Genomic DNA, 124,686 nt, shown 5'->3' with positions numbered 1-124,686 from the left:
TAGCTTTTTACTGAAAAAAATTTGGCAATCCCTTCTTTAGAATAGGAGGGTGTCTGTAGACAAAATCATGCATTGAATATCCATTTCCTAGTCTCTTATGTGAAAAATGATACAAATGCAGGAAAGGAATCAGAATGATAGAGATTCATTCTTAACTTTGGTGGGGTTTTTGTACAGTAAATTTGGAGATACCTATCTTTTAACTTGGCAGGGTCACAAATGAGTCAAGGAAAAATCCTTTTCCAGTTTAATAAGTTTAACTGTGTTACAGATAATTTTAACTATAGATCAAAAAACATCATAAAGAGAATGAAAGGGCAAGCTGGGAAAAGGTATTTCCTTCAAATAAAATCCATATTGAAGAGTACCAGATCATATAAAGAATTTCCCAGTGGTCCAGTGGTTGGGACTCTGTGCCTTCAATGCAGACGGCTCAGGTTTGATCCCTGGTCATGGAACTAAGATCCCACATGCTGTGCAGTGCAGCCAAAAGCTGTTTTAAAAAATAAAGAAACACATTTACCATACCCCACAGTTCTTTCTTTAAAAAAAAAAAAGGAATTATCTTACTAAATTTACTAAAATCAATGATGCATTCTCTTGCCAGGAAGACTTTGGTAAAGTCCAGCCTCCCTAGCTTGGCATTCAAAAGCTCAATCTTTCTTTCCAGTCTTATTTCCCAAGTGTCTCTTCCCTCGCTCTTCTCCCTAATCTCATGTTCCAGCTTCATGGGTCCATTAGGTATTCCCAAGTACACCCAGTACTTCCTCATGCCCCACTTTGCTTCCTGGGCTTGGGGAGTACCCTCCACCTCTCATCACCCCCAAAACACTGCTCATTAGGCAAGGCTCAGCTTAAATTCTGCCTTCTCTGAAATGGCCTCTCAGATTCTTCCAGTTTGATCTCTCCTGCTTCTACAGAGTGCTTTATACCTTGTAATCCAGTCTGCCTTGAGGCACTTGTTTATGTCCTGATCTCCTTCTTGTCCAGCTTGGAGTACAAGGACTGTATCCTTGCACTGTGTTCCTCAGTCCTTGGTACCGAGTAGATATCCATACATTTAAAACCTTTTTGTTTTGAAATAATAGGGTCACAGAAAGTTGCAAAAATTGTACAGAGACATTCCTTGTACTCTTCAGCCAGCCTTTCCCAATAGTAATGTCTTACATTATCCTCAGTACAAGAGATATCCATAAGTTTTTATTTGGTGGTTTATCTTGGTTTAACTACAAGTTCTTTTTGTGTAACTTGCAATCATATTTCAAATCTTCTTCCTCAGCATCTAGATCAAATTTCCACAAAATGTTCTGGTCTCATGTAGCCAGATTAAGTGTAAAATAACTGCATCAAAAAGCCCCTAAATTTCATTGGTTTGGAAACGCACATGTTGCAATCAAAAAATCACCTGGCTAGATTTTCAGTGTAGCAGAATTTTATCTTTCAGGGAGTCAAGTTATGTGTGTAAGTGTTTAGAGCTTTGGACCCACAGGCTGGAGTATTTATGAAGATTAGTATAGTTCTGTGGTATAAATCCTTGCCTTTTCTCATTTATGTGCTCTGGTTTAATTTGTTTTTATAGTTCTGTACTTTGTGACTCTAAAGTCCAACTTTTATAGAACCATGGCACCTTACAAAATACATGAGTGGACACAAAGTCTTCAATAATAGATTGACAAAAACTTTTGCTGTCTTCTCTAGAAATGCTTAATTGCTGGATCAAGATCAGAAAAGCAGATTTCACAATAGAATCCCTGAGATGTTGTAATTGTGTTTTTTTTTGTCTGATATTTCAAAAGCAATTTATGGTTGGAAACTGATTTTCCTCAGAGACACAGTTCTTAGCGGTCTGTCCTATTTATATCCTTTAACTGTTTTTTATTTATTATTGTTTTCTGAGTTCTCATCCCACTGCTTTAAAATGTTTTCCATGGTATGATTTGAGGAGCATTGGAGCGAATCTCCTTCCTCAAAAATTCCTTCTTCAGCAATCTATGGTAAAGCCGCACAATGAGTTATTCCTGTCTTTGGATTGGGGCTTTTAGGATAAGCAGGTAGGTCAGATTTCCATGTTAGGTTAGGTCGTTATCAGAAACACCTTAGGAGCAATGCTTTTCAGAAAGTCTTTCCTCTGAGACAGCTGAGAGAGAATGACTCCAAACAAATAGCCATGCCAGGAACTTGTGAGAGACAGCTGGAGCCGCCTGCCTCAACACAGACGAGCACACGAATCACCTGGCGATCCTGTGATGAGGCAGCTTCTAAGTTAGTGAATCTGGAGAGAGAGTGCAGGGAAGATTTTCAGTCCTAAGGAGCTCCCAGGTAATGCTGATGCTGCTGGAAACCAGACCCCGTGTTGAGTCATAAGGGGCTGACGGATATTCAGTCTTAGAAGGCTTGGGTGGAGGCATGGCTTGGAGCAGGCCCCAGGTGAAAAGGGGATGGAGCAGAATGAGGAGAAACAGGGCTGTGGAAAATTTAAGGATGAGAAAGACCAGGTTGGCTCACTTAATTTTGGTTAAACGGTGCTTTCCAGGACAAAGAAGGGATATATAGATAGATTAACTTTTTCTATTTTATATTACATATGTGTATTAAGGGCTTCCCTCATGGTCCAGATGGTAAAGAATCTGCCTGCAATGCAGGAGACCGCATTCAGTCCCTGGGTCAGGTAGATCCCCTGGAGAAGAAAATGGCAACCCACTCCAGTATTCTTGCCTGGAGAATTCCATGGACAGAGGAGTCCGGCGCGCTACAGTCCATGGGGTCACTAAGAGATGGATACAGCTGAGCAACTAATACGCATGTGTATTAAACTGATTATATAATACCATCTACAGTGGAATTGAGATCTATTTTGTTGGTTGGTCATTGTTTCATTTGTTTTGTTTTTTGTAGCATGCAGGATCTTATTTGCCCTACCAGGGATCGAACCCATGCCCCCCTGCAGTGGAAATGCAGAGTCCTAACCACTAGACCACTGGGAGAGTCCCGGTTGTTCATTGTTGATGAGGTATTTCATTATACTGTGCTTTCCAGACTGGGATACATTTAGCTCCCTGACATGACTGGAATGACATCCATTTGAAGATCTGGGAAGAAAACATAGTTTTCTGTTTAATAAATGCATATATCATGGAGAAGAAGGTAACATGGATAAACTCTAGCAAATAAGCAAGTGAGGGTTGTGGCAGTAGCTTCAGGCTGGGCTCTCACATTCTGTCCACCATTTTCCTTTTTTCTGCCAAGAGGAGGGCCGTTGAGTGGGACAGGGTGAAGAGCCCGTGCCTGAGATAATCCCAGTGAAGCACAGAAACAGGTGCTCTTCTCTTTCTGTTGTTGATTTTCTCATTTCCGTTTCCTCTTTCCTTAGTTCCTTGCCTGGTGTGGTTGTTACTGGCTTCATTTCTGTCTCGTTGCTCTTGACTGCCCTTCCTTCTGTACAGATGTTAATGTGTTTGTCTGTGCTGCTTTCCTCCCTCCTACTTGACAATGATCCTGGGTCTTGGCCTTTGATGAGCCCATCCTAGCCACACCCTCCTGGTCTCTCCATCACTGTTGCTTAACTTCTTCAGGGAGTGGAGTTACTAAAGACTGTGGGTCAGAGTCCATGCTGGCCACTATGAAGACTTGACATTTACGGAAAGATTCTTAGAACAACTTGTCTCACTAATGAACTCTTGATTCTACTGCAAGACAATGTTCCTTGAACCCTAACTGTGAGCTCTTATAGTCAGCTCTTTGCAACCCTATGGACTGTAGTCCACCAGGCTCCTCTGTCCATGGGATTCTCCAGGCAAGAATACTGGAGTGGCTTGCCATGCCCTTCTCCAGAGGATCTTCCTGACCCAGGGATCAAACCCACATCTCTTCCATCTCCTGCATTGGCAGGCAGGTTCTTTACCACTAGCGCCACCTGGGAAGCCATGAGCTATTAAGAAGCCATAAGCTATTAAGTACATAAAAATAACCCCACATAGAGAGGCTCTGCCCCTTCTTGGCAACCTCCACCATTACCCCACCTGCCTCCAACTCAGCGGTACTGCCCTGCGCAGGAATGAGAACTGAATTTTCAGTGACCCCCGCAGTGGACACGCAGGAATGAGGCTGGGATGATCAGCCCAGTGGCACTTCATCCCATATCCTGCAGGGGATACATTATTTGGCTCTCTAGTGCTTAGAATTTTCCAAATGACCACATGACTTCAAATCAGCTTTGGTTTATTTTGAAACATGGCTCCCTTCCAAACACTCCTCGTCCCAGTTGTCCAAAAGGGACGCCTGCAGAGTTGGAAGCGTGGCTCCTTTCTTTGTCACAGTGTTGCTGGTAACTCCTGTTTATTTTTCCTTTCTTCTTTGTGTTTTTTCCCATTAACTTAAAAAATATTAAGCCAACATTTTTAAATTTGTGTGTAATGTCTTTAAGATATTTTCTTGGTCTCCAAGACTAGGATGAAGGTGAGAGGAGAGCACTCGAAGGAGGAAATCTCTTGCCTGTGTAAGTGCTTACCTACAAAGAACAGAAAGATTTCTCTAAAGCTATTGCTTGAGAGAAAAAGAAGCTATGGTCAATCATGCACTTGAGGGCAAAGTTTTTGCCTTTAAAGACAAGAGTCCACCAGTGCCCCAAGCCACATGCTGAGTGAGCCCTTTGGGAGTGTTTAACTCCTGCCACCTGCCTGGTCTTTTGTCCCTAGCAATCAACTCCAGATAGAGGAAAAATGTTTATCTAGGCCAAAGGTTTCTCAAGTCAGGGTATTTAGGGACAGAAAGAGATCATCAGGTGAGTTTAAAAGGGTGATTGCTGCCCTTAGAATCAGGAGAATTGGTCATCCCATTAGTGGGTTTGTTTCTCTAATCCAGTCGAAGTTATTAAAATTCAATTATTGATACAAAAGTGAAGGTGAAATTCGCTCAGTTGTGTCTGACTCTTTGAGACCCCATGGAGTATACAGTCCATGGAATTCTCCAGGCCAGAATACTGCAATGGTAGCCTTTCCCTTCTCCAGGGTATCTTCCCAATTCAGGGATCAAACCCAGGTTTCCCACATTGCAGGCGGATTCTTTACCAGCTGAGCCACAAAGGAATGTTATAAATACCTACACATAGCAAGCAGCCGACTCTTTGGTGCAAGGATGGTAATAAAGGCAGAGCTCAGTTTAGAGTCAAGGAATGTTATGAGAGGGTTGGTGAGAAGACTGTCTGGTTTTCTTACTCCTCATTCTACTCCTGGGCTTCCCTCGTAGCTCAGTCAGTAAGAATCTGCCTGCAGTGCAGGAGACCCAGGTTCGGTTCCTGGGTCGGGGAGATCCCCTTGAGAAGGAAATGGCAACCCACTCCAGTATTCTTGCCTGGAGAATCCCATGGACAGAGAAGCCTGGCAGGCCACAGTCCATGGGGTTGCAAGAGTCGGACAGGACTTAGCAACTAAACAACGAGACAATTCTACTCCTGCTCCTACTCCTAGGAAAAGAAAGCCAAATTGGTGTTTCCAGGATTCCATTCAGAGGAACTGAAGTGAGGAAGGAGATGGGTGGTCAGGCCTGGAGTCAGGAGAGAACTGGTGATAGTGGAGAGGTAAGAGTGATGGTGTGTAGTAGAGGAGGGGGAAGAAGGGACACAGGAAAGGGAACAAAGGTGGCTGGGGGCCAGCTGACCCCTCATTTTTATAGCTCATATACATGAATATTTAGAAGTTATAAATCTAATGCATGGTTAATAAAATGGTTGTATCTTTCAGTTTTCTGAGGGGGATATCCTCATAATGACCTGGAAGTCTAGATTTTAAAAAAAATTAACCTTATTAAATCATGACAACTGAGTACACGTCCTTATTTGTATTTATTCATTTATTTATTTGGCTGGGCTGCACAGCATGCAGGATCTTAGTTCCCTGACCAGGGATCGAACCTGCGCCCTCTGCAGCAGAAGCATGATGTCACAACCACTGGATCACCAGAGAAGCCCCAGAAGGCTGATTGCATGTTGGGTCTTCAGTTTAAAGATACTTGCCAGGATGTTGAGGCGCCCCGCCAGGCTCAGGCCCCCCTGTGCTTTCCACCCTGCTGCCCCCTGCACCAAGAGGGGCTCAGATGCACACACACAGATGCCCTGCCTCATGTGCAGCCTCAGTCACACCCTCCACACCCCGACTCCCTGAAAAATAAGCATCTCTAGGCTCAGAGGGTAAAGAATTCGCCTGCAGTGCAGGAGACCTGGGTTCGATCCCTGGGTCAGGAAGATCCCCTGGAGAAGGAAATGGCAACTCACTCCAGTATTCTTGCCTGGAGAATCCCATGAACAGAGGAGCCCTCACGGGCTCCAGTCCATGGGATCACAAAGAGACGGACTCGACTGAGTAACTTCACTTCACTAGGCCACCCATTGTGCCTCAGGATATATATGCTGGTCACTTCATTCTTCCTTGGGGGTAGAAAAGGAAAAGGCCCACAAAGTCCTTAAAACTGGATCTGGGTGCAGGCTACAGGAAGGGAAGAAGGTTTGTAAGGCTTTAGGTATGCACACCCCCTTGGGTCTATGGCCTCCCTGCTTTGTGGAGGAAGATACGGCTGGAGGAGGGTCAGAGGGAGAGGCTTGAGCATAGAGGGTCCTCTTGCCCAGGTTCAAGTCTAATACTAAGTGGTAGAACTGTCCAGTCTCCCCACAAAGAACATGTGTCAAAGTAGCAGGTAAAGGGAATTCTGTGGTGGTCCAGTGATTAGGACACAATGCTTTCACTGCCAGAGGCCTGGGTTCTGTCCCTGGTCAGGAAACTAAGGTTCCGCAAGCAGATGGTGTGGCCAAAATATGTGTGTGTGTGTGTGTGTGTGTGTGTGTGTGTGTGTGTGTGTGTGTGTGTGTGTGTGTGTGTGTGTGTGTGTGTGTATAGCAGGTAAATAGCTATAAATAGTGTGTGTAAATAGTAAATAGTGTGTGTGTATATATATATATATATATATCAGGTAAATAGCCAAGCTCTGGCCTTGGAGGTCAAAAGACTGAGGCCCACACTTGTCAGGAAGTTTCCGTGTCACTTGTCCTTGGCTGGACTATACTGGCTTGGACCATGGGCATCTCTGCCATCACCAGTGTAACCTGAAGACCAGAGGCCTTTCCTTCTCTCCATCTTCTAGGCACCGAGAAAGAGTCAGTTCACCCAGACCCAGAAGGAAGACAAAGAGATCTTCTCAATCTCTCTGGCTAGTGGGGAGATTAGAGTCATATTTGATTTAGAAAAATAAAATCCTGTGGCATGTCCTGCATGCCATCCTAATGTGATATATACATTGATAATAACAATTACCTAAATACATTATTTGACTTCTGAATCCTTATAGTATTCTCTTACACCTACAGTCTTCCCTGTTTATGTGCTTCCCTTTGATTACCTGTCTTGTACGTTATAAATTTCTTGAAGGCAAGAAGTGGCTTATTTCTCACTGAATTCCTAGCTGAGTCCAAAACAGTGCCATGCACACATCAGACATTCAAAAACTCATTCACTGAGCTAATGAGAATGTTTCAGGTGTCAATTTAAATATGAGTGGTTAAGCAGTATAGTACTGACACAAATACAGAAATATAGATCAGTGGAACAGAATAGAAAGCCCAGAAATAAGCTCATGCACTTATGGTCAATTAATCTATGACAAAGGAGGCAAGACTATACAATGCAGAAAAGACAGTCTCTTCAATGAGCAGTGCTGGGAAAACTAGAAAGCTATATGTACAAGAATGAAATTAGTACATTTTCTAACACCATACACAAAAATAAACTCAAAATGGATCAAAGACCTAAATATAAGACTGGGCACCACAGGCAGAACACATTGTTGACATAAATAGCAGCAATATCTTCTTTGACCCACCTCCTAGAGTAATGAATTTACATTAAAATTAAAATTTCATTTTAATGAAGTTAAAAACAAAAACAAATGGGCCCTACTTAAACTTAAAAGCTTCAGCATAGTAAAGGAAACCATAAACCAAATGAAAGCCAACCCACAGAATGGGGGGAAATACTTGCAAATGAAGTGACCGACAAGGGATTCATCTCCAAAATATTCAAACAGCTCATGCATCTCAATATCAACAAACAAATAACCCAATGAAAAATGGGCAGAAGGTCTAAATAGACATTTCTCCAAAGAAGACATACAAATGGCTAACAAGCACATAATAGGATGCTCAACATCACTAATTATCAGAGAAATAAATGCAAATCAAAACTGTAAGAAGGTATTGTCTTAAACCAGTTAGAATAACCATCATGAAAAAGTCCACAAGCCATAAATGCTGGGGAGGGTGTGGAGAAAAAGGAACCCTCTTACACTGTTGGTAGGAATGTAAATTGGTCCAACCACTATGGAGAACAGTAAGGAGGTTCCTTAAAAAACTGAAAATAGAACTATCATATGATCCAGCAATCCCACTCCTGGGTACATATCTGAGCATGCCCCCTAATGTTCATTGCAGCATTATTTGCAAGAGCCAAGACATAGAAGGAAACTAAATGTCCATAAACAGAGAAATGCATAAAGAAGTGGCGGTATATACATGCAATGGAATATTACTCAGCCACAAAAAAGGGATAAAATAATGCTATTTGCAGCAACATGGATGGGCCTAGTAATTATCATACCAAGTTAAGTAAATAAGACAAATATCATATGGTATGACTTGCATGTGGAATCTAATTTTTAAAAATGATACAAATGAACTATTTACAAAACAGATATAGACTTACAGATATCAAAACCAAACTTATGATTATCAAGAGGGAACTATCAGGAGGGTGTGGGGAGGGATCAATCAGGGGTTTGGGATTAACATACACACCCTATATATATAAGAAGGATAATCAGCAAGGACCTACTACATAGCACAGGGAATTTTACTCTTTATTCTGTGGTAATATATATGAGAAAAGAATCTGAAAAAGAATAAATATGTGTATATATATATAACTGAATCACTTTGCTATACACCTGAAACTAATACAACATTGTAAATCACTATACTCCAATAAAATTAAAACAAAACTGAAAGTGAATGATTAAGGATATATTGCCTTATTCCAACGTTTCTTGGAACTAGTAGGGTTTTTTTTCCTATTTCTTCATTAATCTAGATGAAAACATTCATCAAGCTTTCTTTCAAAGTGAGTAAATAGAAAAATAAAAATAAAGTGAGTCAATAGTGTAATTCTTTAAAAAATTTTAATGAATGTTTCATTTCCCAAAAGAATTTTTCATAAATTCCTGTGGTATATCATTTTCCTTTAATGGAAATTTAAACAAACTTATTTAATGGAATTTAAACAAATTTAATGGAAATTTAAACAAACTTATAGGAAAGTTACTAGCAATGACAGCTGCTGATACTCTATTCTTTGCAATTTCAAAATGGACATTTTCTTCCTTATGGGAACTTTGCAGTGTATAAGTACTCTTAACATGAGGAGATACTGTATATAGAAAACAGTAATGATGTGGTAGCTTACTCCCCCTCTACCCCACTCCCCGAAGTGAAACTTTCTCTGCACTATCAGGAAAGTGAAGGACATTGTTTATAATACAAGTGTTTCTTGGCATCTAGAATTTGGAAAAGGCTTTCATCAATTTGAACAGATGCCATTAGCAAACTCTAAATCTGTAACTGCTCTGTAGTCTGCAACAGCTCTCCAACACTGTGATGAGGTATTTTGGCAGGAACTCTGGTGGATTTGGCCAGGATGCTATGCCAGAGACATGACTTGGGTCAGGCCTGAGTTTGGTAGCATCCTGAGTCCTAGCCTGTGTCTTTAGGCCTGTCTGATCATGCAACCCCAAACACATAAACGAATACTGTATCATTTCATCATAAATGGTTCAGATTTATTGTACCACTTATTGAATACATTTTCCCCTTCTGTTGAGAAAACTTGTCTGAAAGACTTCAAGAATATCTCGTAGTGAATTTAAATGGGGAAAAAGGGTACAGATCCACTGGAGTTAAGTAGGGTTGTGGGAAATAAACAATTCTTCTTTGCTTAGAAAAATTTCTTAGATCCAGAGAAAGATGGGTTTTAAGAATACATTGCTGTTTATTGTATATATATATATATATATTTTTGTTTTTACTCTAAGGGAAAAAAAAGCTTTCAGAGTCTATTATGTTAAGCTAAAATAACTGTTTCTGCTTATTCTATAGCTTTCGTTTTTTGGAAAGTACAGTGATCAAGCAAAGACAACAATGACCAAAATGCTAACTTCAAATGAGATTTTGTTTGCAATTTTTAATTAAGCAATCCGTGCAAACATTTTTTTTTCTTCAGCATCAGGAGGAAAAAAAACGACCACACTTGGGAGCCTGGTGGAAAAACAGAAATGCTTTCTCATTGCAACCCGATTTCAAAGCAGTGGCGTGCAGAGAGGCAGTGCCCAGGCCCTTAGTATTCCTCAGGGCTGCTTGAGTGCAAGTCTCGCAAATATGAATCAATTATGTTAGGAGGCACACCTTGCAAGAGGAGCCTGCAGAAGGAAAGGCCACCTAGAAAGGATAAGAAGGAAAAAGCAAAGTCAAAACTGTCTACACGTGAAAAATCCCTGAAACAAGACCTCTTCACTAGCTGCCTGCAAATGTGACTAATTATGCTTCAGTTAGTTAAAAAGATTCATTCAGTCCCTACTTGGAAATCTTCTCTTGGGTTTAGTACATTTAGAATCTAAAACACTCCGCATTGAGAAGGAAAAGCAAGTTCCCTGCAGACGCATAGCAGTTTTTTGTTTCCTACTATTATTTGTTCTTGTTTTAAATTCCCAACTAGTTGGAGAATATTTATTGCCCTCTGCAAGGTTTTGAGATTCCTCTATAGAATGATTTCAGTGTTCTGCCTGAATGGCAGAATAAATGCAAATCGTGTTATGAGTCAGTAGGAAGAACCTTTTCCAGTTTGTTAATGTTCTTTTTAATTAAGCACAAAGAGTTCCCATTCAAGCACATGGGAGAAGAAAAAAGGGACTACTCTTTTAACTTTGGCTATTTACACACTGTCAAAAGTGCAAAAATTGGAAATATAGTAAAATCTGTCCAAGAGTAAAATCTGTAAAATAATAAAATAAAAATTAAAAAATTAGTAAAATAGTAAAGTCTGTCCAGTACCTCTGAAGGTGAGAGAAACACCTCTTAATATTTTATACTTACCCTCCATGGTTCTGAATTGCATTTTAGAACTAAAAGTACCTTTCATGAGAGACCCCATGAAACCACAAAAATTCATGGTCCTTTAGAAAAGTGTTTTACTACTTGCTAATAAATTCAAGTCCAGACAAAAACAGCATGCCATTTGAACATTCTTAAAACTCCTTTAATGCAAATTTGGGAAAATCATTCTCCTTTTTTTAAAAAAAATCAAGTCACATATTGGTAGAAATGATGCCACTTATGTACATGTCCATTCCTTGATGCAAAGCATTCAGAATGCTTGGGTATCACTCATTTTCATCTACATTAAATGCTTTAATTCATGCTCTACTGCATTCAACAACTTGCTTCATGTCAACAGAAGATTGTTGTGATGAATAAGTACTAGCCGTTAATGTCAAGATACTGAAATACACATTACAACTACAATGTTAGAGATTTTAAAGAGTCTATTTTCATTGGATTACATAATGAAAATCATGCCATACTCCACAGGCTTTGTATGGCTTATGACAGTCATAAGCTTCATATGCCAAAACCATATGAAAGCTTACCTTAGATGATAATATACATTCAAAAATCCTTACTGTGCTACAACTAAGGAAAAGAGAGAGAAAGAGAGAGAGATGTTGTAAGCATTAATAAAGTGCTAAAACCAAAGTTGAGTACTTGTTGGAGGAAATTATGGTCACGATTATGATGAGGTGATTTCATTAATCCTTAGTCAGGTGAAAAGTATAGGAAAATAGAAGCGCATGGAATGAAGGGCAGGGATCCAGTCACTTCAAAAGGATCATTAATAAGTAAAACATTTATTAATAGGCACAACCACTTTGCCTGAACAGGTGGCAAAGCCAGTTTGACTGTAATGTGAATAATTATAGGAACAGCTTCCAAACCATTAGCTAAAAAAAAAAAAAACCCCTACAACATATATATATTGTGTTTTTCAACAAAAGAAAAACAGGGACAATAGACAAAGCATTAGTGTACATATATATATGTTGAAATTCTAAAAGGCAAAATTATCAAGTGGATTTAAAAATTAAACTATAACACTGTATTCTGAACTGACTATATATTGGTTTGGCCAAAAAGTTCATTGGGTTTTTCCATAACAGCTTAGGGAAAAATCTGAACAAACTTGTTGGCCAACCCAATATGACTGCTCTAAATAAACAGAAGGCTTTAAAAAAAAAAAAAAAAACGGGCTAGAAAGTGACTATATGTGCAATCTACCAAACTTTAAAGAAAGAATCCTAATTCTTTCCTCTTCTGAAAGCTGACATCACTAGGAATTCAGAAAGCTAACATTGTAAACTCAGGCATGGGTCTACGTCATTAGAGTTTACATCAGGTTGCTCATCTAGCACTGAAGAACTCCGTAATTCACTCTTCCAAATGGGGCTCAATCTATATAGAAACAGCAGAACCCATTTACCACTTAATATATTAAGTAACAGGGTCTAGAATTTTCTTTTCTAAGTTCATGAATATATGAAATAATCTTGGCCCCATGAAAATATACAAAATGTTCAACAGATAGATGGATTACAGATACTCTACTAGTATCTACAAGTTTTCATTGGACAATCTTAAATATGGAAGTTTGTAAATATTGGATCCTAATATTCCAAACATTTTTTATTTGTGTCCTCTCCCCATCACAAATACACAGAACACTTTTTCTACAGCCGAGTAACAGAAAAATGTTCAATTTTCTGAGCTTCAACATGAATCTAACAAACCTACAGTGGATGCTATCTTAAAGGAAGAACATACCTCTCTGCACTTGAAAATGAAAGTATTAAAGAAACATCATTGGTTCCTGAATTCTGGTACTCTTATATCTAAAATGAGGACATCATCTAATGTGGCTTTTGGGCTTTATTTCTGGGAACCTGTGGTATGGTACTTGGTTTTCTGACAAAACATATTCCTAGATTACCTAATATCCTTGAATAATTTGGCCTTCCTTGTTCATGGCATAACCACTGTATGCCATGAGCTGCTAAGAAATATAATTAAAAGCAAAAGAGAAAGACAAGCTTTACATGCAAAGTGCGATTTCATGTAAGAGGAATGGAACAGAAGGAAGAAATATCCAGTGGGATATGAACTTGTAAAACCTGTTGCTGCCCCTCCAGGAAGACTGGTTGTCCAGGGGAATTTACTCCTTGATATATCACTGCAGAATTAGAATATTTGCACCAGTATTTATTTATTCTCAGTTGACATTCTTACCTTTTTTTTTTTTCACAGCTTAATTTGATTCAAGTCACGTATTATCAGATAACAAATCTGATGACAAACAATCTTGGCTTTACTTTTAGGACCAAAAGCTTTTACCAATATATCACAGTTGATAGCTTATTATGAATTTGTATACTAGATTACATTATTTATGTTACAATTTATTATACAATTACCATAAAATATAGCATTTATAGATGCATAAAATTATTCACTTATGGAGGACCCCAAATGTTGAACCATTTATGAAACCACCATTTTATATCATTAGCAACATTCAGCTATTTTCAGAGCATGCAAATATAGTCTTGGGTTTTTGATTTTTGAGTTCTTACTTTTTGGGTGTTGGAATGTAAGTAGCAACAATACCTTGGATCTAATTAGGAGTTTAGAAATCAGATGTGTTTGCATTGTGACCTTCATTTGCATTTAAAGCTAATAAATAGCTAAAAGAACAACATATAAATTTGTATCCACTATCTCAATAGAAAGGGTTAAAATTTTCTAAGAATATTATATGCTTTACGTTTGAGAGGAAAAAAAATATTTTTAATTTCTATCAGTTGTGCATCTACTCTCCTATATTACCTGAGGATGGACAAAAATCATAAGAGAAAGAACACTGATTTTTTTAAAGTTAGAGAAGGAAAAAATGTTTCAAGAAGTTTTTCCACTATATTTACACTAGATTTAGGAATTAAAAAACTCTTTCATTGTTGTTGCTATTATTTACATAAATACCTTAAACATTTACTATCATTTTTTCTAAAATAGATTCTTATAAAGTCATATCTGACTTTTAGATTATAATTTTTCCATTATAAAGATGGAGGAAAAGTAAAGGCTTTGGTTGTTATAAAGCGGCAATATAATACAAGAACGAAAGAAAAGACATAAGCATCATGTCACCCATTAACTCCTAACAGTGACTCTAACAGGTGTAGGAGTCTTCATGGTGTCCCCAAATAGGTACTGATTGTCAAGAAAAAATTTCAGCATAAAACTTCTCCTCAATTAACATGAAAATTGATTAAGATGACAATTCCACTGAGACTTTTCTACGACATCAATTTTTATGTCCTTCCTTGGCTTACATTAGTTGCAACACTTCTGAAAACTAGTATAAATGAAATGTATACCTCCAAATGGAAATTCTCTAGTGAGATTTTAAAAGAAGTGGGTTATGTGTATGCTGAATTCTACATTTGGAGAAGGAAATGGCAACCCACTCCAGTATTCTTGCCTAGAGAATCCCATGGACAGAGGAACCTGGTGGGCTACAGTCCATGGGATCTTAAAGAGTCGGACACAACTGAAGCGACAGAGCATGCACATTTGTAATATTAAATACTAAATTAGCAAATTTACAATATAGAAAGTTTCACAAAGATATAGTAATAAATAGTGTCAATTCCTTAATTGCGATTTTATCAGTGAGTTTTTACATTTATCTAAGATGGACTACATCACAAAAGTAATACCCTTGACTTGAGTCGTTGTTACCATGCTGTGCACATAACACAATTCACTGAAATTAATAGTCCTTTAGATAACAAGAGTTGCAAGAGATGAAAATAAGTCTACTTAAAAAATCAAGTAGCCATCACAAATAAGGTGAATGCAGAATGTAAAAATGTCCTCTACCCAGATCTTATCCCCCTCTTCCTAGCCTAGCCCCAAAATGCTAGCATGCAATTTGGATTAGCAATTAAATGATTTTCTTTCATTTAGGTCTACACAAGGTCTGGGATGTCCTACCTTTCACCTCCAGTTTGCATTCGATCTCCACTGTCCCAAGGTCATTGACTGCTTTGCAGCAGTAAGTGCCCCCGTCATAGGGGCTGGGCTTGCGAATCTCCAGAGTACAGACCCCTTGGTTGCTGAACATCCTGTATCTTGGATCATCTATAATAGCAACTTTGTTCTTCATCCAGGTAATTTTGGGCTGAAGATGGAAGCAAATTAGGTCAAAACATATCTGTACTAGGCCTGGGGTAATAGACCATCCAAGCCAGTGACAGAATGTTAAAATGTGGCTTAGAAAGAAAACACTACATCTAAGAAGAATCCACATCAATTTAGGCACTGATTCTCTTCAAATTAAATTCTACTTAATGCTTGGCCAGGAAGCAAATGAGCAGTTTCTAAGAAACAGCCAGATTTGTCTAGAGGACAACCCTGGGGCGATCTTCCCAAATAGATTCAATTACATTTAAATTCCATCTACATGTCTATGAGATTGACTCATCCAGGAGCATGTATGTCGCTCAATGTTTTTCAAAGAATCCCTGTAAAGTGTCATCACCGGTCAATTTTCTTTACATTTTCCCCGGTATACTTTTCTAATTTTTTACAGGCTGTTTAACCCTCCTCACTATTTAATCTCTCTTCTGACATCTGTTTTCATCATCTGGTGGCAATGGATGGACCTGCTCCAATCAGATAATCCCAGATCAATAATGATCCATTCACCTGGGAAGGCCACTCCATTCTGCTACACCAACACTAACTCTCCTTTCCATTCTCACACTGTCTTCTCTTCCTTCCTGTAAACACACACTCTTGCCTGTATCTCTTAAATGATTTTGTCTTGCTCAGACCCAAAAGATAGCGCTTCCCAGTGTCCTCACCGTCCTTTTCCTCCTTCCACCTTTGAAATGGGCATATTCCCTGAGGCTCACATCTTGGTCCTTGACATTTCACTTCTCTCTTTCTTCTGATATTCCTTTCTAGAGTTTCAGCTCCAAGGGGTGGGGATGCTGCAATCCATGCTTGGGGCACCCAAACCAAGAGTCACCCCCCTCGCCTTTCTCCCAAGCTCCGGTGATGATGTTCTCTCCTCCTGGCCACTCCCACTTGCATGTACCAACATCACCTCCAATTAAATATAGATTTAGCATCTTCTTTGCATCCTCAGTCTGGCTTCTCCCTTTGACTTCTCTATTTCTGCTCTTGGTATATGCTGGAAAAACATCACCGTTTGCAATGTTTCCAAACTCTAGGGCACTTTTTGTCAGCGCCACCCAGGGATAGACAGCTCTGTAGGCAACATTCATTAATGTGTTGTTCTTTTCAAATGCCAACAACAGGTAACCTGTTCAGTCAGATGCCATTTCTCCTTGCTGATGCTCTGTACCTTTATCACTGTACATTTTGTATTCTGCCTGGCATTACAGTATCATCATTTGCTTTACACTATTACAGGAAACTTGATAAATCAGTATCACCACCTAATTTTTCAGATGACACAATATTACTTCCATCTCCTTACCTTTCAGTTCTTTTAAAAATAAGTGGTTTGCTTTTCCCTTAGAAAATATTCCTTAAGTAGTAAAGGAACATTTTTATACATTTAAATAGTGTCCTTTATTGCCCACCAACATCATTACCCTACATGTCCCATCTCTCTATCCCAGAAAAAACACACACACGCACACACATTGAGCAGTTGGAAAGTCAGTTAACATTATTGTAGGGTTGGCCAAAATGTTCGTTTGGGTTTTGCCATAAGATGTCATGGAAAAACCTGAATAAACTTTTTGACAAACCCAATACTTACAATTATAACATAGCAAATATAAAAGATGGAGTTTGGAGTTAATTCTTAAATTTAATTAATGTGATTAAAGAAAAAAGTGGTACCTTAGGATTTCCTCTCACACTGCAGTTCAGGGTAGCATTGTAACCAGCTACAGCATAGGTGTTGACCAATGGCTGAGTAAACATAGGTGCCTCTGAGAAATCGAAGTCTTCATACACTGGATTTTTGTAGATTTTGCCTTAAAAATAAGCAAGTTAAAAATAAAAATATTATTCTTGGCATATTTGACTATGATAAAAATTTCCTTCAGTTTAGTGTATGCTCACAATCTCAGTCACTCAATTATGTCTGACTCTCTGCGATCCCAAGAACTGTAGCCCACCAGGCTCCCCTGCCCATGAAATTTTTCAGGCAAGAATGCTGGAGTGGGTTTTTCTTTGCTATTGTAATATTTTTTTGCTAATTAGATGTTTTAATAATAATAAAACAAAAAGAATACAGGTGTGGGTTGCCACTTTCTTCTCCAGGGGATCTTCCCCACCAGGGATCAAACCTGGGTCTCCTGCATCTCGCGCATTGGCGATCGGATTCTTTTACCGCTGTGCGACCTGGGAAGCCCCTCTGAGCTTAGAAAAACACGTAAAAACGTGAACAAAGGCCACAGGGCATTCATCTGGAAAGGTACCAATTACAACCAACATCACATGGGCCAGAAAGCCAGAGAGCCATCTGGAACCAAAATAAATATTGGGAAGAATACAGTGTCTGGGTGTCTTGCTCGACAATGTGTTTTAACCTGAATATAATGAGGAAGGGCTGGAAGGACTTGATTTATGAGGAAACGAAATGACGGGGGTGGAATCCAACTTCTTTCATTACAAAATGGCTCTCATAAGTAGCATCCTCGAAGGTGTCCAGGAATAGAATAACCCAAGCTCTAGAAGTAAATGGCGACTTTTTCCTATCCCTGTGATGTTAGTCATTGAGAGACTCACTGTCCAGATGTTGGAATGAATGAAATTATGTATGTTAAAAAATATAATCATAATACAGTTTTCCTTAAGATATTTTACTTGTAAGATTAAAATTTTAGTTGGACATTCTTACCACAGTTTTGAATGCATGTTTATGATTTCTTATTCATTTTGCCACATCTCTTTTTCTTTCTGTCTTCTCTGTCTCATCAGATGTCCAGCCCACTCCCAACTCACCATCCTTGGCAATCACGGCACTCTCTTTTGTCATTGTTGCATCTTCACTGAGGCCACACATGTTTTCAGCAAAGACCCGGAAGTAATACTCGTTTCCAATGACCAGTTCAGTAATGGTGGCATTGGTTCGGTGATAATGCTCAATAACAGTGAACCACTCCTAAAAACAAACAAAGATAATTCAAGGAAAATCACTTCAAAATACACAGCTATTTCAACTGTTAATCAGAATAAATAACAGGGATGTTTCATTAACTAAAAGGAAAAAAAAGCACTAATTTTTATATTGAGGGTAACAGAAATATATATTTAGTTTAATACTTTATAACTGATTTATATCTGATTATGTAATTTAATATTCATTTACACATTAGATTCATTTACCTGAGATGATGATGCAAGAAATTTTCACATAATGAGTTGTGGGGATGTCATTCTGGCTTATATGTGGTTTAACTTAAAGTTTATACTAACTAGAACAGCCTGTTTTGTGGCCTATTAAACACACATTGTACATCTGCTTTAAATATTTAAAGAAAAGCATGTATTGCCTGGAAGTAAAGAGTGTCTTTTTTGAAAATCCAGATAAATGCCTCCCTTCCTGGGACATTAATGCTGGTATATGTTCCATGATAAAGCTCCCTTCCCAAGCACCAGAGTCATACTGATGCTAAATCACGAGAGAAAAGTTAACATCACCCAATCAATTTGTCTAATACCATTATCATAGGTTCTTTCAACTCTTTGTTCAGTTATTAATTATTACCTCCTCCCTGTTTACCCTCCCACCACTCCACTTTGGTCATAGTTTTTCACCTTGACCTGGCTTAGTTTTCTTCACAGCACTTGTTACCTTAAATATATCATGTACTTACTATTTTACTTGCTTTTTCACTACCTTCCCCATTGCAATGGATATATAGTGATGGTAAAAATGTACTTTTCTTCTCACCCCTTGCATCTCCAGTGCCTTATCACAGCACCTGGTATAGAGTGGGTAGCATGCACAAAACTGAATACTTGAATGATTGAGTGAGTTAAAGTTACGTTATTCTTTATTATAAATTTTTCCTTCACCATGTCAAGAAATAAAGTAGCTTCAAAGTTTATCTTGCCACTAGTAGAAAACCACATTGTACTACATATATTTAGTACCACTAATTGAGAAAATACATTTCCTGACCAAAAAACTCTTAAAGGCAAAGGATTTTTCTTGCAAGGTTCTCTGATCTCTATTTTAAAGACACCCGGCAATTGTAGTTATGTCCTCCTTAACTTCCAAAGCACTTTATGCACACCTTTATTCCAATATTTATTATATATTTTTTTAACATTTGGTTTATGCCTTTCTTCTTGCTTATACTATGAGTGCTCCAAGAGCAAGAGCTGTCTATTTGTTTTTGACCCAGCAGCTAGAAGAGCGCTTAACAAATAGGAAATGAATAAATACATGAATGTGCTGGCATACATCATGAAAACAATGTTTATGGAAGGTATAGAGGACTATAGGAACTTAAGTGGAAAACGGCATCTGTAGACACAATGAGACAGTGGTGTGGTGAGCTTTTGGGAAGTGCGCTGGGCACAGTGAGCGTTTTCAGGTCTGTAGGTCTGCTGAAATGCACCAGAAACACAATGGTGCGGTGTTGGGGTTCCTCCCCTGTCAGCAGGCAGAGCTAAGGCACGTGAAGCAGCAGCAAAATCCTGGCTCACCTGGACTTGCCTAGATATCTAAGAAGACAAATGCTGGGCAGTGTGGTAGGGGTGGGGCACCTGGGGAAATGCGGTACCCCTGGATTCACTACCAGTATCCAGACAAAGGTCCAGGGACGAGCCCTTTTTGCTAAGGAAACCCAACATATTCAATACTTTCCTTGCAAAGTCACCCATTGACCTAGCTCTCAAGCTGTCTGGGTTTGGCTGAAAGATGTTTCTTTAAATGCCATGTAGCACCCACCCAGGAGTATGGGGAAAGACAGGCTAGAAATAGTTTATGAAAAGGAAAGACTTGAAATCCATTCCTGTTACTTAGGCTGCTCTTTTCATCCCTCTCCCCTTCTGTTAATCCAGTGTAACCTTATAACCTAAGCTCTTACTGAGATCTACTAGTATAAATGCCTAAAGACTTCCTGTCAAATTCATTCAGTATGATGTTCTACTCTTCCTATGAGAATGGATAGTGGCTCCATGACATTCTGTCTAAGACATTCATTTATTCATTTACTGACTTACAGGCAGGGTAATAGTGGGTGTAGTGGATCAAATGTTAAGACCTAGGTTTTAACATTTAAAATCTAGTGATTTCCAGCAATTCATTTAACCTTTTGTGCCTTAATATCCTCATTTATAAAGCATAGGTAATAATAATTCATATTCCAGTTGATTTGCTTCTTGAATACTCTAAGCTCTTTTCTTCATCAGGACCTTTGCATATGCTGTTCCTTTTAGAATCTTTCTTTTCTAACTGGTATCTTTTTTTTTTTTTTTTTTTGAGACATCAGTCTATGGTATCCAACAATTATTTTACAAAGAGTAAGAAGTTACATGGGTGCAAATTTGAGCCAGAATTCAGAGTGAGTAAATATTTGCTGAATGAACAACTTTAGTGAATTCTATTGAGCATTCTATTGTCTTAGCCTCTTGGTAAACAAGCAAGGTAAACTTCACTGTCCTTATGTTACATTTGAGGGAAGTGGAAATCAAAGAGGCCAAGTGACTGTCCATGTATATGTGGTCTTAGGTGGAAACTCAAGTCCAACTCTCCATGGCTCCTAAGGCCTTCCCACTGTGTCATGTCACTTTTCCATGACCTTCATGAGTCCTCACCAAAGAGGACTTCATGCCTCCCCCTAACTTCTGCTGAACTATGACTTTGCTGCTGCTGAACCAGAGAAAGCCAGAGCTTACCATGCTCTTCTTATCAGCCTTCTGGATCGTGTACCCTGTAATGGCAGTGTTTCCATTATCCCGTGGTGGGGTCCATGATAGAGCAACGTTCTCTCCCCAGACATCGTCGATCTTCACAAGTTGGGGTGGACCTGGACGGTCTGTAGGATAAATTCACGGTGTCACTGTGAGGTCACTTTCCCCCTAATCTAGACCTTGTTGTAGGAGGGTATTTAAAATGTTCTTTCCTTCCCATCCCAAAGAATAGCAAGGACAGATAAGAAAGCCTTCCTCAGTGATCAGTGCAGAGAAATAGAAGAAAACAATAGAATGGGAAAGACTAGAGATCTCTTTGAGAAAATTAGAGATACCAATGGAGCATTTCATACAAAGATGGGCTCAATAAAGGGCAGAAATGGTAGGGACCTAACAGAAGCAGAAGATATTAAGAAGAGGTGGCAAGAATACACAGAAGAACTATACAAAAAAGATCTTGATGGCCCAGATAACCATGATGGTGTGATCACTCACCTATAGCCAGACATCCTGGAATGTGAAGTCAAGTGGACCTTAGAAAGCATCACTATGAACAAAGCTAGTGGAGGTGATGGAATTCCAGCTGAGCTATTTCAAATCCTAAGAGATGATGCTGTGAAAGTGCTGCACTCAATATGCCAGCAAATTTGGAAAACTCAGCAGTGGCCACAGGACTGGAAAAGGTCAGTTTTCATTCCAATCCCAAAGAAGGGCAATGCCAAAGAATGCTCAAACTACCACACAATTGCACTCATCTCATACGCTAGCAAAGTAATGCTCAAAATTCTCCAAGCCAGGCTTCAACAGTACGTGAACTGTGAACTTCCAAATGTTCAAGCTGGATTTAGAAAGGCAGAGGAACCAGAGATCAAATTGCCAACATCTGTTGGATCATTGAAAAAGCAAGAGAGTTCCAGAAAAACATCTATTTCTGCTTTATTGACTATGCCAAAGCCTTTGACTGTGTAGATCACAACAAACTGTGGGAAATTCTTCAAGAGACGGGAATACCAGTTCACCTGATCTGCCTCCTGAGAAATCTGTATGCAGGTCAAGAAGCAACAGTTAGAACTGGACATGGAACAACAGACTGGTTCCAAATTGGGAAAGGAGTACATCAAGGCTGTATATTGTCACCCTGCTTATTTAACTTACATGCAGATTACATCATGCGAAATTCCGGGCTGGATGAAGCACAAGCAGGAATCAAGATTGCCGGGAGAAACATCAATAACCCCAGATATTCAGATGACACCACACTTACGGCAGAAAGCAAAGAAGAACTAAAAAGCCTCTTGATGAAAGTGAAAGAGGAGAGTGAAAAAGTTGGCTTAAAACGCAACATTCAGAAAACTGAGATCATGGCATCTGGTCCCATCACTTCATGGCAAATAGATGTGGAAACAATGGAAACAGTGACAGACTTTATTTTTCTGGGCTCCAAAATCACTGCAGATGGTGACTGCAGTCATGAAATTAAAAGACACTTGTTCCTTGGAAGAAAAGCTATGACCAACCTAGACAGCATATTAAAAAGCAGAGACATGACTTTGCCAACAAAGGTCCATCTAGTCAAAGCTATGTTTTTTCCAGCAGTCACGTATGGATGTGAGAGTTGGACTATAAAGAAAGCTGACCGCCAAAGAATGGATGCTTTTGAACTGTGGTGTTGGAGAAGAGTCTTGAGAGTCCCTTGGACAGCAAGGAGATCAAACCAGTCAACCCAAAAGGAAATCAGTCCTGAATCTTCACTGAAAGGACTGATGCTGAAGCTGAAACTCCAATACTCTGGCCACCTGATATAAAGAACTTATTCATTGGAAAAGACTCTGATGCTGGGAAAGATGGAAGGCAGGAGGAGAAGGGGATGATAGAGGATGAGATGGCTGGATGGCATCACTGACTTGATGGACGTGAGTTTGAGCAAGCTCCAGGAGCTGGTGATGGACAGGGAAGCCTGGCGTGCTGCAGTCCATGGGGTCACAAAGAGTCGGACACGACTGAGCAACTGAACTGAACTTCCTACCCATATTTCCACCCACAATTCTTCTGCATTCTTCTTCTCCAGAGAAGTGCAATGCAGTCCAGCTTAGCTTATCTGCAAATGCTTGACTTCCATCTTCATGGAAAGAAAAAGGTTTTGTAAAGAAAACTTAAATGAAACTTCAAACCTCATTAAACATCCTCCGGGGGCCGATGACTGGCGATGAATCACAGGCTACTCTGCCTAATGAATGGTAAGCTGACACTGGACTTGAAATCTTTGAGTCTACCTGGGCTGTGGGACTCCAGCTTTTGGTGAGAGGCCCAAACCCCACAGCCTGTGAGAGGGGTTTCCTGCTGTACTAAAAAGGCATCTTTAATGGGAGTGAGGAAAACATGCTTCCTCTGCCATCTCTCCCTTCAAGAGTCATTGGTATTTATCAAGTGTTTCCATTTTATGGAAGTAAAATGCATTCATGAGGAAGTAGTCTTTCTTCACTGCATCATGAATTTCTGTAACCTCTGACCTTTCAGTAAGTGGCAGTAACGCTCAGAAAGGCCCAAAGTTAAGAAAACTAAGCTTTCTTTTTTCTTTGAGGCCCCATTAAAAAAAAAAAAAAAAAAACCCTTGCACAGAAGTGCAAGGAAAGACAATAATATTATGTCTTTTTAAAGATATAATTTCTTAATTTTTTTCAGGGAAATTTCACATCTGTTGTCCTCTGCAGTACAAGCATGATCCTTTCTGTCCTGAAATATTCTTCAGGTATTAAAATGCAATCATAGTTATTTCTGTTTGTTTTTAGTTGCTAAGTCATGTCCAACTCTTTTGTAACTCAATGGACTGTAGCCTCTGTCCATGGAACATCCCAGGCCAGCATACTGGAGCAAGTATTTACCACTGCCTTCTCCAGGGGATCTTCCTAACCCAGGGGTCGAAACTGTATCTCCTGCATTGCAGGGGGATTCTTAACATTGAGCCACCAGTGAACTGAACATCCTTCCCATATTCCCTATGGTTATTTCTATATGAAATGTCATACTGAAAAGAGTAAATATCAGAGTGTTTTCTGGTCATGTTTTTCTCTTTTAATCAACATTTAACAAGCAGTCTTCATGGGCTCCAGGAAGGAAACCACAGTGATAATCCCTGCTCTCTTTCCACAATTACCAATGGCAAGCCTCTACAAGCAGAGTCTCTGACCTGTTTTCACCCACTTGTCCACAGACAGCCGGCTTCTCTAAGTTCAACCTCCCACCTGCACTCATCTGCTTCGTCTTCAGAACTGGCGCTGACTTTTCAAACACTTGCTCCCCAAGAGTAAATGGCATTGCTAGATTTTTATGGCCATGGCAGAAACATAAATTTGGGGCTAAAAAAAGTAAGTAGGATAATCATTGTTACTATTTATTGTACCCTCTGAATGTGTGAGTGACGTGCCAAGCACTTTTAACTACCTGGTGAAGTAACCACATGTCAAAGTCGGAAAAATAAAAAAGTCGTTCCCCATGTTTCAGAGGGTAAGCCTCTTCCAGATCCAACGACAAGAGCTTCCATTAAAATGGAGCCAGGCCAGACCCGAGGGCACACACAGCGTCCTCCATTCTCTCTTCTACTTAACAAAAATCAAGACAATTATAGTTAGTGGGAAAAGAATCTTTAGTTTAAAGGACATGACCTTTCACCTAAGGGAAGGCTTGCCATAGGAAGTTGCTCCTTTGGTTAGAGAACCTGTTGTTCTAGCATATTTGCTAAACTGTACTAATAAAAATGATTGGAGACAAGGATTCTCCTAACTCTGCTCTTAGATTTATTTCTTGACACTGCAAAAATTATAGAACCGTTCAAGCAAGAAGAGTCTACTTATAAGAAATCCTCTCTCTATCACCCTGACTGTGGAAAGAAGTAAGAACTAACCTTATCTGGACAGGTAAATATCTAACTAGCATAACTAACTAAATAACTAACATGACCAACCACAGTTCAGTCTTTAATTGTTTAACTCTGTTTAGGTACACCTTTCTTACATTTAATAAAAATCCTTCATTCTCCATTAACTTTGTGCTAAATCACTTCAGTCGTGGCTGGCTCCTTGTGACCCTATGGACTACAGCCCATCAGGCTCCTCTGTACATGAGATTCTCCAGGAAAGAATATTGGAGTGGGTTGCCATGTCCTCCTCCAGGGGATCTTCACGACCAAGGGATCGAAACTGCATCTACCTTAACTTTACTATTAGCCAATTTTAAATGAAGTAAGAAGCATGTTAAACTATATCCAAAATCTACAAACTTTTCTTAATGCAAGAATTCAACAAATAGTTTTATCATCAAAGAGTTGGGAAATGGAGTAAGAGAGACCTAGACTGTAAACAGTACAGAGGATTTCCACAAAGGAAGTACAAACATTAATTTTATTTAATATATATGCCCCAAGTTTCTCATGATTAGTCCTTTTAATCAGTGAAAAGTTACTCTAACAAGCTAACCAATTTCACTAATTTATCTTTTTTCTTAATTCTAAAAACAGGAATTTTTTGCAGAGCCAGCCTAACAGAAATTCTGACTCTTTCCTTATTGACAAGGACAATTTGTCTCCATACCGCATAGAATATTCTAGTTTCTTCCTCCAAACCTACCAATAACCCGGATATCGATGGACGCAGTTTCCACAAATTTTTCCACTTTGACCTGCAGATCATATTTCCCAGAATGGCTCCTCTCTGCTTTTCTGATAAATATGATTGTATCAGTCTCAGAGTTGCGAATGTTGATCTGATTCTTATCGATAGGTGCACCATCCTTTGTCCAAATTAATTCTGGTCTTGGTTTTCCCTTAAAAAAGAAGACAAAAAGTAGAGGTGGAAGGGGATCAGATTGTCTCCAGATTTTTTCAGCATTAAAAAAATGGTCAGTGGCTTACCCCATCCTTGGCAAGATTGGAAAACTGTCTGGTGGTGGGCAGTTACAGCAGTATCGTAAGATTCATTATTGCCCATCCATTGCATTGGGTATGCAAGGCACTGTTAGGTACATGATATTTATAGCTTCCTTTAATCTTCATTTCACAGTAAGTATCATTATCTTCATTCATTTATTTTTGGATAAAGGTATCAAATGACTTGTACAAGGCCTTGCAGGTAAATGCTGGAACCTGGTCTTCCAGCCAGGTCTCTTCAGCTCCAAATCCTGTACATCCCAGCCTAATGGTTCAGAACATAGGCCCCGAGGCCCTAGAATCTGTATTTGGATCCTGACTCCACTATTTGATAGCTGTGTGACTTTGGGCAAGTTACTTAAACTCTCTGCTTCAGTTTCCTAATCCGTAAAATGGGATGAGAGTAGGACCTATCTCACATTGTGGTTACCAAGACTGAAGTTTTAAGCTTCCGCGCATTGCGTAAGTGTTTCGTTGATCATCTCCATGTTAATGATTATTACTCCACTGTGCTGTGTTGATTTTAGATTTGTCTGTAATTCTCTCTCTGATAACAGCTGAAACTATTCTTTAAGAGCAGACTTTGAGTAATTATAATGTCATTCGAGGATGTGAGTTCCAGTTTACATTACAAAGGAACTTCGTGGGATTCCTGAGCCTCCAGGCTCACCCCCACAAGAACCAAGTGTCTGGTAAGGCACGGCCTTCCCAAGGGATCCTAATGTGGCTTGTTGATAGGTTCTGTTAAGGAATGTGAGAGACACATATCAAACCCCTGCCCACAGGCCTTGAGAAAATGGACAGGGTGCCCAGATGTACTAGTAGGAAGTTTAACAATATTGTTAAAGATGGGAAAATAGTTCCAGGTCTCATTTCCTTAAACTGCAATTTATTAATAACTACTGCGGGGGTGGGGGGGCGGTGGATTGAGTTCTCTGAGAAAGCATGAAGTGAAAAAAGCACTGAATTTAGTGTCTGGAGACATAGACACCGTTCATGGCACTACTATTTTCTTGCTGGATGACTTTGGGCAAATCACTTAACTTCTCTGAATATCAGTTCCTTCCTTTCTCAAGGTAGGTAAGGAAATCTGCCATTCCTGCCTCTCACATGGGGCTCACATGAGGTTTCAGAACTCTAGAGGCGACGTAAATATACAAACATGACATACTAGTCTCACCATCCCTCTCCAGGGACTAGTCTCACGAGGTCCCTGTTCTCACGCTCTTTCCTCCCCAAAACCCAGTGACAGAAGCTGAATACACTGCCTCCCCCTACAAGATCCAGAAGTGGGATTAGGCCCAGTTCTCAACATGATGTGGAGACTGAGGGGTAATTCAGCCCCGGTGCAGAGCAGGGTCTTGGGTGCCTGCCTTGGCCAACTCCTAGTTTTACTTAAGGCTGTGGGAGGAGAGAAGTGGGAGGAGTCTTGCCAAGCCGTCTCCTTCCTCCTCCGCCATGTTTACGCTCACTTCCTCCTTGACTTCCGTTCTGACTTCACGTTCTGTGTATTTAGAAGATAACTTCTTCTACGGCTGGGCCCCAAGTGCAGTGAGAATGGCCTGAACTGGCTGTCCCTTTAGGTTAATTTTCATGGGAGCCTGAGTTTGAAACAGCTGTGGGTGTATGTGTGTGTTCAAATGTGTGCAGAGACCTAAATTTTAGTTCTAAGGCTGCCTGATATAAGAGCCACAAGCTAAATGTGACCATTTAACCTAAAGCTAAAGAAAATTAAAGAAAATTAAAAATTCCCCCATCACCCTAGTTCCTAGCTGCTCTTTTTAAGTTAATAGCCTCATCTGGCTACTGGCTACCATACTGGACATTGCATTTACAGAATATGTCTATCATCACAGAAAGTTCTATTGAACAGCATTGTCTAAGGCATAAAAGGAATCAAACGAGTAAGGAGATAATGGTGCAGTGTGTGTGTGTGTGTGTGTGTGAGAGAGAGAGAGAGTGCAAAAATGATTACTGTATGCAAAACCTAGTTAAACTTATAAACAACAGATTCTTCTTCAGGAGCAATGATTTAACAATATTCATATACTTCAGTTAGTGACATCAAAATTTCAAACTTCAGTTATCTCTCATTGGAACCTGGGTAATTTGAGTGTGGTTTGGGGTAACTGTGGGAAGGAAGCACATGGTGTTTTCCTGCATGTTACAGCAAGAACTTCACTTAAAAGGAAGATCGTTTTTACAGATGGATAGAACCAGAAAGATCTTTAAGCATTTCTTGTTTTGGTGTCTCCTCGGTATTTGCTCTCTGGCCCACTATAGTCACTGAGCTTCGGACAAGATGAGGTCTCATTTGGAAAATCTATCACAGTTTTATAGATTTCTGTACTTCTAAAGCAGGAGATTGTTTAGTCATTCTCCCAATCTGGTCTATCATTTCCTGCTTTTCCTCTGAGGAAATCTTGAATCATGAATAACGTAAATGCTGAAGTATCTCCTTTTACTCCTTAAACACCCCAGCACTGTAAAGAGAAAGTGAACTACCCTGAATTATTACCTGGAAAGGAATAACCAGATTGATGGCTTCTCCAACTCTGCGGATATAGGTTTGCTTCAGGTGCCTTGGGATGCGAATCTTTGGAGGCTCTGAGATAGAATAGAAGAGCATAATTTTGTAGTTAGTACCATACACTGGAAGCACCCTTACATAAGCGTACCTGGCACATACTCATCAGGATTTCCCTATGCTTATGTCTCTGCAGTAAAATCTTAGATGGGCCACTAATAGATTATATATGGTAACTTTGGTTCCAAATGTTACCTTCAAGAAGAGATGTTTTAACAGTTTGACTCAACAAAATTTACTCTTGACCTCTTTGATTTTCTGCAACTTCCTATTTTTATTATGTGAGAGCTGGACTATAAAGAAAACTGAGCACCGAAGAATTGATGCTTTTGAACTGTGGTGTTGGAGAAAACTCCTGAGAGTCCCTTGGACTGCCAGGAGATCCAACCAGTCCATCCTAAAGGAGATCAGTCCTCGGTGTTCATTGGAAGGACTGATGCTGAAGCTGAAAATCCAATACTTTGGCCACCTGATGCAAAGAGCTGACTCATTTGAAAAGACCCTGATGCTGGGAAAGATTGAAGGCAGGAGGAGAAGGGGACGACAGAGGATGAGATGGTTGGATGGCATCACCAACTTGATGGACATGAGTTTGAGTAAACTCTAGGAGTTGGTGATGGACAGAGAGGCCTGGCGTGCTGCAGTCCATGGGGTCACAAAGACGGACACAACTGAGCGACTGAACTGAACTAACTGAAAGCAAACACTAAAGTTTCTCTTAGGGCCTTACGTATATTTTTCGGTTTCTAACAGTGAGTATATTCTCCAACGAACATTTGACAAAAGATCTACAGTCACCACATTAGCTGGTAGGACTAACCATTTTTTCTTACCAGAACATGAAAATAATAAAATAGCTTTGTCCAGCCGAAACTAACACAACATTGTAAAGCAACTGTACTCCAATAAAAAAGATTTTTTTTAATAATTTAAAAAATTATAAAAAGCTTTAGTACCTAGCACTTGTTGCTTATGTAATTATGTTAGAACTTGATGGTAGCTTTCTCCCTCTATGGCTATGGTGAAGTATGTAACATGCAGCCCTAATCCACTGAATGTTGATATTCATTAAACACTGCAAAGATATTAGGACATGTGGATAGAAACCCATCAAAGGCAGAAGAAAGTCGAGGCTCATGGCTCACAGGGATGAAGTGTCATTTGAGGGCTCAGTATGGAACGTAAATGCTTCTCATGAAGGGACCAACTTAACCCTCACAGCTACATTTATGGCAAAGGTATTCTTTTTATTTTATGATAAAGAAACTAAAGCCAACAGGGGTTTAAGTCATTTGCCCAAGGTGACACAGCCAGGATCAGAACCTGGAGTCAGCCTTGAGTACCTACGCTCTGCTTAGACACACGGACTGTGGGGTCAGAGAGATCTCTGAGTTCTAGATCAGACAGTAGATCTGGTCTCAGCCTGCTCCACAAGATCTAGTTCACAGGATTGTTGTGAGGATTAAATAAGGTCATCTAGATAAAGCCTTTAGCATACTGGCTGAGAATAGTAAGTGCTCAATAAACTCAGGAGATGATGATGGTGGTAGTAGTGGTGATACTGAATGTTCCAGTTGGAAGAGAACTTGAGGGATCCTCTAACTCCCTAACTTCAGAGTTAAGGAAACAGAGACTCAGTGAGGTTCCACAGCACACTCAACCATCACCATAATAAAAGCTAGCATACACCAAGAGCTTATTGTGTGGCAAGCATTTCGTTAAGCAAATAACAGGGTTTGATTCATTCAGCTCTCACAAGTTCTTGAGGTAGTAAGTCCTATTATTGTCTCCATTTTGCAGATGAAGAAATTAAGGCTCAGGAAAAGCAAGTCCCTTGCCTGAAGCCACACAGTCAATAAATGAAAGAAACAGAACTCAGCTTTCATAGTCTGTCTCCAGAATCAACTAAGAAAATGTGCATTCTTCACACTTCTTTCCATCCATCCATCCCCTAACCTCCCAAAAGGTTTCAGGCAGTCACACCATAAGTCTGTGGCTCAACATGGTCCAGATCTAGATGCTCAAGCCACTTTCCAATATTCTTTGCCCTAGAGCAGTGATGCTCAAACTTTTTGGTCTCTGTATCCCATTACACTCTTAAAAACAATCAAAGGAAGGTCCCACAAAGCTTTTGTTTATGTAGGTTGTATCTATCATATTAACCATATTAGAAATTAAAACCAATAAATTTTGAAATATTTATATACTTACTTGAAAACTAACAACATAAATATCATTTTAATGAAAACAACCATATTTACATTAACAAAAACTTGTGATATGAATGGCATTATTTTCTGTTTTGGCAAATCTCTTTATTGTCTGACTTTTAATCTATTGTAATATGTTGTTTTGCTTGAAGTACTTGAAGAAAATTTGGCTTCACACAGAATATTTTAATAAAATTTTTCAGACAATTGTAGGTATTCCTTTTTGATTCTGTACTAAAACATGAATTGTAATTTCTTAAGGGTTAGCTACAGTGTGGAATCTAAAACCTTCTATGAACTTTTCATATTCTGTTACATTAAAGTCCATTGACCTACCTTTCATTTTGAATGTATCTTACCCAGGCATGATTTTTAAACTTGCATTAGTCTTTTGGAAAATATAGCTTCACTGAATTATGTGGATCATTCAAATTTTGAAACACTGCATTCATTATTCAGTATCAAAAAATTGCATTTGCTAATATCACCACCTACTTTATCAGAAAAGATTTTAAGTATTAGAAAGCTGTCAAGTCAATAATAGTGGATACCAGTTTTCCAAAATTCTAATTTTTGCTTCGAAGATTAAATTTTTTCTTGGGCAAATTGACAACAAATACTGTAAATTGTTTTCCTTGAAGTTACAGGTTCACTCCATTCATTTTCTAGAAAACATCCGCCAAATACCCAAGTTTGACAAGCCAGAGTTTGTCACTCTGTCATTCTTTCAAGGAAGAATGGAGTTTCCTGGAATAGGGCACTAGGTTAGGCTCTTAACTCAGTTGCAGAAATACTTTTCCCTACAGACAACAATTGTACTAGGGTACATAGCATAAAATCTTGACAGATACTTTGCATTTCACTGTCACACATATAGGGAAAAAGTGTACTCAAGAACCAAGGTTTAAAAATGATTAAATGATTATTTTTTATTATTAAATATTTAAATAACATATTAAATAATTATTAATGATTTTTATGCCATATCAAGAACACTCTAAGGCCCATTTATTTTAATTGGGAGTGCACAGTGGTAAGGAAGAAAAGACTGACCAGACAATTTGGTGGCACGAATACGATCTGTGCTAAGGCACCAGCAGTTTTACACACCATTGCATTTGCACCATCAGTGCAAGGCCAAACATTGAAAAGGGAAAGCAACACGTTCATATTAGCTATGAAAATGATTTTGACCTCACAGACTCATTGGAGTCATTGTTGCTGCCGTACGGGTTGTTTGAACTGTTTATTCCCTGTCTCCATTATAAAAAGGCAGCCCCATCATATTTGGCTCATGCAATCTGGTGTACTTATCTGGTCCTAATACTAGGTTAAAACCGGGAGCTGACCTCCCACACTGCCTATAAAGGGCTATTTTGTCCATTTCTAACTCCCAGGAGATATTAATAAAATATCAAAGGAGGGACAACAAAAGAGGAGGGTTTCAGAAAGAAAGCAGTTAAAAAAACATGGAGACAAAATTTTGAAAGCCTTGCCACCTACCTATGATTTCCTTCACAAGGATGGGCTGAGAGTAGTACTTGGGCTCGCTGGCGCCGGCGGCATTCACAGCCTTCACACGCACAAAGATCCTTGAATCGGTCGGCAGACCTGTGATGGTGAACTTGGTCTTCTCGATCAGTTCCGTATTTGCAACTATCCAGTCGTCAGCTAAAATCCATTAAGGAAAAAAGAAAAGAAAAATAACAGTTAGTGAAAGAAATCATCTTGTTAAACAACTGACTGCAAATTAGTATTTTATTCTAAATTAGACCATTTTGAGGGAATATGACTTTGGTCTGAACTCAAGATTACATGGCTGGGCTTTTATCATATTTAAATGAAAAATGGCCTAGAATGGCTAAGGTAAAAATCAGGAATGATAATTAGATCCTGCTATTTTAAAGTCTCTTATGCATGATACTAGGGTATCCTGAATAACTGTGACTGTTCCAGGAATTTTGTAGTAGCTTATTCCAATTTGGTTTTACAGTATACATTTTTTGCAATTGATATAACCATAATAGTTATCTATCAATATACATTAAAGTTCAGGGGAAAAGGAAAATGCTATTCTTATGAATGAGAGACACTGACCTTTATAGTCATAAGATCTCTCCATTTTATCCTGGCAGGCTTATTACTATAAGACAATAGTATGGCCATGGGAAGTCGGAAGTGAAGTGAAGTGAAGTGAAAGTCTCTCAGTTGTGTCTGACTCTTTGCCACCCCATGGACTGTAGCCTGCCAGGCTCCTCTGTCCACAGAATTCTCCAGGCAAGAACACTGGAGTGGGTTAGCCATTCTCTTCTCCAGGGGATCCTCCCAACCCAGAGATCAAACCCAGGTGTCCTGCATTGCAGGTGGATTCTTTACCGTCTGTCACCAGGGAAGCCCATGGGAAGTTGGATTATGCCCCCAGTTATGAAGAAAAGAAGCTTATTCACAGTAAAGAGGAAACACAGCTCAAGAGCCAAGACCTCATAAAGAACTGGCATAATCTTTCACTTCAGTCAAAAGTTCTGATTTTTTAAAATGCTTTTGGTAGCTTTGTCTATAACATCAAGAAAATTTAAACCCAGCATCCAGGTTTTACAAACATTTCAAGTTCTAAAAGTTTATATGCATTATTATGCCCATGGGGGGAAAACAAGAAAGAAGAAGGCTCGGTTCCCACATTATTAACTCACGGCCCAGCCTCCCCCTCCATCTCTAAGGGCTTTTTGTGTGTGGGTGTACTTCATGCTTGGTCTTGGAACATTCCCAGAAACTTTATCATACAGTAAGAAACTTGGAGAGCTTTCAGAGCATACTTTACCTGGTAGATCAAATGCAGCCTCCCCATTTTCATCAGACTGTTTTGCTGATGTACCTTTGAGAATCCGTCATTAAAATTAATTAAAGACACCCACTTTCACACCAGAAGAATATCGTTATCAGTAGTCAGCATTCTCTGTTAGTAAAGTGTGCAAAGTATGCAAAGATATTTGTCTTCAGAACAGTGACGGAAGAGACCAGACACGTTAGAGAAGGGGGGAGTCCTCAGGAGAGGCACAGCCTGCTCTGTCCAGACTGTGGTTTTTTATCCTGAGGCACCTGCCACAGAGAAGACGAGGAGAAAGGAGGCTGCGACACCTCCAACTCTGGGAGCAAGAAGTAGAGAAGAACAAAGCAAGACCCTGAAGACAAAAGCGGAACAGGCCTAGACTCCATAGGGGGGCCGTCCGCAGTGGAACAGTCTCCCCTTGCTCTTGTCCCTGCCACCTCAGCCGGGGAGGGTCCGGTGGGTCCTCAGGGAACATAGTCCTCCCTCTGTGGGGCTCACACATCAGAGTCTGGGAGTGAGGGCACTTGAGATAAGGGCAGCCTTGTCGTACCAGGAACTGGAAGTGTTCTCCATGAAAATAAAAACTGCCCCAGCAGCCCAGGAGGCAGGCCCTGGTTGTCATGACAACAAGTTCTTGGTCTAGCAAACAAATTAAGCTGTCCTGGGTTCCTGCATTCCACACGGGTGGAGGATGCTCCTGGCTCACAGAGTCGTTATGGGTGCTCCCCCAGTGGTTCGGAATGATGACCATCTAGGTTATTAGGAAGGGAGCAGCGGGATGGGGATTCTTCTTTCTCTTATTTCAACCCTTCTAGGAGTATCAGAGAAGGAGCAGCAAGCCAGAATATCCTGGTGGCTAGGAGGGCATGTGAATGATACAAATTACTCAGGACTTTGAAAAAGAGAAACACCTTGAAGTCAATGGTCAGTTTGGGAGCTACCATGTTGATATTTCATAATGAAGAGACAACTGGGATGAGAATGTGAAGCAGGAGACTGAGAAAACATGCACGAATGAGTGAAGAACTAGGAGAGAAGAAAATTTCAAGAGGAAACAGGACAACGCAAGATCAGAGAGAAACAAAAACATCTTTTCACGTTGGAACGACTTGAGGGAAACAGAGAAAGAAATTGGTGTCCAGGGGTTGGGAAAGGAATGTGCAAGTTATTTGATACATGAGGAAAAGTTTTCAGGAAGAAAAGGAAGAACCAGGGTGAAGGAAGAAAATGAAGAGTAAAATGGTGCAGGCATTAGAAAATAAAATAAAAACCAAGAGAAAGACAGAGTCCAAACCAACACACGATCTTATAAAAGAAAGAGTTCTCTTACAGAATAAAACCTGACGTATCTAAGCATCAAACACTACAGAAATTAGTCTGGAGGACAACAGCCATTAAAAGAGAATGGAGAATAGGGCAGCCACAGAAAGGAAGTAAGAAAAGACTGCAAGAAGAAAGATATACACGTTATGAAAGAACTTCCATAGAAAGCTAATTCCAACACGTTATGTGGCAAAATATATACATAATAATGACTGTGTACATATATATATGTATAGGGGTATACATATATATCTACACAGACCACACACAAAATTATGTAAAATACACTTCGTTGTATTTTATCTAAGGTGGGTAACATCAAAATGACAGCCATCTATCATTTTGCTGTATCTTCTTACTTTTTAAACCTATCAGAAAGAAAAGAGTAAAGAATTTGCTCTGTTTCATACATACACAAAAGGTTCACATTCAGCAGCCCCATCACATAGAAGACTGGGAAAGTCTGCCAGCAGGGCAGTATAAATAGCAGAGAGGAGGGCTTGGGGGGTGTTCCAAACAAGTGGAGGGGAATGGAATGGGAATAAACCATACTCTGAAGTGCTCAAGATTTTATTTGTTGCCTGAGTGACAATGCCCCCTCCCACACTGGGATAACTCTGGGAACTGTTTTCTAATTCCCCCCATTGTTGTTTTGGTTAGTGGATTTCTAAGCCCTGGAAAAATCAAGCACAGTGCTCTGTAAGTGAGTGCATGTGAATGGAATGGAGTGTTACCAAGATTCTCTACTTCCCCTTTCTCTTCTACCCTCCCGACCAACTCAGGTTATTTCCACAGGTGCTCCCATCCAGAGGCCTGGGGCTTCTTTTTCAGCAGTCTGCTCTTCAAAGAAGTTTCTTCTTCATAGACGTTTTCCTTCTGTTCACACTCCTGTTTTCTCAGATGTGCTCTGGAGTCTCTCTTTCATTCATGTAAGAGTCATGTTAAAGTTGTGGGTCCAAAGAATTTTCTTAAGAGGCTATCTTGGCCTCTCATTTGTCGGGATTTGAACAAGCTTCCCTGGTGGACTGTTTACCTACCCTCATCTACAGTGGAGCCTGAGTTTAGAGCTAGGGCAGTTTTATTCACCCATCTCCAAATCATGACATACTTGTCATGAAATCAAAAAATACAAGAGGCTTTTAGTGAACTGCACTTTTTTTTGGTTTTAGATATACTCTGGCCCATATTTTCTTGTGTCATTTTCTATTTTTTATTATTGCTATCAGCAAGAGGTTTTTTTCTTGCCAGTTTCTCTTCACCTCCTAAATATAAGCCATTAAACCATTAAAATTTTATACACTCATGTCCTGAGACAAATTACTGCCACTTGTCAAATCTATTTCTTACACCCTTTGGTATAAGATTCTTTACTGATTCTTTAAAACACTGAAAGTTGTTCTTGATTATTCTTTTTTTTTTCCTGGAAGAAGGCAGGAATTGATCACCAAATAGTCAAATATATAATCTCTCCTTACCTAGAAATAAGTAGCTCTGCTGATAACTGACCTCTGCTCAAAATAGAGTTTAGCATTTCCAATTTACTTTATCCTAACTAGACTTTTATTTTGCTTTGGCACATTTTAATTCCACCAATTCAAGAAGAAGGGATCCCTGAAGTTTGGTTAGAATCCCTCCTCCTATGTCCTAGATCTATCGCGTGGTCAGATCTGAGAGCCCATCTGGATATTTTGGAGATCTCAAATGATTAATACCAATGAAGGGCTGAATTCTTATCCATCACAGAAGGATGACCTTTGGCTTGTCATTTTCAGTAGGCAGGAGAAGAATTCCCAAGAAAGAAACAAAAGAAAGAGGGGCATATCTCACCTATTGACGACGGTATTCGTTTGAATTATGAGTTGTACTTACTTCCTTCAAAGCAATACTCTAGCACATAGCCATCTAAACCTGCTGCGCCAATCTGGTCTGGGGGCCGCCACTTCATGGTGACCGTGGTGTCCGTCACCGAGTCAACGGTCAGGAGAGTAGGAGGGCTGGTTACAGCTTTAGAGAAAAGAAAGGCAGAAAAAGCCGAAACTATTAACTACAGAATGATGGCACAAGAACTGTGGTAAAATGGACTAGGATACAAATAAAAACGCACACAGAAGCCCCCACATCTTCATAAAACTCAGTGAAAACTTCTTGAGTTTATGCTGTATATATGGCCAGATCTGCCAGGCATGAAAAATATTTCAGAAATGCTGCCACACTTGCCCTCCACTTGGGAGGTTGGTGTGGGATTCTGGGAGGCCCAAGGCATTTGAAAAAAGTCAAAGTTTGAGATCTAATGATCTAGTGTAGATTTCCCATAACTTTTTAATTTTCAAGTGCAAGCTCTTCCTTCTATTGAAAATTACACTTGTCTTCCATAAAGTGGCAGAGACATCTTATCTCTTTCTTTGCCTTTACTGAATTGACTTTTTTGGTTCATAGATAACATTTATAGTGTGATTGTAAAGCAAAGAGACTAGCTTTCAAGTGTGCTAGGTTGAATAGATCTCAATTTGTTTTAGTTATAGTGTCTATACTAAGGTGCTGGCTTATACTTTCAAAAGGTCAAACGAGGGTAGTCATGTGTCAACAGGCTATGTTTCCAGTGAGGAGGGGCAACAGAGCCACCCACAGCTGTCTTTGGAATTCCAGTAACAAATTCCAGGCCTACATTATGAAGGCATTCAACTCTATCACACTGTTTGTAATTTCTTAGACAATTGTCCCTAACAATTTCTAGTTTCTGGCTCTGGGACCACTCCAAGAAGCTTCTAGGTCTGGTTCAGTTAGAAGTCAGAAGACAGCAGTCACAACCTGGGGCAATGATTTTCATGACAAAGACACATCTCTCTTGACTCACCCAATGGAACAAAAGGCTTGGAGGGCATACTGGGCTTAGAGATGCCAACAGCATTGACGGCAAAGATGCGGACCTCGTAGGCCACACCTTCAATCATCTTCTTGGGCTCAAAGGTTGTTTCTTTGCAGAGATCGAAATTCAGCCTCATCCATCTGGAGCTTTGTTTCTTTTTCCTCTCGATGAAATACCCTGAAGGGGACACAAAATGGAAACAGGTTTTTCCTTGGCCTCCAAAAGTAAACTTTGTCAAATATTAGAATTCTCAAAAATTCTCAGTACTCTAAGTGAAAAACTCATACACTCATTTTCAACTCATCTTATTCCATCAGTTGTTTGAGAGAGATTATAAGGAATACAAATATTGACATCATGGGATATAGACAAAAATAAAAACACTAGAAAAAAGTTACAGGGGTGCTAGGAAGAGAAGAGGGAAAAGTAGAACACAGATACGTAGGCCAAAGAGATTTGTACAGTGACTTTGAGTCCCAGCAATGTAAGTAAGAAGGGGGAAATAACCAGTTTTGTAAGTTTCATTATTAGCAAGTAGAAAAATGTTCTTGTTCCATGGGGGAAGTAATTCTTCTAAGTATTTAACCCTAAATGAAACTGCTTCATAGACATAATTCTCTGGAACTGGGCATTTACTGACCAGAACAAAGTTAGACTTATGGTTATTTCAAAATTAGATATTGAATAGAAATGTCAGAAAAGAGGACAGGAAGTCAGATGATATTCATCAGAGCTATTTAAATCTCAAGTATTTAAAGGACATCCCCCAACATATTTTAATTTGCATGGATATTTAAAGATTTTCTTCTAAATTCAGTATTTTATTTTATTTTTTATTTTTTTACCTTTCAATTTATTTTTTTAAATTAAAAATAAATAAATAAATTCAGTATTTTAAAATGTGTTTTGTGCTAATGTGCATAAAGAGCACATCAACTCCATTGGCCATCCCACAGATGAACCAACACGCAGTTACCTAAGATTGGGGACCCTCCATCATAGAGAGGAGGCTCCCAGGTCATGATGCACCAATCGTCTCCCACATCTGTCACATTTGGTGCCACTGGAGGGTCAGGGATATCTGCAACATACAAACAAATAGAATGAAATAAAATAAAATTGACCAAAAGCACAAAGAAAAATATTCTTTGGAAAATATGTTTTAGGGTAATAATCACAGAAGCAATGCTATTTCTGATTATTTTCCCATGTTTACTGAAATGCACTGCCTAACTAGTTTAGGCATAAGGTCCTATTCCCTATGGAACCAGGGAAGGTGAGCCCAATACAAATACAAATGATGTCTCCAAATCCTTTAAGCTAGTGTCATGTTACAGGATCGCAGGAAATCCAAGACTCTTGTTGTTTGTCTTGAAAATGGCGACTAAGAAATTAAATTACTGCCTAAATATTGGTTGGGATTTTGTTTCTTAACTACAAAGTGAACTTCCAGCAGAACTAAATCAAGGACTAAGTATTGTACATTTTACATCAATTGGAAGATTCAAGATGTTGACTGGTAGAAATCCAAGTCAAAAATGGCAAGTTAGGGACTTCCCAGGTGGTCTAGGGCTTAAGCATCCACTTAGCAATGCAGGAGATACAGGTTCAACACCTGCTCAGAGAACCAAGATCCCGCAGTCCTAGGAGAAACCAAGCCTGTGTGCCGCAACTACTGAGTCCACACATCACAACGAGAGTCTATCCCACCCCAACGAAAGACCGTAACTAGAGTCCATCCAACCACAATGAAAGATCATAACTAGAGTCCATCCAACCACAATGAAAGGCCGTGCAAGATGCAACGAAGATCTGGCATGCCGCAGCAAAGACCTGACGCAGCCAAACAAATAAATTTTTTTAAAATGTCAAGTTACCATGTCTTCTATAGTTCAATATGTAACAAAGTGACCTTAGCTTTGGGTCAATTTGAAATATGTTTCTTGAGGGAAAACTAAAATGGAATGAAGAAATCATGAGATCTTGGTCTATCAGGAATCTGCTAGACTCATTTCACTTGGTTTTGGGGTCTGGAAAAAAGTATTTAGGAAGTCATCTAAGAACCAAGGCAGGTCTTATTCCTCTATGTGGAGTCCTGCCCCAAGGCCACAGGTGCTAGGCCTTGCACCAAGGCCACAGAAGTGGAGCCCAGAACCAAGGTCACCGCTGGAACTGACTGAGCCCCTTTGTAACCATCGCCAAACGCCACCCTGATGGTTAACTGTCAGCAGATTTCCTGATCCCAAATGAAGCTAAAGTGCCCACCCTGGTAGTCACCCTATGGCACCCTAACCAATCACCTAATGCCAACCGTCCAGCAGGAATTTGCTTTGTCTTGAGGCTATAAAAATTGGCTACTAACCCAAAAAAGCATTGAGTCTCCCTGGTCCGGCAGGAGATTAGCCCGTTGCACTTGCAGTGCCCCCATAATCTCTGCTCTTTGTTCTTAATAAACTCACTCCCTTCTGAAAAGCTGTTTCTGGAAATTCTTCGCCAACCTGCGCTTGCACTGCCTCGGCACTCTACAATGAATGTGATGCCGCAAATTATTCAACAATTGTGCGTCCGCGACTGTGGAAGACACTGAAGGGAGTGTGACCGAGAGAACTTGGTCAGCAACCCCAAAGTCTAACTTTAGCTATTCCTTCTTGCAACTAGTCCTCTAGGCAAGAAAAGAGATGAGAAAGGGGAAATAAAAAGGGAAGGAAAAGGAAGAAAAGAGGAGAAAGAAAAGAAAAAGAAAGACATATAAAGAAGTGGCAAAGACAGAGAAAGAAAGGCAGTGGTTTACAAAGTATAGCTATAGTGCGAGTTTCTCTGTCGGCTACCCAGAAAAGCTGAGACAACCAAAAGCTTGGAGAGTCTACCTAGGATCTAAGCACATCAGCTTGATTCTAGAAGTTTGTTGACTTGAGGACTTACCCACAACTTTAATGTTGATGCTTGCATGTGCTTCCCCGGCTTCATTTTTCAGATTTATGTGGTAAACACCAGAATCATCTTTTTCTGCTATGTCAATAACAAGAGTGGTGCTGTCAGGGTAATTTTCAGCTCTTATCCGGCCGCTGCCCTCCATAATAGCCTAGGGAGAAAGGAAACGCAATGTGGTATGACCTGTGCAAACAATAAGGACACCTCCAGTGCCTGGGTACTTAAGCTGGAAATGGTGCTAATGCCTGAAATGCAAGTTCCTAGTTTTATCCTCAACCAGCTCTAAGGACAAATGTATTGTCATCCCATTTCACACATCAGAAAATTATGGCCCAAGGCTGCCATAATTATGCCAAGAAAATTATGAACTGGGGTTTGACTCCCAAGTTCACTATCAGTTAACTCCTTAAAAAGAGGAAGTTGGAGGACCAAAAATATAAGCACAAAACAGTCATTCTAGGAGAAGAGTTTTTTTGTACATTAAACTAGAAGTATTTAAGCTCATATCAGAAACTAAATAATGATTTGTTCACTTCTTTAAATGTTTTGAAATTTTTAAATACTGAAATGGGTTGAAGAAGGACACAGTGGCAATTTCCCAATTTGATTTTTCCCTTCCAGTGGGACATGAAAGAATGAACATCTAATTCCTAAAGTAAAGACAGAGGGAAGCTGAGACTTCTATTATATTTTCTTTCTTTTCTTCTTCTTCCCCCTTTCCCCTTCTTATTTTCCTTCATTTCTCCCCTTCCTTCTTTCTCACACCAGAAATTTAAAGCAACATTACATTTTTTTGATTCCCAGGTCATATCTTCCATGCAACAATGGGCAGCCAATACACAAAGAGGAAAAACAGAGAAGGTCCAGGCAGTTTAGAACCTGGGTAATTTGCCACTAACTATTGTCACCTCTACTCTTTAGGGTCTGGATTAGGACTTACAAATCTTCAATAACATAAGATTGTGACAACAGTAAGAATATTTGAAGTGGCTTTCATGATTCTTATTTTATGATAAAACAAAATATCCTCATTTTAGCCAAATCCTTACTTTAAGATTGTAAAAGATGTTCTGCTCTTTTTTTTAATGTGAAAAGAAAAATGATTTACTTAGGGCAGTGTTATCTTATCCACTTCATATTTCCGTATTTTATTTTGTTCATTGTGCTATAATTTACATAGAGTAAAATTCATAGCTTTTAGATATATAGTGCATGAATTTTGACAAATTTCTGTGATTCTGTAACCAGTACCATAATCAAGATACAGACTATTTCCATCACTTCCCATAGTGTCCCCACACTCCTTGGCATTCAGCCCACTAAACCCTGGTCTCTGCAATCACTGGTCTGTTATTTGCCACTTTAGTTTCCTCTTTTCCAGAATGTCAAATAAATGGAGTCAAATACTTCAAGTGAAACTTTTTAGATTGATTCATCTTGCTGCATATATTATGAGCACATTTCTTTTAATTACTGTGCAGTTTTCCATTGCATATTCCATGTGCAGTTGTTTTATGTATGTACAAACTGTATCCTTATACAATTGAACTTTTGAGTTGTCTCCAGGTTTTGACAATTATAAGTAAATTTGCTATAAACATTCCTGAACAGGTTTTTACGTGGACATGTGTTTCATTTCTTTGGAGAAAATACCTAGGGATAGCTTTGTAGTTGTATGGAAGTATATGTTTAACTTTATATTAAAAAATATCAAACTCTTTTCCAAACTGGATGGACCATTTTGCATTCCAACCAGCAATGTATGAGACTTTCACTGTTCCATATCCTTGCCATTATTTGGTATTGTCAGTTTTTTTTTTTTTTAATGGTTTCTTAAAATGGTACAGTTTCTTTCACTGAGCATAATTATTTTGAGACTCATCCAAGTTATTGCACTGTATCACAAATCTATTCCTTTTTATTGCTGAGTATTATTCCCTTGTATGAATTTTGTTTATCCATTCACTCATTAATAGAATCTGCATTTTTCTCAGCTTTTGAATATTATAAATAGGGCTACCTTGACTATTTGTACTAGCAGGGTTTTTTTTGTGTGTGTGTGGCTTATATTGGATTTTAATGGAAAATCCTGAATGAAATTTTTGGCCAAACCAATACATCAATGATTATGCCAACTGTAAATAAAGACAGTTCTACTTGTTCCTTTCCAAAATGTATGTCTTTTACTTCTTTTTCTTGTTTGATTGCCCTGCTATAACCTTCAGTGCAATGTTGAATAGAAGTGGTAAGAGTGAACATCTTCCTCTTTTTTCTGATCTTAGAGGAAAAGCATTCAATCTTTCACCATTACGTAGGATGATAGGACTGTTGTAGGATTTTCAAGGATGTCTTTCATCATGTTGAGGAAGTTCTTTTCATGTTCTGGTTTTCTTTTTTACTAGAAATGAGTGTTCAATTTTGTCAAATGTTTTTCTGTGTCTATTGAGATGAGATCACATTCTTTCTCTGGTTTGTTAATATGGTGAATTATATTTATTTTTAAATGCTAAACCCACCTTTGCATTCCTGGGATAAGCCACCTGTGGATATAACACATTGTTCCTTTTATGTGCTTTTGGATTTGATTTGCTAGATTCTGTTTAGAACTTTTTTGTTCTATGTTCAGGAGTGATACTGACTTGTAGTTTTCTCTTTCTGTAATGTCTTTTTCTGGTTTTTCTGTAAGGATAATATTAGCCTTCAAGAATGTGTTGAGAAATATTCCTATCTTCTTTTCTTCAATTTTTTTCTAGAAGTCTATATTAAATTTATATTACTTCTTTATTAAACATTTGGTGGAACTATCCAATAAAGCCATCTACGTGTGGAATTTTCTTTGTGAAACATTTTAAACTACAAATTCCATTTCTTTAATAGATATAGGGATGTTCAGTACTGATTTAGTCATATTTCACAAATTCTGATATATAGTATGTTCATAAATATTTTCTGGAATAAGAAATGGCAACCTGCTCCAGTATTCTTGCCTGGAAAACTCCATGGACAGAGGAGCCTGGTAAACAGTTAGAAGCAACTGACCACATAAACATTGTCTGATTTTCCTTGTAATTTCTTCTTTGATCCATGAGTTATGTTTTTTTCTTTAAAAAAAAAAAACGGAAGCTACTTAGCTTCTAAATATTTAGAAATTTTACAAATCTTTCTGTTATTGTTTTCTAATTAATTCCATTGTGGTCAAAGGATATACCTTACATGACCTGAGTCCTTTTACATTTATTGAGACTTATTTATGGTCTATTTTGGTAAATTTTCCTGTGCATTTTAGAATAATGCCCATTCTGCTTTGTTTAATGGAGTGTTATATAAATATCAACTACATCAAGATGATGGACAGCATTTCTTAAACCTTGTGTATCTTCACTGATTGCCTGTCTGGTTCTATCAACTACGGAGAAAAAAGTATTAAAATCTCCAACTTAACCATTTTTCTTTGTGATTCTATCATCTTGGTAGCTGTTTTTCATTTGTCCCATTTGTTCTTTCTGCCTCTTTTTTTTTTTTTTTTTTGCCTTCTTTCAGATTCATTAAATATGTTTCCATGATTCCATCTTATGTTCTGTGTTGGCCTATTAGCTATAACTGTTTGTTTTATTATTTTAGTGTTTCCTTTAGGGTTTATAGTATAGTCTACCTTTATGTGGTATTATTACATGTTTAGCAAAAGAAACTTACAACAGCATACATCCATTTCACTCCTTCTAATCCTTACTTCTGTTTCTCCCCTCCTGGTCTTATGTTTTCATTGTCATAAACTTTACTTACACTAATGTGTAAAGCTCCACAGTGCATAATTATTATTTTTGTTTAAGCCAACCAATTATCTTTTAAGATTTAAATAGTAAGAAAAATTCTTAAATGTTTATCCATGTAGGTACCATTTCTGGCGCTCTTAGTTCCTTTGAGAAAATGCTTTCATCTTGGTATCACTTCCTTTTTTAACGTAATATTCATTTATTTTCAGCTCCGCTTCATCTTCCTTGCTGCTGGAGCTTTTTCTCTGTTTGTGGTGATGGAGGCTACCCTTTAGTTGCATTGTGTGGACTTCTCATTGCAGTGGCTTCTCCTGTCTCGGAACATGGGTTCTAGGGCCTGGGCTTCAGTAGTTGTGGCGGATGGGCTTAGTAGCGCTGTGGCATGTGGGATCTTCCCAGATCAGGGATGGAACCCATGTCCCCTGCAATGGCGGGCAGACTCTTTACCACTGGGCCACCAGGGAAGCCCATTGTCACTTCATTTTGACTTAAGGACTTTAAGCATTTCTTATACTGCAAGTCTGCTGGAGATTACTTCTTTCAGCTTTTGTATATCTGAAAATAACTTTACTTTGCCTTTGTTTCTGAAAATTATTTCTACTGAGTATAGAATTCTAGGTGACTGTTTTTTCCCCCCTTTAAATGTTGATCCACTGTCTTCTCACTTGCTTTGCTTCCAGAGAGATTAGCTGTCATCCTAGTCTTTGTTCCTATAGATTTAATGTGACCTTTTTCTCTGTCTCCTTTTAAGATTGTTTTCTTAACCACAGGTTTTGAGCAATTTGATTATGATGGTGTAAATTTCTTAATGTTCCTTGTGCTTGGATTTTATTGAACTTCTTGGATCTGAGATTTTATAGTTTTTATCAATTTGAAAAATTTGGGGCCATTAATTCTTTATATATTTTTATGTCCTACTCTTTCGGGACTCCAATTACACATAGATTTAACTTCTTGAAGTTGTCCCATAGCTTAACAAAGCTCTTTTTTTTCTCTCCAAAAAACAGAAAAGGAGGAAATAGTCTCCAACTTCCTTAAAAAACAAATTGCTTTTGTAGAGCAGCTTTGAGTTCCCTGCAAAATTGAATGGAAACATACAACCAGTTCTCATATAATCCCTGTTTCCACACATACACAAACTTTCCCACTATTGACACCCCCACCAGAGTAGGTACATTTGTTACAAAGAATGAACCTACACTGATACAAGGTTATAACTGAAAATCTATTGTTTACATAGACTCTTCCAGTTGTACATTTTATGGGTTTTGAAAAACCTACAATGCCATATGGGTTATGTGGGTCATAATGTCATATGGATCATAATGTCATGATGTCAATGTTACAATGACAGGTATCCATAATTATAGTATTATATGGAATAGTTTTACTGCCCCTAAAGCATTTAATATAGGAAGCTACAGAATCACACTTGAGCTGGCTCCACTTGACCACTCCAATCTTATTGATTATTCTCCTTACTCACTCTGTCCTGGCCATACTGGCTTTCTTTTTATTCCTCCAGAAGGTCAAGCGCATTTTCTCTTGTTCTTTGCTCTTGCATTGACATTACCTAGACATTTCTATGCTCTTATATTCACATAATGGTTCCCTGTTGTCATTCATAGAGGCTGTAGATGATCCATGCAGTCACTTACTAATCATATTACCTTGGTTTTTTTTTTTTTAATCTTCATAGCACTCATTACTATCCAAAGGGACTTTATTTATTTAATAATTCATTATCTATATCTCTTCCACTCCATTCTCTGATACCCATTAGAAGGAAAGATAGAATCTCATTCACAGCACATAATAACACTCATTTGCTTATGTTCACATAGTAGGTAGTCGGAAATATGAAAAGCAAATGAACAATTAGTATATTTGCCTAAAAATCAATGATCTTTATTTGCTAAAGTAATTATAACTTTGCCACACATTTATTTGCTGCCTTCTTTCATCTGACTTATGGAAGGAAGGGAGAAGGGGGTGTGTGTGTGTAGAACAAACCTTGTCTGCTCGGCTCCAGATGGCTTTAGGAGGTGGTTCCCCACTGATGGGAATCTCTAGACGAAGCTTATTTCCTGCAATTACCGTCACTGTATTGTCAGCACCAAGACCATCCAGGTTGATCTTAGGTGGATCTAGAATACGAAACATGGCCTTTGTCATCAGACATTTATTTCCACGTGATTATACGGGTTAGGTCTTGTCTAGTGTTAAACACTGGTAATAACCAATATTTTATTTGGTCAAAAAGGATATAAGAGGAGTCAAAGCAGTCGGTACCAGTACCTTGCAAAACTATTTCATTGTTAAGTTCTCTTAAGAATCAACTATTAACATTGTACCTAGCGGTTAATACCAATTCATGTATTTTTCTTTAAATGTCACATTTTGAATATAATTCCAAGGTAAGCAAACCCAGAAAAACAAGAATACAACTCTGAAATGATTTCTTTTATCTACTCACCAATAACATGAACTTTGGCAGGCAAAGTAACAGAATAGGCATCTGGTGTGAATACATAATCACCTTCGTCCTCAACCAGAGCATTGGCTATCACTAATTTGTGGATTCTAAGGAAATGAAAAAACATATTTCTAAGACTGTGCAGAGATTCAGACTGTTTAAGACCCAAACTGAGGAGACACATGGTTTTATCTTAACTTGCTTAGTGCAGCCTGCAGAGAGAGTGATAATAATGTGAATACTTGACTAGCCTATTTTTTGAGCCACATTCAGTATTTATTTTGGGCTATATGAAACCATCTCTACAAATACAGCCTGTTTACTATGCAAGAATCTCTTCTGCCTTTAAAAAATTTCACAGCTTAAAAAAGAATAGAAGATAACATCTCACTGATGCCACTCTAGGATTCAAGAAATTACCAAGAATAACCTTGACTTTGGTTTTTTTATGCAAACCTAAGAGCAATAGTTCTTAAAAAAAAACAAAACTGAGGCATAGTTGATATACAGTATTCTATGTTTCAGACATAAAATATAGTAATTCATAATTTTAAAGGTTTTACTCCATTGATAGTTATTTAAAAATATTGGCATAAGAACAGTAGTTCTTAACTTCATTGGCATCACGAACCAGTGAATATCTGATGGACACAATGGCACCTCAATCTGGAGAAAAACAAGTATTTTTGTACACAGAGAATCTGCTTACAATTTCAGAGGATTTGGGGGGGCTCCTGAAGTTCATAGGCCTCCTAAGAATCCATGGATTCAAGTTTAAGGACTCTTGGACTTGCCCTTCATCTTTGCTAGATTCTGGAATATTAAGCAACCTCCCCACTAGCGAAAAAAAAAAAAAAATGTGGAAAGATCATGTGACATTTATTAGTTAGGGACAGTGAATCCAATTTGACCAGTTCCTCAACTCGAATTCAATATCATTCTTCTAAATTCATGTTTATATGGAAGGACTCAATCAATGGATTCCAAAATAATACAGCACCTCACTGTGAGGTGCAGGTACCAGGTCATGAGTAAGACATGATGTACAGCAGAGAAATCACCGATTCTTGCTATTTGGAAGCAAAAGACCAGAAATAGATACTCTCCCTATGACTACTCTTCAAACAGCCTTACCAATCATCTAACTTAGGAAGTAGAAGAAGCCAGGATGGGGACAGCCCTCCAGGGATCGCCCTAACTTGTTTACCTTCCTTTGTGAACAATCTTTAGATGGTCAGTCTCCTGAACAGGTAGGCCATTTTTAGTCCATTTTCCTGTTATGTTCTCAGATACTTCACACTTCAAGCAGATTTCTTTTCCAAGGTTTACAGTCTGATCAGTCAGAGGTGTCAATATCTTCAGAGGTTTTACTGCAGAAATAATAGATAGCTATAAGTGCCAAATCCAAATTTCAGACAGGCCAAGATGGTGTTGTTTCACAGTTTCACTATAATGCTTGTTTTGAAAATGAGCATTTGCTCCAATGCAACTGAAATATTCCAAGACAATGAGAGCATAACATACATTTCATGTTTGATTATCCATGATTTTATTCATGAGAAAGACTAGAAGAATCCAGAAAACTGCACCCAGTTGAACTGAGCCAGATAGGATTGTGCAGAACGCACACATACACCTGAAATATCGACCAGTTACTTTAGTTCACCCTGTGAAATGAGCCACAACCATGCACGCCTGAGACTACAACTCTCCCAATTTCAGATAACCTCCTTCCACTGCCTCCAAGAGCTCACAAGCTGCAATATTTTTAACCCCACTTTCACGAGCAAATTTCAGATCTTTTTCAAGGTAAAGTGCCATATTTATGGAAATATTTACTAGACATGTGTAAAACTGTGCCACTGATTTTTTTTATTAGGTTCTTACCATTTTATTTTATTTTAGCTGCACCATGCAGCATGTAGGTTTTTGGCTCCCAGACCAGGGATTGAACTTGCGCCCCTTGCATTGGATGTAGGAAGTCTTAACCACTGGACCATCAGGGAAGTCCCTCATTTTACTTTTTAAAAACTGGGTCCCTGAAAAAATTATTGAGTGTTGTGTCTGTAACCCACATTCCCCCTTGCCCCTATGATTTTCACTGCATGACTTTGTACAGCACAGTAATTTTTTAAAATGCGTGTGTTAATGTTATAGCAGGACTAACTATAATTGCTGAAATGAATATAAATATCAGATAAGGATCTGCCTATAGTTGAAAAAACTTTTTTGATATTACACTACAATTGCCATTATCCCACAAAACATAAGGAGTGTACTGTGATTACTTCCAAATAATTCAATGGTCATATGAATTGCAACTGGACTAAGAAATAAGGAACAGGACTTCACTCTCCACCTATAACTGATCTTCTTGTGAAGTTTGCTATTCTAGTTTTCATGGCTAACTGGAAGGGACAGGCTCTGCCATTAAGAACTTACTATCATCACGGGGTATTTGAGGAAGGCCATGAATTCTCTCACACCTCTAAAGCCTATCAGTGGATTAGCTCTTACAATCTTCTCAATTGAGGCCCACTAGTTTGAGTAACTTCTCACCCCTATAATTCAACAATTATAGAACGTTGAATGTTTATTGAATAGATAGCAAATTCACCTAGGGATTAAGCAAATAGGATATCAGGATTTGATATCATATCTAAGTATTTATCATCTATTTATATGGTTTTGGAATTAAAACATTTCTTAACCATTTGGGTAACTTCTCTGGCAGGTGATTTTTATACTTCCTTCTCAGTTCAGTTCAGTCGCTCAGTCGTGTCTGACTCTTTGCGACCCCATGGACTACAGCACGCCAGGCCTCCCTGTCCATCACCATCTCTCAGAGGTTACTCAAACTCATGTCCATTGAGTTGGTGATGCCATCCAACCATCTCATCCTCTGACGTCCCCTTCTCCTCCTGCCTTCAATCTTTCCCAGCATCAGGGTCTTTTCCAATGAGTCGGTTCTTCGCATCAAGTGGCCAAAGTATTGGAGTTTCAGCTTCAACATCAGTCCTTCCAATGAACACCCAGGACTCATCTCCTTTTTCCTCTATTTCTTTGCACTGATCACTGAGGAAGGCTTTCTTATCTCTCCTTGATATGCTTTGGAACTCTGCATTCAAATGGGTATATCTTTCCTTTTCTCCTTTGCTTTTTGCTTTTCTTCTTTTCACAGCTTTGTAAGGCTTCCTCAGACAGCCATTTTGCTTTTATGCATTTCTTTTTCTTGGGGATGGTCTTGATCACTGCCTCCTGTACAATGTCACAAACCTCTGTCCATAGTTCTTCAGGCATTGTGTATCAGACCTAATCCCTTGAATCTATTTCTCACTTCCAATGTATAATAGTTAGGGATTTGATTTAGGTCATACCTGAATGGTTCTAGTAGTTTTCCCTATTTTCTTCAATTTAAGTCTGAATTTGGCAATAAGGAGTTCATGATCTGAGCCACAGTCAGCTCCTGGTCTTGTTTTTGCTGACTGTATAGAGCTTCTCCGTCTTTGGCTTCAAAGAATATAATAAATCTGATTTCAGTATTGACCATCTGGTGATGTCCATGTATAGAGTCTGTCTTCTCTTGTGTTGTTGGAAGAGGGTGTTTGCTATGACCTGTGTGTTCTCTTGGCAAAACTCTGTTAGCCTTTGCCCTGCTTCATTAACTCCAAGGCCAAGTTAGGCTGTTATTCCAGGTGTTTCTTGACTTCCTACTTTTGCATTCCAGTCCCATATAATGAAAAGGATGTCTTTTGGGGGTGTTAACTCTAGCAGGTCTTGTAGGTCTTCATAGAACCGTTCGGCTTCAGCTTCTTCAGCATTACTGGTCGGGGCATAGACTTAGATTACTGTAATATTGAATGGTTTGCTTTGGAAATGAACAGAGATCGTTCTTTTTTGAGATTGCATCCAAGTACTGCATTTCAGACTCTTTTGTTGACTATGAGGGCTACTCCATTTCTTCTAAGGGTTTCTTGCCCACAGTAGTAGACACAATGGTCATCTGAGTTAAATTCACCCATTCCAGTCCATTTTAGTTCATTGATTCCTAAAATGTTGATGTTCACTCTTGCCATCTCCTGTTTGAGTATTTCTAATTTGCCTTGATTTGTGGACCTAACATTCCAGGTTCCTATGAAACATTGCTCTTTGCAGCATCAAACTTTACTTCCATCACCACAGCTTCCAACATCCATACTGGCTATTGTTTTTGCTTTGGCTCCATCCCTTCATTCTTTCTGGAGTTATTTCTCCACTGATCTCCAGTAGCATATTGAGCACCTACCGACCTGGGGAGTTCATCTTTCAGTGTCCTATTTTTTTGCCTTTTCATACTGTTCATGGGGTTCTCAAGGCAAGAATACTGAAGTGGTTTGCCATTCCCTTCTCCAGGGGGCCACGTTTTGTCAGAACTCTCCAGCCAAGCCATGTAGGGCCACCCAAGACGGATGGGTCATGGTGGAGAGTTCCTTCTCAATACTGGTACTCTATTAAACTGAGTACTAAGTTCTTAGAGACTCTGATTGACATGATATAGACACTCAGCTAGAATGGAATCTAATTTGACACATCTAAAACTGTCACAGGTCGAAGTCAAACAGATTGAAACTTTTCTAAAACTGAATTAACAAACACAACACACTAGTAAAACAACTTGGGAGACATACAAGGAAGTCTTACTCACAGTCCACACTAAGTTTAGCAGATGACTGTCCTCCTGTTGTCATTACAGAATATTCTGCAGTATCAGCCTTTGTTGCTCCGTCTATGACCAAAATGTGTTTTTTGCCTTCAACTCTAATGTGGTATCGTGATTTTGGACCAGGGACGATTTCCTCACCATTCTTAAACCTGAGTTAAATAGATGATTTTTTTTTTAAAGTTTTATAAAAAATGCTTCAAGAGGTAGTCACCAGACACTCAAGAACTGCTTGTTGAATGAAAGAATGTATGGATCAGTCTCTATCAATAGATGACTACTGTAAGAAGTATTACCTGAAAATTACATTAAAAAAACAAAATCCCATTTCTTTCACTCAAGATCAATTAGATAAAGCTGCTAAGGGTAGATATTACCTATGTTTGGGCTCTTGATGCACACTACTAAGAATAGCATTTTAATACATTTTAAAGATAGCTATGATTCTAGGTTACAATGAACAATCTGTTCTAAACCAAATTACTAGTGATTCCTGCTGCAGAATATACTGTCTCTCAATCAAGATTTTAAGATTCCAGATCTTCTAGTCTTTAATTTTGAGGTTACTCCCAGTGAACTTGAGAAAACACATCCCATCTGACCCCCAAAATATGTTTTTTATTTTTAAGAAACGTTCAAGTAATTTGGTGATTCTAAGTCTAAAATATTTTTCTGAGATACTGTGACAATAAAGTGACTAGGAGTAACATAAAAAAAGTATATTTTCCATAAAACTTGCCGTCATGGCATAGTGAGAGCATGTATCAGAAAGAGCACCTATGGGCTTTGGAGTCAAATAGACATGGGGAACCTTGAAATATTCATTTACTAGAAAGTGCCTACTTCCCTATATCCTTATCAATATAGCTATCTTAATCTTTTTTTTTTTTCAGTCTCACAGGTGAAAAAAGCCAGTATCTTGGGATAGTTTTAGTTACATTTTCTACTAACACAAATGAGGTTGAGATCCTTTTCACATGTGTAAAAGCAATTTCCTGCTCTCCTAAGTATGAAGGCCCTTTTTTGTTTATTAAAAATGGACAGACTTCAGGATATCTATTTACCATTTTACATTGGCATCATCTTCAGACACTTCACATTCTAATTCCACTCTTTCCCCACAATAAGCTTTTGTATCTTCCAGCTGTTTGGTCACCATAACTGGAGGCTCTATTGTGGAAAAAAAAAAAAAAAGAAAATCAGAATCATTAAATGCCCCAAAATCTGCTCATGACCCTGGTTTGTTCACAGATGAAAACGCAACAGTAAGAAAGTGTGGTTGATCACAGAGTGATGGTTAGATGGTGGTAGTTAGAAGGTGGATTTTTTAATGACTTTTCACGGTAAAATAAACAGTTGGCAGCCTTGGGTAAGTTTCACATAGTTTCCCAAGAACTCTTCAAATCAAATAAATGATTGTTTTAGAGAACAGACACACTGTATCAAATAGTCTTCTTTGGGCAAATAAGATAGCAGAAGATAGACATTTCTGAGGAAGGAAAATCTATAACACTAAAATTCTCTACTTATGGTTTTAGACAGATGATAGAGATTACAGAATTGTCTTAAATTTTTTTTAAATTGAAGTGTAGTTGATGTGCAAGATTACAAAGCTGTCTTAGTCACAGGTCCTCATAAAGAAAATAAATGCTTCATGGCTTCATTGACACCCTCCAGCTCTTTTCACTAGTAAATGATGGTCTTCAGCAACCTCAGTGCCAACCATCGATGACTTTTACTAACGAAGCTGTTTCAAAGGAAATGAATTTGTGATGAGCTGAATGTGTGAAACGTTATCCAGTAGGCTTTGTTGGGTTTCAAAAGCTATCCCTAGAGCAATTAAATTGCAAAATACTACTTACATGAGCCAAACCACAAGACATTTTTACTCAACAGTTTTTTTCTCCTGTCAGCTTTTCTAGTCTTCAACAAACCTGAAGATTAATTAGGATACCCTATAAACACCCGTACAAAGATGCTTCAATCCACAGCCAATCTAACAACCCCAAGCTAAACCATCTCGAGTGGTACTACTATCTCTGCTCTGGAGCCCAAGAGCTCACTTCACCATTTTCATTTTTGATTATTACCCCTGAGAGAAGGAAAGCCATTGACTCTTAATGGTTACGTAAGAGATTTCACTTTACCTCTCACAAAGAGCTCAGTGGAACATTTCTCGTCACCAGCTGTCACATAATACTCCGAATCATCTGTTAGCACACAGTTATTGATAAACATGATTCTTTCACATCCTTTATGTTCAAAGATGTATCTGTTTTAAATAGGAGGAAGATAAACAGAATCTGTGAATCCAATTTTATTCTTTTCTTTATTGCCAGCAAATTTGGCTTATAATTCCATAATATTTGAAAGTCAGAAATAGTCATTTTGATCTGCAATTTATTAGCCATATCTTACATAGCTTAATAAACATTAAACATGAAGTCAATTTCTATCTTTATAACACATAATGTAATACATATGCATATTTGCATATAATATTTGTCATTATTTTCTTTTATATATGATTTTTTGAATTCTCAGGTGGCACTAGTAGCAAATAACACGCCTGCTGATGCAGAAGACATAAGAGATGCAGGATAGATCCTTGGGTTGGGAAAATCCCCTGGAGAGGAGAATGGCAACCCACTCCAGTATTCTTGCCTGGAGAATCCCATGGACAGAGGAACCTGGCAGGCCATATTCTATAGGGCTGCAAAAAGTCAGACACGACTAAAACAACTTAGCACACATATTTTTTATTCCAAACATAAAATCAGTACTCACATATTTACCAATGAACAATTTTTAACCTATTGTTGGAAAATACAGTAGGCTAAGATTTTTAACTCCTTACACTTTTTAAAGTGATCAATTCATCTACTCTACAGAGGGAGAGAAAGTTTCTATTTTTCATTGATTCATTGAATTCACTCCTTGCTAGCCCAGTGACATTTTATTGGGTGAATAAATGATTACACAATTTAAGCAATAATATGAATTTAATCATTAATATAGATGGTAATTCTATACAATGTGATATTATCTTAAATGAGCTTAAGAACTAGTATTATCATATATATCATAGTTATCATCTACTGAAAAAGAACTTAAGTGGAAACAAAAACCTGAAATCCAGAAGACTGCAAAATTTGATTATCTGTGATCTAGATTATGGATGGGTATATTAGAGCATTATAACAGATGAAAGAAAGAGTTCTTACTTGGCAAATTCTCGAAGACTTCAAGAACAAAACACTAAGCAACATTTTTCAAGATAAAAATAACCAAGTAAAATTATGTTTTTGGTAAATTCAGGCTGCCTTCAAGAGACTTTTACCAGATGTAAACATTATTATCACAAAGTCACTCTGAGAGCAGGACCACATTAAGAAATTGGAAACTACCTAATTGTTCCACAGAAGTGACAGATTTTCAGGATTAAAGCCCTTTAAAAATATACACATGGTTCCTGTTAACTTAAAAAAATATACTGGAGTTGAAAATCTCTCAGACTGAGAAGGATCTCTGTAAAGTAGTTTCCTAATAGCCTAGCAATACCATCAGAAATCAGGGATTAGTTTGTTTCCTTCATTTGGGAAAAGGGTCAAAAAACAATAAAACATAGGCTTTAGATGCTATTCTGGAAGAACAAAAGTTATCTCCTTATAAAGTGTGATTCCTATAACAAACTGGTATATCGAATACATATTTCAATTTTTCTCAAATTTTTTTAAATTGGGCAAAGTTTGGCAATGCTCTGAAGTAATCACATATAACCTACAATGACACAAAATCATAATTACAAGTACTTGAAACAGTTTATATAGAATTAAAACATAAGGCAAGGTTTAATTTATATAGCAACATAACTTCAATGCTTCCAAAATACATAAAAAGTTTTTGCCGTCCCCTCATATGATTTTGCATCATACGAATATAACTAAAAAGTGCTTTCAGGCATAGAAAATCAAGTCAAATTACTCTTTGATTTATATAGTTACTACTGATTATCTGCAAATTTGACTTACTTTGTACTGGGTCGAATTTCTTGACCATTTTTATACCATTTCACCTCCAACTTTGGATCTGCCAGTTCCACGACAAATCTTACCCTGCCTCCTTTATCAACCTGATATGCAGGATCAAGAATTCTTGCAAAAGCTAGTAGAGAGAAGATACCAAACTATGTTAATATGTATATGCATATGATATGAATTTAAATAGTCAATCTGAAAACCTAAAACTGAATAAATTGAGACAAAAAGAAAAAATAGGAAACTTTCAAATAATCCCTCACATTTTAGAATTCTGCATTGATTTATAAATAATAAGATGGTTTAAATTTTTTAAGAGAGTCCATATGCTTTTGGAAGGAACGCAAGTAAAGAATTATTGAAGAGGCTTTAAAAATGATTGTCTTCATTCTTTGGGCAATGTATAATATAAAATATCCAAATGAAATCTGAACTTGAAGGACATGCTTATTCTCCTAAAATGATTATTTTCAGTTTCATTGGCATTATCTGTGTATATCTATCTTCCAGATAGTTTTTTTTAAATCATAGAATTTATGAGATACTTCCAACCACTCATGAGCTTAAATGGAATACCTTTGACTGATTGAAACAGTAAGCTTATCACAGTTTTGGTACTGTGGAAACCTGCGCAAATATTGACATGCTTAGACACTTGGGTTACCTCAGCAGGTGTGAGACATGAATTCCCCATGACGTATCAAATGGGTGGAAGAATGTTAACAGTAAAACAAACACAGAATCTACTCTACCTAGATAAGAACCAGGAACCTGAGAGAGATGCAGCGGATGGAGAAAGGGGCTGCTGAGAAATCCCCAGGAACACGGGAATATTTAATATTCCATTACACGTTGCGTCACTGTAATGTACTTTTGTTACCTTGAACCTTCAGCAGCTGTCCACTGCCTACTTTGCTGAGATGTGCGGGGCGATGAACTATTTCACCCGAAGCCAAGTTAACCAAGAGAAGCGGAACCCCTACAAATGCCACTGCAGCTAGTCCGACCTGTAAACCCAGGAGGAAATAGGGAGGCTTATCGTCTCCGCTGGGAGCGCGCAGACGTCCTCACCTGCACTTTTCTTTTCCACTCTGCGCATGCGCTTGAGCCGCCTGAGCATACCACGCAGGTCCGTGATGCCGTACTGGAAGGCGATTTTCTCGTACTCGCTGGGTTTCGCATTCTTCAGCAGCTCCCACACGTCTACCTCGGGTTGTTCCTCCTGCGGCTTCACCTCCCTATCCGGGGAGAACCATTGCCTAGTTTAATAGCTGCCCACTGGCCTTTAAAGACCAGGAAAGTCGGAGTATGGTACCGATTTTTTTGGTTCGGCGCTAAAAGCTCTGTTTATAGCCTGAGTACTTAAATAGCCAAGGAGAAAGTCTACTTTGCATGAAGTCTCAGTGCAACTTCTAGATAGTCAAAGATCAGATCCGTGCACTTGCATTAACGCTCTCGTTTTCCTAGTTAAAAACACAGTATTAAGGAGATAGAAAGATTTCAGGAAATATCGTTTAGCTCTTTTTACTTATTTTCAACCTGAAAATCCAAATAGGAGATGAGATTTGGAGAAACTTAAAAGATCAGTTTTCATCTAGGATTTAGATATTGAAATAAGGTTTAAGAACCAGAAGATTTTAGGTGTTGGTCCATGAAAGAACAATGCTCCTTCTGCCTTCGTTGGTGTGCATACCCTAACTCTGCATGGAGATGGTACCAATAACAGTGTTTCAAATCTTCAGATTTTGGAAATAGCATTTTCCCTACCATGTTAGTAAATGTGTACATTAACCATTTTTTGTTGTTTTTTTAACACAAAAAATATTTGAAACTGTGACTAAGCACACTTGGTCTTTGCTTCTGTTTGTTTGGTTTGGTTGTTTTTCATATGATTTTTGTGTATACATATTATTTTAAAGAGAAAACTTCTTTTTTTTTTTTCGTAAATTGTCAGAATGAAAAGAATGAGGTTCAAAATTCTCTCATATTTCATCTAAAAGTACTGTCCGGAACTTTTTTAGAAGTAGTTTGGGTATAAACTGCTTTGAATCATGAAAATATAAGTGTGAAACTATAAAGCAAGTCATAAAGTGTTCCATGAACAAGCTAACAGTAACTTACTGTGATTATCAAAATCATGACTCTAACTTTTGACCACTGGCAAAAGAACGTATAGAACATATAAAGAACATATATAACTACTGTATACACACACATACATAGGATTTAAAGTACATACACTTGTATGTATTTTAAAAGCTAAAAGTGGAACAAAACTCAGGAATAAGCCCTCTTCAGGGAAAGAGCCTTAGTTGTAAATGCTGAATATAATTTAAATTGATTTCCTTAACTAGCTAAGAAGTTCCAATTTTGTTTAAGTTTAGTTGACTGTTTTTATTGACTAAGGTTAGACTGGAAATATTTTAGTGACTACTTACTGTGAATAATGCTGGTTTGGGTATGATTTTTCCAGGAAAACTGGTCAACACATCTTAAACATCAGTGTGAAAACAGGTGCATGCTATCATGATAGCAAATAATGAGTTACATATGTTTGCACTGTCATATTAATTATACCCATTTCAGAATTTCTTGAGGAAATACTGGGTTATAATCATAGGGAAGGGTAGGAGAATGGAATAGAGTTTAGGGTGGCATTAGGCAAGGATGGCTTCTGCATATCTAATTTCCATTGTCATGTAAGTCTTTTGCCCAGTAAACGATGTTGAGGCACATCTGGCTAACGGAAGAAAGTGAGAGGTCATTGGTCCCTCAGCGACCTTTATGGGAAGGACTAGAAACACCATTAGGAAAATGTGCTTCTTAAAGATTCAAGATCCAACTCTTCATTTCACTGAAATGGTAACTACGCCCTCTATTAACATAGGGAAATTGATAAGCTTAAGAAAATTGTCCTGAAGTTGAAATATTAGTAATAATTTGTCAGGTCTACTATATCTATTGCCTGAAAGCAGTCTACATTTCAAATTTAACATTTAAATATTTTGTAGGAAGTCTTGGAGAATTGCGATTAAAATGTGTATGTGTGTGTATACATTTTATTTTTTCCTGTGGGACTTTCTTCAATCCTCTTTATTATTGCTCTATTTTTGTCATATTAACCTGAGTCTCCACATTGTAAAATCATCCCATTCTACATTTTGTTCCATTTGTATCTCAACCAAAAAGAATTACCCACGTATTTCAAATATCCACTTGACATTGGTGAAAAGATTTAAAGATATCAATGACAAAGACAGATAAAAGAGCTAACAAGAGGTACACATCAAACGCTGAGAATATCCAGGTGTAAGGGTGAATGTTTACACGAGGAAGTCACTAAGGAATAAAGACTATTTTCAGTGTGATTTCTTGAGTCAGTTTTGTTGATAGATTCATAAAACTGATCATCCTCACCATTTTTTTCATTAACACCAAAATACATCCCACTCTACCACGACCTTAATCCTATCACCCTTTGTATACAAACACAAGTAACCTCTTGCCTCTTCCTTACTTTCCTCTCCACCACTCAACTGAAACCCAAATAGCAAGGAGATGGATTCCTCATTTTGTACTGGAATATGAGGTCAAGGTGCCCATCTGTAGTATTTCCTTAACTCATTCAGAACATATCTTTACTTACCATGGTGGCTGCACATGACCGTATCTGTACGGCTATATTAAATTTCAGCTGGGAGAAAAATCCAAATTTCTATAGGCACTACTGATTCCTTTCTGAGAATTAGCACAGACCTATATAATATTTACAGTACTTCCATCTACATCAAAATTTCTATAACTTGACAATCCTAGTGAAATACAAAGCAGTTATAGAAATTTTATGTAGAATAAAACTTTAAAGTATTTATATAGGTCAGGTCTCATAACAAGATACTGCCCAAAGACTAAATGTGATTTATCTAATGTCTATTTGGAACATGCTAACTTTGTTCAGGGCAGGGAGATATTTCGTTGTATAAAGATGTTGGTGCTAATGATATTTATTCTCATGAGGATTTTGCCATACACTCTAGGAGTAGAAATGTTATTACCACATGTTATTACTACAGTGAAAACACATGCAATTCACAAATTAGTAGGAAAACACAATGATTTCCAAAGTTATACTGATGGGTTAGTACGTAGTATATTAAATGAATATAGTCTCACGGTGACAACAATCTAATTATGAGTCAAAATCATAATTAGGGGATGTGAAGAAAATGAGAACTAGAGACATGTTGACTGCTCAGTTTTTTTCTAATACTTTTTTTCTATAGTCATTTTGACCATTAATTAGATTTCTTTTACTCTGAAAACTACTGATAGAACTAGCGTGTTCTTTTTTCTTTCCTTTTCCTTTTAATCAGACTTGGCACTTAATAATCTATTACATTTTTATTGACTGATTATGTGTGTGTATGTGTATTTTGTCACTTTACTAATGTCAACTTAAAAAAATTGCACAATGTGAGAGCTCTGAATTAAGTTTTATTTGGGACAAAATGAGGACTGCAGCCTAAAAGACAGCACCTCAGATAGCTCTGAGAAACTGTTCCAGAGAGGCAGTGAGGAAGGTCAGTATATCTGTGATTTTGGTGAAGGGGGAATACACACAATTAAGCACATATTTTTCTGGAAAATTTCTGCTAGTCTCATGAAGCTTTTGCTAGTTATGAGGAACAGTCGTTATCACAAAGGATTTTAATGCTTTCTAGATATGAGGAGATATGAGAATTGGGCTCATAAAATCAGCTCCTGAAAATATCTGAATATAACTATCTGAAGACCCGTCCTTCCAGTTTTTCTTCCAAGCACACAGTGCCTCATTTCTGCTCTCCACCCTGAACTCCTTTCAGGGAGTATTGAAAATCAGCGCACGATTCAATCTTTGTAGAGGAAGATGGCAAGTACAAATTAAATCGTTGATACTAATGTAAGTTCTTCAAGGGAAAATGTCACATTTTGGGGGGAAGTGGATATTTATTTGACACCTGTATGAGTCTGGTCTCTTACATTTAACTTAATTCTCTCAATAATACTCAAGTAGTTTTTATTCTCTGCATTTACAGTTGTGGAAAGCAAGTCTCAGAAAGGACATATCACTTGACCAAAGTCATGTCCAGTAATTAGTAAATGGGAGAGCTGAGACTCAAATCCATGTTTTAACCACTACCTTTTTCTTCCCACAAATATGTATTTATATCTTTCCATGTGCCAGGCGCTGGAAGGCATTGGATTTCTTTTCCTCACCTCAACTAGTGTTATAGTCTACACAAAGAAAGCATTTAGCATTTTCCTGGTTGAGTAAATGACTGCAGGGAAAAAAAACCACCCAAAACCTCTTGTCTTCCTAAAGTTTTAACTTGTTATAAATGTACAAGGTGCCAACTTCCCAGGCAGATTCAGAGTGATGTTTCTTATGTGGAGTCACAGGAAGTGTGCTGACTCAGAAAAGGGAACTTGGATGTAGGTGCCTGCCCTCCCTCAAGCTACCTGAATGACTTGGGGTGAGTCACTCAACTTCTCTGGTCTTTGGTCTCTCACTTGTAGAGCAGGAAGAGTGTGGCTCATTAAGGTCACTTCATATTCTATTGCTTTAAAATACTTTTGGAGAATTAATAAATATTATTGAGACCAATGATTATTTGAAGTATCCAGAGAAGGAATGATGTTTTTGATACTGCCAAAGTCTATTGATTGGCTAATATCCATTTGGTTATTAATAAATGGCACCTGTTAATGTTTCTGTTCTCAGCTTAAATGTTTAGAGCTGGGGGTGAATATTTCATTCACAGGGGTTTGAATAAAACCACCCAACTAAACTAAGAATGAAGACAAGCCTATTTATTACCATTTGTAATTTGTTTTGAAGCACATCTATACCCATGATTTTCAGTAGACATAGAAAGCAGTAAGAATAATAAGAAGTGAACCTAAAAGACTAAATGAAGCCCAATATCAATATTATATATCATAAATTTAGAGTTGTAGTTTTACTGTTTATTCACAAATTTGGTACATAAACACCATCCTAGCAAAAGCCATTTTCTTTATGTTTCTTCTGTGCTACAGCAACTATCTAGACATGTATATCTTTATATATAACATATATATAATATGGTATATTTATGATTATGTATGTGCATATATGGACTTCCAGGTGATAAAGAATCCACCTGCCAATGCAGGAGATGCAGGTTTGAGCCTTGGGTTGGGAAGATCCCCTAGAGAAGGAAATGGCAACCCACTTCACTGTTCTTGCCTGGGAAATCCCATGGACAGAGGAGCCTGGTGGGCTACAGTCCATGGCGTCACACAGAGTTGGACACGACTGAGCGACTAAAAACAAAAAACAAATATGCATATTTAGGGCAGAAATTCTATAAAATGGTTGTGTACTAAATATCCATAATGAAAGTTTATAAATTTTATTGCCAGAGAGTACAAAGTTAAAGGAGCGTGAGTGATAATACTAAACACTAAACCATTTCACTACTATTTTATCCCTTCTAAAAATGCAAATTTGGGGCATTTTAAATATCTCTGAAATAAGGATGTACCTTATAATCAGCAGTATGTCATAATAAGCTATTTGGACAATTTTTTTCATTGCTTAGTGGTTTATAATACAGGTATATATTAGCATGGTGTCTTAGATTTGGTGAAATACAGTAAATCATCAATACTATGTTAAAGTAGGTGTATATATATATACATATATATATATATACACATAAATATATACATCTGCTGAGACTTCTACCAAAATTTTGAAATTGACTTTTCAGTCAAATATCAAAAGCAGGAGAATGGCAGCTTTATTTATTCAATCATGATGAGGGATCATGATTGAAATAATAGGAATCATGAGAGAAATAAGAAGTTTTCAGGCATTTAAGTCTTCTGTCTCAGTTTTCAAATTTCCTCATCCCCTACTAAGAAAATATGTGAAGACTCATAAAACATTTAAAAAGAAAGTAAAAGCATCAGCTAAAATATTTAGCAGATTAGTAGGCAGTTTTTTCACTGTCTCTTAATCAACACTGTTATAATATTCCATAAGCAAAACACATTTTAAGAAATGAGAAATTCTTTGAAAAAGATCCACTTTAAACTTGACTTCTCTGAGTGGGTATCTAAAAGATTTCCAGGCCAAAGCGCCTCACTCCATCACTGGGTTCTCACCTACGTTTCAGGAGACCACTAAAGTCAAGTTCTCCTGCATCGTCTTGACCTTCTCCACTGTCATTAACAAAAGAAAAGCAAATCTGGGTTTAATGCTGAGACACATATACAACAATTCCCCCAAACACTCTACGTACAATGTATATGCAATGTTGTACTAGCACACAAATCATGGGACTAAATCAACACAAACAGTTTCTTTTCACACAAGTGACATTTTAAATTTTGGAGGATGTACTTGTGGAAAAGTAAACACAAGGAACTTGTGTTACTCTACGATCTCAGAAGACACATTTTTGTAGATTGCATATGTAAAACTGCTTGGATTTGTGTTAAAACAGAGTAACACAAATGCACTAAAGCCAAACAACACAAAGTACTTTGTTTTTGCAAGTTGGGGGCTCTGGGAATGTCCGTGTGTAAAAAGCAAAGGACTTTTGCCAATCTCTGTTACTCCAGTCACACAGAGATTGGCTTGAAAGATGAAGTGGACCAGTGTCAAATATATAAGTACAAAGCTTCTATTCAAAGGTAACCTCTTTGTGTCCATCACTAGACGAATCAGGTAATGTGATACCAACATAACATAAAAATGGAGCTAGTGCAGGGCTTTTTAAAAGATGCATTCCTTTCTCTTGAAAGGGAAAGGATTATAAGCTTTTTATTTTCTTGTTAATATTTATACCATTTAAAATGTGTTTTCCAAAAGTTTGTCTTTGAATTGTTGAGCCCTTTACTAGGAGTTTTTAAAAGTGTTTTCCTGTGGAGAAATGCATCTTAATTTAGGCATGCAGCCACCTTCATGATTTCATATAAATTCTAAATGGAAGCTATGAGCTGATATTTAAATGGTGCAACATAGTTACTTACATGTTTAATTTTTTAATGAAGATTTTGTTTCCTGCGCTTTACAAATGTTAGTTATGGTTTCTAAGAAAAAAGCCTGCGGGTTCAAAAACAGCGTGTATAACACTTTAAATTATCAGAATTGAACTCAAATAATGTGTCCTCAAAATTTCTTTAAAGCAGGTATTTGGAAAAGACCTATTGACGTAAACATATTTCTATTCTCTTAAAGCCTCAAACTAAGTAGATGACATCTTTCTCTCTTAAAAGAGACATACGTAGGATGAACCTAGTGTGAGATCTATGTGTTTGTTAACTGCGGGGTGAAGGGAAGCTAAGAGATTTTGGAAGTTATGACTTTGAAAAATACAATGGACTGATCAGGACATACTACATATCTTTTAAGAGTAATTACACTATTCATTACTTCATAATTTAGAAAGAAATTTTGCCTTTTATGAACAAGGCTAAATCATTGCTTTATACTAGTTTGGGATGACTTTCCTTACTCAACAAAACTGTCATGTGGATTCAGTCTTAGGAAGAACAAACCATTTCCTCTCATTAATGAATTTCTATTTTGGAAGAATTCTAGATAAGTAAAGAAGTACAGAGAAGAAAATAATACCGGGAAGAAACTAGTCGCATTTCTCACAGGCTAGAAAATTTTTTTCATTTTTCTTCCTTGACTTTCTGATTTTTCAGCCTTGGTGGTTGCAAAATAAATCAGGTAAGTATCTATATTTTGCCTTTCTACAATGTTCCTTATTCCAGCAGACTCAATGGTCTTTCATTTAGGATAATCCCATACTTAAATTGTGCTAACTTTAGTAAGGAGCTACTTAATTGTAGTTTTCTGGACATATGGTCTAATAGCTCTGTATGTTGATTCCTAAATAAAAAGCAATGTAAGTTTTCTGACATTACTTAACTGATGCTATATGAGATGTGTATTGTTATACATTTTTCTGGGTCATTTGGCAGAAAATAATGCAATTCATGAAGAAGCCACATATGAATAGTAAGAAAATGTGTCTTTCTAAGGCAACAGTGAGACCTGTAAAATAAGAGTTTCACTATATCAAGAATATTCTAAAACATGATCAGCATATACACAATATGGCATTAAGCCCATGGCATCTCTTGAAAACTAACTTCTCAATATTCAGTATGTTTGACTTTGGTGAAGAGACTTGATCTCATTTGAAATATAGAGTGTGGCGGAAGGGAACATGTATTTGAAAATCCTTCACTTTCATGTTTTACAAAAGATACCTAGATCCCCCTTTTGAAGTTACCTTCTCTTGAAAGCAGATCTGATGTCAATGTTTGGAGTAGTCCCAGTAGATTCTTTGAAAGGAAAGAAAACGGTAAAATAAACATCCATGCAGAACCCAGTTTTGTGTTCAGTTCCTCTCCAGGCTGTGGGGATTCTTCCGATGCAAGGAATCCGCTGAAGAGGGTGGGGGAGGGGTGGCTCTCCTCCGCTGGCTGAGCTGCTGAGACATCAGAGCTCATCCTCCCTCCCTCAGAATCAATGATGGGACTTTAGGAGTTCCCCTATCCTGTTGTCATTCCACCTGTGTGCCCATTAGAATCATCCAAGGAGCTTAAAAAATATCAGCTTCTTCATCTCCCTGCTGAAAATTTTGATTCACCAGATTGAGGATGGGCACCCAGAAATCACTATTTTTAGAAAGCCCCTTCGGTGATTCTCAGATGCCTGGCCAGGTGAAGGAGCGGTGCTCGGGACCAGAGTCCCACTTAATATTGAAATCTCGACAGCACCTCCACCCATGGTCCTTCAGCCTCTTGACAATTCTCAGACTGGGACTCTCACAGCCATCTGTGGTGTCTATATGGCTTTAAAGAAAGAGCTAGTGCTAACGTGAATATAAAATTCACCTTCTCATAATTTCCACCTTTCGATTCTAATCTGCCTAAACACTTCTCGAAGAAACCGAAAATGAGCCTTTCCCTCTTTCTGTGACAGCCCTTCTGTGATTTATTACAATGAGTCATAAATGCTGGACCTCCTTCACTTACACATTCAAGGTGAATGGACCATGATTCCTGGATTCTTCATCCTCCCAGTTACCCTACTCCAGGAGGGATCCCAGTGGAGATACAGTGCCTATGACCAAAGGCATGACCCCCAAACATGGAACAAGTAACATGTTACAGAGAGCCGTAGCACTTCCTAACCTAGATCCTGTAACATTTGTAATGCTCTGGTTTTAAATTACATCAGCTTTGTCTAAAAATACAAGGCTATGTCACACTTCTGATTTCTTACCAAGTCAAATTTCCCTTTGTTTAATTATCCAAGTATTGCTTTTTTCCCCCTAATCTACATATATACCTTTAATTTATTTTTATCAAATTCACTCTTGGCAGTACACAGAACATATAGATGAAGAATGTCTGTATCTGACATTAGTCCTTACAAGAGAAAATCCTCCCTTCTACCTGGGTTTCCTGACATTCTTGTCCCAGGAAACTTTATTTTCAAAATCTCGTACTAATAAATGATCTTTTCTCCTCTATCCTTTCACACCCCATTAAAAAAAAATATCACACTTATCCAGACTAGAAGCCTCTCTTACCATGTACTTCAAGATCGAATGAACAGCTGTCAAACTTATCCTTATAGGTGACCTCACATCTGTAGTTTCCTGCGTAGTTCTCTTTGGCTTTGATGATCTGCATCTCGAATGTGTATACCTGCAATGAAACGCATCCGAACATATTTCAGTCCTACCCTGCTGGCAGAAAAAAGCCACCACATTGCGGTTATTTCCCCAAGTCCACAGCGCTGGCTTAAAGATGTGTCTGATCTGGGGATTCGGGTACAATGTTCTCAATATACGAGGGGTCAGAGCAGTGCTCTGAAGTGCTGGGCACAGCAGGGCCACCACACTGGAGTATAAACAATGGGAATGGTAACTCCAGTGGGTGTTCTGGAACTGACATCCCTCAAAGCTGAACCTGAAAATGGCCTTTGACGTATGCAGAGGAGCGAGCCGGCCAAGCCCCTGCAGAGGGGCTCAGGGTCATACCCGGCTATGTCTTTCGAAGGTTTCCTTCAGCTGGAGGTGCTTCCCAGCTTTGCTGGCCAGGTCCATCCATTTCCCTTTGAACCATTTGACTGTGGGCTTTCTGAGAAGATCTTCAGCTTTGACTTTGGCTATAAAGGTGATATTTTCACCTAGGAAAAAAACACAGGCAATTCAGACTGTGGTTTAAAAATTGCCGTTTGTGGCTTCCCAGGTGGTGCTAGTGGTAAAGAGCCTGCCTGCCAATGTAGGAGACACAGGAGATGTAGGTTTGATTCTTGGGTCAGGAAGATCCCGGGAGGAGGGCATGGCAACCCACTCCAGTGTTCTTGTCTGGAGAATTCCATGGACAGAAGAGCTTGGCGGGCTACAGTCCATGGGGTCGCAAAGAGTCAGACACGACTTGAAGCAACTTAGCATGCACAAAAGGAGTCAGACAGGGCTACTATGATGTGACTGGCACAGCTGGAATTGAACAATGGAAGGGCCCTGACATTTTTTATGAGCACCCTAGGTTCTAGGATACTCCAACTGCTTCTGCTTTTGAGGTTTATGGAGCAGAAAAGGAGCAATGGGGAAATTAGGGGAAATAATTTTGGAATCCATGCACATGCAATGTGTATAAAACAACCTATTCAGGCATACCTCATTTTATTGCACTTTGCTTTATTGTACTTCAAATTTACTGTTTTTTTTTTTTTAAACCAATTGAAGGTTTGTGGCATGCCTGCATCGAGCAAGTCATTTTTCCAATCTGTGTCACATTTTGGCAATATTTCAAACTTTTTCATTATTGTTATGCTTGTTATGGTGATCTGTGATCAGTAATCTTTGATGTTAGTATTACAAAAAGATTATGACTCACTGAAGGTTCAGATAATGCTTAGCATTTTTTAGCAATAAAGCATTTTTAATGAAGGTAAGTACATTGTTTTTTTAAACATAACACTCAGTTCAGTTCAGTCGATCAGTTGTATCCAACTGTTTGTGACCCCATGGACTGCAGTACATCAGGTTTCCCTGTCCATCACCAGCTCCCAGAGCTTACTCAAACTCTTGCCCATTGAGTTGGTGATGCCATCCAACCATCCAACCAACCATCTATTGCATACCTAAAAGACTATAGTGTAACCATAACTTTCATATACACTGGGAGGAAAAAAATTCTTGGGATTTGCTTTATAGTGATATTTGCTTTATTGTGGTGGTCTAAAACCAAATCCACAATATCTCTATAAGTATGCATAAATATGAAAAAATGAGAAAACACATACATACCATACATTAAATATGCATATATATATATATATGGATTTTTTCCATCCTTTTTATTAGGCAAGATGATGCTAAGACTGGAGTTACAAGAATATGACTAAATGAAGCTGATCTTTTTGAAGTACAGTCTCCTATCTATTTGTATTGACTCATTAGACCTAAAGGACATCAAAATTCTAGCCCAGTGGCCAGTCCAACATTTTGGTGTCTTCCACAAACACAAGGAGAGCAAGCATTTCTATTCATATGCAGTGTGCTTCTATATTCCAGGCCTAAAAGAAGTAATTTTAGACTGTAGTCAGCTGTGTGTTCATCTGCAAAACATTTGGTGTCAAAGACTAGTTCTGATCACAATATTCCTTATAAAAATTCATTTAGCTAAAAGTCCTGGACCCCCTAGTCACTCTCTGGCTTACCACTTTGTTTCCTTCATGGCATCTGTGATGGCGTTTGTGGTCATTTGTTTAATTTCTTCTGTACTACAGATTATTGAAACAATAGCTGTCACTCAAAAGAATACTTTTCAGCCATAAGAAGGAATAAAACACTGATTCATGCCACAACTTGGATAGACCTTGAAAACATTATGCTAAGTGAAAAAAACCAGATACAAAAGGTCCCATATTATTGTGTGATTCTACTTATATATTAAATATCCAGAATAGGGACCTTTATAGAGACAAAGAGATTATCAGTTGCCAGGGTTCGGGGAGGGAGAAAGCGGGATAAAGCTGGACAGGATGCAGGTTTGTTTTTGGGGAGTGTGTGTACTCAGTTGTGTCCAACTCTTTGTGACCCTATGAACTGTAAGGCCAACAGCCTCCTCTGTCCATGGAATTTGGGGTGATGAATGTATTTTGGTACTTGGTTATACAGTTGTTTGAAAAGACCCTGATGCTGGGAAAGATTGAGGGCAGGAGGAGAAGGGGATGACAGAGGACGAGATGGTTGGATGGCATCACCGATTCAATGGACATGGGTTTGGGTGGACTCCGGGAGTTGGTGATGGACAGGGAGGCCTGACGTGCTGTGGTTCATGGGGTCGCAAAGAGTCAGACATGACTGAGCGACTGAACCGAGCTGAACTATACAGGTGAGTGTACTAATAGCTACTTATTACTCATTGTAAAATGCTTAACTTTATGTTATTTGAATTTCGTCTTCATCTGAAAAAAAAAAAAGACCAGGATTTAATGCTTGGAACTCACCAACTTTCACGGCTCCGCCTTGAGGCTTTTCCACGAACAGGGTGGATAGCTGACTGTTGGCATTCTGCTTGTCCTGCTCTTCCCCAGCTGGTGGTTCACCAATAGACCATTCTAATGAGCGGGAAGGAGGAAAAGGATCATTTCAGGGCTAGGTTCTTTTTAGGCACACTTACTTACCTGGCTTTGTTTTTCTTGTCAACACAGAAGCTTCTCTCTGTCTAATTAACCTGGATAAATATAACATCATTTTTTCCATCCACCTTCCCAACAGCCATCAGTAGAGACTGAGCAATTCCCATTCTTAAAGGGCTATCTCTTCCAGATGGAATCTAATTTCTAGGAATAGCAAAACTTCTCAGAAAGGTTGTTACTCTTTCCTGGCAGCCAAGTTTCCTTTGTTTCCTAGTTCTGCTTATCCCCTAACTGATAAATACGCGTAGGAAGGCCATAAAAGCAGAGCCTTAGTGTTCTTCCAGGTGACAGGCTATAAAGCCTTGTCTGTACAACAGCTGAGTTGGAAAAGACTAACGGGATGGATCAGTCTACAGGTCGAGTGGGAAAGATCAGGCTGCCAAGCCTGGCCTCATACGTCCAGATTCTTCACTGCTATATGAGTAGATAATTCCATGATGCTTGTATGATGTGGCCTTAGTTTGACAATTAAGTAACAGATCGTGACCTGCAGGCACAGATTTCAAGAACTCTAGGATCATCCTGAAAGAGAGGGGAAAAACTAGAAAAACAGAAAGAGAAATAATCTCTTTGAGGCTTTCCCATGAAGACAGACAATCTGGAAATGAAGCTTATGTTGCATTTTCTAGTTTGCACTCCAGGTGCTTAGGAGGTATCAATCAGCTGTCCAATGAGGAGAGCAGGAGAGAGAACTGTAGAAAGTTCTTCTGTCTCTGAGAGCTGAATGAAAGGAAGTTCAGTTTCAGCCACTAATAACTGGAAAAAAAAGTGCATGGGTTGCCAACACTCAACCTGTTAATGTTTCTTGAAAAGGAGGAAATGTAGATTTAGTTATTTTAGTTCCCCTGTGTCAATCATGCTTAGTATTCCTATCCATAGACCATCATTTTCACAGTGGAGTTAAGCAATGTTTTCAAGTGATTGTACAATTTTTAAAAATACTCAAGTTGATGTTAAAATTTTATGTTGTATATATTTGTGATAGTGCAGAGTGGCCATTAATATTTGAAATGTGAGGACTTGGATTTTCTGTTTTGCTCGTTTCTATCTCAGAAAGGGTCTGCAAAAATGCCCCACCCACAAAGAGGTCCATAGCAGAATCAGTCCTCACTCAAACACAATTGTTGGATAAATGAAAGAATAAATAACCATCCAGAATTGTGGCTACATCAGGTTACATTTGGCAGTATTCTTTTTAAGTGCATGTAAATTTCTATAAAAATAGGAATTATTATCCAATGTCAATACATCCCCGGAATGGTGATTTTAAAAGTCTCTTCATCTCTATGTATTTGCCAAATGTTAAAATGATAGTGATAATGAAACAAAGGAACCTGTGGTGTATGTGGCTAGATTTCTGAATTCGTGTGGGGGTGTGTGTATGTGTATCATGCAAAATTAATTGTTTCTTAATGCATTAGTTTTCTAGTCAGAGAAATGTAATGAAAGACTGCTATAAAAGCTACAAACTGAATAAAACCAAGATTAGAATCAAATACAGCTTCAAGAAGTGACGTCATTAGTGATTACTATATTAGGATGAGGTCGAGACACCTTGCTTCCGGGGTGTGCTCACCTGAATCTTTTCTTTCCAGAGCCCGACTACCCAAACCTGAAAGGAAAGTGTGATCTGGATGACACAAGGGGAGGGGAGAAAATGGAATGCTGGCTTTAACCTTTTCGGATCCCCCAAATCCTGTCTCTTTTGATGATGGGGAGAAAAGACACTAGAAGTTGGTCTGGATGGAAAATCAGTAGAGTTTCAACTTTGAAAACATTTATAAAAGGTATGTGTCCTATTTAAAAAACAATAATTAAGTTTTACAAATCCACATATCTAAAGAACAAGGGAAAAAGAGTATACAGCTGGAGATGAAACACATTTTTGCCCCTAAAATTTATATCCAAAAGTTACTACTTTTATTTCACAAAAAAAGCCTCTTTTTAAAAAGCTTCTGATGTTAAAAAAAAAATTGCCCTCAAAGCCAACATTTTCCCTCTTTGGCACTGGCAAGAAGGGGGGACCCTGTTCTGAATTTGGTCTCATCAAGCAACTCTGTCAACCCATCACCTTAGCTGTCAACCAATAACGCATTACAAAGTGGGGAAAGGAGTTGGAATCATCCTAACCTGGAGGCAGGGCACCAGGAGGGGAGGCGTCCTCTTCATCTGAAATAAGAAAGAGGAATCAAAAGTCAAGGAGAAAAGAACTTCATCCTGAGTATCCTGGGAAAAGAGAAATCTGCAAAAGAAGAAGAGAAACTACACAAAACACTCAACCGATGAGTAAGCCTTAGAGGACTTGGCACCTGAAAGATTAAACTGCAGGCAAAAGAGAAAAACAAATAAATGTTGTAAAAGAGTGAGAGATGTGGATAATCTCAATGAAAGTAGCTTTAAAAATGGTGGTCTATGCAAATGTTTTATGTACTTGTAAATTAGAAACAAAATTAATGCAAACAATCTAACCTTGATGAAATCAACAATGGAGGTGCGTTTTGAGTTATTTTGTAGCAAAAGTCACTGACAGCATAACTCATATACCACATTCATTTGAACACAGACATAAAAGCATATATGTTTTTATATAGTTTGATAACTCAATGCCCTCAGAAAGCCTTATAATTAATTCTCCTTCTATATTTAGGAAACAAAAGTCAACAATAACTAGTATGTATCAATTTGTTATACTAAGTTCACCAGTAGTTATTATAGAAATTTTATCTATCTTTTCCCAAGATTATATTGGTGTTGGACAATATAATCTGAAAAATATTTACCAATTTGTAAACTATTTACAAATACTTTACATACATTTATAAGATATTGGGTTGGGCAAAACATTTGTATTTTTCTGTAACATCTTATAGAAAAACACGAATGAATTTTTTAGCCAATCCAATATTTACGCATTTAAAAAATTCAAAATATCCCTTGTAGTGTTTGTACAAAGACACTGAATATTCCTTTAGAAAATGTCTGAATTTCAAAGTGTCTTACATTTTAGATGGTTAAATAGGTATTTGGTGTTTATCTAAACTTCTGCTCCTTTCCTCCCAAAGCAGAAAGACTAGTCTTAGTGTAAATAATAATAATCTTTGTACTTAAAATACTAGAATAATTGTGGGCTTCAAAATACGAACTTAAATGACTATATGAAATAGGATACAGAAAACAAACACATGAGACTATTGACTAAAAAAGTGCTTAATAAAGTCCTGACAAGAAGTAAAATAGCACAGGTACAACATATTAGTATATTTACAACATCTATTATTCACTAATCTGAAATTTCTTAAACTGTCAACCGAAGATGTGTTTTACTACTTTTTTAACAAAATAACTAATGTAATGTATAGAAAACCTTAATGTCATATCTTCAGAATGCAAAAGGTGATTCACTGGGCATTGTGGGATTGAAGATTCTTCAGAGGAAGATCTCTTTGGTCAATGAAGCCTGGGAAACCGTAGGCTAAATAAAGTTACATGTTGAGTTTTAGAGTGTTGTTTGTATGCGATTACTGAAGGGTATCTCAAAGTCTTCAGTGCTCATGAGGATGGAGATCAGAAATGACACAGTATTAGCATTTCCCAAACTCAGTTCATGTTTGAATCCTTTTCTCCTGGAATATCCATTTACTTTCCACAAACTCCTTGCATTTAGGGAAGTCTAGGTATTTCTGCAAGTTTGAGCAAGCTCCACGAGTTGGTGATGGACTGGGAAGCCTGGCGTGCTACAATCCGTGGGATCTCAGAGAGTCAGATGTGACTGAGCAACTGAACTGAACTGAGGTATTTCTGAGCTCTTAGGGTAATTCTGCATTTCAGAAAACTTATATAATTAAAATTTTACATAACCAAAAATAAAATGCCTTGCAATGTCTCTATATTATTTGCCATACATTTAACTCAGTATGTAGTATTTTATTCATGTAACCTATTTGAAGGCCTTTATTTACTAAAATACATAAAGAATCTTGATTTAAAGTCCTGTAAAAATTCTTAAAAATGAAGTTTTAAAGTGCAACCAAATCCTAGAAAGCAGCTTCCTTTATTATGTATTAACTAGGAACTAGAACCATTTTGAGTGAAACGATCACTGCATTTTATCCAGGCGTGGTTGTTGTTTGTTTACTTTATGCACAGTGCCTGATGAACCCTAATGAACCCTTGAGTTACTTGTTTAGAATGCAAATGATTGGGAAAAGAGCACACACTTTCGTAAAACTAACATGAAAAGAGAAGCCACATTTTAAGCAAAAATTTGATGGGTGAGTAGTTTCAAAGTCCACTAAATTATAAGACTATTTGAGGAACATGCACAACTATTTTAGACTATTAAGGCACCACATAGAAAACATCACAGCCTTTCACTGCTGTGGCCTGGATTTAACCTGTGGTCAGGAAACTGAGATCCTGCAAGCCATGTGGCATGGTCAAAATAAATAAATAAAGCAGAACCCAAAGCTGGTGTTCTGTGACAACCTCGAGCGGTAGGTTGGGGAGGGCGGTGAGAGGGAGGGCATGTGGGTATGCCTGTGGCTGATTCACGTCGAAATATGGCAGAAACTATCACAGTATTGTAAAGTAATTATCCTCCAATTAAAAATGAGATGGAATTTTAAAATAAATAAATAAAACTTAAATGTTGACATTAAAAAAAATAATAAAGTAGTTTTGTTCCTGTCATCTTTTAGATTGGGAAATAAAATTAAGATGTTGGGGTTCTGACCTGAACTCCTTAAAAAAATTGCCTGGTTGAATTTTTTTCTTATGTACCATAGAAAAACAGGTTCTACTGCTTGGAGGAAAATTGAATATCCAGCTCTTTTGGGATCTGCCTAATCCAAGATCACACATATGAAAGGTGTGGCATTATACAAAGATCATTTTCAAACAAAAAATGCAAAATATGTCATATTTTCTTATTTCGATTTAAAAGCAACCACAATGGTGATGAAAGCTTAAACATCCGTTTTTGGCTGAAGATATGGCCTATGTGAATGACAAATTGAAAGCAACAGAACTCTCTTCCCGAGCCACACAGAAGAGAAGTTTACCAAAGTTGAATTTTATGTCTTTAAGTCATGGGAAAATAGCATTTGTAAAGTCATAAAAATAGTTCTTTCAACACTGAAGTTTCTGATGAAGAACATCTGGAAAATGGAGAAAGAACTCATGTTACAAGCCGGGAATTTTCAGGGGTTCCATATGAAAAATCTGGAAAGTGAGGGAAAGAACCCCAGAGATGTAGACGGTATCCATTCCTATAATTCTCCAAGCTCTCTTGGGCATAAAATAACTCCTACCTATGTTTGACTTAAATTGCCTTTTTACAATTAATTTTTAAAGTATACATACTTAGGACAATTGCTGAGATTTTAGAATATATACAGTTAAAATGTACTGTAAACAAACCTCAATTAAGTACAGGTATAATACTTTGTTTCATATAGATGAATTTATGAACTCCTCAAGCAGGACAGTCAGTTGTAGTAAATATCGGCATATGTTACCAAAATAAAAACAGCAACATCAGTCAATATGGAAGGCAATAACAAAAATAGCTAACATTAATTCATCATGTTTTGAGACATTTGATTAATTTATGGTGTTTTCTGAATAAGACACACATCTTCACACTTTGGTGCTTCTGAAATCAGGATTCACTGTACTATAAATGCATTTATTTAATGCGTTCCCCCCCAAATCTATTAAATCAATGTTTCATTTTATAATGGCTGTGTTTTGAAATGTTGAAGTATAGTCATACTAACTTTTTTAACCAAATTCATTATAAATAAATCATGTAGTTAGAATATACAGACCAAGACAATGTTATTGCAGATGTAAATGGACCTAAAGGAAGAAAAAAATCATTTCATTTAAGAAATCATATCATTTAGGAGAAATTTGCTGGAACTTCTGCTGACTCACTTCCTCATCCAACAACCACATTCATGCCAAAATAAAGACTCTTCATCTCAAGTTATGAGACAGTGAACACACACAGGGCTCATTCGTGATAGTTTGTGGTAACGTTAATGAAAATGCCTGGGGAAAAAGTTTTCATTTCTGGTGCAGCAATAACCAAGGGCAGTTTTTTCTCTGGAAGGAAAACAAAGAGTGGCAGTAACAATCCCAGCTGGCCTTACCAAAAAATATACTGGCTATAAAATGATAAGCTTCAAAATTAAAAAATATATATCAGAACTTAGGCATTAGGATGAGTACTGATCTGCAAACTGATGTCTGATTCTAATGCTACTGATAGATGCAGAACCACTCACAGGACCAGACTTGAAATGTCCCACAGGGCTAATCGTCTCGGCACAGAAGAGACTCAGTCTCATTAGACTAAGTTCACACATATGATGTTGGTTGATCAAAAGAAAAAAGTATGACCTCACTTGCACACCCACATTATTCCCCACCCATGGCTCTCCATTGCAGTTGCCTACTTCCAAAGCTGAAATCTACCGTCCTCTACTAATGATATTCTCCTCTCTGAAAAGTGAAAGTGTGAGTGCTTCTGTTGTGTCTGACTCTTTGCAACCCCAGGTTGCATGGACCCCATGCGATCCCATGTAGCCCACCAAGCTCCTCTGTCCATGGAATTCTCCAGGCAAGAATACTGGAGTGGGTAGCCATTCCCTTCTCCACAGGATCTTCTCTGCCCAGGGATCAAACCTGGGTCTACCACATTGCAGGGCAGATTCTTTACCATCTGAGCCACCAAGGAAGCCCATTCTTCCCTCTAAAGCTCCCTAAAATTGGCTCTAGGAGAGCAAGACCCAATTCCCAGACCTGCCCCTGGCACATAGCCAATACTCAGTGGATACTTGAGATGAATAAATGAATATTGGAATAGAAGGCAGGTCTCTGGCCCCACCGAGGATATACATACTATACTTAGCTTTCCACTGATTTGCTACCTGTGATTATTTCGGAAGAATTCTAAGCCACAGCAGCATTATTTTTTCAAGGACATTATCTTCCAGTATGATCACTCCGAAAGGGATATCTAAATTCCAATGTTGCTGTTTGGTTAAACCCATTCCTTTATTGTCATCTTGATCGTTTCAATTCCAAGACAGTAAGCAGTATTAGGGAACAGGATACCTAGATAGGAAAGTTCAGGGGCAAACAAGCAAATATAAACAAATAATAAACCACTTCCTGAGAAATCAGCTGTTTACCAGAGACTCAGTAGATGTGAAAAGTTGGCACATCTAATCACAAATACTACTGGTAAGATTGATATCAGAACCAAACAACATTCTGCAACTACAAAAAAAAAAACCCAAAAACTCAGAACATTGCCAGGTTGTCACAGAATGATGTAATCAATCTGGAAAAGATATTAAGATGGCTTTGCTATGGATGTTGTTCTCTTTTTTAAAATTAATTTGGATTAATATCATCCGAGAGAGCCATGATTAATGACGGGCCCTCTATGACTCTATTAATGAAGGTCAGGTTAAGCCCAGAATGTATGTCATGTATGTGGTATAAAGGGAGATTGATGGCTTTTTGTTCTATCTTTGTCCTGATGGAACTACAATCAATCTAATGAATGTTCTTAATAGCGAGCATCTTGGAGCTATTAACTGAATATACTTCAACTAATTAGATAGTACACTAAAGTGCAAGAAATGTTCTAATCCAGATGTGACCATTTCCAATAATGTTAAATGGGCTGATCTTATATCATCCGTGTGGTCTGAGGATGAGCACACATAATACACAGCACTGGCATCCCATGCCAAACCTTACTAAGAGCATGCGTGGGATGGGTGTTCATCCTCCTGCCCAGCAAATGGAAATAAAAATCTATCTAGATTACCATTGTCTGTACGCTCAGCAGCTAAGTCAGCACGGAAATGCAACTGATCATTCAATCTACAGGTGTTTATTAGGAGATCGCATATGCAACTCTCTGCCAGATGCTGGAAGAAATGAGATGAGAGGTCCAAAGAGGTGTTAAAACTTGGTGCCTGACAATCACAAAGCTTACAGCCTCTTAGGAAAAGGAGTGAACAATTAATACAAGATTAAGTGGAGAAAAGGGTGATTTAGTGACACACACAATCCAAGAAAAATCAGGAAAAAGAAGAGGAAGTGAAAGTAAGTTAGGATGGTCATGGGAAAAAGTAGCACCTACCTTGAATGATTAGAAAGAATTAGATGGACTGAGGGTTGGGGGAGGGTGAAGGACAGCAATTCTAGTGTAAACTGGAAGGCAGGTCTTTTGCACCTGTCAGTCTTGCTTACGCTCATGCAAGAATTCTTTCTCAACCAGGGCTATATATGTAGCAATGATTATTGTGTCTACTTTTCACTTGAGTATTTTCTTTGAAATTTCCCTGTCTTTGATGAAGGTAAGTAATAATTGAAGGGGACTGGATATTTAGAAGTAACTTCCACCACCTCCCTTCTTTATTTAGGGATGTCGCTTTCTATCCTAAATTGATTTGCTTTCTAGGCATGTAGAGCAAACACATACATGGCAGTTTATGTTCCTGAGCATGTGACTGCATGTGGCCATGACCTTGTTTAACTTCTGCAAATGTCAGGGGAAAAAAATGTTACCAATTTCAAAATGCCCTTCTTGGTCATATGACCTTGCTCTTTCATCATATTATGTTCTGCATAAAGAGATTTTTGGATTGGTAGACTGGTTGGTTGGTTGATTTTAACTTAAAGGTAGGCATTTTCTCATTTAAACATACAAATATAATGTGGCTTTTCAGATTAAGGGTCAGGCACAGGCTTTGTTAAAACTTTGACTGTTTGCCTTCTGGGATTACATCATACGCTCTGTTGGTTAAGCCTTACAGTCTGGTCCAAGCACCTTTCCAAATCTGGAAACAGGTGTACACTATCAGCCTTGCAAAGAATAATGTTACAATAACTTCAGCCAGGATGTCCAAACCTCCTTGAACCCATCTCGTGGAAGGTGTTCTAGGAGTTTGCACTCTCTGCATTCCATAAGCAAATAACCTTCAGACTGGCCCATGTGGCCGGGATTAGCATTCATGTTACTATCCACGGAAGCCATGAAGGTCAAGGAGAAAGTGAGTGTCCTAACATAGGTATTCATTTATGAGAGCTGTAAATTCAAGTTAGCTGAAGAAAAGTGGGCCAACTTACTGAAAGAAAGGAAAAAAAGCATTTTACTAATGCATAGAAGATAATAATATCATCGGAATTAGTTAATGAAATTTAACATAGTAAGAACAAACAGAAGGGGTTTCCAGAAAAAAAAAAAAAAAGAAATAATGGATTATTCCAGAATTTAAACTATCTTTTTCATTGCACAAATACCAAATAAAATTTTTAAATGATGATACGGATGTACAAAGCAAAACTGTCATCTACCTCAGTGGAAACTTTCTTCTATACGAGACTAATGCTCCTTGACTTGAAACCAATGGTCCGGAATGACAGTGACTTCCTCCATGGGGAAACAAAGGAGTTAGTATTTCATGGATCCATGAAAAAGTATATGATAAAGATTATTCATTTTTAAAACTAGACTACCCCCATATAAAGTGAGACTAGAATAATAGTACAGAAATGAATGCTTCCAATCCAATAGGGAGTAACATGATGCTTGCTTAAACTTGTATTATCCCTCTATATGACTCATTCTATAAATCTACATGAATACAAAGTGTTACAAAATGGGATGCTAGTTTTCGAAATTACCAGTGAAACCTATAACAGTTTACACACTAACATGAAAACATTCAATTAAAAAAAAAAATCTGGGTAATCAAGAAAGCTTTCCAAATTAGTGTAATCCCAAGAAAACCAGACCTCTTTTCCTTCACATGCACATGGGAACTTGGAAACTACTAAGAAATTTGCTGGCATCCCAGCAAGTGCTTGTGATTGTATCATTGCTGCTTTTCTTTTGAAAATTTGATGAAAACTGATCAAAGCACCATTCGTCGTTAATGTTGATTAGGTTGTGCAGATAAGATGCAAAGGAAGAACGCTAAACCACACTGATGAAACAGACTGCAGAGAAGTTCTTTGGGGCCTCCATGGTAATCCTTGCTGAGACCCTTCTGGTTCTAGCTTTGTTGAATTCAGCTTCACTCTCCCTCCCTCGAACTCACCTTTTCCTGGTGAAGTTCCGGCCTCCTTTTCTTTATTTGGTTCTGTGTGGAAAGTACAAGCACACTTTAAAAAATAGGTTAAAGAGAGTATTTCATTGTGTGATAAGCAACGGGGTGGAGGTGGGGAGAGGAGAATTAAGGACAACAGAATGGAGCATGAATGATGCTATGCACTCCTTTAATATGCTGTACATGAATTGCAAATTGGGGAATTATAGAATCACACATAAACTTAGTGAAAGCAGCTAATAAATCTCATCATCTTGGGGAAAAAGTGTTCACAAAATCATGCAAAACCGATTTTGCTAAAATAGCTTAGCTATGATGGGACCATATTATAACATACTGGTTTGATAACAGTATAAAGTTTGATCACTTCATTTTAGACTCCAACGAGAGACAGGCTTTTTAAGAAAGTTTGAAGTCCAATAGTTTGGACCTCAGATGATATTAAAAAGTCAGGGATAAAATCTGCAATTGTACAGTGGTTTCAAAGAAAATATTTGGGCGCCTGTTTATTAATCTTCTTGGTTGAGCTGAGTGGCAATAAATACAATGCAAGAACAAGAACATCAGATTGTTTCAGTTGAGACCCTCTGGTTTGTATCTCTCCACTTAGAATCATAGGAGTCTAGAATCCTGCAGTGTCTGACTTGAGGTGTATGTAAGAAAAGAACTGTTTCAACCATGAATTCTCTCTCTTTAAAAATTGAGGAATAGACATCTGAATCATAGCTAACTAATAAGGACACATTCTATGGGGCCCCCTGGTAACCATGACCAAGCTCTTTCTGCTTCTAACTTTGTTGAATTCAGCCTCATTCTCCTCCCCCAACTCACCTTTTGCTGGTGCAGGTCCAGCCTCCTTCTCTTTGCTTGGTTCTGTGTGGAAAGTACAAGCACATTTTATAAAGTATCTTAAAGAAAGCATTTCATTTCACGAGGCGGAGGTGTGGAGAGAAGAATTAATGATAACAGAATGGAGCATGAATGATGCTATGCACTCCTTTAATATGCTATATGTGAATTGCAAATTGGGAAATTACTGAATCACATATGAACTTAATTAAAGCAGCTAATAGACCTGATCATATTGGGGAAAAAGTATACATAAAACCATGCAAAACAGATTTTGCTAAAATAGCTTAACTATGCTGGGATCATATTATAACATACTGGCTTGAAAATAATATAAAGTTTGATCACTTCATTTTAGACTCCAACAAGAGACAGACTTTTTAAGAAAGTTTGAAGTCCAATAGTTTGTACTTCCAGATAATATTAAAAAGTCAGGGGTAAAATCTGCAATTGTACAGTGGTTTCAAAGAGAATATTTGGGTGCCCATATTAATCTTCTCGGTTGAGGTGAGTGGCAATAAATACAATGCAAGAGCAAGAACATCAGATTGTTTCAGTTGAGACCCTCTGGTTTGTATCTCTCCATTTAGAATCATAGGAGTATAGAATCCTGCAGTGTCTGACTTGTGGTGTATGTAAGAAAAGAATTGTTTCAACCATGAATTCTCTCTCTCTCTTTAAAAATTGAGGAATAGACATCTGAATCATAGCTAACTAATAAGGACACATTCTATGGGGCCCCCTGGTAACCATGACCAAGCTCTTTCTGCTTCTAACTTTGTTGAATTCAGCCTCATTCTCCTCCCCCAACTCACCTTTTGCTGGTGCAGGTCCAGCCTCCTTCTCTTTGCTTGGTTCTGTGTGGAAAGTACAAGCACATTTTATAAAGTATCTTACAGAAAGCATTTCATTTCACGAGGCGGAGGTGTGGAGAGAAGAATTAATGATAACAGAATGGAGCATGAATGATGCTATGCACTCCTTTAATATGCTATATGTGAATTGCAAATTGGGAAATTACTGAATCACATATGAACTTAACTAAAGCAGCTAATAGACCTGATCATATTGGGGAAAAAATATACATAAAACCATGCAAAACAGATTTTGCTAAAATAGCTTAACTATGCTGGGATCATATTATAACATACTGGCTTGAAAATAATATAAAGTTTGATCACTTCATTTTAGACTCCAACAAGAGACAGACTTTTTAAGAAAGTTTGAAGTCCAATAGTTTGTACTTCCAGATAATATTAAAAAGTCAGGGGTAAAATCTGCAATTGTACAGTGGTTTCAAAGAGAATATTTGGGTGCCCATATTAATCTTCTCGGTTGAGGTGAGTGGCAATAAATACAATGCAAGAGCAAGAACATCAGATTGTTTCAGTTGAGACCCTCTGGTTTGTATCTCTCCATTTAGAATCATAGGAGTATAGAATCCTGCAGTGTCTGACTTGTGGTGTATGTAAGAAAAGAATTGTTTCAACCATGAATTCTCTCTCTCTCTTTAAAAATTGAGGAATAGACATCTGAATCATAGCTAACTAATAAGGACACATTCTATGGGGCCCCCTGGTAACCATGACCAAGCTCTTTCTGCTTCTAACTTTGTTGAATTCAGCCTCATTCTCCTCCCCCAACTCACCTTTTGCTGGTGCAGGTCCAGCCTCCTTCTCTTTGTTTGGTTCTGTGTGGAAAGTACAAAGACATTTTATAAAGTATCTTACAGAAAGCATTTCATTTCACGAGGCGGAGGTGTGGAGAGAAGAATTAATGATAACAGAATGGAGCATGAATGATGCTATGCACTCCTTTATTATGCTATACATGAATTACAAATTGGTAAATTATAATAGAGAGTCACATTAAACTTAATTAAAGCAGCTAATAAATCTGTTCACCTGGGGGGGAAAGTGTACATAAAATCATGCAAAATAGATTTTGCCAAAATAGCTTAGCTATGCTGAGACCATATTACAACATACTGGTGTGGAAATTGCATAATGTACGGATCACCTCATTTTAGACTCCAACAACAGACAGACATTTTAAGAAAGATTGAAGTCCAATAGTTCAGACCTCTAGATAATATTAAAAAGTCGGGGATAAAATCTGCAACTGTACAGTGGTTTCAAAGAAAATATTTGGGTGCCCATATTAATCTTCTCAGTTGGGTTGAGTGGCAATAAATACAAGAGCAAGAAATAAAATTGTATCAGTTGAGACCCTCTGGTTTGTATCTCTCCATTTAGAATCATATGAGTTTAGAATTCTGCAGACAGTGACTGATTTGTGGTATATGTAAGAGAAGAATTGTTTCAACTATAAATTCTCTCTCTCCCTCTTTAAAAATTGAATAGACATCTGGAATCATAGTTAACTAATAAGGACACATTCTATGGGGCCTCCTTGGCGATGATGATCAAGCTCTTTCTGCTTCTAACTTTGTTGAATTCATTCTCACTCTTCCTCTCTTCAACTCACCTTTTGCTGGTGCAGTTCCAGCCTCCTTCTCTTTATTTGGTTCTGTGTGGAAAGTACAAGCACATTTTATAAAGTATCTTAAATAAAGCATTCAGTTGTGTGATGAGCAATGAGGTGAAGGGGGGAAATCAAGAAATTAATGACAACAGAACAGAGCAGAAATGATGCTGCATACTCCTTTATTACACTATATGTGAATTATTATGAATTGAAGAATGATAATGTAGAGTCACATTAAACTTTTAATAAAAACAGTTAATAAATCTGATCATGTTGAAGAAAAGTACACATAGAAATATGCAATACAGATTTCCTTAAAATAGCTTAGCTATGCTGAGACCACGTTATAACATGCTGGTATGGAATGAGTATAAAATGTTGATCACTTCATTTTAGACCCCAAAAAGGGATAGACTTTTTGAAGAACCTTCTTCGAACCTTCTCGGTTAATTTGTGTGGCAAAAAAAAATGCAACACAAGAGCAGATTTTATCAGTTAAGACCCTCTGGCTTGCATCTCTAATTAAAATTGTATTATCAATTGTTTAGATACCTACAAATGGTGTCTGACTTATGGTTGATGCAAGAAAAGAATTGTTTCAACCATGAATTTTCTCTCTGGTTTTTTTTTTTTTTTTGATTGATGAATAGACATCTGAATCTGAATGAACTAATATGGATAATTTTACCAGAGTTTGGGAAAAGACTTGTTTTAGGAACAGGGGGTCAGTATTGCATAATAAACATGAAATGTGGCATAGCAAGGGAAACTTTACAGTGATCCAGCGACAGCTGCTGATCTGGAGAAGAGAAAGGCAAGGTTGTATCTGTATTGGCCTGCAGGTTCTGTGTCCTCAGCGCTGGCAAAATAAATCTTAAAAAGTCTGTATGTGCAAGGAGAAAACATACCAAAGAAGTTCCTAAGAAGACTGTCATAGATTTGAAAGAAAACTAAACTTGAGCTTGCCCCCGTTTGAACTAAATGGCACTGAGGCTGTTTCATTTATTTTGCATGAATGCTAAGACACTTCAGTCGTGTCCAACTGTTTGTGACCCCGTGGACTGTAGTCTGCCAGGCTTCTCTTTCCATGGGATTCTCCAGGCAAGAATACTGGAGTGGGTTGCCAATTCCTTCTCCAGGGGATCTTTCTGACCCAGGGATTGAAACTGCATCTCCTGCATTGGCAGGCGAATTCTCTACCACTGAGCCACCAGTGTATCTTATTTAATTGTTCTCTGGGCCGTATTTTATTATCTAATTGGCTGTAAGCAAACTGAATACAGGGGACTGTTTCCTACTAAGAGTTCCTCCACTCTAAACACAGTATATTTGCAGACAGCTATCAGTAAGCTCTCTATCCTTCTGAAGGGCTAGGGCACACGGAAAATACCCTGTGAATAATTATTGAATGGATTCCAGTTTCTCATCTTCCGAGAGAGGGCACTTTGGTGCCTTGATGGGTAAAGAAAAGTGAAAGTGTTGTTGCTCGGTCACGTCCGACTCTGCAACCCTGTGGACTATAACCCGCCAGGCTCCTCTGTCCGTGGGATTTCCCAGGCAAGAATACTGGAGTGGGTAGCCACTCCAGTGGATCTTCTTGACCCAGAGGATTTTCCCAAGCCAGGGATTGAACCCAGGTCTCCCATATTGCAGGCAGATTCTTTACCGTCTGAGCCACCAGGGAAGCCCATCTTCTTGGGAAAATGCATGTAATTCTGGTTGCCTCCACCGTGGGGGCTATTTGAGTAGGCAGAAAAATGGTCCTGGAGACTTCATTGGAACTTGCCATTCTTCCAATCTCATTCTCTTCCTTAGGTGTTGGATAAAAAAAGCAGGCTTCACTTGTGTTGCTAGACACCCCTCTACCTGCCAGTCACTGGGACTCTTCAGGGCTTGCTTCTGTTGCCATCTGCTGGACAGCAGAGCACTGGGGACTGCAGCAGTTTTTGCTGTTGAGCCTCCGAGGCCACCAAACCTTCCTGGAAACTCCCCTGGGAGCTTCTGGAAGTTCTTGGTGGTGACGCAGTTCAAGTAAGAAAAGTGCTGCTCATCTTCCAGGACTAAGGAAGAAATAGGTGTTTACCTTTAGCTCTGTTTACCTGTAGCTATGTGTGAAGAAATACTGCGAATCCTTCAGCCCCTTGGAGACCCAGCCTCCACAATGAGAAAGCATAAGCATAAGAACTTTGGCATAATTTCCTAGGTTTTATAAGTGAACAATGTGCTATCCAAACCAGATTAACGTAAGAAAGTTATATAAACACAAGGTACAGTTATGATTACAAACCCGTGACAGCCCGGAGTTAGCTTAATACTCACAGCTTCCATGGAGGACAAATCACGCTGGGATGGATGTTCTGTGTTTGCAGACTAAACATGGAAGACCGTAATGTTTTACTCACCTTCCGGGGGTGGAGCTGGAGCTGGGGCCAGCACTTCATTTTCTACAAATGAAAAGAGTAATGGAAGTGTCAGTCTCTCTTATCCTAGGAAAAGTTATTTTCCACAGCTCCAGGCTCTGCTCAACTCCATCTTCCGGAGACTGACAAGAGAGGAAATGCTTCAACCCAAGGCACACTGTCTTTTGGTGTACGGCATGAGATGAGGATCTAAATGTGGTTTGAAGATGTGGAGACTTCCAGGAGAGGCAGTGTGTAGTAAGGGACAGAGCGTGGGTGAAATGGGCATCCAGAAGTCCTTCCACTTAGTTATAATCTTGGGCGGCAGGCAGAGCATTTAATGGCACTGAGCCTGTTTCCCTTCCCTGGAAAAATGGTCACGACACCTAGCTCATACGTTTAGGGTTGCTGTGAGGCTGAAATGAGACACGCTGAGTACCAAGCGTGTCCCTTAGAACCCCAGGTGCTCAGAAAATGAGACCCCACATTCCCCAGAGAGCAAGAGCCCTGCGGCATCACCAGCAGCAGCATCTCTTTCTGAATGATGATGAGAACCAAGTCCTCTGGCTTTGCCGCAGTTCCTCTTATCATGAAGTAAACCACTGTTCACTGGGAAAGAGAACCAGCCCCCCTCAGAGTCACAGTCATTCTTGGAAGTTTGTGTGCCTGGAGATATTTTGCCTACACGTATCCAAAGTTCTCGGGGCTCTGGTTTTGAGGTTTTATACTTGGCTTTGGGTACCCAGGGTTATAGCAATCTGGCAGTGAAGTCTGTTAAAGAAACTTCTACTGAAGAATACATGTCCAGGGTGTTGGGAAGGAGATCCAAGAGGAGACGGTATATGCATGCATACAGCTGATTCACTTCATCGTACGGCAGAAACTGACGCTGCTTTGTAAAGCAAGTATATGCCAGTAAAATAGAAGAATATGTATCCAAGTAGCTAAAGGCATATCCTATGAACAATGGGCATAGGATTTCCCCTGCTGAATCCCCTTGATGCCCAGAACAGGGAATTAGTGACGGGTATCTGAATCAGCTGCTCCTACTTTAGGGCAGGAAGAGAGAGTTAATGAAGGTAATCTCTTTAAAAAATTGCTTTTTGTTTGATAAATAAACCTCAAAGAAAAGTTTTTGTAGTAGAAGCATATTGTGGGATCCCAGGAGTTTTAGCTTTGTCCAGATCTATGATTTTCCACATTTTCCCCCATAAGTGGCTCTTCCCAAGCTAAGAGGACAATACTTCACAACAAGCAGTTTGGTCTGAGAATCATCACCGTGCAAGTCAGGTGCCCCGTTTTAGTCTAGGCAGGCTGGGAGGAGACAGAAGAAGAAGGAGCCTACATTGCAAGAGCAGCAAATTAAAAGAGGAGGAATGCAAGGCTGCCAGGAGACAGCAACGTCTTTTTTTCATTGCTAATGTTTTGTGCCGGGTATAAATTCCAACTTACTGCTTAAAATGCACAACTACTGCATTTTCATCCAAATGATCATAAGCAAGATTATTACAATTTACTATTGGGGAAATATAACGAAAGGAGAAAAGACGTATCACCGTACAGACAGGCAGAAGATAACGTGGCAGGATGTGATGTGGTTTGGCGATATGGTGAAAGCACAAGCGTCCCATAGATGGCACACCAGAGACGCTTTGTTTCTTTGCCACGTCATGGAAAGGATCTTTCCTGCCAGTGTCAACCCGGAGATGAAACCCTCCGTCAAAGGATTTTATTTTCAGAGCTCTGACTGTGGCAATGGAAATCTAATATTGACCTCTCAGCTTTGGGTGAGCTGAGGCTGCACATGGATATCAGAATACCGAGAGTGAGGAGCCAATGTCTTTGACACTCTATCTTTTGGACGGGGCCATTGTCATCCAATGCCCATGGACCTCTTCCTGGATCCCTTTAAGACAAGCTTCTCCGAGAGGGAGGGGATATGTGTGTTCCTATGGCTGATTCAGGCTGCATGGCAGAAACTAACACAACATTGGAAAGCAATTATACTCTGATTAAAAAATACACGAAGAGATAAAAGCAAGTTTCCCTGCCTTCTAGTCTCTTCCCCCACGACGGCAGGTTTCCTTCTGCTCTCACTGACTTTCATCCTGTTACTCTGCTCATGAAGGCTCCTGTTACCTGCTAGGCTGGGTCTACGCTCCTCAGGTTAAAGGTCAAAGCCATTGCTGGCAGGCACCTCCTACCACCCCCTCTTCTCACTGCATTCTGGTGTCCCCTCTGGTCTAGAGCTGGTTTCTTTTTTCACCTTCTGACCTTTCTGCCACTGAAAAGAGTGATGATCTTCTCCCCAACTGACCTTTGGTTTTTTTCTCCACATGTGACTGTGTCAGACAGACCCAAGTTCGAACCCTGACTTTACATCTTACGAGTTGTGTAATCGAGGACAATTCCTTAATCTCTGTCGGTCTTGGCATGCTCATCTATGAAATAGGGATAATAAGATAAATGAGCTCTTAGGGTGCTAATCCTATGTAAAATGCACAGCACAGTTCCTGGCGTGTAGATAGAGCCCTACATTTGCAGCAGTAACTATTACCATTATTATTCTTTGGCAATCTTGGTCTGGTTTTTTTGACATTTGTCTTAAAGACTCTCAGAGCTGGTTATATCATTCTGTTCCCCTTCTTTATTCTGGAGGCATTGTGGACCACCTCACAATACACTCTTTATTCCTTAATTATTTAACAGTTTCTAAATCATGCAGTAAGATATGAAAAAAATATGTGGAAGGATTACAATGGAGGAAAAATTATTTTATTATTTCTCAGATGGAATTATTACACACACACAAAAATTCAACTGAATCTATAAATAAATATTTTAAAATAATGTTACCTTAATAAGGTTGCTAGGCTGGAGGTAGGTAGAAAATAATGTTGTAAAAAAAAAATACCATTATTTTACTATAGAATAAAGTCCACAAAGTAAAATATCTAGGAATAAACCTAATTAAAAATGTGTAAAATTCTTATGCAGAACTTTATAAAACACTATTGAGAGAAATTAAGGGAAAACTAAATAAATATTTATGAACTGGAAAAAAATTATTTTCCAGTTGCCTCCATATATTTGTGTTTCTTTTTTGTTATTTGTTTCTTTTTTGCTATTTGGGGGTGTTGTTAGCCTCACCTCGCAACATGCAGGACTTTAGCTCCCCAATCACTGATTGAACCTGCACCCGTGGCGTTGAATGTGCAGTATTTTAATCACTTGATCACCAGGGAAGTCCCATATATTTATGCTTCCTGTCCCTCTCAACTAAACAAAAACAGGGATCTTTGATTCCTTTCCTATCTCCCTAGTACCTCTTCTTATTGCTAAAACCACTTTAAATGAATTGATTAAAAAAAATTAACAAGGGATTCTTCGGTCACTATGTGAACTATCAAATTGGTCATGCTTTCTCAACATCTTTGTAAACAAAGGCCCATTTTGTAAGGAAAGCTGTGGAAAAAGGCCAAGGGTGAATTCTAATTAAATAAACAGAAGAGAACGTTTCTAGACACTGAAACTGTAAAAATGCCCTGACTGTGTATTCTTCATTTTTGTGATGTCTGTAGCCCCAGTGTTCTATGTAACAGCCCCCAAATCAAACCAAAATGACAATTTAAAGGGCTTAGTTCAACTTCCAACAAATCCACATTTCATCCATCACTAACAGTCAACTATATCAGATACTCAGAACTATAGAAACATTATAGGATATTAATGCTGGTGCATTTTTAAGGTAGTTTTGGCAAACAGAAGTAGGAAAACGCATGCCTGCCTGGTGAGTAGGCAGAGTCAGAATGCTTCCTTCTTAAAATCATATAAACCCCATTATTTTACAGCCAGTGAAGGAATAAATAAATAACAACCATGTATTGGCCACTCACTGCATGCAGGACCTAGTGTATATTACTTCCTACCATCCTTACAACACTCTGCAGTCAGTATTATCATTATCGGCATTTTACAGATGGGAACTGAGGCCCTGCGGGGTCCCACAGCCCCTGAAGGGTGGAAACAGGCTCTGACCCAGGTCTGCTTGAGTCGGTACGTGGCCTCTTCAGGGTGGAACTGAACTGCCCTTCTCAGCCGGTCACTCTTGTGGAGGCAGAAATGGGCTGATGGACTTTTCAGAGATTTCACTGTGTTTTCCCCTGCTGAACTGATTGGTCTGATGGTCAAGGCCACATCGCCTCATTTAGATGTTGCCCCAGGGAGCAGAATACACCTCAGTTTCCTCATCTGAGTAATGGCAATAACAACAGAATTCATCTCAAGGGTTGCTGGCAGGAATGAAGGGGGTCCTGCAGGGACAGGTAATGCAGTACACATCATAGATACTTTCTCTCTCTTTTCATGGTTCTCACATTATGATCATGATTGCATCAGGAGACACCTGGGAGAATGACGCTCCTGTCTTTCCTCACATGCTACCTCCTGAGAGTCGCCTTATTACATGGGCTATATCACGTTAGACCATGTTTGGGATTGGAATGGTGTCTGAGGAAGCATCTGAGAATTAAACGATAGAGGGAGGCCCCTCAGTCTTCTGCTGTAAAATGGTAATAGTTAATATTTTTATGAGATCTACAAGTGGCGCTAGAGGTAAAGAACCTGCCTGCCAATGCAGGAGATGTAAAAGACTCAAGTTTGATCCCTGGGTCAGGAAGATCCCCTGGAAAAGTGAATGGCAACCCACTCCAGTATTCTTGCCTGGAGAATCCCATGGACAGAGGAGCCTGGAGGACTGCAGTCCATGGGGTCGCAAAGAGTCAGATGCAACTGAGGCAACTTAACACAACACACACACACACACACACGCATTACAGAGTTTGCACAATTAAGTAAATTGATCAATCAAATCAATCCTGGTGGAACAGAAAGCATAAGAAGATGAACTCTCAATAGATTTCAAGGCATTTAAAACAAAGAATTCCAGCTGTTCTAAACCTGAAGAGATGAGGAACCAGGAATAGTGAAAGCCAAGTAGCACATGACTTAGTCTGAAAATAAGTCACTACAGGTAATTTTGGGGCCTCGAGACATCTCCGTTTTTGCCTTAAAACAAACAAACAAAAAAAACTCTTCATGTATCTCTCTTACTCATATGCTTGTCTCTGACAGGCTTTGTCATGCCCTGCTTTGCCTACACCTCCAGAAATCATTTGCACGTTCCCCAAATCCATTAGCTGCTTCTATAACAACAATCCATTCACAACGATTTCCACTGTACTCCCACTGACTAGGGACTGTAGGAAGAAGCTCCCACACAACTGGAGTTTATTGAGCCTCATGAATTTAACAAGGATGGGGTTTATAAAGGTGGCTAAGATGAGATGCCCATGTTTAAGAATCTCAGAGGTAATTAAGTGCCTTTTCTACCGGTTTAGTCACCAACTCAGAAGGCTTTCCTCTCTCAAAATATTTGAGACCCAGCACTTCCACAGTCCTTCTGGTGCTTCTGACACTGCTATGTGCACACGAATCATCTTGGGGGTTGGTCAAGTGCAGGTTCTGACTCTGGGGATCTGTGGGGGTGAGGGGGGTCCAGATTCTGCATGTCTAACAGGCTCCCCAATGATGCTAGTGCTGCTGGTCCAGGTTGCACACTTTGAATAAGGAGGCTCAGACTGTGCTGTGAATATCACTGAATCCTCTCCCATTCCAAATATGACTGTGAATGGTAATGGGTTCACAGTACATGGGCACTTCTTTGATCACAAGCTTCTTGAGGACAAGGCCTGTCTCCTCCTCCTTTTCAAATTCCGTACAGCAGGTGCTCTATAAATATAGTTGACTGGCAGGCTGTTTCTACCCACACAAAAGCCCCTTCTGCTCACTGCCAAGAAATCAAGAACCGTCCCCTGGCACTCCAAGGGCAGCTTTCTTCGTCTGCCTTACCCACAGGGTACACTATGTCTCCTGCTGGTGACCCTTTTGCTGGCTGACTTCTCCCAGGCACACACCCAACTTCATCATTTAGATTCTTCTTATCGTCAACATACCTTCCATCTTGAAAGAGCAATTAGGACCAGAGTTTTGACCCCCAAAACACCCCTTGGGGATTTCCCTGGTGGTTCAGTGGCTCAGACTCTGACCTCCTAATGCAGGGGGCCCAGGTTCAATCCCTGGTCAGGAAACTTGATCCCATGTGACACAACTAAGACCCAGCGAAGTCAAATAAATAAATAAATAAAATCGCCACCTCTTGCCTTTCTAAGGATTCCGCTTTTCAAAATCTAGGCTAGTTTTCTTAGCAAATAACCCTCAGCCAACTATGCCAATCTCATTATCACCCAGTTTTACCATGTTGGAACTGGCAGGAAACACGAGGCCTGGGAAGCTCTCTGATTCCTGAGATTTGAGCAAATAGGCATCTATTGAGGTTATTATCTGTGGTTTATTCAGTTGTGTCTGACTCTTTGTGACTGTAAAGAGGAGCCCACCAGGAGCCCTCTGTTCATGGAATTCTTCAGGCAAGAATACTGGAGTGGGCTGCCATTTCCTTCTCCAATGGCCGCTATATTTCTGCTTATTCAGAAACCAGAGGGCAGGGACTTCCCTGGCTGCCCAGTGGTTAAGACTTCGCCTTCCAGTGCAGGGGGTATGGGTCCAATCCCTGCTTGGTGAGCTGAAATCCTACAAGCGGCCAAAATTATCTTGTGGCCAAAGATCCTATCTTGTGGCCAAAATAACCAAAACATTAAAACAAACAAACAAAAAGAAGCAATATTGTAACAAATTCAATTAAAAAAAAAAAAAAAGGCAAATTCCGTGGGACTTTTCTCCCAGGTGAATAAAGTTGGCTTTTTGTCCCCCTCATCCATCCTTCCCTATTGTCTCCACTGGAAAACAGACCAACAGGATGGACTCAAGAAGCAGGGTTAAGTACGTGGCTGTCTTTAAACAGTTTTTGAATTAAAAAGAAAGAAAGAAATCGGTATACTCTGAAAAATTAAACCCAGGAAATATTTTTATGGACAACATAAAAATCAACCAGACTCTGAACCAGCAACTCAGGCTCCTTCAGCAAGGGCGGCTGTCCTTGATCCTCCCTAATTCACGGATATAGCCTTTCTTTCCCTCTGCGACACTGACATGCTTTCAAAGGGCTCGATCTATTTATGGTGGATTTTTCCTATGACCACCTACTGTAAAAAGCACAGGTATGCCACCAATGGCAGGCCCGCACAGTTAGTGCCAGGGCCCTCTAATTGACGGGCACTGGTGGCCGCTATAAAAGAGACAGCCCATATGTGGTTCTGCTGCTCTGCTGAAAGACTAGGTACCCAGTACTCCATAAATGGTTGGCTCCCTCCAATGCAGTCTATTTCTATTTTCCATAATCAAAGGTTCCATGGTCAATACATTAAAGGGGAAAAAAATGTTAAGTTTTAATAAGAGGCATTAATCTGCCTCTCTTTCGTGTCTATACATCAAAATGATATAAACAACCCAGGTCTCTTCTTCCCCTGGGCTCACTGCTCAAATAATATACTGCCTGATTTACTTAAAAATTATTTTATGGGCCCTCATGTGCAATTTAATTTAGGCTTTTAATAGCACAGAGAACATAATGACATTATATGAATATGTTAATAGGCATAGAAAAGATAATAACAGTTGTAATCATTAAACATCTTTTTTTGTGTTTATGTGACTTTCTGTCACTTTTTTTGGATAAAACAAATGTATTAAAACCATCCTTTGGTAACCTGGGGTGCAGGAGAAAATTCCACGCTATTCTTAATTATTATTTCTTATTCTCAAAGTCAAATTCTTTTTTTTTTTTCTTAATTTTTATTTACTTTTGGTCACCTTACATGGCATGTGGGGTCTTAATTCCCCAACCAGGGATCAAACTCACATCCCCCTGCAGCAGAAGTATGGAGTCTTAACAACTGGACCACCAGGAAATTCCCTAAAAGTCAAATTCTTGGTTTGAAATAAAATATGTGAATGCTTTATATATTGCAAACATTGGGGTAAAAAAGGTTTTATCTGGCCAACTCTTGTAACTTTTGGTACTATAGCACTGTCTTCTCTTTTGGATTAAATATACAATAAACACTGTTGACAGTGAAGCCTGGCACAAGTCACGTCCCGGCCCATCTCTCATGTGCCTTGATAATAGCACAATGGGAACCACTTTAATGTAAAATACTGTCTGCATGGGGACATTCATTGCACTTAAAGAAGTTTTGATTATATGAATCATAAAGGCCACCAAAAAAATTAGCAAACAGGAATGACAGTGGATTTGCACTGACCATATTGCTTACACATCAGAGATCAAGATTTTTGGACACAACTTAAGATGTAATTTAATGTTTTCACAATTAAATGATTGTTTTGTCTCCTGTTCTATTCACTACGGGCCACAGGTCTGGATTTTATACCTTGGAATTTAAGGGTGGATTATACATTTTTTAGAGGCAATTATATACTGACTTCGAACAGAAATTCTCAAAGTATGATCTGGGGTCCCCAAGAGCCCCTGAAACCCTCTTGAGGGGTCCATGTGGTCAAAACTATTTTCAGAATAATGCTGAGACATTTTGTGCAAACAGGCAGTGGCATTTTCCAAAAGATACATAATGTGTGATGAAGTCAACACTCTGACAGCTAGTAGGACATGTGCTTGTACTCTCAGGCTTTAAAAGTTCATCCATTTTAATTTCAAATTCAGTAAGTATTAATAGAGTGCACATAAACAAATACTTTTTAACGTCTTCAGCAATTACTGAGTGCCAATTGACCTAAGACCGAAAAGTTTGAGAATTATTTAGAATTTACGGTAAATCTTTGAAAATTATTTTGTGTGTGTACACTTAAAAAAATAAACTCAGGTCATACGCATCATTTAGGAGAAATCTGTAGCCTTGCTTAATAAAAATGAGTGAATCAGTCAAAATAAAAGCCACAAACTGATTTGGGGGCAGTAACTTATTCTACAGTGTACATAATTAATAGGAACAAAGGGTGATATTGTCTGCTATCACCTCCCCTATTTAGAATTCGGCTATCTAGCAACCTTACTTATCCAGATAACAGCTGCTGATCAGCAAATTATAGGGGCTTCTGAAGAGCAAAATGAGTTGTCTCCAGCTCCTCCTACCTGGCACTCTCAGAGCTCAAATGCTGTACTTCCAAGAGAAGGCCCCTCACCTGGGTCCCCAGCCCTGGAACTGGAATGAGGGTGAGGGGAGCCAGGCGACTAGGGAGCATCACTTACAGAGGCACTGAGACTCAGGTCTGGACCTTGCATTTGCACGACCTGGAGAATGAGTGCCTCCTTAAATGGGGTACTCTGCAGTGTAGTCCTGCTCAGCTAGAGTATTGACCTGGCCAGGATCCAAAGCAAACAGTAGAGGGAAGAGAAGGGGGCAGCTTCACACACTGACTAGTAAGAGTAATTAAAGAAGACAGCAGCCTTCTGGCAAGGGATGAGACAGGAAAGCTATCCAGAGTTGGACACGAATTCAAAATACAAACCAATGTGGCCTCATTAACAAAAAGACAAATAATTTGAGCTCTGCGGATATCATGTGGCAAGATGACTGATATCTGTAAATGATGACAAAGTTAAATTATATCCACTGCACTTTACTTTTCAAAACAAGGAGTAATACGTTACATCTTAAGTCTGTTTATATCCAAATTGGTTGAAATAATAATCTTCAAAAACAAAATGCGATATTAGCTACCCATCGACTCCAGCTATTCAAAATTTGATTCAATCAATTTAATAGTTATTAATATTGACTGTGGCCAAATAGCCCCAAAGACGATATTCTAAGGTTGTGAATAGGTGGAGCCTATTTGTACATCAAGTAGTAAATTTTCAATGACTCATTAGTTAACTTGATGGAAATTCCCTGAATCCACAGGGTTTTTTCCCTTTCCTAGTCAACTTGCTCTTCCATTGTTCAAATTACACGGTTTTAACTTAAGATGTCATTCCACACAGGAAGATTAAAGTCTGATGATTATCACAGAGCAACAAATAGCTTCTCACTGTTAACATGGGGCTGGATGAAAATGAGATCTTTTGCTAAGATCTGATTACTTGTCTCTTTATTCTTCTTCTTAATATATTTTAATGTAAGAACAAAGTGAGAGTTGGGAGTAACCTCGGTAGGTATAGTGGTATAGAAGAAGCTTTCCTTAAGCTGAAGTTTAAAAATTTAGCACAGGTCAAAAGTGATTTGAATCATTAAAAATTTCTCCCTTTCATCCCATTTTGTCTTTCCCTGACAGGTCTGCTCCAGAGTAGACCACCCCTACAATCATATCACTCTTCTGTGGTTATAGGGTTATCAGAATAAACCACTTACAGGCCTTTCCCAAGCCATTGCTGGGCCTCACATTGGGTGACTTTTTAAAAATAGAGGAACGACAGGCCTGATGCCAGGTGGGGTCATAAAAATAAAATTCCACAGCAGTAAACACAGCCACTCAATCAATCACCCACCATATTCATACGCGGTCATGGAGAGTTCTTTATGTGGCTATCTCAGAAATGTTCAGACCAGAGGAAAACTCCCCACCTGCCAATAGCTCCCCGGGTGGGAAGAGAAATCTTAATGCCCCCCCACACCCAAGCCTTCTAGCCCTTGGTGGAGGATACAGTTACACGTTCAACTGTGCAGGGGGACTCTTTCAGCTAAGTGGGGAAGGCCATGCCCCCCACAGTGGTTATCACCACCTCCCTAACAACTGGGGACCCTCAGCTGGACACGGCACATTTCAGTGTGAACACAGATGCTCTAGAGTGTAGGCCTCTGAGCTGAGCCTCCATGGATGAACGCAAAGATATTTTACTTCAAGTCTAAAAAGAAAGAAATACTTAAGGTGGTGGCAATGATGGCTATGATCGTAACCACAGCCGTTTGGGACTGTATTATAAACGTTAACACCAGGCAGAGAGGTGAACTGTGGTTGTAACATACCTTACAGTGTTTGATATGTGTTGGCAGAAATGCCCTCAAAGTTTATATTAAACTTTAGGCATTTAATACCACAGGCGCGACAAAATTTCTGAGTTTGCTGCTTTAGAAGGAAAGGACTTAAGTTCTTATTACATGCTAGGGTTTATTCGCAGCTTTTCACCTAACTTATTTAATTTTTACAAAAAACCAGTGAGCTAGTTACTATTATTATTCACGTTTAACAGATGAAGAAAATGAGACATGTGAAGTATAACTAACTCAATACAGGATACAGCAGGAATCTGAGCTGTCTAGAATATTCTGTGAATAGTTAACTTTATGTCACTATGCTTAATGATGAATATTACCTAGTATACATAAGAAAAAAGCCAAAATACATACTGGATGAAGAATAAGTCTAAAGACATGTAACTAAAAAAATGAGAAATTAAATTGTAGAATTATATAATAAGGTGAATTTTTAGTTAAAAGCAGAATATCCTGTTCCAAGAGATATAAAATTTTATAGAAGGCAAAAGCTAATACTCGCTGCAAGCAAAGAATTCCTGAGGAACTTAGAGATTTGACGCTATTTAGAGGAAAAACCAGATTCCCTTGGTAGGTCAAATGTTAAAGAATCTTCCTGCAATGCGGGAGACCTGGTTTGATCCTTGGGTTGGGAAGACCCTTTGGAGAAGGAAATAGCAACCCACTCCAGTACTACTGTCTGGAGAATTTCATAGACAGAGGAGCCTGGCAAGCTACAGTCCATGGGGTCGCAAGAAGCTGGACACAAATGAGCGACTAACACATACACACAGAGAGAGAGGAAAAACTGGATGATTTGGAGAAAAAGAAAATAAAAATTGAACCCCAAGCTCTTGTAAATATCTAAAATAAAAGTCAAAAAACAAAATTAAAAGATTTGACATATAAATAAACATAATTTTGGGTGTTGTATTGATGTTCCAAATTGGTCCATAAAAAGATTTCTTAGGCAGTATAAAAGGGCAAAAATCTTATCAAAGCGGAGTTCAGATTTGAAAGGCATAATGAAAGTCAGATTTCAGTTAGCTTATTGGGAACTCAAGTTAGAGAGAAAAATAAGCGTGGGATTAAATGATCCTGGTCTTTTTTTCTTTGCCAAATCGACCACTTCATGCCCCAATCAGATGGAATCTACAACTTTACTCTGGAAACGCATGTAAAAGTGCATAATTAATCTGCCCCTTGCATGGGAACACCCTGAAAATGTGGCTTATTGTCTATCTGTGCAGCTGTCCAAAACAAACATATTCTGTAAATTATAATTGGGCTACCCACAAAGAAGAGATCTGTGTGGGACAGTGTCATCACTTTGATATTTGGGGGCTGTCTTTATAAAAATCTATGGGGACAGATGCTCTGTTCTCTCTAGTACGAGACAGTTTGCATGCATGCAGGAAATTAGGGGGTTTCCCCAGGGGCTCAGTGGTGAAGAATCTGCCTGCAATCAGGAGCCACAGGAGATGCAGGTTTGATCCCTGAGTCAGGAAGACTCCCTTGAAGAGGGCACAGCAACCCACTCCAGTATTCTTGCCTGGAGAATTCCATGGACAGAGGAGCCTGGTGGGCTACAGTCTGTAGGGTCACAAAGAGTCGGACACAACTTAAGTGACTTAGCACGCACACACACAGGAAATAAAGTGATGAAGTCTTTTCCTCTTTTTCATGGTTTTGTTTTCCTTAATCACTACGCTTTTAAATTTTGGAAAACTGCTCTTGAATAAACAATACCTACTTCGTGATTAACTTAACTCAAAACACTGTATTTCAATAACTACCTTTCTGTGTATTAGTCGGGCTTCCCTGCATGAGCTACAGTCCATGGAGTCACAGAGTTGGACCTGACTTAGTGACTGAACACACAGGATGCAACATTCTGAGCAAGCTAAGGACTCCAGAAAAGACATCTGTCCCCTCAAGAACTGAAACGGGGGACTTTCCTGGTGGTCCAAATGGTTAAGAATTCTCCTTCTAGTGCAGAGGATGCCAGTTTGACCCCTGGCCAGGGAACTAAGATCCCCCAAGCTGTGGGGCAGCTAAGTCCATGAGCCACAACTACTGAGCCCACATGCTCTGAAGCCTGCATGCTGCAACTAAGATCCGACCCAGCCACAAATAAATAAAGAAAAAAAAAAAAAGAAGGAAAAAGACATGGTCATATCTCTGCAGGAACACACATGAAATTAGAAGTTTTCTGCTTATTTTTTAATGCTGGAACTTTAATTCTGTTCTTTATTATCTAACACACCCAAGTATGTCTAGAGATGAGGTCTAGAATTACCACAGAAGTCATGGGCTGCCAAGAGTATTTTGTGTCTCTTAATATAGGTTTCATAGACTAATTAAGGAGGCAAGCAGATACAATTGTAATTATTAACAATAAAAATTCTTCTATTTGGCCATAAAGAGTTGAAAAATAAATTTTAAATTGAACAATCATAAGAGACTTCAGCAAAAATAACAAAACTGCTTTCTAGGGCTGTAAGACAACAGCATTCTATTTCCTTTCATGGCAGCCTCTTTCCACAATTCTCTCTAAAAGAAAGCATCTATGAGCTTCCAAAAAGATTGCAAAAACATCATTTTATGTTCACTCAAGCTTTTTAAAAGATGGTTTGTTTATTTATTTTTAAGTCCAAGCATTTCTTTAGAGTAATGTCAGCCTGGGCAGTTTATTCTAACATTCATGCCAAATTCAGGAATACTTCTAAATTGCTAAAAAGAAGAGAACTCTGTGAAGTGTGTGCCCATGAGGAATCTAAAATGTTTCAAGGCTATATCACAGGCCAGAATAAAGTGTGGCATTGAGAGAGCAATGATTATGTGTTTCTCTTTTTCCTTTCTCTTGGGTCTCTCACACTAGCCAGAGAGCCTAACCTTTGTTCATCTCAGGAACTCCTTTACCCCTGCTCTTTACAAGGCCTAGGGGAGACTTCTTCAAACTTACTGGATGAGAAACAAAGATACAACTTGTTTTTTCAAAGTTTTTTTTTTTTTTTTAAGAGATATATTTAGGGCGCTTGAGAGGAAAGAATTGGCCAGTCCTTTATTTATCTTCCTAACAGGTGCAGTCGGACAGTCATAAAAGCATGCTACTGAAAAAGAATGATTTTGCCAAGTATTAAGCTCCTCTAGCATGCATTAGCCCAAGAGTATTCCTTCTTAGAGCAGATAGCTCAAATCTACACTGTGCATGGCCAGTAGAGCCTGCAAAGTTTTTTCAAGGTGGGGGTGGGGGGAAACATTGGCATTCATTCATGCAACTTCTTTATTCTTCATCCAAATCTTCAATGTGGCCTAAATGAACCACATGAAGTTTGGAGGGAAGTAGCCGCCCTCAATCAAATACCCCCTCCCTCTTCTCCCTTTCTTTGCATTACTTTCAACAAATGCACTTTTCCCTAATTAAAAAATATGTATTTGTTTGGTTGCGCTAGGTTCTATTTGCTGCATGTGGATCTAGTTCCCTAACCAGGGATGGAACCCAGGCCTGCTGCCTTAGGAGCACAGTCTTAACCACTGGACCACCAGAGAAGTCCCTACTTTTCTCTCGTTTGAGAGAAAACTAATATTCTATATGTAATACAACTTCTCCAAAGACAAATTTACTCTGGTGTTTGAAACAGACCGTCCAGTCTCATCCGGGTGGAAACTGAAGGTCAAGGAGTACATATGAGAGGGAGGTTTCCCATCACCAAGGCTCCTTTTCTGATGATGACTAAGCCTTGAGTGATGCTGGGAAGTAGGTAAGAGGTGAGGAGTGCTGCTTTGCATTCAGACGGGTTTGGGGCTTAGCAGAACCTTAAAAGGTCATGAAATCTCTAGCGACCAAGAAAAAGAAGTAGCAAAGGAAAAGCTCCTATGGACTGAAAAAGTTATTCTCCATGACCACGTTCCCACCTAAGCTTACTGAAGTAGGCCAAGATAGAATAGATAGACACTGCATGTTGAAGTAGCAAACGAATCTGTAGCAACAATGCCATACTTTTGATTCTTGGAGTTATTAGAATGGCCCCTAAAACTATGGTCATCAATGAAGGTATCGTTTGCCATATGTTTGAGTTTTCAACAAAAGATCTTACAAGGAAGATAAGAAATCTACCACGACACTCTCAAAGTGTTTTGAATGACCCACAGGCACCAATAAGGAACTTTTGCTTCTTTCCTACAAGTTAAGTGCATGAAATATAATAGGGCCTGATATATCACAAAAAGTGAAATTCACATTAACACCTTAACTTGGTGTTTTAGAAAAGAATTTTTTCTAGGTTCTATAGAGTTTGACAGTTAACGATTTGTCTAACTATATTAAAGAACCAGACTTTATGGTTTTAATCATTACATAGTACAGAGCAAAAATTCTTAAAAAATGATTTGTGGGCAAAAACATTATTAACAGCGTAAGATTCTTGCATGTTTCTAACTTCACGTTGATAAAACCACTTTTTGACAGGAAAAGAGAGTTTCAGCAAAAGATGACTTCTTTACTCAGTGAGACCCGGGGCAATTCACCATAAAGGTTTTTAGAGCAGAGACCATGTTGCATGTATCTCTGAAATCCCAGCAACCAGCTCATAGTAAGCGCTCAATTAATTGATGATAGGTAAATGAATGTATCAGCAAGACATCCTGGGAGATTCCCACAAATCTGAAACTTCCTTCTCACTGTTTGATTAGGACACCTTACTTTTACTGGGTGTCAGATCTGCATTAATCTAAAGTGTAAGACAGACATTTTCTTTGGAACTGGCGGTACAAGTGATGTAGTTCTACAATGAATAAATATATAACATAGAGGTGGAGAGGATAAAGGGGAGTGAAGTGAGAGTGTTAGTTGCTCAGTCATGTCCACTACTTTCTGACCCCGTGGACTATAGCCCACCAGGCCCCTCTGTCCATGGGATTCTCCAGGCAAGAGTACTGGAGTGGGTTGCCATGCACGTCTCCAGGGGAACTTCCCAACCCAGAGATCAAACCTGAGTCTCCCACATTGCAGGCAGATTCTTTACTGTCTAGGCCACCAGGGAAGCTATTACTAAAAAAAAATTTATTTCTCAGAAAGAGCTTACTGAGCCATCCAGAATATTCTGAAGGGTCTAAATAAGGGCTGTTGACTAATTACTTCCATTAGAGTCCCTCCATGAGGTCTAAAGGTACAACCATACTTCCCCCTTCTCCTTTAGAAGGACCAACTCTCCCAAGACCAAACTTGAAGCTCCCAGAATTAGGCCGCTGCAGGTCGGGAGGCATTTGAGAGAGACATCTTCTGCACTTTCAGGTGCTGAAAACTCGGCCTCTTTTGAAGAGTTGTCAAGTGCTCCTGGATCCTGGGAAGGTCAAAGCAGCTCATGTGTCATCAAGATTTATAGCAGGTGGTCATGCTGTGCCTGGGCATGGTTCTTCCAGCTAAGGAAGAGATGTAAGGAGACCCATAGGGGCTGGAGAAACCTGCTTGAGGCGGGTGTTTCTGCAGATAGTTTGAAAGGATTCTGTAGAACTGTCTTGGCAGCACATTTTATTCTTGAGGCTGTCTTTCAGAGGGATGTGTATATGGACCAAAACCAACCCCAGTAAGGAGTGAAGTGAAGTCGCTCAGTCGTGTCCGACTCTTTGTGACCCCATGGACTGTAGCCTACCAGGCTCCTCCATCCATGGGATTTTCCAGGCAAGAATACTGGAGTGGGGTGCCATTTCCTTCTCCAAGAGATCTTCCCGACCCAGGAATTGAACCCGGGTCTGCCACATTACCGTCTGAGCCACCAAGGTAGTTCAACGCCAGTAAATGACATTAATTGGGAGAAGATGCAAGGGCCAGAACAGCCCCTGACTTGCCACACTCCTTACATTTCTGATGTAAACAATAGAAAAATGCAATGATTTCATTAAGAAAACTCTTTAAGGTGTAGTTCCTTTAAAAATCAGTTCTGCTGGTAAGGAAAACCAAAAAAATCACTGTACTTCCTCAAAGGATTTTAAATATATCAGTAACCCTCTTTTTATCCTGACTCCCCACCATCCAAATTTAAACTAACCAAAGAATCTGAGTATAAAATTACTGTGCTGAGGGCAACTCCTACACAGAATATCCACAGTACTTTTATAGCAAAAGATTATGGGCACTTTGGTATGTATGCTGATTTATAACCAATATTTATACACGGTTTTTTGGGAGGTAGGGTGAGGGAAGGGCTGAAGTTAAAGATATATTTTCCTCCTGTCTCACTAGTTTCATTGTCTTTAAAAAAAGTAGAATGGATCAGATTAAGTTGTCAGACAAGAAGTAAAACTTTATCACATCTAGCAATCCAAATAATTTAATTAGCTTTATAGGCTCTACAGCTCTTCATATTACCTATTAGTTTATCAGCTTTTCTTGTCATTTTCCAATGGGCTTTAAAATAACACATGCAAATTCATCCACTAAATGCAGGATAATTAAAACAATATTCTGTCCTCAGTCAGGAAACATAGAATGCATTTCATCCAAATAAGCCTTGAAGAGGCTAGTCAAGTGACAGATCAAATGAAAAGGACACTTAATACACAAGTAAATCATTTGCATTACAAATAAGACACTTCAGCAGGGACTGGACTCACTGCTTGATAGTCAGGATTAAGTTCCCATATTAATGCATGCATTTGGTGTGGTTATTTCGGGTAGAAGACTTCATCCATCAATGCCCTCCGCCACTAAGTAAAGCCAACCTGTAAACTGATCACCACAGCCTGTCAACACTGGTTACTTAATTACATAAAGAAAATATATTTCAAAAACTTTTGGTAATTTGGTTAGTATTTCAACTTCAGATTCAACATCTAGCATCTTTTCCAAGGCTCTTCAAAATAATGGTTAAAAGCAGTTTTTAGAATTAAAAATGAAAACAAAGCTAAATACCATTTTTATGCTCTCTGGCTCCCTGCTAACGTTAGTCAGTTTGTTGCTTTTATTTGCAAAAGTGAAAAACAAAGATTTAGTAGGCATTAATGAAGACTAACACATGTGAAAAAAGTATTTTTAAAAGATGCTGATTACCATTTTGAATTAAATTAAATATATTTCTGCTGTTAATTTGTGTTTTTCATTAGTTATTTTAGTAATTTTGAGTTTTAGCTTATTTATATTATTAATAAGTAGTTTTAAGATATTGATTTTTCATACATAGGAGAAGCTGTTTATTGGAGGAAGCATTTTTCCTAATGAAGATTATTTTCAGTTTAATTATTTTTAAAAGGTTACTATGAAATTACCTACAATAAAGCTCATTAAAGAACACAGTCAGTGACATTCAAAGATATTCTTTAACCAGGTGTTTGATTTTTTTCCCATGCAAGAGTGTAATAATGTCATAATTAATAAAGCTCCAAACTGATAAAAGCAAAAAGTAACTGCATCTGCATATTTTAAATGTTTTTCTAGGAGAAAAATACAGCAAATTGGGAAATACTGTCACAAATTCTTTATTGAAATCTTGATCAAATTTGTTAACTATTTAAGAAAGCATTCCAAACTCCTCCCACTCCCCACAAACTGCAAATACATGGTGAAACATTTGTGACTGAACCTAAGAAAATTAAACTTTAAGGATTCTTTGTAACAAATGATAAAATTCTAATTTGATCATTTTAGTTAATGTTCCTTCATAAATGATCATTAACAGATATTTTTTAATTGGTTATACTCTTCCTATATTTAGCCTCTGGTCTTTTTACTCTAAGATTCTTTTCTTTAAGTCACAGTATTCTATTATCTTATAGTCTCTTTAAGAAATAGAATATTTTTTGAAAACTGCAAAAAAAAAAAAACATGCTTTATTTAAAAAGTACAACAAAAAGATCTAGGGATGAATCTTACCCTCTTTCTTAGTGGGTTCTGGCATGGTCACAATAAAATGTTATTCTCCAAATAGTTTGTCCTTCCCGGTGCTAGTTGACAGAAACCCCACGAGCAGGCGAGAGATGGTACAGGTCAGCGTGACGAGCAGCTGGGGAGAAGGCCGGCGCCTTTATATTCCCTGTGAATGTCAATCATGTTTGCACCGCCCCTTTCTCAGCGCGAGGATGCTGGAGCTCGCAGCGCTGAGCACCTTCTCACATCTGTTGTCTGCACTCTGCTCTCTTCCCCACTGGGAGGAATCTTCCGTTCATCTCATGTGGCTGTGAGAGCACCTCTGACTTTCTAAATTCAGCTGCAGCCTCCTGCTCCTTCTTGCTCTTCTCCTTCTGTCTGACAGAGGCATGTGTCAACTCAGAAATGCAACAAGTTTGCCTGCTAATAAAAAATTAAATCAAATGAAAAATTATAACACGTTAATTCAACATATACCTTAATTTTCACTAAGATTATACAGAAAAACTTCTGTATTGATGATAATGTTATGTTCCCATTAGCTTTTTGTTTTTATCTGTTCTTAATTATTGGGTTTAAATTTTTTCTTACTTTTCATCAATATACTAATATTTATCTGTCAAGCCAAATCTCTATGTTGAATATTTTGTCTCATTTTCTCCTCCAAGAATAGCAAAATTTTCTGTTAAGAAATATTTAGCTTTTATCTTTGTTTCAAGAAACATCCTTTAAAAACTTACAGTGCATACAAAAAGATGAAGTAATGATACACGCTACAACATGCACAATGCTTGGGAACATTATGCTTGGTGAAAGATGCCAGGCACAAAAGACCATATATTGTATGATTCCATTCATATGAAATATCCAGGATAGGCAAATCTATCACATCAGAAACTCAATTAGTGTTTGCCTGGGTTTGAAGGGAGGTGGGATTAGAAGTGACTGCTAGTGGATATGAAGTTTCTTTAGGGAATGATGAAAATGCTCTGGAATTAGGTAGTGGTAATGGATGTACAACTTTGTGAATATATTAAAAATCTCTGAGTTATATATTTAAAAATATATGGGGCATGGGCAAAAAAAAGTCAGACCAGTAGCCATTGTTTTGTTTCAACATGGCAAACATGTACACAAATCTAACTTAAAATACTAGTAGACTGTTAGCCACTTTATCCCCAAATTCTCATGGAACTGATGGAGAAATACGAATTACCAGCTGGTCAACCTAAGAAAAGCATATTATTGGGCTGGCCAAAAAGTTCATTCACAGTTTGTGGAAAAACCCAAATGAACATTTTGGCCAAAACAATAATTGCTCTGTCCACATCCATGGCATCTTATGGATGAGGACTAAAATTAGTTTATATGAAAAGACAACTACCTGTGTGCTTTTATTGGTATGTGTTTTCAAGACCATTTTCAAAAGACTTTGATTGATTTGTACGGAACCAGCCACACTGTCTCACTTAATTTTCCCCGTGGCTAAGAGCGCAGCTGGTCAGACTTAGCTCTGCCAAGCTTTGTGCCAAGCTAACTTTTCATATAAGGATGGAAACTCAACTTAGAATCAATATCATCATGCTTTAGCTATTTGGTGGGGAGGAGGCGGAAAACCAGTCAAGAAGGTCAGCGAACATCTTCTACAAAGAAAGCCATTTCTCAATCACATAGTGCTACTGAGCATGTTGTTTTGCTTTCTAAAATATTCCTTTGCTCTTAGGTGCTAAACAGCTAAATGTCAGCCAGAACACAGTATATTCTTTAATGCAAAGTTAGATGTATTGAAAGGAAAAAACAGTAACTGCCCCCTCCCAGTCTATCATTAGAGTATCCATTAATAGATGAAACAAATTAAAAAACCTAGAATTTGAAGTCAGACTCTTGGTTTCTATTTCAGGACCTATCATTAACCAGAAGAGTTTAAGAAAGTCAAGTGGCCTTTCTGGGTCTCAGATTCCTTTTGTGTAAAATGAGGGGTCTGAAAAAATGACCTCTGAAGCCCCTTCTAGGCTTAACATTGTGATTCTATATGACTAGTCCTTAAAAAAAGAATTGTTTCCCCCCAGCTTTCCCAGCACACTGAATACCACATATGAAATGGACATAAGGGCAAAGTGTCATGTTGCAAAGAATGTTTATAGTGATGGGCAGATTTCACACATGCCACAAAAGAGGTGCCATGCCATCACTGGCTTCTGCAGACACTTGGTTGGGTTTTTAATACACTGATCATTTTACTGAAGTGAACATGTGCCAGGACATACTGCAATCCATGGAGAAGATATTTTATAGCCCAGGGAACTTTTTGGTAATTAAGGACTTGATTTTAAAAAGACAAAACATTATTGGAGGAATTGGAAGTATGGACAGATTCCAAGATAAATAGTTGTAGAGTGCATTACATGGTTAAAGCAAGATTTCAAGTTAGAAGAATAAGTAGACATGTGTAATTTTCCCAGGACTGTATTTTTTTTTTTAGGACTGTTTTGTTTTAAAACATGTAACGTCTATTTCTGATGTTATATACTCAGCTAGAAGTTTTCAGATTCCTTATCTCCAACCTCACTCTCAGGAAAGGGAAAATTGGTCAACAGGACTCTTTTTTTTTTTTTAATTAAATCCTTTACTGGGTTTTTCTTTTCATGTTATTTAGGATGAGATTAGGCTGAATATAACACAAAATCACAAAATAATGCCAATTGAACCGAGACAGAAGTATTTCTCACTCACTTAAAGCAAGTCCAAAAGTAATTAGAGTCACTGTTGTGACTCCACACAGTTATCAGGGGTCCCGACTCCTTCTTCCTGTTCTGTCGTCCCAGGCAACTCCACAATCCAAAATGGCTGCTAGTGCTCTAGCCATTACATCTACATTCCAGGCAGCAGGAAGAAAGGACTCACTCTCTGAATATCTCTGTGATTTCTTTGAAGTCCCACATAAAGCATCTAATACATCCCGCTGGCCATAACTTGATTACATATTCATATCTGACTATAGAAGAAGCTGAGTGGAATTCTCAGTGGTAATAAACTTCTTTTATTAAAGACAATGAGAATGAATGTTAGATAGGTCAATATCAATCTCTGCCACATCTTTCAAAACAAAAGCAGTAACGTTCCTTGCACCAACCAAAGAGTGCAGAGAAATATAAATAAGTTATAAGCGTATATTGTATAGCACAGGAAATATAGCCAATATTTTATAATAATTACCAATGGAGTATAACCTTTAAAAATTGTGAGTCACTTTGTTTTACACCTGAAATTTATGATATTGTATATCAATTATGCCTCAATTAAAACAATTTTTTTAAAATCCTATATCCTTCATGTTAAGTTTGTGCCTAGACATTTTAGTCACTTCAGTCATGTCCAACTTTTTGCAACTCTAAGGACTGTAGCCCACCAGCCTCCTATGGCCATGGGATTCTCCAGGCAAGAATACGGGAGTGGGTTGCCATGCCCTCCTCCAAGGGATCTTCCTGACCCAGGGATGGAACCCATGTCTCCTATGTCTCTTGTATTGGCAGGCAGGCTCTTTACCGCTAGCGCCACCTAGGAAGTCCTGGCAACTGGTTGTTGTTGCGACTGGTAGTTGCTCAGTCGTGTCCGACTTTGTGACCCCATGGACTGCAGCATGCCAGGCTTTCCTGTCCTTCACCACCTCCCAGAGCTTGCTCAAACTCACCTCCATTGAGTCGGTGATGCCATTCAGCCATCTCGTCCTCTGCCGTCCCCTTCTCTTCCTGCCCTCAATCTTTCCCAGCATCAGGGTCTTTTCTGATGAGTTGGCTCTTTGCATCAGGTGGCCAAAGTATTGTAACTGGTTACTGAGTATAAAGAAAAGCTACGAAGTTATTCTTATAATTATTTTGTATCCAGACACCTGGGCTTCCCAGGCAGCCCAGTGGTAAAAGAATCCACTTGCTAAGCAGGAGACATGGGTTCTAACCCTGGGTTGGGAAGATCCCCTGGAGAAGGAAATGGCAACCCACTCCAGTATTCTTGCCTGGAGAACCCCGTGGACAGAGGAGCCTGGCGGGCTACAGCCGTGGGGTCACAGAGAGCCGGACACGGCTGAGCCACTGAGCGCAGTACACGACAATTATGTAACATGCAAACTGATAATTTTGTTTAATTTCCAATCTTTATTTAATTTTCTTATTACATTAGCTAGAAGCCCAAATATAATGTTATAATAGTGCAGAGGGTGAGTCTTCCTCTCTTATTTTTGATTTTAATAGAAATGGATCTAGATTTTGAACTTTAATATGACATTTGTTATTTGTAGTAAATAGGCTATTATGTTTATATAGTTCCCCTTTTTTCCTATTCACTTAACTATTAGTAATGGCTATTGATTTTTATCAAATGTATTTTTGTATACATTGTTGTAATCACATGTTTTTCTTCTTTAATTTGTTTATAGAATGAGTTCTATATTTTGAAAAATTGCCAAATGTTGGACAATCCTTGCCTTCCTGGTAGTAATCCTATTTCATTATGGTGTATTACTCTATTAATACAACTCTGGATTCATTTGCTAGTATTTTGTTTTAGGTGTGTTTGATTTGTTGATGAAATTACTCTATAAGTTCTTTTTGTGCTATTTTTATCAATAAGTTATATTAGCAACATAAAATTAATTTAGATCCATATCTTTTCTGACATTTAAAATAGTGTGAATGACAGGAAAATGTTTTCACTGAAAATAGATGATATTTGGTTATAAAACCATCTGGCCTGGTGCCCATTTAAAGGATAAATCTTTGACAATAATAATTCAATGTCTTCTATGGACTTTGAAACAATGTACAATGCTATATTAGTTTCAGGAGTATCTACTTTTTAAATAAACTTCTTTGCTTTACAAAACCTTTTAATTCTTCTAGATTTAAGAAAATTTTATGTACAATGCTTTATTGGTAATATTTTGCAATTTTTCTGACCCTTGATTACTAATATATATTTTTATTTTTCCTCTTTCCATTAATATGTTTTTCTAGTGTATAACTATTTTTGTTGGTGCCTTGGAAAAAATAATTTATGATTTTGCACTATTTTATTCTACTAACTTCTTTTGGTCCAGTTTGTTTTTGTTGTTGCTCTCTATGTTGAGAATTTGACTTAGACTTTATTTACTGCCTAGGTCTTTAGTTATATCACACATATTTTGATTTAGAATACTTACTTTTTCGTTAATTTCTGAATAATCGAATTTTGGTTTTAATTTTCTCATTGATTCAGGAGTTATTTGAAAGGGCATTTGTAAATTTCTAAGGAATTAAGAGGTTTGTTACTTTGTAAATAAATTTTTTAGTGAGGTAAAATTCACATCACAAATAATTAAGCACTTAAAGAGAAAAATTGAGTTGCATTTAGTACATTCGGAATGTTGTGTACTCACCTCTATCTAGTTCCAAACGTATTCATCATCCTAAGAGGAAACCTGGGACCCACCTCTGCTCATTCTCAGGCAGCCAGTGGTATGTTTTCTGTCCCCATCAATTTATTTGTTCTACATATTTTATATAAATGGGATCATACAACATGTGACCTTTTGTGTCCGACTTTTTTTACGTAACAGTGTCTTCAAGGTCCACTCACACTATGTTACGTAGAAAGGAGTACTTTACTCCTTTTCATGAGAGTAATATCTAGCATGTGAATATACCACAATTTACTTATCTGTTCATCTCTAATGGATATTTAGGTTATTTCCACCTTTTGTGACTAATGCTGTTATGAACATGTGTGTATGCATACTTCATTGAATACTCGATTTCAATTTTTTTGGCTATACACTTAGGAGTAATTGGTGGATCATGTGGTGATTCTATATTTAACTTTTTGAGGAAGCACCAACTGTTTTCCTTAGTAGCTGCACTATGTACATTCCCAGCGGCAATGTACAAAGGTTCAATTTGTTCATATCTTTGTCACCACTTATTATTTTCGTTTTTAAGAATGATAGCCATTCTGGGAGGTCCTTGGTGGTCCAGTGGTTAGGACTCCATGATTTCACTGCCAAGGGCTTGGGTTCAATCGACCTTCAGGGAACTAAGATCTGACAAGCTGCAGGGTGTGGCCAAAACAAAAATATCCATCCTGGAGGGTGAGTTATATCTCCCTGTTGGTTTTATTTTGCATTTCCCTGATAACTAATGATAGTTAGCATTTTTTATGTGCTTGTTGACTATTTGCATATTTTCTTTCGAGGAATGCATATTCAAGTTATTTACCCATTTTTCAATTGGGTTGTTTTTGTTTTAAGTAATAAGAGCTCTATATATTCTGTGGTGCTGGGAAAGCTGAGCAGATTCATGTAAAGAATGAAATTAGAACATGCCCTAGCATCATACACAAAAATAAACTCAAAATGGATTGAAGACCTAAATGTAAGGCCTGACACTATAAAATTCTTAGAGGAAAACATAAGCAGAACATTCTTTGACATAAATAGCAGCAAAATCTTTTTTGATTCACCTTCTAGAGTAATCACTATAGATAGTAACTGAAGCCATGAAATTAAAAGATGCTTGCTCCTTGGAAGAAAAGCTATGACAAACCTAGACAGCATATTAAAAAGCAGAGACATTGCCAACAAAGGTCCGTATAGTCAAAGGTATGATTTTTCCAGTAGTCATGTATGGATGTGAGAGTTGGACTATAAAGAAGGCTGAGCACCAAAGAATTGATGCTTTTGAACTGTGGTGTTGGAGAAGACTCTTGAGAGTCCCTTGGACTGCAAGACCAAACCAGTCAATCCTACAGGAAATCAATCCTGAATTTTCATTGGAAGGACTGATGTTGAAGCTGAAACTCCAATATTTTGGCTACCTGATGTGAAGAGCCGACTCACTGGAAAAGACCCTGATGCTGGGAAACATTGACGGCAGGAGGAGAAGGGGATGACAGAGGTTGAGACGGTTGGATGGATGGCATCACTGACTCAACAGAAATGAGTTTTAGCAAACTCTGGGAGATGGTGAAGGACAGAGAGGCCAGGCCTGCTGAAGTTCATGGGGTCACAAAGAATTGGATGTTACTGAGTGACTGAATAACAACGACCTAGAGTAAAGAAAATAAAAACAAAAATAAACAAATGGGATCTAATTAAACTTAAAAGCTTTTGCCCAGCAAAGGAAACCATAAACAAAATGAAAAGGCAATCTCCGGAATGGGAGAAAATATTTGCCAATGAAGCAATGGATAAGGGGCTAATCTCCAAAATGTACAAACAGCTCATGAAGCTCAATAACAAAAAAAGAAAAAACAAACAACCCAGTCCAAAAAATGGGCAGAAGATCATCTAAGTAGATATTTCTCCAAAGAAGGCATACAGATGGCCTCACTTATCTATTTTCCTTTGAAGCCAACTTAAGCCAATTTGTAAAATGGCAAATTTAAATTAAATAAATAAAAGAAATGATGTTTGTACTTCAGGTTTAAACATATTTTCTTTAACTTAATTTGATAATAAAATTATCTGTCAAAAAATTTTAAAATGTCATATTAAATAAAAGCTGCTCATTTATCATAAAGTAGACTACATAGCCTAGGAAATCTTGTAACAATAATTAAGGACATATATTTCAAAGTATTGTTACATTTTGTAGGTATGAATGTATCATGAATGAAAATGTTATATATTCAGTTCAGTTCAGTCACTCAGTCCTGTCCAACTCTTCGTGACCCCATGAACCACAACACGCCAGGCCTCCCTGTCCATCACCAACTCCCAGAGTCCACCCAAACCCATGTCCATTGAGTCAGTGAGGCCATCCAATCATCTTATCCTCTGTCATCCCCTTCTCCTCCTGCCCTCAATCTTTCTCAGCATCAGGGTCTTTTCAAGTGAGTCAGCTCTTCACATCAGGTGGCCAAAGTATTGGAGTTTCAGCTTCAGCATCAGTCCTTCCAATGAACACCCAGGACTCATCTCCTTTCGGATGGACTGGTTGAGATCCAAGGGACTCTCAAGAGTCTTCTCCAACACCATAGTTCAAAAGCATCAATTTTTCAATGCTCAGCCTTTTCTATAGTCCAACTCTCACATCCATACATGACCACTGGAAAAACCATAGCCTTGACTAGACGGACCTTTGTTGACAAAGTAATGTGTCTGCTTTTTAATATGCTGTCTAGGTTGGTCATAACTTTCCTTCCAAGGAGTAAGCGTCTCTTAATTTCATGGCTGCAATCACCATCTGCAGTGATTGTGGAGCCCAGAAAAATAAAGTCAGCCACTGTTTCCACTGTTTCCCCATCTATTTGCCATGAAGTGATGGGACTGGATGCCATGAACTTAGTTTTCTGAATGTTGAGCTTTAAGCCAACTTTTTCACTCTCCTCTTTCACTTTCATCAAGAGGCTCTTTAGTTCTTCACTTTCTGCCATAAGGGTGGTGCCATCTGCATATCTGAGGTTATTGATAATTCTCCCAGCAATCTTGATTTCAGCTTGTGCTTCCTCCAGCCCAGCGTTTCTCATGATGTACTCTGCATATAAGTTAAATAAGCAGGATGACAATATACAACCTTGACGTACTCCTTTTCCTATTTGGAACCAGTGTGTTGTTCCATGTCCAGTTCTAACTGTTGCTTCCTGACCTGCATACAGGTTTCTCAAGAGGCAGGTCAGGTGGTCTGATGTTCCCATCTCTTTCAGAATTTTCCACAGTTTATTGTGATCCATGCAGTCAAAGGCTTTGGCATAGTCAATAAAGCAGAAATAGATGTTTTTCTGGAACTCTCTAGCTTTTTCGATGATCCAGCAGGTATTGGCAATTTGATCTCTGGTTCCTCTGCCTTTTCTAAAACCAGCTTGAACATCTGGAAGTTCACAGTTCACGTATTGCTGAAGCCCGGCTTGGAGAATTTTAAGCATCACTTTACTAGCATGCGAGATGAGTGCATATTAAATAAATGTAAAATTATTTTTACAAAAAAAGTTTTATATATATTTTGAATACTAAACACTTATCAAATAGATGATTTGCAAGTATTTTCTCTTGTTCTGTAGGTTACCTTTTCACTTTCTTGATTATGCACAAACTTTGATGCACCAAAGTTTTTAATTTTGATGAAGTCTGATTTTTCTCTTGATATTCAAGCTGTTGGTGTCCTGAAGATTTCACTCTGTTTTCTTCTAAAATTTTTATGGTTTTAACTTATATTTAGGTTGTTAATGCTTTCCTTCCTTCCATTCTTTTTGTTGTTGTTGTTAATACATTTTGAGTTTATTTTTTTCAGTGTGATGTCAGGGCCTAAATTCATTCTTTTGTATGTGGATATCCTGCAAAGCAGGAGACCTGGGTTCAACACCTGGGTTAGGAAGATCCTCTGGAGAAGGGAATGCTACCCACTTCCGTATTCTGGCCTGGAGAATTCCATGGACAGAGGAGCCTGGCGGGTTACAGTCCACGTGGTTGCAAAAAGTTGGACGCAACTGAGAGACCTTCACTTTCACTTTTATCCAGTTGTCCCAGCAGCATTTGTTTCCATTGGCCTATATGTCTCTCTCTTATGTCAGTACCACCATATTTTTATTACTATAGCTTTATAGTAAGTTTGGGAATTGGGAAGTGTGACCTCTAACTTTGTTCTTCTCTTTTAATATTATTTTGGCTATTCAGGGTCCCTTGAAATTTCATTTAAGAATCAGGTTTTCAGGACCTAAAGTGGGTGCTTTAGTTGCTAAGTCATCTCCAACTCTTGCAAGCCCCATGGACTATAGCCTGCCAGGCTCCTTTTTCCATGGGATTCTCCAGGCAAGAAAACTGGAGTGGGTTGCCATTTTCTTCTCCAGGGAATGTTCTTGACCCAGGAATTGAACCCCGGTCTCCTGCATTATAGGCAGATTCTTTACCAAATGAGCTATAAGGGAAACCCCAAGGACCCAAAGTTAGTGATTAAAAAAAAAAGAAAAGAAAAAAAAATGTATATATACATATAACTGAGTCACTTTGCTCTACATCTGGAGTAACCACAACGTTATAAATTAACTATAATTCAATTTTTAAAAACTGAAGTTTAAAAAAAATATGAAAATGTATAAAGATTATCCAAAAAAAATTTTTTTTGAAGGTGGATTAGTCAACTCAGGCTGCCAGAACAAAATACCACAGACTGGGTGTCGTAACAGTAAGTCATTTCGCACAGTTCTGAGGCTGGAAGCCTGAGTTCTGAGCGCCTGGTCTGATTACAGTGGGAGCTCCTTTCCTGGTTTGTAGACGGCTGCTTTCTCATTTTGTCCTCCAGGACACAGAGGCAGAGAGCAAGCTCTCTCATGACTCTCCTTATAAGGACACCAATCTCATTGTGAGGATCACACCCTCATGACCTCATCTAAACTTAATTACATCTCAAAGGCCTCATCTCCAAATACCTTCCTATGCACGGGCATGGGGAGGGGTAGGACTCAACACAACAATTGGAAGGGGAGTGGGGACACAATTCAGTCCATAGCAAAAGATATGTGTAGAGCTAAAGGACTCTGTTTAGATGACTGAGAAGCGATCAGGAGGAAGGGGCTTATGGCAGTAGATGATAGATAGACCCTGCATCTCCCCCCAGGTGGCACTAGTGGTAAAGAACACACCTGCCAATGAAGGAGACATAAGAGACATGGGTCCAATCTCTGGGTTGGGAAGATCCCACGGAGGAGAGCTTGGCAACCCACTCTAATATGCTTGCTGGATAAATCCCATGAACAGAGGAGCCTGGGGGGCTACGGTTGGTCCATAAGGTTACAAAGAGTTGCACAAGACTGAAGTGATTTAGCATGTACACATGCACATCTCCCCCAGCTCTCCCTCTTTTCCTTGCTGGGCCCCTGGCCAGGGGTGAGGTAAGGAACTTAGCCTAAGCTTCTGCCCCCAGACCCCTTTCTCTCTGTGTACATTCTCCACCTGGATAAGCTCATCCCCTCTCGAATCCTCAGCTATTACTGTGTGAACAGATTTCAGAATTCATCTGTGTTCTTGATCCTGAGTTCTGCTTCTAAACTTACAATTAAATATTAAAAATTTAACCAATTAGAGACAAAAATTGCTAAAATTGTTGCATTTACTTCCAGTTTTTCCTATGTAAGTTTTGTGATGATTTAACTAAGTCACTGAGGAAACAGTGGAAACAGTGACAGACTTTATTTTGGGGGGCTCCAAAATCACTGCAGATGGTGACTGCAGCCATGAAATTTAAAGACATTTACTCCTTGGAAGGAAAGTTATGACCAAGCTAGACAGCATATTAAAAAGCAGAGACATTACTTTGTCAACAAAGGTCCATCTAGCCAAGGCTATGGTTTTTTCCAGTGGTCATGTATGGATGTGAGATTTGGACTGTGAAGAAAGCTGAGCGCCGAAGAATTGATGCTTTTGAACTGCGGTGTTGGAGAAGACTCTTGAGTCCCTTGGACTGCAAGGAGATCCAGCCAGTTCATCCTAAAGGAGATGAGTCCTGGGTGTTCATTGGAAGGACTGATGTTGAAGCTGAAACCCCAGTACTTTGGCCACCTGATGCGAAGAGTTGACTCATTGGAAAAGACCCTGATGCTGGGAAAGATTGAGGGGAGGAGGAGAAGGGGACGACAGAGGATGAGATGGTTGGATGGCATCACCGACACAATGGAGATGGGTTTGGGTGGACTCCGGGAGTTGGTGATGGACAGGGAGGCCTGGCGTGCTGCGGTTCATGGGGTCGCAAAGAGTCGGACACGACTGAGTGACTGAACTGAACTGAATGGCTTAGTAAAACAGAGAGGAAAAGAGACTCTCTCTCTTTCATCTCTACCTGTATCTGTATGTCTGTCTCAGATTTACTCTGCGTACACTTGAAGCTACTAGGACACTAATGTTTCTACTCATAACATCATAAATTGCTATTATGAATAACTGATCTTTAAACTTAGCACTTCAGTGAATGGATGGTGATAAAACTGAAGCAGTTCCCCCAGATACTTACGGAAGTCCATTCCATTAAAAAACAAAAAACAAAAAAACTTTCTTGCACAAAATGTTCCTGGACTCAACCATTCTTAAAATGAAAAAGAAAGGAACCCGCCTTCTTGACATTCCTTAGTGTGACTTTGGATTTTATCTCACACCAAGTACAAGTTCATACTGGAAGCCTTGCAGGCTATCAATAGAACTCTGCTCACCCGCCTTATTTTAAAGCTGAAGCATGTTAAGCCCTCTAAGCCTCTCCTCGTAAGACATACCCTTCATCTCCCAAATTAGTCCTGGTGCCTTTGCTGGATCCTTTCCAAGATTCGGATGGTCTTTTAAGTTTCGTGTCCTGCCACACACTGTTGTAGTTTACAGTCACTGAGAGTTCCATGGCCTTAAAATCTCTTTTAATTTATGAATCCTAACAGTTTTCAGGCTCCATGTCTTCTCCATGCTTATAGTGTTTATCGCACACAGACATTTTTCTAATTCTGATGACTATGGGTTACATGGGCAGTAAATGTATTTTTAATAAGAAACTAAAAAACAAACCAAAATGAAACAAATAAACAAGAATATCAAAGTACAGTGTAACTCAGAGGCCCCTGACCCTGACCTATGGTTTCCCATCTGCAGGTCTTAGCTGGTACTATTTCCTGCAGCTGAAGCAGTGTTCATTCCCACTGTAGTGGTTCCAAAGCTGATGCATTTCGGAAGGATAAACTCAAAGGTGACATCCTTCACAAAGTCTTCTCTAATGCTCTGGCTGGATATTATCTCTGACTTTTCTGAATACTTTAAATATATTCCTTGTGTGCCAATTACAATCTAGCTCCTATTGTCCATAGTTATGTGTCTTACTGTTTAAACCAGAGATCTCAGCCTGGTAGCCTGTGACCTAAAACCAATCTGCAAGTTAATTTTGCCTGGCCCACACACTTGTTTCATGTAAAAACTATAAAAATCATTCAAATCATGAACTTTTGGCTTATCTTGGAAATACTGGGTGCAGGTAGAGACAATAGGCTGGATCTCAGGGGGGGTCACCCAAGTTGCTTCTTAGGCCACTTCAGTCATTTGTATTAAGTACCAAGCCCAGGTGGGCATTTCAATTTGCAATACTTAGTCAAAACTTTGGTATTCTTGAGGTAGCATCTTGTCTTATCCTAATAGTTTGTAACCAGCATTCAGGCTTCCCAGGTGGCGCTCGTGGAAAAGAAGGCACCTGCCACTGCAGGAGACAAGAGGCACGGGTTCGATCCCTGGGTGGGGAAGATCCCCTGGAGGAGGGCATGGCACCCCACTCCAGTGTTCTTGCTGGGAATTCCGTGAGCCGAAGAGCCTGGCAGGCTACAGTCCATAGGGTCGCCAAGAGCCGGACACAACTGAAGCGACTTAGCACGCACACAGAGCTGAACAAAAAAGTGTGAGCAGGTTGACAGGTAGGTCTTTCTTCTTTTTTCTTTAAGTAACTTTGAGGTAATGTCAGTGAGATCCGACCAATTTCTCCCATTCCCCTCTTCCATCATAACATCTTATCTGTCAGTAAGTATCCACCCTTCCTTACTAGGCATTGAAAGCTTAGAGATAGAAAACAAACAAGTGTTTGCCCCTTCTCTGAGGTGACAAGATACACGCACAGGAAATAATTTGTGAGCAAGCCATCATTGTCATTTCAAGGAAGCACAGCAAAGTTTTAACAGTAAGACCCTGGAGCTGGGTTTTTATCTTGGCTCTGTACTTAGCATCTTCCAGCGTTCAGTGAAGTATCCAACCTTCTGAGCCTTAGTTTCTTCATCTTTTGCTGGTACCTTTTCAAGGTCTAGACTGGGACAATAATCACACCTGCCCCATAGAGATGCCAACACATGTGAAGTCCTTGGCATACTTTCTGAACCTGGTAAATGTCTTATAGGTGGAAAGAGTTACTATTGGCAGCTAAACAATCTAGAATCCACTATACTACATATGAGAACATCTAGGCAGTATACAAAATTCACCAAGCCCTCTCTCCCATATACATAATCTGTATTCTCAGTTAGTCTGCTGTCCTCTACTAAAAAAAATATATATATATATATACATATATATATGGCTGCTAAACATTCAGAGTTTACTCCTATGCGTGATTGCCGGCTTTGTGTGGGTGTGATGGAAAAGACCGGTTTGTCACAACCAATCTTTTCACACTGTGGACATGTAAAGACCAGCCGTTGGTCTGCAGCTGCTATTTGCAGCGCCGGGGCCTCTGCGACGGGATTCTGCAGCTCAGATTTACTTTCTGCCTGCTGCCTTTGTTTGAAAAGACTCTGGTCCTGCTCAGCTGCCCTGACTACTGCCCCTGTCACACATTGCTGTGGTTTTTCTCGCTGGCTGAAGACGTGCTTCCTCTCTCCTCTGATGCCCAGAAAACTCAGGGGAGTGACCATCATCATTCAGGAAACATTTCCAGAGCTTCCCTGGTAGCTCAGAGAGTAAAGGACCCGCCTGCAGTGCAGGAGACCTGAGTTCAATCCCTGGGTCAGGAAGAGCCCCTGGAGAAAGGAACGGCTACCCACTCCAGTGTTCTGGCCTGGAGAATCCCGTGGACAGAGGAGCCTGGCGGGCTCCATAGGGTTGCAGAGTCAGACTTGACTGAGCGACTAACACTTTCACATTCACACTTTCCAATGTCCCAGGCAATCTGCTAAGCATTTTACATAAATTATCTCCTTTCACACTCATAAAATGCTGCGTTCTATCCACACTTTAAGATGAGAAAATTGCGGTACAAGGAGTTTGGATAATTTTCCAAAGCTCACAGTTAGGATGGATCCTGTATTTGAAAGAAGCTATGCTTTTTGTAACCCAAGGTCTTAACCATTAAACTGTATTTCCTCAAATAAATTTAGGTGAATATCTTTCCTTTGTAAACACATGTCTCCTGATCCTGAGATGTTTACCGCTCCCTTAGCACAACAAAGAAGGTGGCGAAGAGGTGTCCTGTCTAGGCTCAGATCTCTGTAGCGCCATCTGCAATGACACTTTTTAAGGGCTCCAGGAAAATGAGGAAAATGCAGTGATCAGCTAGCAAAGTCTGCAAAGGACTGCCATTCATAATGTCTGTCTATTGACTCTGAAGGGAAAGTTTGACATATAAGACTTTCAGTGTTTTACTTTTGAGGGATGTAGCAATAGAATGATTTCATGACTTAGGACTACAAGTCAGACAAAGTCATAAACATCATATAAAATATTCCTGAAAGTTACACTAGCCTTAGTTTCCATTAAGTAAAATAGAAAAACTTTTTTATATCTTAGGATTTAGTCCAGCTCAAAGTCTTTTAAGAGAAAAAAAAATGTATATATCTTCAAATTCTGTTAAGTCCTTAGATCTTCAGATATAAATGAGAAACCTAGGCACATATCTTAAAAGCTAAAGGAACGTGAAATGAAAGGAAGTGGTCAGCTGGGTGTGGGGTTGGTCCAGAGTTGCAGATACTTGACAGAAAACCAGGTAAAACCGTGGATAACAGGGGCGAAGGGGTGGTAGGATAAGATTGATAGTGTTTAAGGGTACAAACTTGTAACAAATACTAAAACAGAGATAGGGGATTTACTGGACACAGACAATAATATTGTACTTTAAGTATGTACTATGATAAATATTATTACAGTGTCAACCATATTAAAAAATATGTTATCAAAGTAACATGATGTATACCTTAAATTTACACTATGTTACATATCAAATTTATCCAATAAAACCATGGTATTAATATCTTCATTTACCATTTGACATGTGTCCTGTGCTGTTTAGGAGACAGCCTGGTAATTAAAATTTGAAATATATAATTGAATAATTGATTTAGATTTGTGGTCTTAAGCTGAAATCTCTTAGACTTTATGGGCAATATTAACATATCTCAGAGAATTTTATTTTATACATACACATGGGTTTACTTAAGTATTTAAAGTTTTACTTAATTCATAAAAATAAAATATTTTTTAAATAACAAAATATATTAAATTTATGAAACCTGGCCTATTAGAGCAATGTGCTGTTTAGAAAGATAATTTAACTAACCAGATTCATAAATGGAACAATCTGATTATGCTGTCTCCTTAAAAGTGCTGACTAAATTTTGCCAGAGGTAAAAATATAATTATTTGATTTGTAAGCTCAATTAAAAAGCTTTTAAAAATCCTAGGTTTGATTATAATCAATTTAATACCAATTGTTTATTCCAAAGCAAATTCTGAATAATCTTTTCTGTATACAGAAGATTTCAGCACCACCCTAAATCTTCCTGTCATTCAATTCAACAACAGTCTGGAGATAAACAAGACTCCCATTCCTTAAAGAGACCTCAGTTCAGTTTAGCTTAGCATCCATTTATGGAGTGTGTCCTCTGGGGCTAGCATAATGTTAGCACTGGATATTCAACAATGAAAAGACCCACCATCTGTCCTCAGTAGTTTGCTGGGGAGACAGACACAGACACCCATGGTTCTGTGGGTGAAACTCAAAGTAGCTGAGGGATTGAGCTGACACCTTTCTATACCACCCAGGGGACTAGAACTCATGGTTGCTGATGCCATCTTGCCATTGTTGGCTTGGAATGGGTTTTTTAAAATCTATTTATTTTTTAATTGAAGGATAGTTGCTTTACAGGATTTTGTTGTTTCCTGTCCAACACCAACATGAATCAGCCATAGGTATACATATATCCCCTCCCTTTGGACCCTCCCTCCCATCTCCCTCCCATCCCACCCCTCTAGGTTGACACAGAGCCCCTGTTTGAGTTTCCTGAGCCAGAGAGCAAATTCCCATTGCTATCTATTCTACATATGGTAACGTAAGTTTCCATGGTACTCTCCATAAATCTCACCCTCTCTTCCCCTCCCCTTCACACCCCATGTCCTAGTATGCTTTATCTGTAAAACCTCGGAACTACTTAAGAGGCCAGACTCCTTCCACTGGTTGAAGAATTTGTTCCCACCAACATAGAAAGCCTTCTTGGAGTCAGAGCTGCATTAGCCATACAGCATGACTTGCTTCTCCTATATTCTTTATCAGGATGAATAAACCTATCATTAACCCAATCATCTGAGCCAGAAAATTTGACTCCTCTTTGACCCCACAGTTCTCCAAGATCTATTAAGTCTATTTCCACTATAGTACTGTGATCATTTCCCTTCTCAGAGACGACAACAGAGATGATCATAACTGCACATAGAGATCAAGTCTTCTGTTACATTCAAATAGCTTTGTGTATAACTTGCCTCCTGTGACATATTCCCAAGTAAAATATCAACAGAGTCACATCGCAAACTAATTTTGCAGAAATGACCTAAATCTCCAATAGTACTTTTAAAATTCTACAGTTTGGATATATCTTGGGCTCTTCACACAGAATGCTGGCCACCTCCTTTGAAGTGTGGATCTGTTCTATAATCCCAGTTGATGGTGATGGTTTAGTTGCTGAGTCGTGTCCGACTCTTGCAACCCCATGGACTGTAGCCTTCCAGGCTCCTCCAGGCAAAAATACTGGAGTGGGTTGCCATTCCTTTCTCCAGGGGATCTTCCTGACCCAAGAACTGAACCCAGGTCTCCTGCATTGCCGGCAGATTCTTTACCAACTGAGCTACAAGGGAAGACAATTAGGGAATTTAAATTTTTCTCCAGAAATGTCTCAAAGACAGAAGAGTTTCAGACATGCTATCTAAGAGCCTCTTAGGTGAAGAACTTTCAAACAGAGCTTCTTCTGTCTGAACCTCACAGGCTAACACCACAAAGCAAACATTTTAAAACTGAAACTAGAACAACCAGCTTGAAAAAAATGCATGGCATCATTTACAGAAGCTGATTATGACCCAGCAATTCCACTCCTAGCAACCCAATAGAAATACAGTCACATGAGATAAATAACAGCAATACTCATAACATAAAACTGGAAACAATCCAACTGTTCAACACTGTAATGGATAAATTATGATATACTCACACAAGAGAATATTAGATAGGAATGGGAATAAATAGTATGGAAGAATCTCACAAACTTAATGCTAAACAAAAGCTACTGGATACATAGAGAACACATACATACTTCCATCTTGCAAAGAACAGAATAGGTAAAAATAATAACCTATGCCATTAAAAGTTGTAATATTCTGCATCTCAGTCAAGATGTTGCCTACACAATTGAGCTTGTATGATAGATCATTATACCTATAGAATGGAGATTCATTATAATATTCTTACATTTAAAAACTTGGGTAATAAAATGCAGAATCAGGAGAAAAACATCTTCTCATCCATCTCATGTTAATTTTAAGGAAAGAGTCTACTGTGAAGGAACAAATTCATCTTTTCTATTTTCCTCCTAGTGTGAAATCTTTGGAATGTAATTCAGTAAAATTTCCTTTATCTGACATGACAAGATGGTGGGTTAATAAAAAAAAATCTGATAATTTTTGAAAATGGTATGTACCAATATTTTAATATAAATTCTCTAAGTGCATTCAATCACCAACCTTTTGATGTAAGACCAAGCCTTTTTTCCTTATTAGTTAGACTGATTAGAGATTCTTATCATTATTACATAAATGATATTCATATGACTGCCAATATTTGTTTTTCAAAAGCAGAGCCAAAACTTAAGGTCATTTAAAAGTCAAACTGTGCCTAAATTGCCTCTAGATTTTTACATTTTCTAAGTCTGTTACAGTTAGTTGTTTTATCACAACTACTTTTTTTCTTTGCAATGTGAATTTACTTATGCATTCAACCTAGTTTTCATAGAAATAACTCTTCATATTCATATTTCATCTGTTTACTTAATATTTAATTAAATTCCAATAATAAGAATAACTGGCATTAACAGGTTTGGGAACAAATAATACTCTTGATAAGTCTATAACTCAGCTGGTAAAAGAAGTAAGCCTGTGTGCTTAAGAGTATTCCAGGGTGCTTGGGGCATGGGTCAGTATGTTTTTTTAGAGAGAGAGGTGGTTAATTTTTCCAGTCAGTTAAGTGGAGGTGGATAAAGACAGTTAAGATAATAATACCTGTTATTTCTTGGCTACTAATTCTGAATCAAATGCTATGCTGAGCATTTTGCATACATGATTTGATTTAATCCTTACATTCTGTGTTCATTATTCCATTTAATTCTTATAATATCCCTGAAAATTAATATCACCATTTCACAGATAAGGAAAACAAACTTGAGAGAAATTGAGTAATTTGATCTAATATTTAAATATTCAGCAAGTACAAGAGTCAGAATTTGAATCTGGTTGGTCTCTAACCACCCTAACTCCCATGGTGTACTGCTTCTCATACTGACAAAAGCTAGGAAGAAATGTTAAGATGCTTTCTCTTTACCTAAAGCAAGAGGACTATGTTTGATCAGAAACGTTCTTCACTTGAAAGTTTCACAGGCTCAAGTCATCTTTAGAGGTTACTAAATGGGGGATAAGACAAGATCCTGGAGGAAGCCAACTGTCTGGGCTCATCCTTTCTAAGGAAACTGTCTCTGAAAGGAGAAAAATATCTTGGCAAGCATGATATAATAAATAGTAGCTATGAGGCATCCTTGGCCAGAAAAGCTTACTTTCTTTAAATAATTTCTGTGGGTATCTTTGGACCTTCCCATAAGTCACATTCTTTTCTCCCCCCAACTTGGTTATATCATTAGCACAGTCCAGTTGCCTCCTCCTAAGAAAGGGAGGAAAAAGCTTCAAATTTTAACCAGATGCTTGTAAGTTTTTCAGAGAATGTGAAATGGAAAATTTATTTTAGATTTAGATAGGTAGTTTGCAGGGCTACCCAGCTGGCACCAGTGGTAAAGAACCCATCTGCTAAAGCAGAAGACATAAGAGATGTGGTTCAATCCCTGGGTCAGAAAGATCCTCTGGAGGAGGGCAAGGCAACTCACTCCAGTATTCTTGCCTGGAGAATTCCATGGACAGAAGAGCCTGGCAGCCTACAGTTCATAGAGTCTCAAAGAGCTGGACCCGACTGAAGCGACTTGGCCCGCAGAAGGCAGGTAGTTTGCTAACCGATGGACATCAAACTCTCCTGTAGGACTATGAAAAAATGCCTGAATTAGGGCTTTTACTTCCTTGTCCAGACCCACATTCGGATTTAATTGGGGTGGATGGGACAGGGCTGGGAGTGTCTTTTTTTTTTAATTAATGTTTCCCCCAGTTATTAAAATGTGCGGCCAAGATTGTAACCACAGGTCTCAACAGTCAGACTTTTAAGGACCAAATGGTGTAGTTGATTGATTCAGAGGAAGGATGTCTGCAGGCATCGCCGACTTGATACAATATAAGTATTTCTGAAAGGTCACTGGACTAGAGCACTCCCCTCCCTTCTTAATATTTTTTCACTTGTAGTGGTTTGTTGATGCTTCAGCTTCTTTGTCAAGTAGCTAATGACCTAATAACCATCACTAAATCCACCAAGAAAGAGGATATAAAAGGAATCTTGCAGTGAACAGTTTTGTGATTATTTT

General features: G+C 38.6%; 1 protein-coding gene across 25 annotated transcripts; it reads right to left on the bottom strand.

Annotated features, from left to right (window-relative positions):
- Nucleotides 1-10,106: 10,106 nt before the first annotated feature.
- MYBPC1 (myosin binding protein C1) lies at nt 10,107-104,388 on the bottom strand. 25 transcript variants are annotated; one of them, XM_043439999.1, is made up of 36 exons: nt 104,236-104,388; nt 85,402-85,443; nt 83,000-83,041; nt 82,161-82,202; nt 81,328-81,369; nt 80,495-80,536; nt 79,655-79,696; nt 71,658-71,696; nt 71,104-71,139; nt 69,336-69,446; nt 66,856-67,004; nt 66,403-66,520; nt 65,095-65,146; nt 62,951-63,007; nt 56,831-56,997; nt 55,754-55,886; nt 53,870-53,994; nt 52,787-52,892; nt 51,708-51,874; nt 48,231-48,393; nt 47,024-47,130; nt 46,561-46,694; nt 40,766-40,925; nt 38,820-38,924; nt 37,832-38,020; nt 36,847-36,981; nt 32,331-32,498; nt 28,549-28,637; nt 25,732-25,927; nt 21,095-21,234; nt 18,188-18,347; nt 17,078-17,214; nt 15,194-15,380; nt 13,303-13,370; nt 11,737-11,779; nt 10,420-10,528 (listed from the first exon to the last, which is right to left on the bottom strand). In XM_043439999.1, the coding sequence occupies exons 1-35, from the start codon at nt 104,258-104,260 to the stop codon at nt 11,774-11,776; spliced, it is 3,681 nt and encodes a 1,226-aa protein (XP_043295934.1). In that variant the 5' UTR covers nt 104,261-104,388; the 3' UTR covers nt 10,420-10,528; nt 11,737-11,773. The 25 variants fall into 25 exon arrangements, with proteins under 25 accessions (XP_043295932.1, XP_043295935.1, XP_043295938.1 ...); XM_043440001.1 differs by having other exon boundaries at nt 13,312-13,370; XM_043440012.1 differs by lacking the exon at nt 13,303-13,370.
- Between the last annotated feature and the right edge of the window lie 20,298 nt (nt 104,389-124,686).

This window comes from Cervus canadensis, chromosome 21 (genome assembly GCF_019320065.1).
Source record: "Cervus canadensis isolate Bull #8, Minnesota chromosome 21, ASM1932006v1, whole genome shotgun sequence".
NCBI lineage: Eukaryota > Metazoa > Chordata > Mammalia > Artiodactyla > Cervidae > Cervus > Cervus canadensis.
Note: the sequence above shows the minus strand (reverse complement) of the source record. Positions and strands in the feature narration are given on the sequence as shown.

Coding starts and splice junctions, on each gene's coding strand:
- MYBPC1 (XM_043439997.1), bottom strand. CDS start 104,260: ATGCCAGAACCCACTAAGAAAGAGG. Junction 85,444..104,235: donor AGAACCCACTAAGAAAGAGG/GTAAGATTCATC, acceptor TTTCATTTGTAG/AAAATGAAGTGCTGGCCCCA. Junction 15,381..17,077: donor GTGTGAGAGGAAATCCTAAG/GTACCACTTTTT, acceptor TTCCATCTTCAG/CCCAAAATTACCTGGATGAA.